At 42.2% G+C, this 121,896-nt stretch overlaps 3 protein-coding genes across 4 annotated transcripts in view; all 3 read left to right on the top strand.

Annotated features, from left to right (window-relative positions):
- Window positions 1-11,529: 11,529 nt before the first annotated feature.
- Window positions 11,530-83,955, top strand: SLAIN2 (SLAIN motif family member 2). 2 transcript variants are annotated; one of them, XM_081097656.1, is made up of 9 exons: window positions 11,530-12,176; window positions 34,962-35,110; window positions 43,469-43,633; window positions 45,347-45,508; window positions 49,643-50,002; window positions 50,727-50,864; window positions 61,265-61,342; window positions 82,447-82,765; window positions 83,441-83,955. In XM_081097656.1, the coding sequence occupies exons 1-9, from the start codon at window positions 11,788-11,790 to the stop codon at window positions 83,505-83,507; spliced, it is 1,827 nt and encodes a 608-aa protein (XP_080953782.1). In that variant the 5' UTR covers window positions 11,530-11,787; the 3' UTR covers window positions 83,508-83,955. The 2 variants fall into 2 exon arrangements, with proteins under 2 accessions (XP_080953782.1, XP_080953783.1); XM_081097657.1 differs by lacking the exon at window positions 61,265-61,342.
- A 30,474-nt stretch (window positions 83,956-114,429) lies between these two features.
- SLC10A4 (solute carrier family 10 member 4) lies at window positions 114,430-119,322 on the top strand. Its single transcript, XM_081094075.1, has 3 exons — window positions 114,430-115,305; window positions 116,087-116,297; window positions 118,232-119,322. Exons 1-3 carry the CDS (start codon window positions 114,704-114,706, stop codon window positions 118,742-118,744), a joined length of 1,326 nt encoding a protein of 441 aa, XP_080950201.1. The 5' UTR covers window positions 114,430-114,703; the 3' UTR covers window positions 118,745-119,322.
- Window positions 119,323-120,066: 744 nt separating this feature from the next.
- The window catches only part of ZAR1 (zygote arrest 1), a gene marked incomplete at its 5' end in the record, with an annotated part of 4,520 nt that continues 2,690 nt past the window's right edge, over window positions 120,067-121,896 (top strand). Inside the window, one exon of the mRNA XM_081106712.1 lies at window positions 120,067-120,975. Within this exon, the coding sequence (XP_080962838.1) occupies window positions 120,067-120,975 (909 nt within the window). The remainder of the gene's footprint in view (window positions 120,976-121,896) is intronic.

Genomic DNA, 121,896 nt, shown 5'->3' with positions numbered 1-121,896 from the left:
AGAGGCCTGGTGCACAAATTCGCAGACCACGCCAAAACCAAGTCTCCAACATCCCTCAAGGGGTCCTGAATTGCGAGAGGGCACAGGCCAGGCCAAGGGACCCCACCAGTGCACGGATCGGGGCTGGCGAGGGATGCGGGAAGTTGGCCAGCTGGGGAGGGACTGCAGGAGGGCTCCAGGGCGTGTCCAGCCCATCTCACTCAGTCCTGATGGGCCAGACCCCAACAGCAAGCTAACCTACTGGTCAACTGTCTGCCCCCTGGTGGTCAGTACACGTCATAGCGAGCAGTTGGGCGGCCTTAGCATATCATTAGCATATTACACTTTGATTGGTTGAACAGACGACTGGACTACTGGACACTTAGCATATTAGGCTTTTATTATATAGGATTCTAGTCCCCAAATGGTCTGGCCACACTCTATTACTCACCATCAGATGTTATAATAAATACTACCTTTTAATACCTCCCCATTTTTCTTTCTGATTTTTGTTTTTTTGTTTGTTTGTTTGTTTTTTTAGATATATTTATTTTTATTGATTTCTTACAGAGAGGAAGAGAGAGGGATAGAGAGTTAGAAACATCGATGAGAGAGAAACATCAATCAGCTGCTTCCTGCACACCTCCTAGTGGGGATGTGCCCGCAACCAAGGTGCATGCCCTTGACCGGAATCGAACCTGGGACCCTTCAGTCCACAGGCTGACGCTCTATCCACTGAGCCAAACCGGTCAGAGCTGATTTTTGTTTTTTAATCATGTAAATATTTACAGGATTTCAAAATCAAAACCATGTCACAAGATAAATTCTATGACTATGCCCTTCACACTGTTTCTTCCTTCCCCATTTGTTTACCATTTTTATTGATCTTTGTTTTATTCTTCTATTGTTTCTTTTTGCAAATATAAGCAATTTGTATAATTTTATATACCTCCCTGCTTCTTACACTGAGTATCATTCTGAACCAGTTATCCTGCAGACACATGGAGATATTCCTCTTTCCTTTGTATGGAAGCATAGTCCTCCACAGTGTAGAGGTATCATAGTTTTCTCAACTAGCCCCATATTGATAACATTTTGGTTGTTCTCAGTCTTTTGCTATTACAAATAATGGCAAAGTGAATAATAAATAGCCTTGTGCATAAGTGTGTTCATATTTTTGCCAGTTTACTTTTGGAATACATTCTTAGAAGTGGGATGAGTGGATAACCCTCTTTTTTAATTGAGATGATTTGAATATTTTCTGTTCATTAGAACCAACAAATCAAGATTAAGAAGGTCCATCTTAAATCACACTTCTTCTGGGAAAATCTTATTATCCCAGGCAGTAGGAATATATATATATATATATATATATATATATATATATATATATATATAATCTCATGTCCATATCACTCACATGGCACTTTTCACATGCTGCTTTGTATACAGTGGAACCTTGTTTCTCAAACGTCTCCCATCTCAAACAATTCACTTCTCAACCTGACAACCCTTTCCTGCTGATACCTGTATGACCAGTCACACATCTCTCAGTGACAAACAAAGGAGAGAATGCTCGAATATGAGTCAGTTTACCACTGTTAAAATCTCAGGATATTGTGCTGTGAATATTTTCATGTTTTTTGTAGTTTGGGTTTTTTTACTATGCATTTCCTTCCCTTTTTATTAAATTGTCATTTACATTTCATGTTCATTTTTTTTAATGATCTTTTCTTTCTTTCTTTAAATATATTTTTATTGATTTCAGAGAGGAAGGGAGAGGGAGAGAGAGATAGAAACATCAATGATGAGAAAGAATCATTGATTGGCTGCCTCCTGCACGCCCCCTACTGGGGATCAAGCCCGCAACCTGGGCATATGCCCTTAACTGGAATCGAACCCGGACCCTTCAGTCCACAGGCTGATGCTCTATCCACTGAGCCAAACCAGCGAGGGCTCCTTTTTGTTTTAAAGTGTTTATTTATAGATTAAACAGTACAATAGACATATATTGTTTACAAGGAAGGTTAAAACAGGGGGGTTAAATCATTTGGGGGTCTGGAATGGATTAATTCAAATTACATTATTTCTAATGGGAAAAAATGACTCTGTTTCGAACAGCCTTCCAGAATGAATTAAGGTTGAGATATGAGGTTCCACTGTATAGTTATCTGTGTGCATCTCATCTCCTCAAATGGACAACAAGCTACTGCAGAACAAGGCACACATTCCTTATGACCTTTATCACCTCTGGCTCCTAGCAGTATGCCTTGAACTAATAGCAATGACCAAATGAATAAATAAAGTAGGTTAATCCAGCACATGATGGTGCCCCATATAAAAGTATCCAGTTAGAGTTATGCCTCCTCTAACATACCAGAATAAATCCCCGGTTTGAATGTAAAAATTATAAGAAAATATTTAAAAAGAAAGAAGTGATTGTTATTTTTTTTAAAGGTCAGTGAAAAGACTGTGTGCACTTTGTGCCTTTAAACGAGACTGAGCCAGTATAATTGAGCCTGCAGCCCTCCAGCACATCATTTTTGGCTCCTCTCTCATAGCTCCTGCTCATATTCTCTGTTCGTGGCACTAATCCCGGCTGGTGCCACTGCTGGGCTGGCCCTTCAAGGGATGATAGACTGTTCTTGCCCCAATCTAAGGCTCCAGAGTCAAGCCCCTTGCCACAGACGTGTGGAAGGCCTGGCAATGACTGGTATGTTGTTATTTGTGCTCAGAGAGCACATCAGCGTCTGTGGGGAGGTGGTGGCCTTTGCTAGCCTGTTGACTAAGTACAGGAGGAGTTTTATTTGCTTAGACTTTAAAAGGCTTCGCCCACTCTTGGAGGGGACCTTGCGCAACATTATGATGTAGCTCCTAATGCATCTGAGGTGGAGAAATCGCAAAGGATCTCTTTTATCCTGCCTATTGGAGAGGTTGGAGAAATTCACTGCCTTCCACACAGACTGCAATCTCATCTTTGAAAGCCCCCCCCCCCCAATCCCGTAGTATACAGACCTTCTCCCTGCCACGGATGATCACAGTCAAACCCATCATCTGACCTGCTGCTAATGCACGGCAAAATGGTGGTGGTTTTCTCAAAAGCTGTTTACAAATAATATTTCACCATAATTTCGACCCAATCAATGCTTAAAATAGAACTGCTGCCGATGGCTGTTTACGATTGATGGTTGCCTAAATACATGGTCAAAACTCCTAATCCACTGACCTGGGCTGGAAAAAAATAGTGAAAGATCAAAATCATTTGGGCAAAAGAGGAAACAAATTCTCCAATAGCTAGGAAACAACCATGCCAACAGACAGAGCAGCTCTGTTTGAACTGTGAGCCACCCCGTCATGTGTGGGTGCCCAATCTGAAGTGAACCATACTCACTGATAACAGGAGGAACACCTGTGCCATGCCCCACTATTCATCTCTTCCCTCTGCTGCCCAACGCCCTGCCCTCATTTCTCTAGACTAGAGTGCAGATGAGAGATGAGAGCTATCTGGTTTCCAGGAACTTTGGGGAGATGGAATCTGTTTACAGATCGACACAATGGTGAACTCCTGTGCATCAGGGAACCTTGCAGATTGGGCCCTGTCCAGCATATCTGGTTACCAACTTGTCCCAAGGCAAGAAACTCACAACCCGGCCAGGCAATAGCATCACTGGCCCTTTAACTGCAACCGTGCCTCCTACACGACCTGCTACAAAGGGCACAGAAAGGCAACTGCCTGCAACCACTTAGGTTTAGTATTTGCCCAAAATCATTCTCTCCATTACTGAACCCACTGCTCCTTGCTTTCATCTGCTCCTCTGGCTCTATGCTTTGTCTTTTGATATCTGCTTCTAGTCTTCCTTAATTGAGGAATCCTCCAATTTTTTTTTTCTATTATGTAGAGGCTTAGGACTCTTGCCACTATATTCTGACTTTAATTTTTAAATCTTCCTGCTTTGTTATTTTGGTGATACTACTGCCCTGGCTAAGAGACTCACTCTGTTGCAGGTGGTGGACCGGCACCAGGTGTCTGGTGGGTGGGGTCAGGCCAAACCTGTGTTCAGCAACCTTGGTACTTGGGTTCTTGGCTAGGAAAGAATTCAGAGCCAAGACCAAACTGTAAGAGAACATTTATTTATAAAATCACAGAAGTAGAATTCCTAGAAGAAATGGGCTAAGAAAACAAGTTATAGGGGTAAAGGAAGGGTCCTTGGAGCTTGGGAGTGAGGAAGCTAATGGTAACCTGCCTGGGACATGGAGAGAGAGGAGAAAAAGGCACCAGCAGTGCTCCCCAGAGGGAGAGCTCTGGGTTCTGTCCTAAGGATTGTAAGGACGGAGATTTGGGGGGAGGTCCCAGGGGAAGATCTCAATAGCATATTCAGTAGCTTTCCAGGTGTGTCCTTTCAGGGTGTGGTTTCCACTAATTGATTGGCCTGTCCCAGGGCAGGGGGTCATCATTCAATGAAGCTGGTCCTGACATCAGCAGTGGCTGGTTTTGTTACTTAATCTGGGCCTGGGGCTGAACTACAGCTGAGGCCTAGATGTTATCTCTAGGGAGGGAAGGTCAGGGGGTCCAAACCGCATAACCAGCAATATGCTAGGGGAGGAAAGGTCACCCTGGAGGGAAAAGTCACCCTGCCCATAAAACCCCTACGGGCTGGGCTAGTCTCCCAGCCTTTCCAATGAGAAGCTCAGATGCTGAAGTTTCTTCTTAGCAAACTGCTGATTTGGGGGATCTTCAGGCCTCACCCACCTACTCTCAAGTTCCTAGAGTACTATCAAGTAAATGGCTACTAGGAAGTCAATTAAGAAGGAGATAAGAGAAATTGCCTCCTTCTCTAAGGAACATATTGTTTCAATATGTTGGGACCCAGATGTTCTGAAACTTCAAAACTGGCAAACTTGCTCTTAGAGCAAGAGGATTGTGTCATTGGGTATCATAAACGCAATAACCCTTGTCCCGCAACTCCCATTCCAGATGGTAGCTGACAGTATCCATAGTCTTTTAAGAAAAAAAGGGAGAACTCCTCTTGGTCATGCACTATTGGAGATTATGAGTGCATATTCTGAAGTCAGACCACTGGATTCAAATCCAGCTCCTGGCTATGGGATCTTGGAAATCTCTGCCTCAGTATCCTCATTCATAGAATGGAGATGATGATACTAATAGAAGCTACCCCAAATGACTATTGTGAGTTTAAAATGAAGTATTACATATCATTAAAGTGGTCGCTAATTGTTAGCTATGATTACTATCTGGCCAATTCAGAGAGACCTGGATATTTACAGAATTAAACTTCCAGACTACATATAACTATGTTTATATATAGATGATGCATAAGAAAGTAACTTTCTAGGCATGCATGGGCAAATTGAATACCTGATGATGCCTTTCAGTTTGTGTAATATTCTAAGAGTATCCCAAGGACTCGGGAATGAAATTCTCTACAACTTCCTTAGTAGAAGAATGATTATACAAATATCTCAATGACAGCTTAATTTACTTCTGCCTAAAATAAACCTGTATTTATAGTCTACTATCTCTATAGCATCTCTAAGCCAATACTCAGCTAATATATTTTAAATCCTAAATCAAATTATCAGGACTTGTCTTAGCAACATGGAGATTTGGATGATTCTTAGTAAGTTTTCTCCCATTGCTGAATGATAGGTTCTCTAGAACAGCGGTTCTCAACCTGTGGGTCGCGACCCCTTTGGCGGTCGAACGACCCTTTCACAGCGGTCGCCTAAGACCATCCTGCATATCAGATATTTACATTATGATTCATAACAGTAGCAACATTACAGTTATGAGGTAGCGATGAAAATAATTTTATGGTTGGGTCACAACATGAGGAACTGTATTTAAAGGGCCAGAAGGTTGAGAACCACTGCTCTAGAACATCATGAATATTAGTAAGTGGTTCATATTCGGGGTTTTTTTTCAATTTCACTGTGTTGCCGATATACTACCTCAAAAAATAAGGAAATAACAGGTTACTTAATAACCTTGTCTTCCCACTTGCTACCACAAAAAGAGTGAGAAATAAGGTACTGTTTCATTTGGGGCTGAGATAGCAGCCTTCTAAGAGTTCAAGAAACTGTTCACCTCTGCCCTAATCATGGACCACCCCAACCCTGCATCAATATAATGCATGCCCCCCAACGATGTAATAGGGGGCCACCCTCTGACCAGAGGACTGCCCTGGGGAAGTGATGCCTGCCATTACGGGCACTTTTGAGGCATCGCATAACTGTGGATCTGATTAAAGCTGACTGGAAAAATTCTAAGTTCAAGTCCTTGGCTCCTTCCTTTTTCCCCAAGATTTCAGTTCAGAATCTCTTTCACAGGGTGGGGTAAAAGCAGGTTTACAGCGGTGAGTACCCGAAACACAGTTTATTCTTGTATTATTTATTATCCAAACCTGCAAGAATTTTTATGAGTTTATTTGAGCCAAACTTGACGACGATTGCTGGAAAGCAAAATCTCAATGGATTGAGAAAATGCTCCAGAAAATGGCAGTTTTGCACCTTATTTCATACATTACAATCAAAGGAGGAGTCCTACGGGGGGTTATAGGAACTCCATTGGTGGTAGATTGGGGAGGTGGGAGAAAGCAAAGCGGGGAAATCTCTGAGATTGGATTAAAAGTAAAACGGACACATACTTCTCTGATATGGGTGGGTGTGGGATAATTATCAGTGAACATTTACAGCACATAGAGATGGTATGCGGGAGAACAAGATAGCAATGAGGGGTTGTGTCCTCTGGAGTTCTGGTTTCACCAAGAGATTGTGCCCTGAGGGTTCTGGAAGAAAAAAAATTACCCTGACTTTCCAAAGGTATGTTATCAGAGATCAGTGGTTCTCAACCTTGGCTGCACATTAGAATCACCTGGGAATCTGTTTAAAATCCTGATTTCTGGGCCTCATCCTCTGGAAATTCTGTTTCTTTGTTATGAGGTGGGGCCACAACATTAGTAACGAAGAAACAGAATTTCCGGAGGATGAGGCCCAGAAATCAGGATTTTAAAAAGATTCCCAGGTGATTTAATGTGCAGCTCAGGTTGAGAACCACTGTCATAGTTGCAAAAAGACTACAGAAAGGCTCAGTTAAGGTAAAAATTGACCTTTTCAAGGAAGATACCAGGCTAGGACATGACTACCTGCCAAGACCTGCTTTTAGTTAGAAAGGTTTAATTTCAGACCATCCTATGTGGTTACTTTAGGTCTCTGAGTTTGTAATTCATGCCATGTAGGCCTCCCCTGAACTTGTCAGGTTTAGTATGTGGCCCCCTTTTTGTCCACATACTTATTATATATCTTACTAGAGGCCCGATGCACAAAATTCGTGTAAGAGTAGGCCTTCCTTCCCCCGGCTGCTGGCACTGGCCTCCCTCCAGCTGCCGTCAGGCACCCGGGACCCTGGCATCCCTCACAGCCCTGACTTCATCTGGAAGGTCGTCAGGTCTAATTAGCATATTACGCTTTTATTATTACAGATTTTCCATAACAACAACTGTAAGCCTACTTTTACCCACCCTGTATACCTCGCCTTTAAAGTTCCTAGGGTGCCTTTTAAAAATTGCATGTGCCATGGCAGTGAAGCAGAGATCCTTGATAGAACAGAGGTACATCTGGGGAAAGGATGCTGGTGAGGAACAGGTGGGAGAAGACAGAGGAAATGGCTAGCCAGGTGTGTGCCTGTGAAGATAAAATGGATGTGCTGGAGAGCAAAGGTTACTTCAAATAACTGGATAATCTTTTTTTAATAAATGCAAATATTTCTGTAAGTGCCTCACAATTTCTAAACTATTTTGTGCACACACACACTCACCTTGATTTAACTTTTTAGGATTACTAAATACCTTTAAGCCATTGAATAATAGTTTTTCACTCTAAATACTTTTAGTGGTTTGTAATATTTTCCACTTGCTCAGGAGTTTCATCATGCAAGTAGGAGCAAGTTATGGAAAGAGCCACACCTGCCTACCTAGAAAAGAAGCAACTCCTTCTTTCAGCAGCAAGGCAAGCTTATCATACAAGACAACACCTGAACAGGGAGTTGGGCTGTGTGCATAATGCAGACACCTCACCTACCAGCTTTACTCCTCATATCTACATCAGAGAGTCACTTTTAGAGTGACTTTTTTTAACAGCATGCTCTACCATTTGAGTCACTAGAGAAGACAGTGTTGTAGTTAACCTGAAAGAGAAGGGTTCTCACACAGTTTAGGATAGAATAGAAACATTCTTGTCCTCATACTTTAGTGAGAACCTGAGGCTTTCTCTTCCCAGCAATTCGTAAGGGTGGTTGGCATTCAGAAGTGGAGAATGACCTAGTTTTGAGGATGACAAATATAGTGTGACATGTTGCTCTTCTGCAAGAGGAAAGTATACTTTAAAAAAAAACAACCAAAACAACAACCCACAAACATAATCATTCAACATTATTGGGAATTCCCACTGTAATGATTTGAGGTACAACAAACACATTCATCTGAAATTCTCTTTTAGGAGGCTTCACGTGACCTAAATCCATCCACTCACTCAATGTTAAGCACCTACCACATAGCAGGCACTGTTCTAGGCACCAGGGATGCAGCAGTGAGCCCTGTTCTCATGCAGTTAACCTTCTACTGGGGAGAGATAGGAAACAAAGGGAGAAATATATATGTAATGTGTCCGAGGGAAAATTGAAACGGGCTAAGAGAGGGGAAATGACAGGGATGCTATCTTATGAGGATAATAATAATGAGGGTAATGAATTTGGGTGATATTTGAGCTGAGATCAGAAGGAAGAGCGTCAGTAAAGGGACAATGTGGAGGAAGATCCCAGATGGCGGGAACAGCAAGTGCAAAGTTCCCAAAGTAGAAAACTACTTGGCATGTTAAGAGTTCTTTGAAGAACAACAAGAAGGCCAGAGTGGCTGGAGTAGAATGAGGAAGAGTCCAGTCTTAAAGGTCAGGAAAGGACTTTGGATTTTAAGCATGTTGGGAAGCAAGGGAAAGATTCCTGGCAAGAAAGTGGCCTGATCTGACTTACACAAGGGATCATCTGGTTGCGGTGTGCATCACAGATTATCAGCAGCAAAGTGGGAAAGCCCATTCATTAAGAGAGAACCACAGTAATCTAGGCAAGAAAAGGCAAGCTGAACTAGAGTTGTACAGGTGGGGGTGCTGGAAAGTATCCAGGCATATTTTTGAATATAGAGCCAGCATGACCTGCTCAAGGACCAGAGATAAGGTTGCGCACCATATTGTACCGCTAGAATCTTCCACGAGGCCTTCTGGTTCTCAACTCACTGTTCCACATCACACCAAACTCTCCTTACCCCATGGAATATCAGTGTTTAACTTCATAACATCCTGTGAACTATTCCTTTAGTACAGAAACAGCCCTCTGAGAATCTATTTCATAAACCATGAAATACAGGCAAAAAGTGCTGTATGTGAAGTAGTCATGACATTTACACTCTGGCAACTAGTTCAGAAGTGTCAGAGACAGCAATGGTATTGGGGTGTGCATTATACAGATGATACGTATTCATTCACAATTATTGCGTGTTAGCAGAGAAAGACATCCTTTGGGTGTGCATAGCTGGGTAAATACCCTACTTATTTGTAGTTAGTCAGGAAATGTTCAAAATACACAATACTTTTTTTTTTTGCTATGAATAAACATCAATCTGGTCCTTGATCTGTCAGGATTTACATTCTACCTTTCACCAAACTAGGTATTGAAAACCCAATGTGTCAGACAATACACTAGACATGGAAAACAAAAATGGTCTCTTTTCATCAAGTATACAACAAAAGCAAATAGAAAACATTTCTTTTAAAAAAGAAGCAAATTCTTAAAAACTGCAGGTACCTGTTGAAACAGCTGATCACGTGATGCTAAGCAGAACCAGATCTGGAATTGTCAGGGAAAGGTTTCCTGGGTGGGTGAGCATGGGTTTTAATGAATCAGATTTGGCAGGTAGACTATTCCGGGCAAGGAAAACACAGCACAGAAAAGCTAGAGTAGAAGCGAGTAAGCCACAGACTGTGAGTCCACACCCAGGTGTAACAGGAGGGATTATTATTAGCTAAGGGCAGGGAGGCAATTAGAGGAAATCTGCAACACAAGCCAATTGACAGATGAAGAGGACTAAAAGTGATCAAAACAAAACATTTAAATGGTTTTTGTTGTTTTGCTGCCTGTAGTGCACATTATAAATGGGTGCCACTGAAGGCAGGTTTTTACATTCATACATCTCTCAACATTCATCTGTGTATGTCAGTGGTTCTCAACCTGGGCTGCACATTAGAATCACCTGGGAATCTTTTTAAAATCCCGATTTCTGGGCCTCATCCCCTGGAAGTTCTGTTTCTTTGTTACTAATGTTGTGGCCCCACCCCAAAACAAAGAAACAGAATTTCTGGAGGATGAGGCCCAGAAACCAGGATTTAAAAAAGATTCCCAGGTGATTCTAATGTGCAGCCAAGGTTGAGAACCGCTGGTATATGTCAACATGTTTATTAAGTACTTTTAATATACAACTTTTTAAAACGTCAAGATATGCGATGTAAAAGCTTTTCTGCCCCGATCTGGTGGTTCAGGTGGTTGGAGTCCTCTCGTAAACCAAAAATGTTGAGGATTACAGATCTGGCGTATAGAGAGGGCAACTGATAAATGTTTCTCCCCTCTCTCCTCTTCTCTCTCTCTCTCTCTCTCTCTCTCTCTCTCTCTCTCTCTCTCTCTCAAATCAATAAGCACATCCCCGGGCGAGGATTTTTTAAAAAGTTTTTCCGATCCAAACCGCAGATTATGCATCAATTCACGGACAAAAGCAAGGAGAGAGGAGCGGTTTTCCATACCCCTCTTTTAAATCGGGACAACTATGTTTAAACCGATGAGATCATGCCTTTCAAAGTGCTTAGCACAGTGCCGTGCCCGTAGTAAGCAGTCCATAATTTATGGTTATTGTTTTGACCTTAGATCTTAATCATGTGGCTCTGTTTTCTCGTTTGCAGAGATGCGTCCCAGATGGTCCCTGAGGCTCCTGCGAGCCCTGCCACCCTCCTGTTTCAAGGAGGCAGGGCATAAATGTTTGCTGAACCAAGTGAACAACTGTCTCTGCGCGGCCCCGGCTGGGCTGGGCGCCCGCCGAGAACCAGCACGGAGGGATTGAATGCAGGTCCGCCCGCTGGCCCGACAAGCCGGGGTCTGGAGGCAGAGAACACCCCACGCTCCTCATCCAGGGCCAAGAGGCGGGGAGGAAGGAGCTCGAGTCCAGGCTCGCGATCTCGGTCCCACGGGGCCAAGTTCACGCCCCTCTTTCGCCAAAGAGCCGGTCTTCGCAGCTCCCTCCAGCCTGCGCCGGGAATGCCTCTCCCAGCCCAACCCGGCGGCGCCCCGCCTCCCCCGGCGGCACGGACACGCCCCTTCCGGCGTAGGCCCCGCCCCCGCCGCGCCGCGAGCTCGGCTGCGGGTCCTTTCAGCGCCGGCCCCGGCCGAATCCACCCTCGACGCTCTGAGGTCACCGACGGGGCCGGGCCGCGGGGGGCGGAGGGACGGAGGGAAGATGGCGGCCGCGGCCGGATATTGGCGCCGCCTCCCCCAATCCCGGAGCCGGCGCAGATGAGGCGGGTCGGCTGGGGCCAGCGGCGCTTCGGAACCCGAGCCGGGGGGACGCAGGCGGTGGGGCCCGGCCCTGCTCGATGCCGGCGCCTCTGCTAGAGTGAGCGGCGCGGCGGCGGCGGCGACGCCTCTGGGCGCCGGCTCTTTCCCTGTGGCTGCGAGTCCGAGCGGGCGGCGGCGCCGGGATGGAGGACGTGAACTCCAACGTGAACGCGGACCAGGAGGTGCGGAAGCTGCAGGAGCTGGTGAAGAAGCTGGAGAAGCAGAACGAGCAGCTCCGGAGTCGCTCGGGGGCCGTGCAGGGCGCCGGCTCCCTCGGGCCCGGGAGCCCGGTCCGAGCCGGCGCGTCCACTCCCTCCTCCGGCGCGGCGTCCCCGCGGGGCTTCCCCTTGGGCCTCCACGTCAAGGCGGGCGGCGGGGCCGGCTCGGGCCCGAGGCGGACGAGCGGCGAGGACCTGCGGGACGCCGCCTGCCTGCTGGCGGCGGGCGAGGGCGGCTTGCTGGACGAGGTGGAGCCGCTGCGGCCCGAGGAGCTGGAGCGCCTGTCAGGCTGGGAGGAGGAGGAGGAGAGCTGGTGAGCGCGGGGCGCCGGCCGCGGCGGGGCGGGGACGGGCCGGGGCGGGGAGCGCCCGCCGAGGGGCCCCCCGGAGGAGGACGCCTCGCTGGGGGTCGCTGGACCCGCCCGGGACGGGGACTCGCGGTTCTCTGGCTTTGGCTGGGAAAGGTCAGCTGGAGTCGGGGGTTCGAGGCGTGCGAGCGGAAAGGGGGTGAGTAGCTAGTTGTGCACTGGGTGGGGGACCCTCTGGGTGTGAGGCCCCGTGGGGGTCCGCGGGTTGGCACGGCCAGCGGGAGGAGTCGGGGTGGGAAACCGCTTTGTGTGGAGTGAAGCGCCGGCGCTGGGGGGGTGGTCCGGGCGTTTTGTGCGCCGGGAGGGGGGGTCTGCTCGCGGAGCTGTCGCCGGGAGCCGGGAGCTGACAGCCGTGGTCCCGCTCGGTGCGGCGGTCAGCGCTCGGGACGAGTGGGCGGGGGGTCCGCTTCTGGCGGGAGGGAGGGACCCTTGGGGTGTTGGGGTGAAGCTTGCTTTGTGTGGGGAGCCGAGGGTGGTGCTGCTTTGTGTGGCGAGTCCAGGGGTGGAACTCTTAGAGCCCTGGCTCTTGTTTTTTAAACAAGAATTGGGTTTGGCCTTTTTTTTTTTTTTGGAGCTGGACAGTGACCACATCGATCTTTTCTTTGCATTTTTAAAGAGGGTTCTTGGAAAGCCAAAGCTGTATTTTCACGAGCCAACTTCTTGATAAAATTGTGGGACCCACACTGGAATATCATCACTTCCATAAATAGAAAGGACATAGGGGCGGCTTCCCTCGTATTTTATTGCAACCGCATCAAGATGTCTATGGGAGATTCTTTCTCTGAATGTACCCCTTGACAGCGTTTTCACTTTTACCCGAAATGCTCCTACTCCTGGCTGATATGGAAACTTCCAAGTTAGGGAAATCTAAGTCCCGCATGGACTCCGGCATTGCAGGGCCACAAGTTCACAGTGCGCGGGGCAGGTAGGAGCTTTGTCTGGATTCCGGCCCTGGCTCTGCCGCTCGCTAGTTGCATGACCTTGGGCAAGTTACTCTGAGCCTTATTTTCTTTCTCTATTTGATGGAGAAAATAATCGTTCTTAATGCTAGATACAGCTGTGAAGATTAAAATAATCCATGTATGCTTTTAGCACTGTGTCTGACATGGTAAACTCTTCCAAGTCTGCTCTGACTCTTAAGCTTCGTTATTTAAATCAAGAAATATTTACAAGACCTTGTGGGAGATTCTAAAGGTTCTTAAAAGTTGATCCCTGTTCATTAAGGCAGTTCCAGGCTTGTTGGGAGCCAAGTTTTATGCAGTTAAATAACCTGGTCGTATACAGAGAATTGCCAAAAAGAGTGATAGGAATATAAAGTACTGAGAGTGCTCAGAAATTGGGGAAAAAAATAATAGTCCAAAGTAGTTGAGGCAAACTTGAAGGATGAGAGGTGGCTTTGGAGGGAGGGAGAGTGGGAAGGAAACTTTATGCTGTGACAACTGCTAGAGCAGAGTCAGAGATATTTGTAACTCCCAATTAGGAAGATTAGAATTACAGAGGTTCTCTTGAATATATGATGTCAAGCCTTTATTTTATTGTTAAGTGATAACAAATATTATTAGAACTAACTATGATATTGACAGTTTTTCATATTAGTGTGAAATCACGTCCTCCCAAAGGAATCTTGGGTGTGTATACACTTTAAAAGAACCCAGAATCATCTAAATATCATCACATGCCTCTTCCAAGTGATGATAATAATGAGGACTAGATGCACTCATCAGCCCATTTTAGATTATGTATTATTAGAACACATGGACTCCACCTTGAGAAGCTGATTAAGTCGTGCAGCTTTGGTTTCTGAGTATAGGGTTTGTTGAGTAAAGCAAGTCTTCTTAAATACTATGCTAGAAGTTTCTTTTGACTGAATGGTTCCTGCTTATTGCTTTGATCCTGGCTACATTTTTTAACATTGTATACTAGTGGCCTGGTGCACGGATTCGTGCACATTGAAAGGAAATTAATTAGAAGAAATATTTTAATATTGCTATTCGCCCTTTCTCGATAATAGAAGTGTCAACCAAATTCACAATCAACAGTGACAGATCGAAACACTCATGTGATTGGCACCAGCAAGAGCTTTATATGTATCTTGCATGCATGAGTCAACTTAGCCTTTTATAGATATAGAATAAACTTGCTTAATTAGACCTGCTTTCTGATTTAGCTAAACTTTTTCCAGCCCAGTGAAGCACCCCAACTTCTCTTTCAGGTCATTGTCAGCAACACAGCAGTAACTATCAACACGAAGCAGATTATTATTGTAGATCTCACAGGGAGAACAAAGGGTAAAACGTTTAACTGCAGCAGTGTTTGACTATATTCTGCTCAGTAAGAAAACCTGAAGTCATTTTCAAGGTCCATCATTTCTTCTTTTCAGTCAGGTCAAGTTTCTAAGCTTTCTAAATCTCCGTTTTCTGGCTAATGAAAAGAAAATAGGATTCCACCAAGTCTCCTATCTGCCTACTCCAGGACTTCTGTGAGGATCCAATGAGATGAGGCACATGAAAACGCTTCACAGACATTTGGGTAAAGTGTAAAATGTTTGCACCTGGCTATAAAGCAAGTCATGTTCCTGGGCTAAAGAAACTCCAAGGAGGCTAGTAGCTAGGGAGAGGAAGACAGGCGTTTCTATGTGACGTCATTACCCAGCACCCACAGCGACCATTTCCGGGCTGGGCTGGGCTGGGCTGTGGGCCACATTTTGTGCCATCAGGTCTTGGGAGCGCTGGCTGCGATTTGGTGGAGTGTTGCTCTGGGGTGGTGGCAGGGCCTGTGTCCCACTTGGGGGAAGGTTTGTCAGCGCCAGGTCCGTGGTGCCATTTATTTTATTTTTTAAAAAATATATTTTACGCTGGGGGGTGGGGGAGGCCAGGGGATAGTCAAGGGCGGGGAAAAAAAAAAGACACATATGTAATACCCTTTGTAATACTTTAAGCAATTAAAAAAAAATAGTTCTTCCAAAAAAAAAATATTTTATTGATTTTTTACAGAGAGGAAGGGTGAAGGATAGAGAGTTAGAAACATCGATGAGAGAGAAACATCGACCAGCTGCCTCCTGCACACCTCCCACTGGGAATGTGCCCGCAACCAAGGTACATGCCCTTGACCAGAATCGAACCTGGGACCTTTCAGTTCGCAGGCCGATGCTCCACTGACCCAAACCCACTAGGGCCCGTTTATTTTTAAATGGCCAGTGCGCATCATGGCAGCTCCTGCGTTGAGCGTCTGCCCTCTGGTGGTCACTGCGCATCATAGCTATCGGTAGGACAGACACTTAGCCTTTTATATATGTAGATATGTCATACTTTTTCTGAAAAAAATTGTGTGAGTTGAAAGTTTGATAAATATGTTTAAAACACTTTGGGATATGTGTTTGGAATATAAGTTGGAGGGGGTGGGTGTTAGTGCCAAGGGGAGGAAGATTCAGAGTCAAGAGTTTTTTTTCTTTCTTAGTAAGCTAAAAATCTACTTTCTGTAACGTATACCCATTGTACCTTCGTTTTCATTTGGAGAAATGTTTTACCCTCCAGTGTATACCATATAATGCCAGCCCTGAATTTGTCAGTAGATATTGTGTGAATAAATAGTAGTGGTCTGAGGTAAATATGTGTGGGAAAATGGAGGTTCAACAAAAATGAACAGGTTTTTTTTAATGCTGGGCTTTTTGATATGTGAATATATATTGAATATAGTAAATTTGTAAGTGTTATGGTTCCCTAAACTTACTTGAGCTCCTAAGGAACTAGTATCTATAGATTATATTTAGAAAACAGTGCTCTAGAGCAGTGGCTTTCACAGCTTTTTTTTTTTTTTTTTGGTTTCAGCTTTAGGATAAGCACATTTTACATCATAGCACACACATGTGTATGAATAATTGAAGCAAAATTTTCTTACAACTATGGTTATTTTTAGTACATGTGGTACCCTCTAATATTTTCTGTTCTCTGTATTTAGGAAAAAAACTTGTTACAACCAGCTAAGCTGGTTTTGTGACCCATTAATGGATTGTACTTCTCAGTTTGAAAAACACTATTCTAGAACAAATAGGAAAAATCAGGAGAAAGGTATTAACATCATTGTGTATCACAGTGTGTCAGCCTATACCAGGAGTTTATAAACATTTTACACTGAATGCATTTAATTTTTATCCATTTATGAGATAGGTATCAAGATCTAGGTAAGGAAACATAATCTTTCTCTAAAGCATCAAATGACACAGTAAATGATGGAATCAGTATTTGAAACCAGGTCTTTATGACATCAAAGCCTGTACTGTTCCCACTACTTCTTGCTTTATTCAGATATAATCTCTTTTTCACATGAATGATTTCTTAAAATATTTGAAGGCTACTATCATGATCCTCTAACACAGTGGTTCTCAACCTTCCTAATGCCGAGACCCTTTAATACAGTTCCTCATGTTGTGGTGACCCCCAATTTCATTGTTACAAATTGAACATAATTAAAGCATAGTGATTAATCACAAAAACAATATGTAATTATATATGTGTTTTCTGATGGTCTTTGGCGACCCCTGTGAAAGGGTCGTTCGACCCGCAAAGGGGTCGCAGCCCATAGGTTGAGAACGGCTGCTCTAACACCTTCTCCCTAGAACTGTACTCAGCGTTTTAGATACTTGACCATACAGTGTGTGTTAGATATAATTGCTTGAGCTAAATGCTATTATTTTGAAACCAAATATTTAATTAATAGTTTTACATTCTGTTTCTTATGTTTAATATGAGCCTGTCAGGTCAGATACACTCTTTGTCTTGTCATGATATTCCAGATTGACAGTATTTCAGTTCTTTCCCATTTGGAGAGATATGCCTAAACTTTTTTTCTGGCTTACTCTCTATGACCTTGCCTCAATTGATCAATTTCCTTTGAAGAATGTTTATTGGGCCTGTCCATTTGAACAAATTATTGGCAGAAAAACAAGCTAAAGAAGAATATTTTTGCCTACCCTTTGGCATCTAGTATCATTGCATATTTTGCTACAGTCTTTTAAAATTTTTTTAAATATTTTCATTGGCATGAAACAATCTTTTTTTTAAAATGTATTTTATTGATTTTTTACAGAGAGGAAAGGAGAGGGATAGAGAGTCAGAAACATTGACGAGAGAGAAACATCGATCAGCTGCCTCCTGCACACCCCCTACTGGGGATGTGCCCACAACCAAGGTACATGCCCTTGACTGGAATCGAACCTGGGACCCCTCAGTCTGCAGGTTGACACTGTATTCACTGAGCCAAACCAGTCAGGATGGCTACAGTCTTCTTGTGTTAACCCTCTCAATGTAATTTTTAAATATATATATATATATATATATATATATATATATATTTTTATTGATTTTTATAAGAGAGGAAAGAGGGAGAGAGAGAGACATCAATGTGAGAGCGAAACTTTCATCGGCTGCCTCCTGCACGCCCCTCCTGGGGATGGAGCCGAAACCCAGGCATGTGCCCTGATCAGGAATCAAATGGCAACTTTTCGGTGTATGGGACGACACCCAACCAACCAAACCACACCGACCATGGCTCAATTAATGTTTTTCTCTTTAAGTTTTTTTGTTGAGATAAAATTCACACACAATAAAATTTACATATTTAAAGTGTGTAATTCACTGATTTTTAGTATATTTGCAAAGTTGTGCACCTGTTACTACTATCTGATTCAGAACATTTTCATCATTTCCACAAAACAAGGTTCTCAAGATGGATGGCTGCACAACAATATGAATGTACTTAATGCCATTGAACTATACACTTAAAAAGGGTTAACATGGTAAATTTGATAGTGTGTATATTTTGTCACGATAATGTAGATCAGAGACCTAAATGTAAGGCCAAATATAAACCTTTCAGAAGAAAACATGGGAGTAAATCTCATGATCTTGGATTAGGCAGAGGTTTGTTAGATATGATACTAAAAGCACAAGCAACAAAAAGAAAGAATAGATAAATTGGACTTCATAATACTGAAAATTTGATGTTTCAAAGGGCTTCATCAAGAAATTGAAAGAAAACAACACACATAGTAGGAGAAAATATTTGTAATTCATCTCTCACAAGGGATTAGTATCCAGAATATATAAAGAACTCTTACAATTTAACAAAGTAAAAATAGGTAACTCAGTTAGAAAATGGACAGATAGTTTGAACAGACATTTCTCCAAAGAAGACATACAGATGGTTAATAAATACATGAAAAGATGCCTGTCATCATTAGTCATTAGACAAATGCAAATCAGAACCACACAGATACTAGCACATGGCTGTATAACAAAAAAGACAGATAACAATTGTTGACAAGCATATGCAGAAATTGGAACCCTTGTATGTTGCTGGTAGGAATATAAAGTGGTCTAGCCACTGTGAAAAATAGTTCGGCAGTTTCTCAAATAGTTAAACATGGAATTACAATTTTACCTAGTAATTCCACTTCTAGTTATATAACCAAGAAAAATGAAAACGTCCATATAAAATCTTACAAATAAATATTCATAATAGTGTTTTCTATAATAGTCAACAATCCAAATGGAAACAACCCAAATGCCCATCAACTGATGAGTGAATAAACAAAATGGGGTAATACTATTCAGATATACAATGTTTGTGTTTTCATGACTGGCTTTTTTCACATACCACAATGTCTTCAAGATTCATTATGTTGTAGCATGTCTCAGAATTCTATTCCTTCTATTTTGGTGTGTGTGTGTTTCATAATCCTCAACAGGCAAGAGAAAACAGCAGTTAAATCTTTCTGTTCCCAAACTTAAGCTTATATGATATATATGCTTATATTAAAATATGGAATTTATGTTTTTTTGTGGCTGTAAAAACCTCCAAAAAATTCAGCCTCCCAACTGTATAGTTCACTGTTGTCAACCATGTGCACATTGTTGTAAACAGATCCCCAGAACCCTCCCATCCTGCATGACTGAAACATTACACTCACAGAACACCAACTCCTTACCTCCCCTACCCACCCCCTCTTCCCCCCTTTTCCCCAGCTCCTGGCAACCACTATTCTACTTTGTTTCTGGGTTTGAATGCTCTAGGTATCTCATAAGTGGAATCATATAGTATTTGTATTTCTGGGACTCACTTATTTCACTTAGCATGTCCTCATGTTTCATCCATATTGTAGCATATGACATGGTTTCCTTTCTTAAGACGAATAATGTTCCATGGTTTGTGTGTCTGTACCTGCATCTATCACATTTTCTTTATCCATTCCTTCACTGATGGACACTGGATTGCTTCTGCTTCTTGTGAATAGTGCCACTGTGAACATGAACATACAAATATATCTGTACAAGTCCTTGATTTTACTTTTGGGTATACACCCAGAAGTGAGATTGCTGGATAAAATGGTAATGCTGTTTAATTTTTTGAGGAAACATCATATTGTTTTATGTAGCAACTAGACCATTTTACATTTTCACCGGCATTAATACAAGGATTCCAATTTTTCTAGATACTTGCCGACATTTGCTTTGATCCGTTTTGATTTTGTAATATGAGGTGGGAATTCGAATTCTTTTTATTTTTTTGCATGTAGATAGATATCCAGTTGTTCTTGTACCATTTGTTGAAAAGACTTTTCTGTTTCCATTAAACTGTTTTAGAATTCTTTTCAAAAATCAGTTGCTTGGGGAGGAGCCAAGATGGCAACAGATTAGGTGGAAGCTACACTTACTCCTCCCAGGACCAAACTGGAATTACAACTAAAGTGTAGTTGTAAAGTGAAAAGTCATCCTTAATAACCATCTGAAGAGTAGCTGGAGAAAAGTCTTATAACCAAGGACTTAGAGAGGAGGCCACATCGAGACTGGTAGAAAGTGTGGAGGAGCGAGAGTGCTGGCCTGGCTCCCATTGGCAGCAGCTGAAGTTCTGGAGGGATATCTCAGCTGGGTGGGGGGAGAGGAGGGCTTCCCTGAGAAATCTGGGGTCTAAACTCCAAGCCAGATTCCTCAGCTGAGAGTACCAGGACCGGGAAAGGTGCCCATATAACATCTGGCTGTGAAAATCAGCAAGGTTTCTGTCTGCCAAGGGGAGAGAGCTAGAAACACAGGCACCATCTTAAAGGGCCAATACACAAAATTTTGTTTGCAGCCACTCACCTTCGGCTCTGGCTTAGGGCAGGCAGAGCAGACTAGAGCTATGTGAAGAGAATCTGGGATTGGTGGCTCTGGAGAGAGAGCTGAGACATCAGCCGCCAGGATCCCTGTGCTGAGTCATACCCCAATATGCAAAAGCCATCTTTCTCAGGGATTGCATTGCCCTTCATGCAGCATCAGCCTGGGGAGACGCAAAAGCCCCACCCATTGGAATCCCTCTTGCCCCATCCTGAGGAGCTTAAGCCCAACTGAGGAGTACAACCTGAGGCTGAGACTCTTTAAGTAAGTGAGCCTAACAGACAGCCTGCAAGCAGAGGCAGATCTCTGGGTACTTTGTGATTTTTGTTGATCTTGCCCTGGACCTGTGCTAGGAAAAGCAGACCTTGGTGCACAGCCTGGTCCTTTCCACACATACCCAGGCCCAGCCACAAACTGGATCATTGATAGCTCTAAACAGGTTGCCCAGAGCCAGTCACAGACAGTGTTTGACATTGGCCTGCACCAGAGTCCCTCCCAAGTGGCCCAGAACCAATATACTCAGTGGCCAAATCCAGACAACAGAGCAGGATCCTAGAAACATGCAATCTTCCAAAACTAAGGAAGAATCAGAGAATCTGGATAGACAGATCACAACTAGTGAAACTGAAACAGTAATAAAAACAAACTCCCAACAGCCCTAGCTGGTGTGGCTGAGTTGGTAGAGTGTCACCCTGCAGACTGAAGGGTCCCAGGTTTCATTCCGGCCAAGGGCACATGCCCGGGTTATGGGCTAGATCCCCAGTTTGGGGCATGCAAGAGGCGGCCAATCAGTGATTTTCTCTCATCATTGATGTTTCTATCCCTCTTTCTCCCTTCCTCTCTGAAATAAATAAAAATATATTTTTAAAAAACCCAAAAAACAAAGAACTCCCAACAAATAAAAGCCCTGGATCGGATGGCTTTATAGGTGAATTTTATCAAATATTCAAAGAACTAACATTTATCCTTCTCACATTATTCCAAAAAATTAAAGAGAAGGAAAACTCCCACGTTCATTTTATGAGGCCAGCATTATCCTAATTTCAAAACCAGATAAAGGAAGACATGACAAAGAAAGAAAATTATAGGCAAATATCCCTGATGAACATAGGTGATAAAATCCCTAACAAAATATTAGCCAAACAATCCAGAAATACATTAAAAATACCATACACCAGGATCAAGTAGGATTTATTCCAGGGATGCAAGGTTGGTACAATAGCCAAAAAAAAAAAAAAAAAAAAAGTGATACATCACATAAGCAAAATGAAGGATAAAAACGACATGATCATATCATTAGATGCTGAAAAAGCATTTGATAAAACCCAGCACCCATTTATGATACTAGTAAAAGCTCTCAGCAAAATGGGAATAGAGGGAAGATACCTCAAAATAATAAAGGCCATCATCATACTCAGTGAGCAAAAATTACAAGCATTCCCCTTAATATCAAGAACTAGACAGAGATGTCCAACTTCACTGCTCTCATTCAACATAGTACTGGAAGTCCTAGCCACACCAGTCAGACAAGAAGAAAAAGTAAAAGGCATCCATATTGGAAAGGAAGAAGTAAAACTCTCATTATTTGCAGGTGATTTGACACTACATGGAGAACCCTAAAGATTCCACCAAAAAATTCCACCACTAGAAGTGATAAATGAATTTATTAAAGTAGCAGGATACAAAATATCCAAAAGTCAGTTGCATTTTTATGCATCAGTAATGAACTATCAGAAAGGGAAACTATAAAACAAGCCCATTTAACCAAAGATGTAAAAGACCTGTACTCAGAAAATGATAAGACACTAAAGAAAGAATGAAAAAGATATATATAAGTGGAAACATATACTGTGTTCATTGATAGGAAAAATTAAAATATACTACTCAAAGCAGTCTACAGATTCAGTGTAATACCTATCAAGATACTGATGGCGTATTTCATAGAACTTCAACAAATATTCCAAAAATTTATGTGGAACCACAAAAACCCTAAATAGCAATCTTCAGAAAGAAGAACAAAGAGGAATCACACTATCTGTTATCAAACTACTTCAAGGCCGTAGTCATCAAAATAGCATGGTTCTGACATAAAAACAGATACACAGATAAATGGAACAGAATAGAGTGCCCAGAAATAAATCCATACCTTTATAGTCAGTTAATATTTCAACAGAGGAGGCAAAACCATACAGTGGGCTAAAGATGGTCTATTCAGTAAATAGACTATGGGTGATGGGAAAATTGGACAGATTTATGCAAAAAAAAAAAAAAAAGAAACTAGACCACTTCTTACACCGCACACAAGAATAAGCTCAGAGTGGATTAAAGACTTAAATGTTAGGCTTTAAACCATAAAAATCCTAGAAGAAAACATAGGCAGTAAAATCTCAGACATTCCTCATAGTAATATTTTTTCTGATATATCTACTCAGGCTAGGGAAGCAAAAGAAAAAATAAACAAATGAGACTATATCAAGCTAAAAAGTTTGCACAGTAAAGGAAGCTATCAACAAAATAACCCACTGAATGGGAGAATATATTTGCCAATAATACATCTGATAAGGGGTTAACTCCTTGCTGGAGTTATTTTTTTTTTAATTATGTTTTAATTGATCTAAGAGAGGAAGGGAGAGGGAGAGAGAGATAGAAACATCAGTGAGAGAGAATCATTGATTGGCTGCCTCCCCCACACCCCACACTGGGTATTGAGCTCACAACCTGGGCATGTGCGCTGACCAGGAATCGAACCGTGACATCCTGGTTCATAGGTTGATGCTCAACCACAGAGCCACGCCAGCTGGGCTGGAGTTACTTTTTTTAGCTGTAGTCATTTTTTGTGTGTGTGGATTCCTTAGGATTTTTTATATAAAAGAACAAGTCATCTGCTAATAGAGATAACTTTACTTCTTTTCCAATCTGCATGCATTTTATTTTATCTGCTTGCTGAATTGCCCTAGCTAGAATATCCAGTGTAATGTTGGGTACAAGTGGTGAGGGTGGAATCCTTCAATGTGATTTTATTGCTCTTTTATTTTTAACAATTGTAATTGTTTACTGCGTTAACATATGACAGATACTATGCTAAGCACCTTATATATAGTACTTTCCTAATAACCCAGTATGTTCAAACTATTATTACCACTACCCCTTTTTTTGTTTTGTTTTGTTTTTTTATTTTAGAAAAGCAAACAAGAATGTATTGACCGCAGCAAAAATATACTTAGGAGAGTGAAACAAGAAAGGGCATAAAAGAAGCAACAGGAGAGCCTAGGCTGGTCTGCCTTAGCTCACTGGGAAGTCAGAGAAAAGGGGGAGACAGGTTCAGGGGATTAGCCCAGGATGAATTGCTGCTACCCATTGTTCCCCTGGTTGCAAGTCTCATGGGGTCCCTTAGAGGTTAGGGGATACATGCAGTAGGGGGTGGGGGGGAGGGGATGACACAGGCATATTCCCTGGAGGGAGAGTATGCTGGGACTGAGCTGCTGCTGCCCATTACTCCTTTTAAACCCCCATTTTAAAGATAAGAAAATTAAAGCTTAGATTAAATAATTTGCTGTAGTCATTCAAGCACATGGCTGAGCTAGGATTTATGTTTAAAAGTTTTCAATCTTTACCTAATTTTCATGGTGTTATTTTTTATGTTAGTCTTAATAGATTTATACTCATTCACCTGTGGCTATTATATGCCCTCCCCCATCACCGCCATCAGTTCTGTCTTTTGGTCATTTGTCTTTAACAGCCTGAGGCCTATGAACATTTTTATTAATTTCTTTACCTAATGACCCCTTTATGTATTCATCATTCTTTTTTAAAAATTTTATTGTTTTGTTTTGTTTTACATATGTAATACAAAGTATTACATATGTCTCCCCCCCCCCCATTTACCTCTCCCCACCTGCTCCCGCCCCCCAGCACATGCCCTCACCCTCCTACTGTCTATGTCCATTAGTAGGCTTACATGCGTACATACAAGTCATTTGGTTAATCTCTTACCTTCCCCACCCTCCCCTGCCTTCCCTCTGAGGTTTGACAGTCTGTTTAATGCTTCTATGTCTCTGGATCTATTTTTGTTCATCAGTTTATGTTGTTCATTATTGTACTCATCATTCTTGTTCTAACCTGGCCTTTGGAGCTCCTGGAAGTCCAATAACATAGGAGCTAAGAGTCTTGACTCTGGAACTAGATAGCCTGAGTTGGAATTCCTGCTTCCACCCTTGTTAGGTGTATGACCTTGGGTAAACCACTTAATCTCTGTACTTGAACCTCTGTTATCTCTGAAATATTGAAATGGGATATTTTCAGAGATTTCCTTGTGTTCTTACACAAAACCAGATGGTATAGCCTACTGTAGGCCTAGGCTAAATGGTATATAGCCTGTGGGCCTGGGGGGAGGAAAATAATTTTTCCTCTACCTTTCTGGATTCTTGGCTAACACATCCCTGTAATAAAAGACAGATTAACAGCAGGAAAGCAAACAAAAGTTTAATAACATGTGTACCTGTTGTACACATGGGAGTGACCTAGGAAAACCGAGTAACTTAAGCCACCACCTTTGAGTACCATCTTTAGCTCAAAACAAAAGAAGTTGGGGGTGAGTCAGTTATTGGAGGTTATCAGGAAAAGCACAGTAAACCAGAGGAAGGTAGTTAGGCATGATTAAGTCATTGCCATCTGCATTGGTAAGAGTTTCTAGAGATAAGGTCATCCCCCTCTTCCTAGTACACTAAGGGAGATACCCTGACAAATGGAGATTTACTGTACAAATGTAAATGTCTTTTACAAAGAGTAACTGCTACTTCTTTTTCAGAGCTTCTCTCATTTCTGCTATTTCTTAAAATCAAACAGCCTGAAATAATTCTTATGTCAGAGACATATTTGAGAATGACAAATTCTGTTCATCTACAGCTCCTACATTACAGCTTGTTATTTTTACGGAATACTAGGGAGTTGTAACACAGTAGTAAGTATTTGTGTAATGTCGTGCCCTAAGACATAGCAATTTCAACAGCATCACTAGGCCATAGGAATTTTTCAGCCCCATTATAATCTTATGGGACCATCCTCTTATATGTAATCCTCATTGTTTTGTAGCACAAGACTGTAGAGATCACTAGAGGCCTGATGCATGAAACTTGTGCAAGAGTAGGCCTTCCTTCCCCCGGCTGCTGGCACCAGCCTCCCTCTGGCACCCAGGACCCGGGCTTCCCTAGCAGCCCTGGCTTTGTCCGGAAGGTGGTCTGAAAGAACGTCTGGTCTAATTAGCATATTATGCTTTTATTATTATAGATTACTAGAGGCCCAGTGCACAAAAATTTGTGCACTTGGGGGGGAGGGGGCCCCCTCAGCCCGGCCTGTGCCCTCTCGCAGTCTGGGACCCCTCGGGAGATAACGCCCTGCTGGCTTAGGCCTGCTCCTGGGTGGCAGAGGGCAGGCCCAGTCCCTAGGTGCAGCCCCTGGTTGGGCTCAGAGCAGGGCTGATTGGGGAGTTGGGGCGCCGCCCCCTGTCATGCACAGAGCAGGGTGATCGGGAGGTTGCGATGCCACCCTGTCACGCTCAGGGTAGGGCCGATTGGGGGGTTGGGGCACCGTCCCCTGTCACACTCAAGGCAGGGTCAATGGGGAGGTTGCGGCGCCACCCCCTGTCACGCGCAGAGCAGGGCCAATCAGGGGGTTGGGGCGCTGCCCCCTGTCACACACAGAGCAGGGCCGATCAGGGGGTTGGGGCGCCACCCTCTATCACCCACAGAGCAGGGCCGATCAGGGGGTTGGGGCGCCACCACTCTCACACTCAGGGCAGGGCCGATGGGGAGGTTATGGCTCTACCCCATCACACACAGAGCAGGGTCGATCAGGGGGTTGGGGAGCTCCCCCCTATCAGGCACAGAGCAGGGCTGATCAGGGGGTTGGGGCGCCTTCTTCTGTCACGAACAGAGCAGGGTGGATAGGGAGGTTGTGGCCTCGCCCCCTGTCACACATAGAGCTGCAGGGCAATCAGGGGGTTTGGGTGCTGCCCCCTGTCACGCTGATCCCGGTGCCAGGAGGCCTCGCGGTTCCGCTGATTCCGGTGCTGAGAGGCATATTACCCTTTTACTATATAGGGTAGAGGCCTGGTGCACAGATGGGTTCCATCTGGTTTGCCCTGTAGGGTGTCCTGGATCAGGGTGGGGGTTCCCACTGGGGTGCCTGGCCAGCCTGGGTGAGGGGATGATGGCTGTTTGCAGCTGGTCACACCCCCTTCAGGGTGGGGGTCCCCACTGGGGTGCCTGGCCAGCCTGGGTGAGGGGATGATAGCTGTTTGCAGCTGGTCACACACCCTTCAGGGTGGGGGTCCCCACTGGGGTGCCTGGCCAGTCTGGGTGAGGGGCTGAGGGCTGTTTTCAGGCTGGGAGTGACTGAAGCTCCCAACTGCTCCTTTTTTTCTTTCTTTTTTTTTTATTCTGGGCCAGCTTTAGCTTTGAGGCTTGGCTCCAGCTCTTAGGCCTCCGCTGCTGAAAGTAGGTTTCTGGCCTTTGATTACAATGTTGCAAATCTGCTGGCTGAAGCCTGGGACTAAAGCAGGTTTCTGGGGTTTTGTTTAGCTTCTATATTTGTTACATAGTTGCTTAGAGTTGCAGCTTAGAGGCCTGCAGCGGCAGGCGGGGAACATTGGAGTCCTCCGTCACTTAAGCAAGCAAGCCTCATGTTAGTTTCAAGCTGCCTGGCTGCCGGCTGCCATCTTGGCTGGCAGTTAATTTGCATATTGCCCTGATTAGCCAATGGGAAGGGTAGCGGTTGTACGCCAATTACCATGTTTCTCTCTTTTTTTTATATATATATTTTTATTGATTTTTTGCAGAGAGGAAGGGAGAAAGAGAGTTAGAAACATCGATGAGAGAGAAACATCAATCAGCTGCCTCCTGCACATCTCCCACTGGAAATGTGCCCGCAACCAAGGTACATGCCCTTGACCAGAATAGAATCTAGGACCTTTCAGTCCGCAGGCCAACGCTCTATCCACTGAGCCAAACCAGTTTCGGCACCATGTTTCTCTTTTATTAGATAGGATTGTAGGCCAGTGATGGCGAACCTTTGGAGCTCGGCGTGTCAGCATTTTGGAAAACTCTAACTTAACTCTATGGTGTCACATATAGAAATTTTTTGATATTTGCAACCAAAGACTTATATTTTTGATATTTATTTTATATATTTAAATGCCATTTAACAAAGAAAAATCAACCAAAAAAATGAGATGACACGCGTGTCATAGGTTCGCCATCTCTGTTGTAGGCCATACCACCATAGAGAATTAAGTGTCATATATATATATATATATATATATATATATATATATATATATATAGTATTTAGAACCATTCTTGGCACAAATTAAATGTATAAGTGTTAGTTTTCATCATTGTCATCATCATATTCACTGTTTTATTATTTTACTTCCAGTCTCCCTTATCTTTCCATTGAACTTAAAACGTTTTATTTTGGAAAATTTCAAAAAAGCAAAAGTAGAGTGGTAGTAAAATGAACCTCCATTTAACTTTTTACTCATCTTTAACACTTAACCAACTCATGCCATTCTTGTTTCATCTGTTCCATTCAAACCTCAACCACCTGGGATATTTTGAAGCCAATTCCATCCCAAACATCATACCATTTAATGACTAAATATTGTAGTAGAAGATAAGGGCTTTTTAAAAATATTCACAATACCAGTTTCACACACCCCGATTAAAAATAATTCTTTAATATAAATATGCTCTGAATATTTTTAGGTTAAGTTTATATGGATTTGAATGTGAGAATTGATACTTAAGATTTAGTATCTTAGTAGGAGAAACCAAGATGGCGGCATAGGTAAACACCTTTACTTGCTGCCTCTCACAACCACATCAAAATTACAACTAAAAGGCAGAACAACGACCACCCAGAACTGTGGGAAAGCTGGCTGAGTGGAAGTTACACAGTTAGAGAGGTGAAGAAAGCACATTGAGACTGGTAAGAGGTGCGGAGGCACGAAAAGTGGATGTGCTGCTCTTTTTGATCAGGAGGGAGATACAAGCTCCCGCTTGTTCTGAACTCCAGTTCCAGGCAAGACTCTGGGGGACCCAGACACATACAGGGAGAAACTGGACTGTCTGGCATCGGGACAGGAACACGAGGGTGGCCTTCTCGCAGAGGTGCTCACAATGATCATTGTTCCTGCACAGGGGGTGTGGGATGCGGAGACCCAGGGACATCTCCGGTGCAGGGCTGACGGCAGCCATTGCTGTTTGCTCCGTCCTGGTGATTCCCAGAGACCCCGCCGCACCCAATTTACAACCCCACCGAAGCTGTGCGTGTGGGCTGTTGCATATGAATGGCCTGTCCTTTCTCCACCTAAAACCTGTCAAACTGCAGGTGGGTCAGAGAACCCCAGAGCTTCCAAAAGAAGGCCCAAGGCCCGGCGGCAGCAGCCTGCCTTACTTCATAGCTGGGCCTTATCTGGGCACCTCCAAACCCCATACAAAGAGAAGGAATCTACAGATGTCTCTGTAGCTCCTGCTGGGCGGCCCCAGACAGTGGCTGACCTTGCACCTCCTTGGAGATCCAAGAGCCAGTGTACCCAGTGGTCAGTGAGACCATACTGGATTATAACTCTTAACATCCATAAGAGACACACTCAAGGAGCAGACTCAGTGAACACCAAAGCCCCACTGAAGCAAGTCCTGCCCCATAAGGGTGTCTCCTGCACAACAGATCTTCCAGTGTAGACACAGCTGGTCATCACAGCCAATTGGCCTGCAGCTCAATTCTTCCCAGTGATACCAACAGCAACCAAGGGTTAACTACAACAAGACACTGCAAACAGCCCACAAATGGGGTGCTTCAAGAGAGTCCATCTAGATGACTGGGGAGGCTGAGCCACTGGGCCCTATAGGACACCTACCACACAAGGCCACTCTGTCAACTCAAGGAAACTTAGCAGCTACCCAGTACATAGAAACAAACACAGGGAAGCAGCCAAAATGCAGAGACAAAGCAACAAGTTACAAATGAAAGAAATGGATGAAAGCAAAATACTAGATATAGAGTTCAAAACCACGATTATAAAGTTACTCAAGAATCTTCTAGAAACCTCCAAGAAGTTTAGTGAGACCCTCTAGGATATGGAAAAGGACCAATCAGAAATTAAGCATACATTGACTGAAATAAAGAATAATATACAGAGATCCAACAGCAGACTAGAGGGTCCCAAGAATCAAGTCAAAGATTTGAAATATGAATAAGTAAAAAACACCCAACAAGAAAAGAAAAAAGAATCCAAAAATATGAAGATAGTGTAAGGAACCTCTGGGACAACTTCAAGCGTACCAACATCTGAATTATGGGAGTGCCAAAAGAAGAGAGAGAGCAAGATATTGAAAACCTATTTGAAGTAATAATGACAGAAAACTTCCCCTACCTGGTGAAAGAAATAGACTTACAAGCCCAGGAAGCGAAGAGAACCCCAAACAAGAGGAATCCAAAGAGGACCACACCAAGACACATCATAATTAAAATGCCAAGAGCAAAAGACAAAGAGAGAATCTTAAAAGCAGCAAGAGAAAAACAGTTACGTACAAGGGAGTACCCATACGACTGTCAACTGATTTCTCAATAGAAACTATGCAGGCCAGAAGGGAGTGGCAAGAAATATTCAAAGTGATAAATAGCAAGAACCTACAACCAAGATTACCCAGCAAAGCTATCACTTAGAAATGAAGGTCAGATAAAGAGCTTCACAGATAAGAAAAAGCTCAAGGAGTTCATCACCACCAAACCAGTATTATAGGAAATGCTGTAGGGTATTCTCTAAGAAGAGGAAGAAGAAGAAAAGGTAAAGATAAAAAATTATGAACAACAAAGTGGCAACAAATATATATCAACAAGTGAACCTAAAAATCAAATGAATAAAAAACTTGATGAACAGAACAGATTGGTGAATGTAATAGAATCAGAGGAATGGAAAGTGAGCAGACTGACAATTCTTGGGGGGAAGGGATTATGGGGGATATGCGGGAAGAGATTGGACAAAGAGCTTACACCTATGGATAAGGTCAGTTGGGGGAGAAGGCCTGGAGTTGGGTAGGAACCAGGTGGAGGGGAGCTATGGAGGAGAAAAAGAGGAACATCTATAATCTGAACAATAAAGATTTTTAAAAAAGATGTAGTATCTTTAGTACGGATGGAAGGGTATTTCTTGCTGTTCTGTCAGAACCAAAAAGCATAGGAAAAGTTGCATTTGAGTAGGGTAAAGCGAAAGCCAATGAAGATACTTAAGTGAAGTTTGTTGGGGAACAAGTGAAAAATAAAGTTGAATCATTGTATTTGGAGACCATACTGTGGATAGATGGCCTGTGAAATCTAGGAGGAGATTTTGTTGTTGTTGTTGTTAATCCTCACCCAAGGATATTGTTCCATTGATTTTTAGGGAGAAAGAGACAGACTGAGAAACATCAGTGTGAGAGAAATAGATTGGTTGTTTCCTGCACAAGCCCTGACCAGGGCCCAGGCGAGGGAGGAGCCTGCAGCCAATGTATGTGCCCTTGACCGGAATTGAACCCTGGGCCCCTTTGTTTCCCTGGCTGACACTCTATCCACTGAGCCAAACTGGCTAGGGCTAGGAGGAGATTTTTTGAGTGTTCAATATTCTTAAGTGTTTCAATATTCTTTTTTTAATTTTGACAGAGAGAGAGAGAAACATCGATAGGTTGCTTTCCATGTGCGTCCCAACTGGGAACCAAACCTGCAGCCTTTTAGTGTATGGGACGAAGCTTCAACCTAACTGAGCCACATGACAAGGGTGAGTGTTGCAGTATCTTCACAAAACGCTCTTTTGGAAAGATTAGTATGCAGTAGTATACAGGTGGGAACAGAAGGCACAGTTACCTTTATGGGCTAGAAAACTGAGCTACTGAGCTTTACCACCTTCTTGTGCCCTGAAGCATGTGATAAAACTGGAATCCAAACCTAAGTATTGAGTCCATAGTGGTACTCTTTACTTTTCATTCCAACATCTTATAATTGACTCCATGAAAACCATCAAATCAAGATAAGTGATTAAGGATCAGATTTGTTTAGTTCCTCTTATAAAACATTTACATTTAAAAAATATTATTTTGGCCCTAGCTGGTTTGGCTCAGTGGATAGAGCGTCGGCCTTTGGACTGAAGGGTCCCCGGTTTGATTCCAGTTGCAGGCTCCATCCCCAGTAGGGGGCGTGCAGGAGGCAGCTGATCAGTGATTCTCCATCATTGATGTTTCTATCTCTCCCTCTCCCTTCCTCTCTCTGAAATAAATAAAAAACGTATTAATAAAATATTATTTTGATCTTACTAACTTTCTTATACAAGAATATAGACATTTGGGGCCAGATAATTCTTTGCTGTGGGGGCTGTCCTATCCATGGTTGGATGTCTAGCAGCATCCCTGGCCAAACAACAATGTCTCCACACATTGCTAGATGCTCCCTGGGACAAAATCACCCAAGTATGTCTTTAAAGAATAGAATATGGTGTCAAATGTAACCAGAAATAATTAGTGCTCTATTGCAGGAGTAAGAATTCTAGTAACTTTGCTCTATATACAGTTATAAGTCATAAAATAGTAAGGTTCTGAAAATGAGGAAAAACTAAAGTGGTTATGTAATTTATTGCAGTAACTTGGACACTATTTAAGAGTCAAAGTGCTAGAATGTCAAAACAACAGGCTTAAATTAGGACTTTCTGGGCAAGCTGGGATGAATGGTTACGCTAGGAGTATTCAAACACTTACTGAAATCTATAAGTAGAGCACTATGTTAACATGATAAGTAGTCAGAACTGTGGCATTTGGAAAGCCTGGTGAAAAAGGTAAGACTTGAATTGATCTTGAAGTAAGACTTAGGATTTTCTGTTCAAAACTCAGGGACTGGAACGACTTGGTCTTGCTAAAGGAGGATCATGTTACGTGCTACAACCCAGCTCATGTGTCTTCTGGCAGGTTTAAAGTACTTTGAAACCACAACCAAAGGTTCTCTGACTGAAGAATAATTTTGTGCCAATACTATATAGGCCCAAACCCTCTGACTTTACTTGAGATAGTGACAGGCACTGAAATCCAGAGGTTAGAGTGGTAGAAGATAGTTGGCATGTCCCGGGGATTATTGAATCGGTCTCCTCTTTTCATCACTCTAGGAATGGAACAGTTGCCACATTAACTTTTAACTGTAAATGGAAGGAAGGAGCATTCTCTATTGCTAGTTAGGGGAGTAAATGTAGGAATAGTGGGGGGAAATTATACATGTAGGATCAGCAGAACTTATTTTCAGATTTTTGGTGAGAGTAGGACATAAAAAAGATGGAGAAATTCAAAATTACTCTTAAGTTTTTAGCTTTTCTAACAAAGAATTACAGTGCCATTGACAAAAACAGGAAAACTATAATTCATGGGTATAGGGATAAAGATGGTGATGTTTTGGTTTGATTTTAAATGATCAATGTTTCATTTATTTAGTTTACAGTAGTTTCTGTATTTTTAAATAAGCTACAAGCACCTTGCAACTTTTTTATAAACAGCTTTATTAAGATATAATTTATATACTATAAAATTCACTGGTACCCGTGTAATTTATGTACTATAAAAATCATTGTGTAATTCAATGTTTTAGTATATTTACAGTCATGACACTTAGCACAATTATCACTACCATGTAATTTTTGAACATTTGTATCACCCAGGAAGAAACCTTATCCCCATTCCTATCTTCAGCCATAGGCAACAACTAATCTACTTCCTGCTCCATGTTCTTTTATAGATATTTCTTATAAATGGATCATACAATATGTGTTCTTTTGTGTCTGGCTTCTTTCACCGAGTGTGTTTTCTGAGGCTCACTAATGTTGCTTGCACTTTTTAAAATGAGTTTTATAGCTAACTAGAGGCTCAGTGCACAAATTCATGCACCAGTGGGGTCCCTTGGCCTGGCCTGTTTGATCAGGCCAAAACTCGCTCTCCGACATCCCCCAAGGGATCCCGGATTGCAAGAGGGCGCAGGCCAGGCCAAGGGACCCTACTAGTGTACGATTGGGGCTGGGGAGAGATGCAAGAGGTTGGCCAGCCAGGAAGGGACCGTGAGAGGGCTCTAGGGTGTGTCCAGCCCGTCTTGCTCAGTACCGGTCAGCCGGACCCCGTCAGCAAGCTAACCTACCAGTTGGAGTGTCTACTCCGTGGTGGTCAGTGCACGTCATAGCGAGTGGTTGAGCAGCCTTAGCATATCATTAGCATATTACGCTTTGATTGGTTGAATGGACAACTAGACACTTAGCATATTAGGCTTTTATCATATAGGATAGTAGAGGAATATACTAAGTACACATGAGTCATGAGGATAAATTGTGTGAAACCAGTAGTGCAGGGGAAAATTATATATTGAAAGAGTGGTGGTAATATCACAAAGTGGGTTTATGAATGTGTGTCATCTATAGACTTTGCTTGCTAAATACTTGGTAACATAGAATATCAGTATATGATAATTATCGCAATGAAAGCTGGGATGCTGAGGTAGGTATTTGTTATGAGATATTTGCAGTATTTAAGTTGGAAATAGAATGAATCCCATTGGTTTAATTTTGAGTTATTTCATAAATCGGGATTCTATCTCATTATTTTTGTCCAAATAAATATGAATTATGGACTAGAGAAATCATCATTTACCCTGTTAGTCTTGGTGATCTAGATCAGATATGAGTGACCTAAGTTATAGATAGGGAAGAAGATCGAAGGGATGGAAAATGTACATAATGCCATTAGAAAGTATTTTGTCAATTCTGGTACTATAGGGATATATTTAAAGTGTCAATTTAAAACCACTTTGGTTAGAATTCAAGTAACTTCATGTTTTTCATACGGATTCACATGTGAAATAACATCTTGACATAATAGGGACTAATCTGAGAAAAAATTACGAAGTAGGAAATTTCAGTGTACCCCACCCCTCTGTTCTGCTCTTTTTCTTTTTTCGAACCTTACCCAGGAGCTTATAAAATACCACCCCTTCTTTCCTTCGATTGACGTAATTTTATAAATTAATTCATATTAAGTTATTAAGGACTTAAGTGTTGCTTTTCTCTGACACATTATTGTTTGAAAAGAGAGAGGGCTACAGAGTGGGTGCTGCTTAACTAAATGGAATGAATTACTTATGGTAGGTTTTTGTGTGGTTTGTGGTCAGAAGGGAACTGGGAAGTAGAAAGGCATCGGGACTCTAGTGTACTAATGAAAATAGAATAAATTATTTTAAAGATAGGTGTTTCCTCATAGTTTTTATAAAGAGAGTAAAAGAAAAATAAGACATTTTTGGATTAGACAGTTGGCCTCCTTTGGGTTCATTTCGTAGTTGAGATTTGGGTTTATATTGATGGTTATAGTGTCATTTCTTCCTGTGCACAAAGTAAAATGTGGGTGATTTTAAACATACTCCATTATTTTTACTCCCCTCCTCCATGTAAACCTATCTAAAAGGATCCCTATCTTTTAACCTTGTGCTTAATAATGAATGTTACCCTTTTGTTTTTGTTTTATTTTTCTTCTAGGCTGTATTCATCACCAAAGAAAAAACTTACACCAATGCAGAAATCGGTTAGCCCATTGGTTTGGTGCAGGCAAGTTTTGGATTACCCAAGTCCTGATGTTGAATGTGCTAAAAAATCTCTTATCCACAAACTTGATCAAACCATGTCAGGTATGCCTATAATTTCACTTGTAAATTCATCTCTTTGCTTTCTTTAATAACAAACAAACAAAGAAAAAAAACACCAAATATATGTTGCAGTTTGTTTTGAAGAAGGCAATTCTTTGCCTGGTAATGTTTTTCAAATCTCATTGTGCATGTCATCATGAGTTTTTGCTATATGCACATAACATTGTTCTATTTTTTATTTTACTCTTTTTTCAATCTCATTTTTATTTAGCTTCATTCTAAAGAAAATATTCAAGAAATATTGGATTTTATGTTATGTGGTTTTTTTTTCTAATACAAATGAAAACAAATAACTACTTTTAAAATGTTTGTCTATCTCACCACCTTGTGGAAATTCTGATGGGATAGAAAGATACAAGTTAAGACCTTGTTCTCACTCTAGCACTTAGTTACTGTGTGACTGTGCATTACTTAATCAGTTTTCTCATAAGAATAGAGAACCCTGTAAAGTTGTTTTAAGGATTAAATATAATGTTTATGAAAGAGCCTAGCATGTTTTTCTGATTCACAGTGCTTAGTAAATGTATTCATTTCCTTTCCTTGTTATGTTTTTCTTTTAACTTGTCATTTAAAGTTTAAATTGCTTTTATGCTCTTTTGTTTATGTCATTAACAAAGCTGGCAAAATGTAACTGTGACTGTGGCATTTAGTGTATGTAGCATGCCAGTGTGGGTAGAAATATAGGAAAAATATTACTGACTCTTTCTTGGAATTTCTCTCAGTCTCTTAAGAATGTTACTGTTCTCTGGAATACTCTCACAGGAAAGGATTGATGTGTGAGTACTAATCCAAAGTAGGTTTTTGAGTTCTTTGGTTTATAATTTACTTGGCAGTGATTTATTTAAATTTGCTTATTTTGGTTTTATTATCAAAATAATGAGTTCTCGCCAAAACCAGTTTGGCTCAGTGGATAGAGCGTTGGCCTGCGGACTGAGGGGTCCCAGGTTCGATTCCGGTCAGGGGCATGTACCTGGGTTGCGGGCACGTCCCCAGTGGGAGATGTGCAGGAGGCAGCCGATCGATGTTTCTCTCTCATCGATGTTTCTAACTCTCTATCTCTCTCCCTTCCTCTCTGTAGAAAATCAATAAAATATATTTAAAAAAAAATAATGAGTTCTCTTAAACTGTAAACTGAAAATGGTCAGGGGAGACAAAGAGGAGACTAAACAGTTAAATGGGCATATAGTAAAAATGCAGTAGGTTGGTTATAAGGAGTTTGGTTATTATATGAAAACTAGTGGCCCGGTGCACAAAATTTGTGCATGGGGTTGGGGTTCCCTCAGCCCAGCCTGCACCCTCTCTAATTGGGGACCCCTGTGGGATTGGGGCAACCGGCAGTTGGACATCCCTCACAATCTGGGACCACTGGCTCCTAACCGCTCACCTGCCTGCCTGCCTGATAGCCCCTAACTGCCTCTGCTAGCCTGCCTGATTGCCCCTAACCCCTCTGCCTGCCTGCCTGATAGCCCCTAACTGTCTACCTGATTGCCCCTAACTGCCTCTGCCTGCCTGCCTGATCTGCCCTAACTACCCTCCCCTGCTTACCTGATCTCGCCCCCAACTACCCTCCCCTGCTGGCCTGATTGCCCCTAACTGCTTCTGCCTCAGCCCCCACCACCATGGGTTTGTCTGGAAGGAAGTCAGACATCCAGAAGATGGCCGGTCAACTCTGTCTAATTAGCATATTACCCTTTTATCAGTATAGATAGATTATTATAGAATAGGATTGCTTAAATTGGGGGGTAGCCTTTTTCTTCAGGAGGAGATGCTCTTGGCAGACAAAAATGCATAATCCCTATATCTGGACTGATAGCCAGTCATATGCACTATACTGCCAAACCAGTCATTAAAAAATTGAACTGCTTTCTTACACTTTACACCAAACAGCTGTTGCCCTTAAAACTCCTCCTCAGCCCCACCTTAGGTCTGTCTTCGCAGTTCACCCAGATTATGTTCTAATTGGTCGGTTTCTATGCCAGTCAGCGTCAAAAGCTCCGCCTCATAGGCAGCCATTGGCTCCTCACAGTTCACCCAGATTTGGTTCTGATTGGTCGGTTTCTATGCCAGTCAGTGTCTCCAGACCTATCTCCGGGGCTGATCAGCAGTCCCCGTGGAGGCCCAGAGAGAAAGAGAGGCACGGCTGCTGGCCAGACCCGGAGAGAAAGAGAGAGGCAAGGGCTGATCAACAGCTGCCACGGAGGCTACGGATCAGACCCTGCCTCTCTGTCCAGGCCTCTCTCCGGGCCTGATCCACAGCCTCCTCAGCAGTCAGTGCTGGGTCACCACAGCAATCCAGAACTGACTGCAGGACTGACTTCCGGTCGGTCGAGTCTTCAGTCGTTTTGGGCATTACGGACCCTGGGTTTTTATATATTAGGATAACATCTGTATATGATTACAGTGTTTCTGAGCCTATATTTACACTAAAGTTTTACTTTTCCTCTGTATGGAGAATCCCTTTGTAAAAAGCAATAGCCTTTACGTAGTAGTTTTTAAATGTTTTCAAGTGTTTTTAGAATTATATCCTGGAGCTTGATTTAAGTTACATTCATAAGAGATTTTTGGAAATATGTGGACAAGCTAGTATTTCACAATTTAAAAGCAGCTGGCCTGGCCGGTGTGGCTCAGTGGTTGAACATCAACCTATGAACCAGGAGGTCACAGTTTGATTCCCAGTCAGGGCATATGCCCATGTTGCAGGCTCAATCCTCAGTGTGGGGTGTCCATGAGGCAGCCAATCGGTGATTCCCTCTCATCATTGATGTTTCTATTTCTCTCTCCCTCTTCCTTCCTTTCTGAAATCAATAAAAATATATTTCTTTAAAAATTGGAAATTTTCTAATTAATTTCAGTTAGGTGCTATTATTTAGACATATATTTACTAGTAAAATACTTTTAGGAGCAATTTTCTAGTATTCTGTCTTACCTTAGAAATAATGTAAGTACATTTTACAATTTAATTAAAAATTTTCAGCATCCACCCCAGCTGGTGTGGCTTAGTGGATTGAGCATCATCCCATGCACTCAGAGATCACTGGTTCAATTCTGGGTCAGGGCACATGCCCCGGTTGCAGACTTGATCCCCAGTAGGGGGCATGCAGGAGGTAGCCTATTAATATGATGTTTGATGTTTCTATCTCTCCCCCTTCCTCTCTTTCTAAAGATCAATAAAAACATATATTTTTTACAAATTTCATCATTCAGAAGTTATATGTTAATAATCTACCATGTGCTAGATATTTTTCTTAACTCTAAGGATGTAACAATTAATAAAATAGTAGAAAAAGTCCCTTTCTGGAACTTATATTCTAATGGGGAAGCAGACAATAAATAGATAAATAAACATATAAAACAGGGGTTGGCAAACTTTTTTTGTAAAGAGCCGGATAATAAATAGTTGAGGCTTGTGGGCTATGTGGTCTCTGTTGTAATTTCTCAACTTTGCTCTATTGCAGAAGTAGCCATAGTTAGTACATAAATGAACAGGCATGGCAGTATTCTAATAAACTTTTTTTAAAAATATATTTTGTTGATTTTTTACAGAGAGGAAGGGAGAGAGATAGAGAGTTAGAAACATCGATGGGAGAGAAACATCAATCACCTGCCTCCTGCACATCTCCCACTGGGGATGTGCCCGCAACCCAGGTACATGCCCTTGACCGGAATCGAACCTGGGACCCTTCAGTCTGCAGGCCGACTCTCTATCCACTGAGCCAAACCAGTTTCGGCCCAATAAACTTTATTTACAAAAATAGGTGGTGGGCTGGATTTGACTCACAGGTTATAGTTCACCAATCTCTGGTTTAAAACATCCTAAGGAATGGGAACTATTAGCAATTGATAATTATCAATTTAGACTTAGAGGAGAAAAACCAAAGTTGTTACTCCTCAAAAATAACAGTTTGAGTGAGTGGCTTTTTGCTTTATTATAAAGGGTATTAAAGATAGTAGGAGTGTGTAAGAAAAGCTGTTGCTCTTGTACTAGATGTAATCATGTACTAGATCTGTTTAACAGTATCTATATTCTGTAGCCATATATGCACGGAGCAACAGCTAGAGCTATAAGTATAATGTATACTTGAAGGAAAAATAACTTGGCTGTTTCAAGTCAGAACCTTGTAATCATAAACCCCATTTTTCCAAGTTGGAAGGGAGCTTGTTTTTTTAAAATGGGTTTTTTTGGTAAGCCAAAGAGAACTTCTTCGCAAATCGGACTCAGCTTCTCTGCAGGGCACTACCACCTGTTCCTAAGACGATGTTCTCTGGTTTTTATAGCAGTGCATTGTCCTTTTTACCTTCTCCAACCCTTCCTGCTGTTTTATTTTCAGTCTTCTTTGAATGTTCTTCCTTCGCCCTCTTTTGTGTGTGTGTGTGTGGTAAAATTTACATAACATAAAATTTCCTATTTTAACCATTTTTAAATATATAGTTTAAGTATATTTAATGTAAGTACATTCACAATGCTATGCAACATCACTACTGCCCATCCCGAACTTTTTCATCATCCCATGCTAAAATACTGTGCCATTAAAACTTTATATTCCTCCTACTCCTATCTGGCCATCTCTTTCTTCCTTCCTTCCTTCCTTCCTTCCTTCCTTCCTTCCTTCCTTCCTTTCCTTCCTTTCCTTCCTTTCCTTCCTTTCCTTCCTTTCCTTCCTTTCCTTCCCTTCCTTCCCTTCCTTCCCTTTCCTTCATTTCCTTCCTTTCCTTCCTTCCTTCCTCTCCTAAGGATATGTTTTTCATTGTTTCTAGAGAGAGGAAGGGAGAAGGAGAGAGAAAGAGAAACATTGATCTAGAGAGAAACATTGATTGGTTGTCTTACCACGCATCCCAACCAGGATTGAACCGACAACCTCAGTGTGTGCCTTTACTGGGAATCAAAACTGTGACCCTTCAGCGCAAGGAACACTCTAACCACTTAGCAGCACTGGCCAGGGCAATGAAGCCATCTTTTTTTTTTTTTTTTAATATATTTTATTGATTTTTTACAGAGTGGAAGAGAGAGAGATAGAGAGTTAGAAACATCGATGAGAGAGAAACATCGATCAGCTGCCTCCTGCACATCCCCCACTGGGGAAGTGCCCACAACCCAGGCACATGCCCTTGACCGGAATCGAACCCGGGACCCTTCAGGCCGCAGGCCGACGCTCTATCCACTGAGCCAAACCGGTTTCGGCCTGAAGCCATCTTTTAAGTTTAGGGTACCCCAGGTCTCTTTTTTGCCCCACTTCTCTCTTTTTGGGTTATTTCATCCATTCACATGGTATTCAGTATCATCTGTATTTAAATTAATGTTATTCATTCATGCATATAGTCAATTTATACTTATTGAGAACCCCATTATTAGGATTTGGGGAAAGGGCGGAGGAAAAACTAACATTGTGTCTACATCCATGGAGTTTATCATCTAGTAGGGGAAATGTAAATACAAATAATTACTTTAAAGGGCAATCTGTAATAAAGGAACAGGAATTTTACCACAGGAAGTGATATGTAACCTGAATCTTAAAGATTCAGAAAAATTTAAGTGGGCTAAGGGGAAAGAGGATGTAGGGTGTTTCAGGTAGAGAAGGCCTATGTGGGTGTGTGGGAGGAAGCTTGGCAAACATGAACTAGAAGGAGCCAGGGTGGCCGTAGGAAGGAAGCGATGAGATAAGGCGAGAATATATGACGGAGCCAGATTCTGCAAGGCCTTATAGACCACATTAAAGATTTGGATTTGATTCTAAAAGTAATGGGAAGATATCAGAGGGTTTTATTTAAGTGTGTATGTGTGTGGGTGGGAAGATAAGGTTTACATTTTGATAGTTTTGCTTAGCTATAGTGTGGAGAGTAGACGAGAAGGCCAAAAGGGCATGTAGGATGCTCTTGAGGGCGATTGATGAGGATAGCTGGGTAAGGTGGGGGAGGGGGGGTGAAAGGGCAGTGATGCAGATGTGGAAGTAAAAAGGAATGAACCTAATATGAGGAAATGAGGGAAAAGAAAGTATCAACATTGATTTCTAGGTTTCTATTTGTGTGATAGGAGAAATGTTGTTAGCATTTTGACATAGGGGCCCCAGAAAGAGAATTCTATTTTTAGTACAAGAATTGTGAGTTAGGATGTTGGCTCTGGGGCACATTTTCCATACCCGCAGGGGAGACTGAATGGGCAGTGTATATGGAACTGGAGCTTAGAAAAGCTTAGGACTGGCCATATAAATAATGAGGAGTTTGAGGAATATAGACAATAACTAATGTCATGGGTATGAATGAAATTTCCCAGGAAAGAAAACATGGTATAGAGTGAGAAGATAAAAGGGCTGAGGATTTGAAATGCTAGTGATTAAATAAATTACCAATTAAAGAGAATGAGTTTCAAAGGAGATAGAGGAATAAAGAGATAGGAAGAAGTTAGCAGCCCCATTTCTGTTCAGGTCAGTATTTCGGAGACCATGCTACTAGTACACACTACATACTAAATATTGTAAAATGAGGTGTGTTGTCTCATATTATATATAAAACTACTCTGTTCGGCTTTCTACACTATCCAGTAACTTCAGAGTCATCATATTTTTTTTCCCCTTTTCCCAATGTTTAATGTCTATTCCTTTTGTTTTGGGAAACCTATATTGCCTTAATTCAGGCTAATCTATTCAACTCCAAAATCCCCCTCAGTTTTTCCCCCCTAAACTGATTGGATAATATAACTCTTGCTCCAAAATCACTGATGGCACTATCATTGCTGCTGATTGAGGTTCAGACTCCTGAGCATAGTGTTCCAGGCCTCCCATGACCTGGCCCCAGCTGGTTTTCCCTATTGTACCTCACCATGTGCTCTACCTTTCTAGATGATTCACTCTTAATCCCTGAACATACTGTACATTTTCAAGACACTTCTGTTCATGTTATAAACACAGACAAAAGCACATACTTTCCTCACTTTCAGTAGCGTAATATTATTATTCATCCTCTCAAGACGGTAGCAGTGCCTCCCGTTCGAAAAAGCCTTACGTAGTTTCTCACAATTGTGGTACCTTACTCCTATCTCATAAATTCCACAAACCTTTGCACATTTGTGATAATACACATTTCATTTTGTCTTGAAATAATTGTTTTTTCTGGCTGAACTGCTTGGCCTTTTGAGAGAAAAGCACCATGTCACATTTGTCTCTACAGTGGGGCCTTGACTTACGAGTTTAATTCGTTCCAAGACCGAGCTCGTTAAGGAGCTCACTAAGGAGCTCGTTAACTCAAATTACTCTGTCAACTCAATGCCAAAAATCTGCCGAGAGACAGCTGGTATCTCAAAAAACTAGTTAGTCGGGACACTAGTAAGTCAAGGCCCCACTGTACACAGTGCTTTGCTGATGGTCAGAAATATTGAATAAACTGTGAATTTTAGAATAGGGTACAAGAAAGAAATACTATTTCAAGTATTAATATTTCTTGTACATAATTGCACTTGATTTCTTAGCCCTATTTTTGAACTGTTTCTATTTTATATGCGTGGCACAATATATATATATATTTTGGGGGGGGGGGCAGAAATATTCTTCTTGAGCCAGAAAATGGGAGGGAGGAGGACTTTTTTTATTTTTTATTTATTTTATTTTATTTTTTAAAATATATTTTATTGATTTTTTACAGAGAGGAAGGGAGAGAGATAGAGAGTCAGAAACATCGATGAGAGAGAAACATTGATCAGCCACCTCCTGCACATCCCCCACCGGGGATGTGCCCGCAACCCAGGTACATGCCCTTGACCGGAATCGAACCCGGGACCCTTCAGGCCGCAGGCCGACGCTCTATCCACTGAGCCAAACCGGTTTCGGCAAGAGGACTTTTTTTAAAGAGCATTCTCCCATGTTTGACCTTAACCTACTTATTATTGCTTTTTTTTTCTTCTCAAAAATCCAAACTTTGAAAGGCTTTTTAAAAACTCATTATTTCATAGTTTTTTTTAACACAAAAAGTTTGTTGTGGAAAAATGAGAAAATACAAATTGCCTTTACATTCATTTTATTTTTCAAGTCCATTTGAGGTTGATACAGTTGGAATAAACTTTCCAATTAAATAGAAGAACATTCATTTAGTGGCTAATAATTTGTTGAGGAGATATTTTTTCTATGCTATTACTTTTTGTTTGGTGTAGCTACTCCTTTCCTCGCATAACACAATTTAAGATAATGAAAATATTTTGGGATTACTAATAGGATATATTTTCTCCTATAAGAATGTTTCTGTATTGAAATTGAGATAGGTAAATGACTTATTTCATGCTAGAAAAAATTTTGTAATAAAATGTTAACTTTTTCTCAGTTATTAAATTTGATTTCCCCCTTTTCATTAATACAGCTCTCAAGAGGCAGAATTTATATAATAATCCTTTCAACTCCATGAGTTATACAAGCCCTTATAGTCCAAATGCAAGTAGCCCATACAGCAGTGGTTTCAATTCTCCATCCTCAACCCCAGTGCGACCTCCTATAGTCAAGCAGCTAATACTTCCTGGAAATTCAGGTAAGGAGAAAATGAAATGGAATGCTTAAAGAATGGGTTTTAACTTACTGTCCTAACTGAGAAAATACCTTATTCATCAGTAGTTCAAGTTATTTTATTTATGAAACTTTTAACTGATTAGAGAATATATCATTGAGGGTCTACTTGGCACCAGATACTATACAGAGGGATGCAGATGAGCCATTTTACATCCATGAAGTTTTCTTTAGCATGTACTTAAAAGTTTTTAAGTCTGGCTTCATTAAATAAGGTGCCAAGATTGATTATTTTAACCAATAGATGCTTATTTCATAGCTTGCTTGGATTATAAAAGCTACAGAATTAAAAACTTTTTAATAGGATTTTAATATTGATATTACACTTAAATAATAGTATAAGGTTATATGTGAATGTGCTAAAAGAGTGTTTGGAGCCCTAAGTGACTTGGGAGGGATAGATTGCTGTAAACTGGGAAAAGAATGTTCCACTTTGGTTCTGAAACTGCAATGTTACTCTGTAGCTTAACTTTGTAGCTTACTGTTCATTAGAATTCACTAATTCAGTTACTCTTATTGCCTCTTTTGTATGGATAATTATTATAATTTCGTTAAAAGTTAAAATATTATTAACCATCTCACATTTTTTACCTGAGTGCTCTCTAGTCTGATGTCTTTATTGATCCTGCTGTTTGCTTTGCACATAGGTTGTTACTTGCTACATATTTCACCCATTACTGTCATAGTAAAAAGTTTAATCTTCTATATTTAATATAAAAGATTTTTATTCTAGCACTATTTGAGCCTGACTTTCCATATCCTGTTCACTATGCCCTTCTTGATAATATAAATATTATTTCATATTCTTGCTCTTCTTGTGTGCCTTTACATTGGAGCTGACTTACAGTGAAGAATTCTGGAAAACAAGCTCTTTAAATAAATTCATATTAGAAATAGTAGTGACACTGCTGTCATTTTGTTATTATGCACTAGAAGGTGACCTGATGCAAGCATTTCCTTAGAAGGAAGTTAGACTCTTGGATATGTATGTCCTTTATTCCTCTGCCTTGTCTTCTTTCCCTCTTTTGGTTAAGAACAACAGAATACTTTTTTTATCTAGTCATTTTCTTCATCCCATTTTTGTGCTTCCCTACTAAATTTCAGAGAAGTCCTTGGATAAGCATTTCATTAGTTTGGCAAAAGAATTTTATAAACATGGCATAATGTAGGAGAAATGAGCTAGTGTTCTTTTTTTGGTTTGTTGCTAACTTTCTAAGGAATCCTGATTTTCCTCAAATTATAGTATTCTGGTTTAGGAAAAATAGATACTTTTATTTAGGGAAAAGATGATAGTGTTTGCTAATGACTATGAATTTGGGAGGAGAAAACACCACATCGTAAGTACATCTATTTATAAAGCAGTATCATTGTCTATCTTGTAGAAAAATCCTCTAATATGCATTCTTGAAAACTAACTACTTGTCAGGAACTGTTTTGAAAGTGTATCTGTTTTATAAGAAGAATAGGTAAGTTATAGTTAAACAAAATGTGTTTTATGTTTATGCCATAATGTATTTAGGAATCTCTGTGGCCCTCCCTATTCGTAATAAGTTCAATTTTTTATTTCAATATTTGGGAATTTTATAAGCAAAAGGCAAAATAATAATAAACTAAATCAGAAGATATAATATCAAGTTTATTCAGTTTTTGTTTCACCAAAGTTTGATTTTCTTTTAAGGTAATTTGAAAAGTTCATCAGACAGAAATCCTCCACTCAGTCCTCAATCCTCTATAGACAGTGAGTTAAGTGCTTCAGAATTAGATGAAGATTCCATTGGATCTAATTATAAGCTAAATGATGTAACCGATGTGCAGATTCTAGCTCGGATGCAGGAAGAAAGTAAGTATTTTAATTGTTAAATTTGAGGTCTTTTATACGATATAATTTTGTTGTGAATATTAAATATGTCTTAAAGTGTAAAATAGTAGTGTAGTTAGAGATGTTGAAATTTTTGAGATGTTGACATTTTTGAGGCTTATTCAACATATGAACTTGTTTGTTAGCTTGTTTTCAGAGTCCGTTTTATGTAAAGCAGTTTCCTATGTGAGGACAAAGGCAGGCAGGTTTCACTCTGCTTTCATGACTGTTAATCATATCCTGCATGTTACTCTGCACTAAAACTCACTAGTGTAGTTATTACGCTATTACTTTGGGTTTTTTTTAATGTAGACCAGTGTTTCTCAACCTTTTTTTCATTGTTGCTACAATAAGATGCCTTTTTAGATATTTTAAAATCTAAAAATTTCCCCTGCCCCACATGAAATTTTAAGACCACAGATATGCTTTATGTCTCTATATACTTTGAGGGACACAATCTATTATGGTCACTAAGATTTTTTTCACATACCAAGGAGCAATTTTTATTCCCTTGTGATAAATATCACCTCCCTTAGAATGTATGGTATCTATATATATAAAAGCCAAGCGACCTGAACCACCAGTCGCTATGATGCGCACTGCAGCCGGCCAACCTGCCTGATCGGCGGCGGGGCCAGATGGCCAACCTCCCATGGCCCCTCCCCCTGGCCTGCCCAGCCTGATCGACACCCCCCACACACACACCCCCTGTGCACAAATTTGTGCACCGGGCCTCTAGTAGAACATAAATAAGACCTTTATGAGAACATTGGAATTGTGACTTTAAATTAAATGATGCACGTGATATTGCTTTGCAAAGTGGTCCTTACAACTTTTTAGGTCACAGACACTTTTGAAAATCCAATAAAAATTATGTCCCCTGTCATTCCCAAAATGTATATAAGCACACAATTTTTCATACTGCTTTAAGGGTTTATGCCTTGGCTCTCATCTGAATGTAAGATGTTGGTTATAATATTATTCTTCCCTATACATTTTATTACAGATGCCGTGGACTTAATTGTGAAATAAGCAGTCTCTAAAGTGATCCCTTTAGCCTTTATAATAAAAAGATCCTTTGAACACAAATTGCACAGTGACAGTGGGCTGAGGGTAATGGAGCATTGCTGTAATTTAATTCAAGACCTTTTCTTAGACCCTTTCTTTTATATAAATATGTAGTATTATCAAGTTATAACATTTATTAGGAAATGTTCTTATTCTGCTGATTCATTTCCCATTTTCACACAACTTTCCTTAGAAAGACAGAAAGACTTGATGCTTGTTTTATTTATCTTCAGCCCTAGAAACTATTAGTGTGGTACTCTCTTCTGTAATTTTGTATAGCACCTCAACTGAGACTATGGTATTGTCAGCTAGTGAGGGGCTAGTTATCATAATGGATGTGAAAAAGAGAATAAAGAATGCTGCCCAACTGTAACTTAGAGTAAACTCACCAATTCTTTGAACCTTGACTTTTTTGACACCACTATTTTGTTAGAAACACAGCCAACTATTTGCTGTAGTTTTCATATTGTGCTTTGGTAACAAATAATAAAAATTTTAGCCTTACTTTAATAATCCTTTCTAAGCTGTCTACATGCACAAATATTTATTTTCCTGGTGAATTCAAAAAAAAAAGATACTAAAAAATGTGTATGATTCTTCCTTAAAAACACCAGTGTCGTGTTTTTTTTGTTTTTTTAAAAGAATGATTTTCTTTTTCACAACATTGTTTCTCCAGGTTTTTGGCAGTAGAAATGTAGAATTACAGATTTGGACTGTTGCCTAGTTAAGCCCCCTCATTTTTAGTATGAGAGACGTGCAATCCCATAGTGACTGGGGCTCCCTTAGTTCCCCTTGTTAGTGGAGAGCCTGCAGTGAAATCTGGATTTTTCTTTTTCTTTTCTTTTTTTTTTATAGTAAAGGTGGAGATTTATTGAAGAACAAGTACAGACTCCCACATGGGGAGAGGGAAGAGTCCCACAGAATAGACTCCCACGTAAAGAGGGGGGAAAGGGTCCTGGATTTTTCTTTTTTAAAACAGAGTTCTTTTCACTGATCTGTTGTCTTATGTTAGGTAACTTTAGTGCCATGTTTGCTATTATAAGACACTAAGTAACTTGTTGGTTACTTTAGTGGTCCCCAAACCTGACTGAAAGGCTAGGTGGGCCCTGGGAGTCTGTAGTTTTATAGATACCCTGGTGTGCTTCTCACTCACCATTTGAGAGGACCATATTGATAGCACTTTCTTTGTGTAGTAGTACCCCCTCTTTTAGTTGGGGATACTTTCCAAGACCCCCCCAGTGGATGCCTGATACTGTATATATGCTATTTTTTTCCCTATGCATACATACCTATCATAAAGTTTATAAAGTAGGCACAGTAAGAGTTTAACAATAACTACTAATAGAAAAGAACAATTATATCAATATACTATCATAAAAATTATATGCATGTGGTCTCTCAAAGTATATTATTGTACTGTATATACAGCATATACACTGGACAGAGAGATAATGATTCACACCCCAGGCAGTACTGGAGCGGCACAGTATGAGATTTTATCATGTTACTCCCAACTGCATGCAATTTAAAACTTTTGAATTGTTTATTTATGAAATTTTCCATTTAATATTTTAGAAATGGTTGACTGCAGGTAACTGAAACCTCAAACAGTGAAACTGTGAATAAGGAGGGAATACTGTATGAATATATAACTTAAAAGTTTGAATGCTACTCTTGCCGAAACCGGTTTGGTTCAGTGGATAGAGCGTCGGCCTGCAGACTGAAAGGTCCCAGGTTCGATTCCGGTCAAGGGCATGTACCTGGGTTGCGGGCACATCCCCAGTAGGAGATGTGCAGGAGGCAACTGATCGATTTTTCTCTCTCATCGATGTTTCTAGCTCTCTATCTCTCTCTGTTCCTCCCTATAAAAAAAAAACACAATAAAATATATTTAAAAAAAAAAAAGTTTGAATGCTACTCTAACATCTTTTAGACCAGACTGCTAATAGTTAGCAGGACTTGCTCAAAATATCTAAATTCTTTTTTTAAAAATTATAATTGTTCTCATTTTATAATATGTAGCAACAATTGTTTTTATTCTAGAAGTTTTTATACTATTGAAGGGCTTGTAAGTTTGTTTGGGTGTTTCTGGAGGTATCAAGATACATAGGGAGTACTTTGGGTTATGAAGCAGTTGAAATTTCATTTATGCCCAAATACTGAATTCCTCAGGGTGGGATAGAAGTTTCCTTCATCCTCTTCTTTATTTTTTATTTTTATTGATTTCAGAGAAGAAAGGGGAGGGAAACATCAATGATGAGAGAGAATCATTGATTGGCTGCCTCTTACATGCCCCCTACTGGGGATGGAGCCCACAACCTGGGCATGTGACCTTGATTGGAATCAAACCCAGGACCCTTCAGTTTGCAGGCTGACGCTCTATCCACTGAGCAAACTAGCTAGGGCTCCTTCATCATCTTCTTGAATAAGATTAACCAATCCAATGATTTGGTATTCAGGAAGTTTGTTTAGAATACTGTGTATTCTTTTTTGTTTTGTTTTGTTTAAGATTTTTTATTGATATTTAGAGAGGAAGGGAGAGAGAAAGAGAGAAACATCCATTGGCTGCCTCCCACATCCCCCTCCCGAACCCCCATTGGAGATCGAACTGACAACCTTTCAGTGCACTGGACAAAGCCCAGCCAACTGAGCCACACTGGCCAGGGCCTCACTGTTTTCTTTACTGGCTAGACAGTAATTGTTTTCCCACACTATTCCTATAATGTTAATCTCGAATTTGGATTACTGTTTCTAGGAGTAGAAATATTTTTAAGTTTCTGGTTCTACTTGATAGATTTCAGATTCAAGAAGAAATGTTGAAATTGGGCAAAGGTTTATAAAACTTCCTTCAGTTTAAAAATAATCTTTGAGGTGTGGTTTATGCATCCTTATATGGGAGGCTATCTAAGATGATTCAAGTGGAGAGTTTTCCTTTACACTGTATACCCTGTTTGAATTTCTCAATGATAATCTTTTGCTTTTAAACCTTAAAAATATTTGAATGTTTAAAAATATAATTAAATAAAATTACACATTCATTATTGTCAGGTCTCCGGCAAGAATATGCAGCCACCACATCTCGGCGCAGTTCTGGTTCATCTTGCAATTCTACAAGACGGGGTACTTTTAGTGATCAGGAACTTGATGCACAGAGTTTAGATGATGAAGATGACAGTATGCATCATGCAGTATACCCTGCTGTTAACAGGTTTTCACCATCACCACGCAATTCACCGCGACCATCACCTAAGCAGTCACCCAGAAACTCACCTCGTTCACGATCTCCTGCTCGGGGAATAGAATACAGTAGAGTGTCCCCACAGCCTATGATTAGCCGCTTACAGCAACCTCGCCTTTCACTTCAAGGTCATCCCACGGATTTACAGACAAGCAATGTGAAAAACGAAGGTAATCAAATGTTTCTGGAAAAAAAAATTGTCCTTCATATTTCAGTATGAAATTGACAATTTTTACCAAGGTTTTGTATTTCAGATAAGTAGATCAAGAATTTAGTTAGTTTACCGTTTTATTAGTAGTGAATCAATACAAAAGTAAAGGAGAAAGTGAGTTTAATTTTACTTGATTATGTTTGCTTTGTTCTACTCATAAAGTCATCTGTATGTAGATTTTTATTTAAATGAATAATTTATAGTTATTTTTATTTTATCTTTATTATTTTTATTTTATCTTTATTATTTTTTAAATCCTTACCCAAGGGTATTTTTTTCATTGATTTCTAGAGAAAGAGTGGAAGGGGGCGGGGAGGAGAGAAACATCGATGTGAGAGGGACACATCGACTGGTTGCCTCCTGCATGTGCCCCTACCGGGGCTGGGGAACCTGCAACCAAGGTACATGCCCTTGACCAGGAATCAAACCCCAACCCTTAGGTCCTGGGCCGACACTCTAACTATTGAGCAACTGGCCAGGGCTATAGTTCTTTTTAAAGTTCTTCTTATTTTACTCATTTATATAATCTGGGTTGAGTTGTGTATTGATAAAAGATGTGTACTTCCTGTTAACTCTTCTAAAATATATAAAATACTAAAATTTGATTTTGAATGCTGATTAATATTTTCTTTTTCCATGTGAGAAAATGGTTTTTATTTTTAATTAAAATTATGTTGTCATAGAAAAACTAAGACGCAGTCTTCCAAACCTGTCCCGAACATCTAATACACAAGTTGACTCAGTGAAAAGCAGCAGAAGTGACTCAAATTTTCAAGTGCCAAATGGAGGAATACCTCGCATGCAACCTCAGGCTTCAGCCAGTAAGTACCTCTCATGTTATAGATGTTAATTTTGTGCTGAGTAGCTGTACTAAACTATTCAGTAAAATGTAGTAAGCTATTACTTGTTATAAGGTAATCATAGTTATATTAAAATTTAAAAGTTGTCCCTGTAACATACCCAATTATATCAATACTTATACCTATATAAAACGCTGGTCTCTCCAAATTTGAAAATAAGCAAAGGCTAGTTATTTAATATGTTGATATACATATATATGTCTTAAAACCTCACATTCTGTAATATTGCACATTAAAATGACAGGACTTAGGGGGACATTGGTCCTGGGACAGATCACTTAAAACCCAAACAGCTTTCTTACTGGAGCATTAATAAAAATAGTGATCCTATAAAAATACTAGCACAATTAAGACCATTTCAGTTTTTTTTTTGTTTTTTTTAAATATATTTTTATTGATTTTTTACAGAGAGGAAGGGAGAGAGATAGAGAGTTAGAAACATCGATGAGAGAGAAACATCGACCAGCTGCCTCCTGCACACTCCCCACTGGGGATGTGCCCGCAACCAACGTACATGCCCCTAACCGTAATCGAACCTGGGGCCCTTCAGTCCGCAGGCCGACGCTCTATCCACTGAGCTAAACCGGTTTTGGCCATTTCAGTTTTTAATGAATAAAGAACTCCAACAAATAATAGAACAAATAGAATTGAACAAATAATTGAATAAAAATAGTTAAAGGTGACTTAATGGAATGGAAGGGTTGAGACTGTTGAATTAGGAGACATATGCAACATAAAGATCAAAGAGAATCACTCAGAAAGAACTTCTAAGAAAGAGAGGCCAAACCGAGCCAAGAAGTGATGTGGGAGTAAATGGGCATTGTGTGCTTTACTGTGCAAGGTGATTAAAAAAGATTGAAACACTTTCCAAAAAGTATTGCTTATAACTAGGATAGTAGTCAAGCCAATTTTAAACAAACTATCACAGTTATTTCTACAATCTTAGAAATACTCAGCATTTATGCCATGTATCCCACAGCCCACATCACATCAGTGCTGTAGTTTGACTCATTCAGTTCTTTTGTATCGTATTATTGTCAATGGTCACTGTGATGTGTTTCTTCATTTCCTCAAAGCTGTGAGGAAGAAGATACAAGCCTGAGGTTATTTGCTCCATTTATAACTTGTTTATTGAGTAGTACAGAATAGAAAGCATTCAATTCTTTTTCAGTTTCTCTTTGATTCTATGGTGGTTAGCTAACTTCATGTACTTTATGTCAAGCTGCTATTACTTGGTGGTTCAAAAATAACAGACCAGGAAAAAATACATTGAACCCAAATGACTTTTGTGAAAATATTGGTAAATTTTCTCTTATTTACCAATTGCATATGATATTACTTATATTACAGAAATCCTCATACTGTACTGTACATGAAAAATCCTATTTACCCCTCAAACCAGTTCTATGAATTGGGTACAAATATTAACACATTTTACAAATTAAAAAGTTGAAGCTTTGAATGCTTAAATAATTTATCTCTGATGTTAAACTTATAGGTGGCAAGTTAGGATTCAAACCCATGTTGAACCTGTTCAAGGGCCCAAGTCCACCTAAAGAGTTGTCACATCCATGGTTTAGTACTAAGACATAAACATTTTTCAGAAATAATATTTCTGTTTTTTTCTAAGATGTAAGGCACAATGGAAAATGGTTACCCAGAAATTTGTATACTGCATTGATTTGGCTGGTTACATACAAAAACATGTTGTTTTTACCAAATTAAATTTTAAACTTAGTATTCTAGGTCTTATGATAAAGAGTGCCATTATGTTACTCATATGAAATGGTAAAGAAAATAGAGATTCACAAAAACTTTAAAAATGAAAGTAAAGATACAGTTTAAGCTCTTTTATCCCTACAATGGTGATAGATTTTGTGCCTCTAAACTTGCAAATTAAGTTAATTTGGCACTTGAGAAATCCCGTTTCTGGGTTTTTCACCTCTTGGTATACTTGCCTATACCAAGCAATCACAGTGTTAATACAACAGAAAATAAAATTTTATACAACAAAAAGCAATCACAGTGTTAATACAACAGAAAATAAAATTTTATACCATTAAGAAGGTTAAGTAATAAAATTCATATACATTGTAAGCTACACTTTTACACCCTATGCACAGATAATCCAAAACATTGTGTGTAGTTGACTTTCAAAGTTGCTTTTAGACATTGTTTGAATTGTTAAGTTTTGAGTTTCTTAAAACTTTACACAGTATATCTCCAAACAGCTTCCCAGCTCTGTGGTAAAACCAGCTATATCTGTATCCTCTTTACCTTATTCCATTATCAGTACCAACTCTTTACTCAGGGTTGTTCCCTTATGCCCTTATACATCCTCCTTATTTGAACTACTCTAGCAGCTCAAAGCTATATGAAAATGAAAAATAGTTTTTCATAAAAATAGAAGAAAAAAGGTTGATAACTAGGATAAAATTGTTAATAATAGAAAAGTATATTAACCATATCTTAAACTTTATGATAATTACTCGCCATCTCTAGTGATAGAATTACCACTGAACAAACCTGCTGATTCACTAGAATTTTTTCTGTAGATGAATTAGTTTTAAATTTTTTTTCCCAACAGTTGATAATTAAGGAAAAAATATAGGGATGCATAAAAAATCTGATTACTAATTTACTTTTAAGTGTTTAAATATGTATGTAGTTTCATAATGGTGTGTCTCAATATTTGAATAATTTACAGGCAGAAGAGAAAGTAGGGTACCATCCTTTTTTAAAAATTGCATATACTTGTTTATTTTTATATTTGTAGCTGTAGTGAAGCTTCTTTGTAATTGAAATGTCACAAACATTTTAGTGTAGAATAGCACTGTTCACAAAAATGTATTTGCAAAGTAGTAAATCCAGAATATTTGCATATTTAAACATTAAAGTTTGTTTTATAAAAATATTTAAAGCTTCATATTTAAAATTAATATATTATCAAGCAAAATTTTATCTATATTTCTTAAAATTTTACATATGTCTTTGATACATAAAACTTTATATGTGTAAGTATTTTTATTAGCGTGTGTGTTACATACTGCTTTCCTAATAGCCTTTTTATTTTGGTATATCATTCTAAATATAATAGCAAGTTTTATACACTTTATTCATGAATGAATATTTTTTATTTTTTGTATAGTTAGTATAAAGAATGTTGCATTTTGTTTTAAGTATTTGTTTTCCAGCTCTTAAATGATAAAGCTTTGGTTCTGACTTGCTAATCTGCATGAACCTAACTTTGCAAGGTTGCTGTTATTTCCACCTAAGGGACCACTTCTTTTGCCTTGTTACTCTGCCAATCACTATTTTTATATGCTTATTTGCTGTGGCTGCATTGTTATGGGTGCTGGCATTCAAATATGAATATTATGAGAGCTCTTACATATTTTTATTTTTATGGCTTTACTAATTTTTTACTCATATATTCGGAAAATGTGCATAACTTAAAAAGTTTAAGAAAACCAGAGCATTGCAGAAGTTGTGGTTACATGTTGTTTCTCAGTTTCTCCAGCTACAGGAAGAAATGTTTGTCAGAGTTTTTCAAAAGACCAGTGTCCTGCTTTCTAAGACTCCTGGAGCATGAGTTAGTAGAAAGCTTAGTTTTCAGATAAATACAGGAATTATTTGTTCAGAGATAAGAGAAGAGAAGGGAGAAAAATCCAAGACAATCTGTTGGTTTAAGAAAAGTAATACTCAAACTTCAAACTTCGGTTAGTATTTTAAAATGTTTACTTTCACATGTATTTTCTCATTTAAACATAATAACACATTTTTTATTTTTATAGAGAGGGAGCAGAGATCCATATAAATTATATGTACAGCATCATATAACTAGAAAAGTGGCAAAACCAAGCCAAATTACTCCCTCCTCTCTGAGTCTCCTCATTTCCTCCCAATCATTGTTTGGATTACATCATGCTGACCTGACTGCAAATGAGTAGGCGTCTTGGAAATATTCTTGGATAACTTTATTGGAGCATGATTCTTTGTGAATTGCCAGAAAAGCATTCAGTGTAATATTTATCCATGGCTTACATTTAGCAAAATTAAAGGATATTTTTATATAGTGTACAGAGTATACCACCAGAGAAAAAGTACATAGGACCAATTGTCAGACAGCTTTACCCATAGCCAGGGGTCCATGGGGAAGGAATTTTCATCCAGATTTTGCTTGGAACCAAAACACTAGAAAGTTACATTTGAATTTTATGTAATTATAAAACATAAATTGAAATAAATGCCATGATAAATTTGTGTAATGGGTTATTGAAACAATGAATGAAATATTTGTGGAACATTTAAGCATAAGTAGTGCAGTGATGTTGGGTCAGTTATCTAATCTTGCAGCAATTTTATAAATGTAGTTTTTCTAGCCCTTGCTTCTGGAAACTTTGATTGAATACATCTGGGATGGGGACAAGAATCGCTATTTTTTTTAGAAGTGTCTTCTGTCAACTGATTCTGGGGCATATTCAGGTTTGAGAACCAATGGAATAGACCTCAATTGTAGAGGATCTTGAATGGTTAGTTTATACAGTTGTCAGTCACTTATGTATTTCTTAATTATTCAACAGATATTTATTTTGGGTGTGTATTATGTTCCAAGCACTTGGAATATAGGTGTAAATGAGACAGCTGAGCACTTCAATAGTTGGGGGTGATAGGCAGGAACTTCTGTGGGAACAGGGCATTAATCTCAGCAGTGTGAAGAGGTTTACAGGAAAGATTTTGAAAGATAATCTCATCCAGTTTAAGAGGATTTTATGTGTTGCCACATCAAGAAAGGAGGCGCAGTTTTCCCAACAGTGAGATCAGTAATGAAGTCTTCAGGATGGGATGTAGGTAGGGGACAGATTGTGGGAGTTTTTAAATTTCATATTAAGAAGTTTAATTTTATCCTGTAAGTGTGTGGAACAATGACAGGCTTTTAATCAGATTATTCTCAGAAAATTCAATTTGGTAGCAATGTAGAGAATGGATTAAAGTTGAGAGACCTTAGAAGACTATTGCATAATCTGGGCAAAAAATGATCTGAACAAAGGCAGTGGTACAGGCAGTGATAAGATCTGGATGAATTTTAAAAAATGAAATAGATGATATGTGACTTGGTAACACTGAGAAGATTGGAGGAGGAGAGGGAGAGAGGATTGAAGGATGACTCTGAGTAAGAAATCTGTAAACAAACGTCTTGGGGTGTCGGGGACAAGGGTCATTTTACTTAGCAGTAATTAACATTCATTTGTAGTGGCTTACGCTTACTTAGTATTTGGCAACTGTGAAGATTATTTTAATAATCCCCCTATATGGCAAAATTATGTTAAATAATTAAGTGGGATGAGTTGTAATAAAAAAGTCTAGGACCCTGGTCAGTATGGCTCGGTTGAGTATCCTCTAGTACACTGAAAGGTCGCTGGTTGATTTCCAATCAGGGCACATGCCCAGGTTTCAGGTTTGGTTCCCAGTCAGGGTGTGTAGAGAAGGGAGGTAGGCAACTGATTGATGTCTCTCTCTCTCTCTCTCTTTCTCTCCCTCCCTTCCTCCCTTCCTCTCAAATCAATAAAAACATTTTAAATAATAATAAAGGCTAGGGAAAAATGCAGACAATGAAAATATTCTTTTTTTGAACTTTCTATTTTATAACTCAGTAAAAATAATAGAATCAACATACATTTTTTTAAAGGAAAAAATATCTTTACATATTGGTTGAGCACAGTAATGAATGTTACAGCTTAACTTCTAAAATTTGTCAATATCTTTAGAATTTATCTTCTTTTATTTAGGCTCAATGCACACTATACCCAGATTTATCTAATTATCTTTACTCATATTGATTGAAGAACAGTCTTCAATTTTTAATTCTAAAAGCTTTGGGTTTTTTGTTTGTTTGTTTTTTGTTTTTTTTGTTTTTTTTTTAAATATATATTTTATTGATTTATTACAGAGAGGAAGGGAGAGAGATAGAGAGCTAGAAACATCGATGAGAGAGAAACATCGACCAGCTGCCTCCTGCACATCTCCTACTGGGGATGTGCCCGCAACCCAGGTACATGCCCTTGACCGGAATCGAACCCGGGACCTTTCAGTCTGCAGGCCGACGCTCTATCCACTGAGCCAAACCGGTTTCGGCAAAGCTTTGGGTTTTGAGATTGTTTTTTGTTTAATGAAGCAACTGCTATACAAATAGGGAAAATGTTCAAAGTAAAGATAAATTTGGCAGAGATTCATAAAAATCCCATTTTACACTAAATTCAGAAATTGCCATACTGTTTATGTCTTTGTTCCTTTGGAAATCAAGTGCAATGATTTTCAAATGTCTTCACAGTTTGAAAAATTAAATACATACTCAAAGTCACATATAATGATAGAATTGGACTAACATTCTGTTTCATTGATTTTATAATCGCTGTACCATTATTGTTTATTTCTAATCTGTTTAAATATAGGAATATATTATTGTACCACAGGGGTTGGGCACATAATCTGCTGAAGTGAGCATGATTTCAAATTGCTATGAGCTTACTCTTGAAAGAAACGTGTAGTTGAGCCCACCTGTGCCCGGGGAGACTTTATAACTGGGAGTTCTCCTAAGTACCTTTTATATGAAATGTATTGTTTATTAAAGGATAAATATTCAAATGTGCCAACTTCAAGCTATATATATGTTATTAAAACTCAAGTGTCACCCTAGCCAGTTTTTCTCAGTGGTTAGAACATTGGCCCTCTCTCTGGACTGAAGAGTCTTGGGTTCAATTCCGGTTAAGGGCATGTACCTTGGTTCCAAGTTCAATCCCTGGCCCAGGTCCCAGACAGGGCACCTGTGGGAAGCAACCAATCGATGTGTCTCTCTCACATTGATGTTTCTCTCTCTCTCCCTTCCCTTCAGCTCTTTCTAAAAAAATCAATGGAAAAAATATCCTTAAATGAGGATTAGTAAAAAACACACGAAACTCAAGCGTACCTTGCAGCCATTGTTTATAACTAAGGCCAACAAATATTTTCTTCAGAGAGGAGCATTTTATCATTGACATTATTATTGCTGGGACATGATGATTAAAAAAAAAAAAAAAAAGCTAGTTTTATTTTTGTTTCCGAATTTTCTTACAGACAGCGTACCTACTTATTGTCTGCACTTGGGGGTGGTGTGGTGGAGGGTGGCATTTTCACCACCCTTCCCTTGATGCACATGAAAGAAGTGAAAGATTTGGCTATAGGAAGACCAAAAGAGACTGTTGTCTAAACATAGGGTGATGACGGTCTGAATTAGGTATTTAAGAAACAGTGGGAATGTAAAGGAAGGGATAGATCTATAGAACTACAGGAATGAATAATGGAATTTAAAGAAAACTGAGCTAGAATGACTTGGAAAATGGTGTTATATTTTTAACTGAAATATAGAGGTTTTCGGAGTTGGTTTGTAGAAGAAAACAGCCTAAATAATGGTAGCATGAGAGAATAATGTACTATCTTTGCTTCTCACACTCAGGTCTTGCTAATTTGAAATTATATAAATAATCCTGCGGGGATCGAGCCAAAACTGGCTCTTCAACATCCCCCGAGGGGTCCTGGATGGCAAGAGGGCACAGTCCAGGCAAAGGGACCCCACCAGTGCACTATCAGGGCCTGAGAGGGACTGTAGGAGAGCTCCAGGGCTTGTCTGGCCCATCTTGCCCAGTCCCGATTGGCCAGACCCCAACAGCAAGCTAACCTACCGGTCGGAGCATCTGCCCCCTGGTGGTCAGTGCGTGTCATAGCGACTGGTCAAACGGTCAGACACTTAGCATATTAGTCTTTTATTATATAGGAGGATTAAAAGAGGAACCAGGGAAACCATAAATATTTTAAAGCAACTAACACTAAATTTTATTAGGAAGATTTGGAGACTCAGTTTAACTATTACATGTTGTCATTTAAAAATGATTTTATATTTGTAAAATTGATCAAATTTCAGATTGATAATTCAGATTAAAATTTAATTTTTGTTCTTATTTGTATAACATGTGACTATGTGGTATCCTATGAAAATTGTTCATTACATTCTGTCTTTATTAGGCAAATTTAGAGTATACTGACTGATTATACTTGCAGTCTGATTCTTCATATTACCATCCGACAGTTTTCACTTGTGTATAGATGCCACTGTGACATCATCCCAGAAACCTGAGGGATAAATAAGATCTGTTGGAATCATCATAGTTATTTAAGTAGAACATTTCTAAAACAGTTGATTAAAGATATTTGATATTAACCCCTCATATAAAAATGTAATGGTTAATAGACATTGTGGATTGCCAGCATACATTTAGTTGGTTACCATTTGTCCTCATTTACTCCCTGCAGTCACAGTGGCCTAATTCCTATTCTTCCAACATACTAGGGGCACTCCTAGGCACTCCTACCTCTCAGGTCCTTTATCATTGCTTTTCCTTTTGTCTAGAATGCTTTCCCCAGGTACCTATATGACTCTCTTCCTTCAGATCTTTGCACAAATGTCATCTTAAGCAAATCTTTCCTGATCACCCTATTTATAGTTGCAACTTGTCTCCTACTTCCTGCCCCCCTTTCCTACTTAATTTTTTCCATAGCAACTATTTTACTCTTTGTTTATTATCTATTTCTCCTTTCCTAGAATATTAGCAGTTGAAAGTAGGAACTTTGTCTGTAGTTAGCTACTGAATCCATTGTACCTAAAATAGTATCAGGAATAAAGCATATAATTATTTTAAAGAATGAATGAATGAATGAATGAATGAATGAAAATATAAATGGTTGGAAGCATGTGTGAATAAATATATAAAAGAATATTCAGTGATGATATAGCATCCTGTATTTCTGTGGGATATATATGAGGTAATACATTATAAAGTTGATTGTTTTAGGTTGGAGAATTTTTTTTCAATCCTTACCCAAGGCTATGTTTTTCATTACTTCTAGAGAGAGAGAAAGGGAGAGGGGGAAAGAGGAAAGAAAACACATTGATGTGAGAGAGAAACATTATTTGGTTGCCTCCAGTGCATGCCCTGACCGGGGATCAAACTACAGCCTGGGTATGTGCCCTTACTGAAGTCGAACCCATGACCGTTTGGTGCATGGGACAGTGCTCTACCAACTGAGCCACACCAGCCAGGGCTAGGGCTGGAGAATTTTTTGCTAGTCTGCCTGGTAATATTTAAGTTAGCATACAATACTACTTAGCTACAAAAATGTGGAGTGCTATAAAATATGAAATCAAATACATTTACTTTTTTAAAATGTTTACTATCAGAAAGAGTAAATATTGATTCTTAATTCTCTTTGATGATATATCAAGTTTCCCTTTCTCAACCCAATGATTTTTATATTCTGGCCAGATTTCTATCTGTCTATATCTATCTGTCTATATTTAGATAGATAGATACATACATAGGTAGATAGATAGATCTTAGAGGTATCTCAAATCTGACTTCATGTTGATTGAAATTTTAAAGCCACTTAAATAGTTGCTTGCACTGGTAGGTGTGGGACTCATCAGCTCATTGGAACCATAACTGTGGATGTCTCTGGCTGCTACTTACATGCCAATTTTGAGAGTTTTATTGCAATTAATAGATTCGGAGTTTTGAAGAAAGCTTAGAACTCCTCATTGATCACTTTAAAAAGCAGATGCTCTGACTCTCCTCCAAACCCCTCAATTGTCTCACACACACACACACACACACACATACACTTACACTCTTTCCACCCCATATGCATATGTGCACAGCCCAGATATTTTGCTACACAAATCCTAAAGTACAACTTAGTTGTATTCCACAAGATGCTGTTGAACATATGAAAGGCATTGGATTGTGACTCCGTTGAAGACCTGCCTGGTTCTGAGTTTTCTTTTCCTTTTTGAGTATGAGAATGACTGTTTCATGTTAGGGCAATTTGTCTAACAAGAATTGCTTTGCCGAAGTCTGCTTTTTTTGCCTTGAACAAGTACTACATTTATTTTATTCTCTACTGTGTGCTTGTGTTCATCACTTTTACTTAATTAGCTTTCTGTTCTTTGCATCTGTAGCATGTTTGCTGGTGGTTTGATTTCTCTTTGATATTTTGATCAGTTTACATATCATAGGTTTTTCTCATCTATAAGAAACTATTTCTGAAAACATGTACTTTGTACTAAGATTTTCATCCCTTCTCTTTCCAATTTAATTCACTAAGCATCACTTTACAATTTCTTTGCTTCCAGGATTCTAACATATTTTCACCTTATGGTTTCTGTGTCTTGATAAATTTTCAAGTTTGTATTAAAATATTCAAGTTTACAGAAGCTATAGCCTTTATCTTGTTCTTTCAGGCAAATATTACAGTTCCTTATTTTTCAACAGCTTCGCAAAGGCTGAAAAATTTGCCTCGTACTTCCCTCAAAGCCAAACAGTTGCTTCAAACTTCATCTACAAAAAGAGGTAACTACAGCCTCTTACTAAGTTTTAAATTTCAGGAAATGGTCAGGTTAGTTAAATCTTATACCTTTTGGCATACTGAGTCATTGATGTCTGTAGGCCACATTTTAGTTTTTTAATAATAATCATAAAATGATGTTAATTCATTCTCTGTTACTTGGATAAACTCATTTTCTACCGAGGTATATATTGGGATGCTATTCTGATTCATAGGTCAGTGCTCAACCGCTGAGCTACACTGGCCAGGCAGGATGCCATTCTGAAAGGAATAAGTGGTACATAGCATTTAATATTAGAGAATTGATCTTTTCCTTACTAACCTAAAACTGAGGGTCATTGTTTTAACTTAATATTAGATGAACTAATAAATGCTTTAAAATGAGCTAAATGACATACATTTTGTATGTAATGTTTTTTCTCCTGACTTTCTTTTTTTTCTTCTGACTTTCTGTAGGATGAAATGGGAATGCTTTCACATTATAATTTAAATTGACAATGTTGTGATTAACTGATAATGTTTGGAATATTGATGGAGTGGTAGCTCTGTATTCTTAAAACCTGAGAGTTGAAGAAATATATGAAGGTTGGACACCAAATTATCATTGGTTCCAAGAGATTGGATGTCTGGGCAGCTAGAAAGAAGCCGAGTTAGGAGAAAGAGCATGGGGTCAGCTGTACCAGCAGTAATAAGAATGAATAGAAACCTCAGAGGAAGTGGGGCAGAAAACATATCAGCAGTGAGGAAAAATATTTCTTCTATCCAGGATATGTGGGTCTCCTATCACTTCAGAGCTCAATAAAGAACAAAGTTATACAAGGAGGATAAAAAGCACTAAAGAGGAGGTTTGAGATTTGCTTTGTTGAAAAAAAGATTTTGTTAATACGGTTACAAAAGTACTGAAATAGATGTTTTAGCAAGTTCATTGATGCAAAAGTTTTAGCAGTGATTTGGTGGATTAAGTATACTTTTCAGAATAGTTTTTAATAGAATTTGAAGGAAAGAGAATATTCATATAGAAAATTAGGAGGTGTGGGTATTTGTGTTTGGATATCAGAGGTTGATCATCTTTTGGTATCACTGTCAGAAATTAGACTGGGTAGAGTATGGTCTTTTGGTGGAAAAGAAGACAATTATTAGGGATCATTATAAAAAAGAATCCCTATAGAAATTATTTGAGGATCTTAGACTATCTATACTAATAATAGGGTAATAGGCAAATTGGTTGGGATGCCGTCACGTAATGACCGATCAGTGGGCTGCATGCGCAGCAGGCGCGGATGGGCAGGGATTTGCAGTGTCGGGGATGGGGGCGGGGGCCTCCCCCGGCTCTGGCCTACCTATTTGGGGCAATCCATCGAGGAGCTCAAGATGGGTGGATGGGGCCTACCTCTTTGGGGCAGTGGATTGCAGGGCTCCCGCACTGTGACAGGGCACAGACCAGGCTGGGGGACCCCCCCCAACCCGAGTGCACAAATTTTGTGCACCAGCCACTAGTGTGTGTGTGTGTATATATATATATATATATATGTATGTATGTAGTATTTCTAGGTGTGGGAGGTGGGTAAAAATAGATGGGCATGAAAGGATTGTGGTGTCTAAACAGAGCAAGAGATTCCTATATAACAATAAAAATATAGAGGATTTTAAGTTTATATAAATTTTTTTGTTGTATGCCTCTCTGTAAGCTGCTTCATAATGTGTTTTGGGATCAGGTAGGTTTAAATAATTATAAATTTTTACTTAAGCCCTAACCGGTTTGGCTCAGTGGATAGAGCGTTGGCCTGCGGACTGGAAGGTCCCAGGTTCGATTCCAGTCAAGGGCATGTACCTTGGTTGCGGGCACATCCCCAGTAGGGGGTGTGCAGGAGGCAGCTGATCAATGTTTCTCTCTCATTGATGTTTCTAACTCTCTGTCCCTCTCCCTTCCTCTCTGTAAAAAAAAAATCAATAAAATATATTTAAAAAAAATTTTTACTTAAATATTTTATGTTACTATGAATTAGGTTAAGAGAATCATAACTTCTGGCTGATTTTTAAAAAATTTTGCCTATAGAGGTTACATTATTTTTGTGACTCTGAGCCACCTAACTGCGCCCACTCTATAAGATGTCAGCAACACTCAGTCTCCTAGTTCCTGGCACTCCAGATGTCTAGTTAATTTAGTAAAGGGCAAGAAGTGTGTGTGTGTGTGTGTGTGTGTGTTTGGTTTTGTTGCTCTGTTTTGTTTCATTTTGTTTAATCTCTGATTTTCTGGTTGGCATTGTGGCTTGGAGATGATCATTTTACACTGTAAGTTATGAACCAATTGAAAAACAGACACTGGTATGTGACAGGATTTAAAATGTTAGCTTAAGCTGAATTAGAGAGTATCCCTTGGATCCAAACGCAATAATTGTTTATACTCTGGCCAGATATCTATCTCTCTATCTCTCTCTCATAACTGATCTAATAACTGAAACTATTAAGTAACTAACAAGTGGATGCACCATGGATACACTGGACAAAGGCATAATTCATGGCCTAGGCAGGACAGAGCCCGGGACAGTATGAGATTTCATCATACTACCCAGAATGGCGTGCAACTTAAAATTTATGAATTGTTTATTTCTGGAATTTGCCACTTAATATTTTAGGACCACGGGTAACCGAAGCCTCAAAAACAAACAAACAAACAAAAACAGAGAGGGCAGGGGCTACTGTATTACAAAATCGGATCATTCCAATTCTAGTATTCCTTTTTTTTATTTGTCAAAATACTGTATAAGTATTTGTCAAAATACTTATTCTTTAGTCATTAAATGGCTTAGTTTCATTAGGAAATTCAGAATAAATGCTTGTCTTTCTATTTACCATTGGCAAACTATCATTCTCCAAAGGTGACCAATATTTTTCTTAAATATGTATCATTATGAACTTACACATTTAAACTTTTTGTGTGTTTCAGTTCATTCTCAATATTCTTTCATCTTTGGTGAAAGCTTCTTCAAGTTGACTTTCCAACCTTTTTAACTCACCCTACTAGTTTTTGATAACTTCTGCTAACTGGTATGATAAGATATGCTCGAGATCCTGTATATTTTTTGTCGCCATAGACCTAGATTTAGTCATTTCTCCAAAAAGTCCTGGCTTTTTGGTAGGAAATGGTATTTCAGTACTGTAATTTACGTTTTTAGCTATGCTCATTGCTACTGGGTTGGACATTGTTTCTAGGTCTTTTCAGTTTCTAGAGCTAGTAAATATATGTGTAGATTTGTGTATTTTTTAAGATTGAATGTCTTAAGTTCTTGCTGGTACTTCCTGTTCAGATTCAAGGGCTTGAGGGTAATTAATTAACCTTTTTCAACTTACACCTTTATCTCCTTTATCCTGCTCTGGGAATCCTCTCTCTTGGCAACATAGAGAATTAGAATAACATTTAATAGTTTGTTTTATCCCATATTTTATCCCATCTAATCTTCTGAAGATAACATTAGCATGATAACCAGACAATATGATTACCAAAGACAGTTTATAAAACTTTTTGCATACGCTTGCTCCTTGTTTTTTACAGTTATACTGTATCCACACTGTTACATACTTTTCTTTATGACTCACCTAGTCTTAGCTCTACATTTAAATATATATTTTATGCTTACCATCAGTCTGTATGTTATTGTCTCAGTCAATTTCTGTGTTTGAAGCTCACTCTATAGTAGATTCCCTAAAGAGTTATGAGAACAGTATCCATTTTATCAATTTTTGCATACTAATGACAGCTTGTCTGTTTTTGTTTTTGTGTTTTTTTTTGAAAATCATTATCTAGATATGAAATTTGGGGCTCATATTTTCTTTCCTTGAGTATCTTAAATATATTATTCCATTTTTTCAGGAATAAAGAATTATTTCTATTACAGTCATTTGGTCTTTTTATCTGGATGTCCAGTGAATATTTTCTTTTCCTTTAATGTTCAGTAATTTAGAGAATATTTCTTAGTGTTGTTGGCCATTCTGAGTTCATTTCTTTAGATATGTGATGTGTTCTTTTAGTTTGGAGTTTTTAAATTTCAGACAAGTTCTTTTGAATTATTGTTTTTACTTTTGTTCTCTTGCTTTGGTTTTCTTTTTTGTGGGGACTCCTATTAGACACAGGTTAGGTGTTTTTTTGTCTATCTTCCATATCTGTTGCCTTTTCTTTAATCCTCTTCATCTTTCTTTAAAGTTTCTTTTTATTGTCTGTGTCTTGTAAAGTATTATCTGTTATGTATGTTGACTAGTGTTCCTTCTACTTTAGACTTTATTTTGAAATTATTTATTTTGTGTCTAATTCTTTTGTGTTCCTTCACCTCATTTTTTATTGTTTTCTATCTTGATATATGATGTTCTTTTATCGCTTGTATACTTTTCTTAAATGTTTTTAGAATTTGAAATATTAGATTTGAATTTTTACTGGTGTGTGTGTGTGTGTGTGTGTGTGTGTGTGTGTGTGTGTGAGAGAGAGAGAGAGACAGACAGACAGACAGACATGATTTCTGGCAGGTTTCCAGCATTAATAGAAATGTGTTGGTTTGCAACCTCCTCATGAACTTTCCAGATGTAATCTGAAATTAGACCCCTTATGTAGAGCGCAAGGAGAGACTGAAGAAAGAGGCAGACCACTCCAGATTGGTAGGTGGCAGGGAACTCCTTACAAGGCCGGTCTCCAAATATCCACACCCACCCACCAGAACATTAAGTTTACACAGAAATTCCTTACTTGGGCTCAGTCACTACACAGGAGGCCTTAACTGGGTTCAGTCACGGACTCACATTTCTGTCTCAAGGCTGTATCCTTGGAGCAGGTTTTTGGGGGAGCGAAGATCAGCAGGAATGCACATTCCAAGGACGGGAGGCAGTGAGAAGCCTCCAGTTGCCCAGATTCAGCTCGTGGGTCAACTCCTTAGCAGCGTTATTTTGTTTCTCTCTTTTTTCTGATAATATTACTAGAGGCCTGGTGCATGATATACCTATATATCTGGCCTGCAGGATCAGGCCAAAACGGGCTCTCTGACATCTCCCAAGGGGTCCTGGATTGTGAGAGGTCGCAGGCCAGACTGAGGGACCCCCACCGGTGCACGATCAAGGCCGGAGAGGGTCAGGGCCAGGGAGGGACGTGAGAGGTTGGCCAGCAGGGGAGGGACTGCAGAAGGGCTCCAGGGCATGTCCGGCCCGTCTTGCTCAGTCCCAATCAGCCAGACCCCAGCAGCAAGCTCACCTGCCAGTTGGATTGTCTGCCCCCCTGGTGGTCAGTGCAAGTCATAGCAAACAGTTGAGTGGCCTTGGCATATAATTAGCATATTATGCTTTGATTGGTTGAACAGACAACCAGAACTTAGCATATTAGGCTTTTATTATATAGGATGTGAAATTTAGCCTCCATCTGTTTCTGTTGCTGGTTTTTCTGCAAAATTTGTTTTTCTAAACATTTAGAAAGAGAGCTTGATTTAAGATTTTCTAATTTTACAGCTCTAGAGCTCCCTCATCTGTTGTTTTTGGAAATTTTTTAAAAATATGGCTGCTGCTCTAGCTAATTTGGTTCAGTGGATAGAGTGTCACCCTGTGAACCAAAGGTTCCCGGGTTCAATTACATCAAGGGCACATACCTCAGTTGCAGGCTCTTCGCCGGCCTGGGCCCTGTTCGGGGCTCGTGCAGGAGGCAACCAATCAATGTGTTTCTCTCACATCAGTATTTCTGTCTTTCCCTCTCTGTTTTACTCTCTCTAAAAATCAATGGAAAAATATCCTCCAGTAAGGATTAAAATATATGTGTGTGTGTGTGTGTGTGTGTGTGTGTGTGTATCCTATCTAATAAAAGAGAAACATGGTAATTAGCGTATGACCGCTACCCTTCCCATTGGCTAATCAGGGCGATATGCAAATTAACTGCCAGCCAAAATGGCGGCCAGCAGCCAGGCAGCTGGAAGCGAACATGAGGCTTGCTTGCTTCAGTGATGGAGGAAACCAATGTTCCCCGCCTGCCGCTGCAGGCCTCTGAGCTGCAACTCTAAGCAACTATGTAACAATTATAGAAGCTAAACAAAACCCCAGAAACCTGCTTTCAGCGAGCCGGGATCTCAGAGCTGGAGTTATACATTGTTTCGATTATAGATTCCAGACAAATCAGATACCTGCTTTCAGCAGCAGAGGCCTCAGAGCTGGAGCCAGAGCTAAAGCTGGCCCAGAATAAAAAAGAAAAAGAAAAAAAGGAGCGGGTTGGGAGCTTCAGTCACCCGCCAGCATGAAAACAGCCCTCAGCCCCTCACCCAGACTGGCCAGGCACCCCAGTGGGGACCCCCACCCTGAAGGGTGTGTGACCAGCTGCAAACAGCCCTCAGCCCCTCACCCTGACTGGCCAGGCACCCCAGTGGGGACCCCCACCCTGAAGGGTGTGTGACCAGCTGCAAACAGCCATCATCCCCTCATCCAGGCTGGCCAGGCACCCCAGTGGGGACCCCCACCCTGATCCAGGACACCCTTCAGGGCAAACCAGCCAGCCCCACCCATGCACCAGGCCTCTAGCCTATATAGTAAAAGGTTGATATGCCTCCCAGCACCAGGATCAGCGGAGCCGAGAGGCCTCCCGGCACCGGGATCAGCGTGATGGGGCAGCGCCCAAACCCCCTGATTGCCCTGCGGCTCTGTGTGTGACAGGGTGCGGTGCCCCAACCCCCTGATTGGCCATGCTCTGTGTGTGACAGGGTGTGGCGCCCCAACACCCCCCCCCCACACACACACACGGTTCCTGCTCTGTGTGTGACAGGGTAGAGCCATAACCTCCCCATCGGCCCTGCCCTGAGTGTGAGAGTGGCAGCGCCCCAACCCCCTGATCAGCCCTGCTCTGTGGGTGATAGAGAGCGGCGCCCCAACCCCACCCCCCCCATGGGCCCTGCTCTGTGTGTGATGGGGTAGAGCCATAACCTCCCCATTGGCCCTGCACTGAATGTGACAGTGGTGGCGCCCCAACCCCCTGATCAGCCCTGCTCTGTGGGTGATAGAGGGTGGCACCCCAACCCCCTGATCCGCCCTGCTCTGTGCGTGACAGGGTACGGAGCTCCAACCGCCCTGATGGGCCCTGCTCTGTGCGTGACGGGGGTGGCGCCGCAACCTCCCCATCGACCCTGCCTTGAGTGTGATGGGGCGGTGCCCCAACCCCCCAATCGGCCATACCCTGAGCATGACTGAGGGTGGCATCGCAACCTCCCAATCTGCCCTCCTCTGTGCATGATAGGGGGCGGCGCCCCAACTCCCCAATCTGAGCCCTACCAGGGGCTGCACCTAGGGATTGGGCCTGCCCTCTGCCACCCGGGAGCAGGCCTAAGCCAGCAGGGCGTTATCTCCCGAGGGGTCCCAGACTGCGAGAGGGCACAGGCCGGGCTGAGGGACACCCCCTTCCCCCCCAAGTGCACAGATTTTTGTGCACCGGGCCTCTAGTATATATATATAAAAGTAGGGGAGGGGAATAAATAAAAAAAAATATATAAATATATATATATATATATATATATATATATACACACACACACACACACACATACATACATACACACACACACACACATATATATATATATACACACACACACATATATATATATACATATATATATATATATATATATATATATATATATATGGCTGCTTATTTTGGGATTTATTTATTCCCCTCTCCTACTTTTATTTATTTATTTATTTATTTTAATTACAGTTAACATTCAGTATTCTTTTGTATTAGTTTCAGGTATACAACATAGTGGTTAGACAGTCATACTTCACAAAGTGTTTCCCCTAATATTTTCAGTACCCACCTAGCACCATAATAATATATTCATAATAGTATGATTGAATATATTCCCTGTGTTGTTCTTCACATCCCCATAACTGTTTTATAACTACCATTTTGTGCTTCTCAATCCCTTCACCTTTTTCACGAAGTCTTCCAAACCTCCTTCTCCTCTGGCAACTATCAGTTTGGTCTTTGTATCTATGAGTCTGTTTCGGTTTTGTTTGTTCATTTATTGTGTTCTTTATGTTCCACATATAAGTGAAATCATGTGGTGTTTGTCTTTCTCTGACTGACTGATTTCAGTTAGCATAATACTCTCTAGGTCAGGGGTGGGCAAACTTTTTGACTTGAGGGCCACAATGGATTCTTAAACTGGACCGGAGGGCCGAGGGCCGGAACAAAAGCATAGATGGAGTGTTTGTGTGAACTAATATAAATTCAAAGTAAACATCATTACATAAAAGGGTACGGTCTTTTTTTTTTTTTAGTTTTATTCATTTCAAATGGGCCGGATCCGGCCCACGGGCCGTAGTTTGCCCACGGCTGCTCTAGGTCCATCCATGCTGCTGCAAATGGTAATATTTCATTCTTTTTTATCCCTCCCATACTTTTAAAATGCATCCTTTTAAAGTATACAAGTCAGTGTTTTGATTTATTTACAAAATTTAGCAACTATTACCACTGTCTGATGTTAGAGATTTTCGTCACCCTCACCATGTGTATTCACAGCTACTCCCCAATCACCACTTGTTCCGGCCCCTGACAACCACTAATCTTTCAGTTGCTTTGTATTTACTTATGCTGGACATTTCATATAAATGGAATCTTGCAATATATGATCTCTGTGATTGGCTTCTTTACCTTAGCATAATGTTTTCAAAGTTTATCATATTGTAACATATATTTGTACTTTGTTCCTGTTTATTGCCAAGTAATACTTCATTGTACAATATGCCAAATTTTGTCTATCTTTTCATCAATTGATAGACATTTGAGTTGTTTCCACTTTTTGCCTATTGTGAATAATGCTTCTGGTGGGTTATCTATATATATAAAAGCCTAAGCGACTGGCCAACCGGTAGCTATGACGCACACTGACCACCAGGGGGCAGACGCTCAACGCAGGAGCTGCTCAGCTGTGGTGACTTGGCAGCTGCTATTCTCGGGTGATACACCCGGAACCAAAGAGGAGGAAGCCCAATTCCTGGGTGTGTCACCAGAGAACTGCCCTCTTACAATCCAGGATCCCTCGGGGGATGTCGGAGAGCTGGTTTCAGCCCCATCCCCACAAGCCAGGCTGACAGACCCCCAATGGTGCACGAAAGGTGGGCCTCTAGTTTATTTATATCTATCAGTCTTTTCATGTCTGGAAGGAAAGCTAGTGAAGCCCATTCCAGGGGTTTCTTCTTTCTCTTATGTTTAATAAATTTTCTCTTGATAACTATGCTTATAAACATAATGATGAGTCATGTACACCGACGGGAGAAGAAATCAAAGGTTTCTATGCCTTGTTTTTATTTTTTTATGATTGTCAGCCATTACAAATTTAATACAACTTGATGCCATATCTTATGAAACCTGCCTAGGATAGTAGCTTTACAAATAAACTTTTTGTCTAGTTGAAAATTAAAATGGAAAAAAAAAAATAACAAATTTTTTTTTTTAATTTCTGTCTACTCCCAGAGGTGTTTCTCTTTTGGTGTCCAGTAAAGAATACCAATCTGGGAATAGGGAGACCTGGATGCAATTCCTGACTTCCCTGATTATTTGCTCAATTGATCTCTGATTGTGGCAAGTTAAGGAAAAAGGGTAGAGCCATAACCTCCCCATAACCTCTTCTCTGTACAGAAAAAGAGATTGAAAAAACAAACTAAAAATAATAAATTAAAAATTAAAAAAAAGAGAGATTGGAATAGTCACTAGTAACTCTTTTAAAAAGGGTATTTTTAACTTTGTAATGAGAGAATCGTATTTACTTCATCTCTATGCTCTTTCACAACCAGAACTTATTTTTAAGTCATTATGTCAGTAACCTGTTAATGTCATTGATAGTGCATAGCCAGCGGTTCTCAACCTGTGGGTCGCGACCCCTTTAGCGGTCGAACAACCCTTTCACAGGGTCGCCTAAGACCATCCTGCATATCAGATATTTACATTACGATTCATAACAGTAGCAACATTACAGTTATGAAGTAGCAACGAAAATAAGTTTATGGTTGGGGGCCACCACAACATGAGGAACTGTATTAAAGGGTCAGAAGGTTGAGAACCACTGGCATAGACCATTGAGTAACTAAGATGATGTAATATAGTGAGGGATATTTTACAAGGAAGTATTTTTGTCCTTATTCTCTATTTGTTAAATAATTGAAAAGCACATGTATTTTTAATTGATTCTTGGAGGGCAAGGGAGAGGGAGAAATATCGATGTGAGAGGTATCAGCTGCCTCCTACATGCTCCCTACCTCAAATCGAGCCCACAACCCAGGCATGTGCCCTGACGGGGAACTGAGCCAGCAGCCTTGCAGTGCATGGGACAGTTCCCGCTGACTGAGCCACACTGGCCAGGGTGAAAGGCACATATATTTTAATAAATGTTATTCTCCCCTTTAGTCATAGTGGCCTGTGTTTCACGTGTATATTTTTATTGCAAACTATATGTATTCATTAAATGTTTACATATTCCTTAAAATTATACACTTAATATAATTTATAGTTTGTAAACATGTTGTGAAGACAACCAGTTGGAGTGTCTAATTTTTATATTGTTAGATACATGTAGGATATATTTATATAACATTTTATATTTAGTGAATATCAAGTTAAAAATAGTACATTACTTACCCAATTTCTCCATTTCAGAGTTGTTTTAAGTGCCTGCTGAGTTATCTAAACCTTAATCAGAAAGCAAACCTATTATGATTTTTATTAAATGCTTATTAGAGACAAAAATGAATATTTTAAAAATATGAATCCTCATTTCACCCACTCTGGCATTTTAGAGATGACTTAATTTAGACACCAAGGTTAGCATTCTTAGTCACATGTGAGTTTTATAAATAGAGTTCTAATTCTTGCCCAGAGCAGATAACACTTTATTTTATGCCTTGAATCAAGTGTAATTCTTTTTTTATGGATTTGAGAGAGAGAAACATCAATTTGTTGATCCACTTATTTGTGCATTCAGTGGTTATTTCTTGTAGTGCCCTGACCAGGGATCAAACCCATAACCTTATTAGCATATCAGAATGATGCTCTAATCAACTGAGCTACCCAGCCATGGCCTCAAGTGTAGTTCTTGTTAGTGGAAATTATAGTCTACTGTCATAATTAATTTAGGCAATAGAGCCTAATTAATTAATCCCTATATTTTAGTTAATTTATAAGAGCAGCCTAGGAGACTGCCCGAGTGACACTGTTGCATATCTTTACAGAGAACTCAGCTGCAGGAGGCTGAAAGGCACTATATTCCTTAGATAAGGAAGGCATGGATGTGATATGTCTTACAATTTGTGTAATATTTTATATTTACTCACAATTTACACACATATTACTCATTTGATCTTTGCGCCTATCTTATACTATTTGCCGAGGTTCGTTTTTATTAAATTTACATCTGAATATTTCTTTTCTCTTTTGGGGGAACAATGCAAATGGTATTACATTTTTTATTTTGATTTCTGAACATTTATTGCTGGTATATAGAAATACACTCAATTTTGTATGTTAATCTTCCATCCTGTGACTTTATTGAACTGAATATTTCTAGAAGTTGTTTTTGTAGATTTTTTCTATGTAAATAACAGTGGAGAAAGTTTCTTCCTTTTGAATCTATATGCCTTTTATTTCCTTTTCTTGCTTATTATCTAGAACTTCCAGCAGTGTGTTGAATAAATGGTGAGAGCATACGTCATTGTCTTGTTCTGAATCTTAGAGGGTAATCATTCAGTCTTTCATCATCTATATCTATAGATATAGATATATAGATATAGATAGATAATATGCAAATTAGCCAGGATGCTGTAACAGCCACACCCGCTCAGGAGGAGGCTACATGTGCAGGTGGGTGGGAGGGGACTGCTGCGTGATGAGGCAAGCCATGGATGGTGCAGGCTCACAGAGCAGGGCGGAGCAGGGCCTGCCAGCCAGCACCTCAGCAGTCCCGCCTCTGCATGTGAGCTGCAGAGGAAACACCTTTCCTGACTGCTCATTGGCTAAGCTCCCGTAACGCCACTCGCAGTGTTCTTGGTAACTTGTGTAATAAGAACCCAAGAAGGTGATCTAGGGTTTTTCTACCTCACTCCTGCAGGAAAAAAACGAAGGTCTGCTGCTGGAGGGGCTAAGAAATGTCATAGCCTGCCCTAGCCGGTTTGGCTCAGTGGATAGAGCCTCGGCCTGCCGACCGCAGGGTCTGGGTTCGATTCTGGTCAAGGCCATGTATCTAGGTTGCAGGCTCCTCCCTGGCTGGAGCCCAGATCAGGGCTCATGCAGAAGGCAACCAATCGAAGTGTCCCTCTCACATTGATGTTTCTCTATGTCTTTCCCTCTCTCTTCCATGCTCTCTAAAAATCAATGGAAAAATATCCTCAGGTGAGGATAAAAAAAAAAGAAAGAAATGCCATATCCTATGAAAGAGACATCTTGAAAATGCCTAAAGAAAGTTGTCATTTTTTTGTGATGAAGGGACTGGAGTTCATGTTTATGAAAACACCTTGGCAGCTGCAGTGGCCAGCAGTGGCAGCAGCAGCGGGATGATGGGGGTGGCTCCTTCCCATCACTTACTGATGGCTTAGGCGGGGAGCGGGCCTAAGCCATCAGTAGGACATCCCCTGAGGTCTTCCGGATTGGAGAGGGTGCAGGTCGGGCTGAGGGACACCCCCCTCCCCCGCACGAATTTCGTGCACCGGGCCTCTAGTTATGTATAATGTTACCTATAGATTTTTTGTAGATACTCTTTATCAAATTGAAGTTTCCGCATTCCTATTTTTCTGAGAATTTTTATCATGAATTATTGAATATTGTCAGATGCATTTTTTACATCAATAGATTTATCATGTGATTTTTCTTTAGCCTGTTTTGTGTTAGATTACATTGATTTTTCAAATATTAAACCAGCTTTGCATCCTTGCATAAACCCCAGTCAATCATGATATATAATTTTTTTATGTCATTTAGTTCTATATGCTGATAGTTTAAGTTTTATGTCTATATCCATGAGGGATATTGGTCTGTAGTTTTCTCTTTTGATACTGTGTTTTTATGGTTTTGATATCAGAGTAATACTTTCTTTATAAAATGAACTGAAATATGTTTCCTCCTATTTCCTGTAGAGATTGTGTAGAATTGGTGTTAATTCTTCTTTGAACATTTGACAGAATTTCCCAGTAAAACCACCCAGGCCTGAAGATTCTTTTTTGGAGGGTTTTTTAATTACAAATTCAATTTCCTTAATAGTGATTTGACCATTTAACTTATCTATTACATATCAATTGAGTTGTAGTTGTTCATTTTGATAAATTGATCCATTTCATCTAAGTTGTCAAATTAATGTCTGTAGGAATGTTCATAGTACTCCCTTATGATCCTTTTGATGTCTTTAGCAACTAGTGATATCCTATTTCATTACTGATATTCATTATTTGTTCTCTCTTTACATATGAAAACTCAAGGAGAGAAAAGGCCTGTTGTGTTTGCCCATATTTTTGTTTACCCTGTTCTTCCTTTTCATATATTCCAAGGTTCCTTTTAATCATTTCATTTATGTTTAGAGAACTTCTTTAGCCATTCTTTGGGGTAGGTCTGCTGGCCACAAATTCCCTTGATTTTCTTTTGTCTGAGAATGACTTGATTTTTCTTTAATTCTTATATTTTCTCTGGGTCTAGAATTCCGGGTTGACATTTTTCAGCTCTTAAAAAATATTGTTCCAGTTTCTTCTCTCCTCTATGTGGTATGATGAGAAATCCACTCTGGTTAGAATTCTTTTCCCCCTATAAATTAGATAATATTTCTCTCTCTGATTTCTTGTCTTTAGTTTCAGAAGTTTGGTTGTGATGTGCTTTGGCATGGATTTCTTTGGATTTTTCTTTTTGGTGTTTTCTAAGCTTCTTGCATCTTATGGGTTTATGTCCTTTGCCACATGTGGGAAATTTTTAGTCATTTTTCAACATACTTTCTGTCCTCTTTTTCTCTTTTCCTTCCAGTCCACTGAGGATATGCAAATGTTAAGTGTTTTGTTATAGTCCCATGTCCCTGAAGCTCTCTTTTTGTTGTTGTTTTACAGTTCATTTTCTTGGTGTTGTTCAGATTGGGTAATTTCTTTTGTTCTACCTTCCAGTTCACTGATTCTTTCCTCTTTCCTCTCCATTTTGCTGTTGAGCCCATGCATTGAGTTTTTATTTTTGTTAAAATATACTTTTCCATTTTAAAATTTTCATTTCATTCTGTTTTACATCTATTTTTTGCTGAGACTTTCTATTTTTGTTTCAAGTATTCGGAATTAGTCATTTAAGCAGTTTTATGATGACTATTTTAAAATCTTTGTCAGATAATTCTAATATCTGTCATCATGGTTTAATATGTATTGATTATCTTTTTATTCTGTTTTAGATCTTCCTGGTTCTTAGTATGATGAGTTGTTTGTTATTGTAATCTGGACACTTTTGTATTATGATATTCTGGATCTTATTTTTATGTCTTTTTCTGTTATAACTCAGGAATTTATTGGATTACTGGTAGGTGGTAATAGAAGCCTAAGTTCTCTACTCAGTCTCTGTTGACACCCAAGTGGGAGGGACCGGCTGGCAAAGATTGGAGTTCTGCTGCCCTACCATGTCTTCACTCACATTGTGGTAGGGGTAGTTTTGTTTCCACTAAGCACCAACCCAAGGGGAGGGGGAAGACCACCTCATTACTGCCTTCTCTGACCTCTCCCTGGAGAGAGTTTTGTGGTGCCTGGTTAAGCCTTATAAACATGGAAGTCTAGGCTTCCCACTGGCCTTTGCTGGTATGTGTGGGAGTAAGGCCACAGTTTTTTTCTGTGGTGTTTGGCTGGAGTAGAACAATTATTACTTGAAAGTTTCCTTTTCTAGTCCTTTGGTTAGAGAGGGCAGACTTGTTTGGTCTGTTATACCCCATGGCTTTTCGGGGTTGCCAGCCTCTTCAGTTCCAATCTGGGATGTAGGAGGCAAAAAGAAAACCTTGGGAACTCATTACCATGTCATCCCTCAGGTTGCAAGGTCCCTAGGTGGTCTTTCTCTTCTCTACCTTTCAGAGCCTTCTTATGTCTGTTTTTTTTTTCTTTTTTCTTTTAATTAAATCTTTATTGTTCAGATTATTACATTTGTTCCTCTTTTTTCCCCCCCCCATAACTCCCCTCCTCCCAGTTCCCACCCCGCTCTCCGCCCTCACTCCTCACCCACTGTCCTCATCCATAGGTGCACGATTTTTGTCCAGTCTCTTCCCGCATCTCCCCCACCCCTTCCCCCCCCCCCCAAGAATAGTCAGTCCATTCCCTTTCTATGTCCCTGATTCTATTATAATCACCAGTTCATTCTGTTCATCAGATTATTTATTCACTTGATTCTTAGATTCACTTGTTGATAGATGCATATTTGTTGTTCATAATTTGTATCTTTACCTTTTTCTTCCTCTTCCTCTTCTTAAAGGATACCTTTCAGCATTTCATATAATCCTGGTTTGGTGGTGATGAACTCCTTTAGCTTTTCCTTATCTGTGAAGCACTTTATCTGACCTTCAATTCTGAATGATAGCTTTGCTGGATAAAGTAATCTTGGTTGTAGGTTCTTGGTATTCATCACTTTGAATATTTCTTGCCACTCCCTTCTGGCCTGCAAAGTTTCTGTTGAGAAATCAGCTGACAGTCGTATGGGTATTCCCTTGTAGGTAACTGAGTTTCTTTCTCTTGCTGTTTTTAAGATTCTCTCTTTATCTTTTGCTCTTGGCATTTTAATTATGATGTGTCTTGGTGTGGTCCTCTTTGGATTCCTTTTCTTTGGGGTTCTCTGCGCTTCTTGGACCTGTAAGTCCATTTCTTTTACCAGGTGGGGGAAGTTTTCTGTCATTATTTCTTCAAATAGGTTTTCAATATCTTGCTCTCTCTCATCTTCTGGCACCCCTATAATTCTGATGTTGGTACGCTTGAAGCTGTCCCAGAGGCTCCTTACACTATCCTCACATTTTTGGATTCTTTTTTCATTTTGCTTTTCCGGTTGGGTGTTTTTTGCTTCCTCGCATTTCAAATCATTGACTTGATTCTTGCGCTCCTCTGGTCTGCTGTCGGGAGTCTGTATAATATTCGTTATTTCAGTCCGTGTATGCTTAATTTCTAGGTGGTTCCCCAATATAAGATCGAGGGTCTCATTAGTTTTCTTGTAGATCTCATTAAGTTTATCGGCGGCTTCTAAACAGTTCTTGAGAGACCTTAAAAGTGTGGTTCTGAACTCTATATCTTCCATTGACAATTTTGTCCTGTTTCTTTGTCTCCGCATTTTGTTATGCTTCCTTGGTGCACCCTCTAGTGGTCTTTGTGCGCAGTCTTATAAACCTTGATTGTTGTAGCTAATACCAGGGAGGGTTTGACCTCCAGGCCAAGTGGCTATGAGAATCAGCTGTGTCTGCAGTGAGAGAACTTCTGTTCTCTAGGGAGGTGCTAATCTAGCCTTTGCCTGAGGCTATCCGGCAAATGCCTCTGTGCAGGGCTTGGGCGGGGCGGGTCGCACAGGATCAACAGGGTGGGCCGGAGAGAGCAGTTATGGCGGCTCTCAGTCCTGTCCCCAGGGGCTCTGCCTCTCTGAGTCCCAGCACCCGCTGCAAACCTCGGAGAGAAAGCTGCACTCGCTCTGACCGAAGCCAGACAGTCCCGCTTCTCCCGTTTGAGTCTGGGTCCCTAAAGACTCGCCTGTATCTGGAGCTCAGAATCTGCGACTCCCTCCTGATTGAAAACGCCCACCGTGCCCTCCGCCGCCAGCCCGCTCCGCGCACTCCGCACCTCAGAATTTGACTTCAGCACTGCGCCTCCTCTGAGTGTCCGTATGCGTTTCTCTTTCCTCCTAGTTGTAGGACCTCCACTCAGCCAGCATTCCTGTGGTTCTGGGTGATGTCCCTTCCGTTTTTTGGTTTCACTTTTGAAGTAGTTGTTCAAAGCAGCAAACTCCGGCGTTAACCTATGCCGCCATCTTGGTTGTCTCCTTCTTATGTCTGTTTTATACATAATGCCCAAGGTTTTACATTATACTTAGTGGGAGAAAGAGGGAAACACATCTATTCCCATTTTCCCAAGTCAGGTTCACATTTTTCTTTTCAGTTTTTAAAATATGTTTTTACTGATGTTTTAGAGAGAGAGGAAGGGAGAAGGATAGAGAGATAGAAACATCAAGGAGAGAGAACATCATCGATTGGCTGCCTCCTGCTCACCCCTTACTGGGGATTGAACCCACAACCTGAGCATGTGTCCTGACTGGGAATCGAACCAGTGGCCTCTTGGTGCATGGGTCAACACTGAGCCACACCAGCTGGGCAGATATTCATATTTTTAAAAAATTTCAGTAGATAACTATTTCCCTGACAAAACTATTAATAGTTAAAATGATGGTCAGAAGTTTTTCCAGAGGGAAAGATGCTTTCTTGCAAAGCTTATTTTTAAGATAAGGTTTGAGTAAGATACTCAAAACATTATAGATCTATTGCAGTATTTATAAGGCTGTCATGTAGAAATGAAGCACTGTCATCCTCATCAATATAACCTGCCTAATTTCACCAGACACTTGACATCAGTCACCATGAGAAGGAAGCCTAGGACTCCTCATTCATCCCTCACTCAGATTGTCACTCACAATGTCTTAGTGAGACCTCTTTCCATCTATCTCCAACTCCCCAGACTTCTGCTAATTACTCTTTGGAACTCATGGTCCTCCTCTGAACTTTACTATTTAAAACCTATGTCCCCACCCAAACAGAATCCTGGTTGAAAGGCTCCCAGTTATGGTAAAAGCTAGCACTGAAGATGGCTTTCCTGGAGTTGGTACTGGAGGGAGCAGGTCCTGGCTCCACCTTTAGGTGCTAACTTGAGGAATTAAAGACAAGGAGCCTCAGTTATCCAGTAATCCTCCAAGAGATGGTGAAATAAATTGGGTAGAGACTTATCTGTCAAGGGAGACAAAGGTGGCACTATAGAGAATGGAATTGAAAACACATTTTTTGGCCCCTATAGAAAGGAAAATATGGGTTATTTTTTTTAAAAAAAACTTTCTGTGAAGATCATGAAATTTTCAAATCAGGTGTACTTAGACCCTGAGGACATCTTCAGTTTCTGTCAGAGGAGGCTGTGTAACAGGTGTTGGGAACCAGGACATGATTGCTTCAAGAGCCATCATCCCCAACTACGGCTCTACTGTATCTTCATTCCTCTGGGGTTTTCTGTTTTGTTTTGTTTATTAAAAAAAAGGTCTTTTAAGATTTTTAAAAGATGATTTGACTTTGGGTGGTGGGAACACTGCAACATACAGATTATCTATAATAATAAAAGGGTAATATGCTAATTAGACCAGATAGCTCAACAACCTTTTGGACATCCTTCTGGACGAAGCCGGGGCTGCGAGGGCCAAGCCCCTTGAACAGATTTCATGCATGGGGCCTCTAGTGTATCATAAAAATGTACACACTTAATAATATTTTTTATATTTATTATTTAGTTTTAGATATTTAATTGTGATGTTCCTTGGGCATGGTGTTCCCTGATTTTTTTGCCCTGGTTGGGCTTTTCTTTTCTTTCTTTCTTTTTTTTTTTAACTATTTAGATTATGTGAGTTTATAGTTTTCATCAAATTTGGAAGAAAATTCTTCAAATATTTTCTGTCCTACTCATACCCTTCCTCTCTCTGTTAGACCATATGATGTTGACCTATAGGTCACTAAAGATTTATACAAGAAGTTGTTTATAGATCAGTTTGATCCTTCATTGCAGAGATCAGCAAACATTTTATTAAAAGTCCAGTCAGTAAATGTTTTAGGACTGTGGGTAATCTGATCTCTGTTGTAACTACTCAACTCTTGTAGCTGGAAAGCAGCCATGGACAATATATGGGTGTTACTATGTTGTAATAAAACTTCACTTACAAAAACAGTTGGCTTTCCCATAGCTGGAAATTTGCTAACCCTTGCTTTCGAGGCTTGTTTTTAAGTTTTGTTAGAGTAGACTTCAAGTAGCTTTATTCTGTGGCTAGTTTTATTTCTTTTGGAGCATCTCCTGATTGTCTTGGATGTTCAGAATGGATTCTCTAACTGGTTAAAACACATGTTCTCTAGTCCTCTGTGAGCTTTGGGAACTGTTCAGGTTACAGTGCTCCATTCCTGCTTTGCCCTGTCTCATGGTGCTTCCCTCAGTACGCGCACAGCTCACCATTCAGCCGCGATTCAAATAGACCCCTGCACTGAGTTATGGTGGTCTCCTGGAGCAGCCCCCTTCTTTGAAGTAGCCTGCCTCTCCAATTCCAGTTTTTGTCTTCTTAACCAGAAAGCTTTGTTCTGCTCAGGATCCTCCTCCTCGCTCTGTAGCCCAGAAAGTGTCTCCAAACTCTCCCCCTTCCCCCAAAACACCACACACACACACACACACACACACACACACACACACACACACACACACACACCCCACCACCAGGTACTACAGGGCACGCCACATTTCTTTCCCAACTCTCAGGGATTATAGGCCTGTGCTGTCCGTTGTTCAATATTTGAAAACTGTTTTATATATCTTACTCTGTTTCATAGGTGTTTACAGCAGGGAGTTAAGCCCCTTCCCAGTTCTGCCATCTTGGCAGAAAGCTTCTTTGATAGTTTTAAAATTAATACTTAAGTTCCATTCCAGACTAGATTCTCTGGATATGCTGCCTGGGGCTTCCATACTTTAAAAAAAAAAAAAAAATGATTCCTCAGGATTCTGACACACAGTCAAACTTGAGTTTTTTGGAGCTAAGTAGAGGTAATTTGAGCACACCAAGTACTGGGCCTAGTATATCTTAAGTGGAGGTGCTGATATTTGAGAGTCTAATCAGACAGGCAGTAAGGTCAGCTAAGAAGAAAGGAGACTGTGTACCAAAAACCTTATTGAAAGGATGGTAGGAGATGACTTTCCCCTATTTTGGAGTTTTGAAGCTAAGGCTTATCTCCCTTCTTCTTCACAGTGACCAGACTCATCCATTCTTTTCTCTCCTCCTAACACTGTGGTAGACCTTGCTGTTATCTGTATCCTTTAAACAGATTAGAAGTTAGAAGATTGGAATTCTGTAGATTATTCCCTTTCTACAGTTTTAGGACCAAGTCCTTGGCCCAGGCTTTCCCTTCATTCATGTTCTCCCCAAACTAATGGAAGTTGAGAGAAAGTAGGATGATCTCTACCTGCCTGTGATTTATTTCTCCCTTTCTCCCTTTCTCTCCGAAACCAGCGTTTTTGTTAGGTAAAGCATGTTAAAGTAATATTTTTTTATTTACATTATGTGTAGCAGCTGTCCCCTGGTGGTCAGTGCATGTCATAGCGACTGGTTGTTCCCCCGTTCAGTTGATTTGCATATTAGCCTTTTATTATATAGGATTATTTGTGTTAAAAGTGTCCTAACCACTTAATAGAATTGACATTCCAGAAAAATATATCATCCTTATCCTGTGACTTCATATATCTTTTGATAAGCCTGTAGTTTTGTAACTTCCCTACTTGGTGAAGCAAAACTAAACTTTTTTTTTTTTACAACTAAACATTTTTAAAAGAATGTTTAGTTCCTGAATTTTAAGTTACATTGTAGGTGATATAGTACCTAGAGATACACCCACCAGATGCTTGATGCAAGTTTACATGAATGGCCCTGGCTGGTGTGGCTCAGTTGTTTTTGCGGTGTCCCGCGCACTGAGAGGTCACCAGTTTGATTCCCAGTCAGGGCACATGCCCAGGTTGCAGGCTCGATCCCCACTCCCTTCCTGTCTCTCTCTCTCTCAAATCAATAAAAACATGTTTTTAAAAGTTTACATGTATGTTTCTTTAAGGGGAAAGTGTATTTCAAATTCTAGTCAACATTCTGGTAGTCAGCCTTTTTTGAGTAAGGACTTGGTTTTTTTAAGGCTTACCAGTTATCCTTTTTTTTAATTGCTCAGAAATATTCTTTATTCTTTGTATTTCTATAGAGTGTTTTCATGAATATAGGTGTACTGGTGCCCAGTCATCAGTGTTCTATAAAGCAGTGGTTTCACTTACACTTGGTTTCCACTGAAAACATTGATTTTTCTTTGCCATTCTACAGTACCTTCTCCAGGCAAATTCCGCTCCCCTGCAGCGCCATCTCCTTTGGCTCTTCGGCAACCAGTAAAAGCGTTTAGTAACCATGGCTCTGGTTCTCCTGGTAGCCAAGAAACAACACAACTCACACAAACCACCTCCTCACCTGGGCCTCCCATGGTTCAGAACACAGTCCCAGCAAATCCTCCCAGCAATATCAACAGCACTACTCTAACCAGACCGACAGGGACAACCGCGATGAGAAGTGGCTTGCCCAGACCCAGTGCCCCTTCTGCTGGGGGTATTCCAGTGCCTCGCAGCAAACTTGCACAGCCTGTTCGCAGGTAAGTGCTGTTTCAACATTCTTAAGCATAGGAAAGTGGGTAGACTGGAATTGCACGCACCTTTGCATTTGACAGTGAACAGAGAGAGTCCTATTGGGTTCTCACTAGAGTCTTAGTACAATTTGAATAAAATACTTTTTTATTGTTTCACTGTGCTAACTAGCTTATATGTATCTTATTTTATAATAACACTAGAGGCTGGATGCAAGAAATTCGTGCAAGAGTAGGCCTTCCTTTCCCCGGCTGCCGGCAGGCACCCGGGTCCCAGGCTTCCCTCGCAGCCCCGGCTTTTATTATTATAGATGAAACATGTAGGTACTGTTGTTACTCCTATTTTCAGAGAAGAATATTGAAATGTAATGAGGTAAATAAGGTTGATAATCCATGTGGTTGGAAAAGATGAGACAGTCTTTTCCTTCCTTTTACTCTACTAGCTATGTTAACAAAGAGAGGTTAGTGAAGTCACCTGGTGACCAGTAAAACTTGGACGTTGTGGAGATCCTGAGGGTGGGACACTTGTGCTGACGGCTGTGCAGAGCTCTGGTCTCAGTAGTCCCCTGAAACAGCCTGCATTGAATTGTGATGCCCCTGCAGAGTCAGTGTCCTGTGTGGGAGAGGGGGTGGCAGTGTTCCACTTAAGCCCTGCAGGTCACTTTACAATATTGCTTATTTCAGATCCTTGCCAGCTCCTAAAACCTATGGCAGCATGAAAGATGACAGTTGGAAAGATGGCTGTTATTGACCAGCAAAGAGAAGACGACAGAAGTCCACAGCTTCACAGACACCCCTTCACCAGGCTAAACAACTTTTATATGCAGACTGTTCACATGAGACTCTTGGGATTTGTAAAGTCCCAGCCCTCTCTGTCTTAATTAGCACAAACTGACAGAGATGACCAAGCAGCACTTTAATGACATTTAACATCAGATGTGTTTGGTAATCATACAATCACTCTCCATGGAATCGCTTTTAGTTTTGTTTAACAGAAACTAAGTTGATTTTTTTACTATTTTACAGAGGCCAATATCTGGGCAAAAAAAAACTAATGGATGCCAAAGAGAAAATGCCCTTTTGTAAATGAGAGAGTACCTTTGTGCACAAGAAAATGGTGAATTCAAGCTATCCAAAACTTCACGTTCAACCTAATTTACTGTATAAATGGTATCAATAAATATTTGTGTTAATGAGAACTAATATTCTGATTAATTACCTGAAATGTTTCACTAGTGTTTCACTGGTACTCTAAGAAACTAGACTGAGATGGAGGAGGATGGCGGCTAGAGATTTAAAATGTGATACCTAAATTTGGGAGAATTCTATAAATTAATTTTGCAGGTTCATTAGAAATAAAAATGTCATTTGTTTAATGTCAAGTTTTGGATGTAGCTCACATGTCACCACCATCAAGTAGTGTTACAGCGTGCATCCATCACGTCGCATCGACACATCGGGCTTCTGTGTTTGTTTTGATTGCCAAAAGGGCTTAATGTCAGTTGTACAATCTTTCTACACTTTATAGCTCCTGGCTCAGGAAAGATAGCCTTTGCTGTTGAAGCCAACTTCTTCACATGCTGTTATCTGCTACAGAACTGAGAGACCTTGTTTTTATTAGCAGGTTTCCATGATGGGAAAGAGCAAGTAGTGTGTGTCTTTATTCTTTACATAAATAACACCACCTTGGTGCTTACAACCTGGAACAAAACCATACAGTGAGAGAGGGGGGAAATCTATGCACTTAACTTATAAAATCTCTGGTAATGACAGTGTATTGTTGCTATTAATGACACAACGGTCTGTTATATGGTAGGAGACGAGCCTGCTGAATCCTACCTACGTTGATCCACTTTAAACTGAGTAACTGTATAAATGTCCTTCGAAAATACTGTCCCTTTTGACTTTGATTCTGCCTTACATCAATTTTTGCATTTTTGGTAACAAATGAAATCCAGTACATGTGACCCTAACCCTTAAATACTTGCTCTCTAAGGGCCCATATGTATACCCTGGGAATCATTTATTTCAGATGTTGGGGGTTTTTTTAGTCTTTTACTAAAAAAAAACTTCCTTCTACAGCATGCTTCTCATTTTTATGTGAGAGGTCTGTTTTTAAATATTTGTTTGAATAGCTCTAAAATATTGGTACTCGAGTCACCTAAAGGATTTTAGGGATTTGAACATAAGTTTATTTCCTGTTAGTCAAAGACATTCTGTAAGTTGGCAAAAGAAATTGAGAAATGGGAAGCTTGATATTCAGGATAGCACTGGGGTTGACATGGCGAGGGACCCTGTTGTGCCGTGAGTGACACCATGGCTTGACCATGATGTTAGCTTGACCATAAGGAGTCATTCCCATTAGCACAAGCAGCTGGAGATTTGACCTGACAGTGCTATGTATTTCGGTGTATAACGCAAGGAATTTTATCCTTGAATTTGAGGGTGATGGGGGTGGGTCAGGAAAAGATGGCACCAGAATTCCACATGATGATGAACTAAAAAATGTTGCTTTTTAGAGAAGATAAAGAAAACATCTGCTTTGGGTGTGTGGGGGGTATCCCACGTAAAAACCTAAGTGAAAGAAAGAACTAGCCATTGTCTCTTTTTAAAATCACATATACGCGAAACAAAATAGGTCTCAGTTTTCAGTGCAACATTGCAAAAAGTATATATATATGCTGCAATCTAATATTAAGAGGGATTTTAACTGTTATGAAACACCATTACATTTTTAAGTTAGATTGTCGATTTCAAAAGGAATATTCAGGTTATTTAACTTTGTTTTTTAAAGGCTGCATCAGAGAAAAAAAATGTCTATTTTTTTTAATTCAAATATTTCATCACATGTTAAAAATGTATTTGGATCTAAGTTGGGTAAAGTATTATTTTACCTGCTGTTGTACTGCCACAGACCATTGGCTTTTGGTCTCCTAAAGAGAAAAATTGCCTTTTTACTAGAAAGCCTTTGTGTATTGCCAATTTTTCTATTTGGGAAAATCCGAGAATTACTGTGGTTAGTCTTACAGGAGAAATGTGGATTTGATAAACTAGTGCCTATGATTTTAACTTATGTTTGATATATAGTAGTAAGGGTTTTATGAATGTTAATTATTTTTTGTGCCAACAGCCCAGATTTGTCCTTATATGTAAGCAGAAAGCTATGAGCTCTGCTTCCGAAGTTATTTAATTTTCTCAGTGTTTGAATGTTATTTTTTTGTGTGTTAATAAAAGTGTAAAGAATTGGAAAAATATAAATATTCTTAACTCAAGTATTTGCTGGATCATTTTTCTACAAAACTTGTTTGTAATATGAAACACTCTATGAAGAGTTGACTTTTTCGGTTTTCATACCTGGAAATCACATTTTGTAAAACTGGGGACCATTCATAATTGTCAGATACTTTTTAAAATTGTTATCTCAATACATCACTTTTATAAAAAAGTTTTTTTGGAAGGAAATTAGATACATGTGTCCCCAGATGTTTGTATAACTCTAGAATGATCTAGACTGTGTATGTTTTTATTGAATGTACAGGCATCAATTTTTGACATTACGCATGGTCCTCTGAGATCACATGAACTTTGATTTGCAAACATTTCTATAGCCGAACTTGTATGTGTGGTTGCCTCCTTAATAAACAGCCTGACCATAATGTTTATTATTAAATTTACATTTGTTTTTCAAGTGTTTTATTAATTCCTGAGTATGATGAGATTCCACTTCCCCCGCCGCCACTCGCCGCCAGTTGCCTACAATTGGTTTTAATAAATTTCTCAGTTGATTTTTTTTTTTTTAAACACACAAACCCAAATCATATATGATCTTTATGAGGTTGGGAATGTATGATGTTATATTTTCTCTGTCCTGGTCATTTCATATGTGGATTACTTGGAGTAAATTTATAGTTTACTCAAAATTGGTATGTTCCTAGAACTTTTTCACCTGCTGTAAATTGATATCTAATTTTTAAAAATTAGCATATATGAAACAACCAAAATGTCAATTTTAAGAGTTTCCAACGGGGAAAACGAATACATTTTCAAAGCAAATGTGGGTATTTAGTTGATTATGTGCATCTTTTCTCTCGTGGATGAATGGGAAAAATCTAGAATTGTGCATGATTTCATTAGTTTCCCACATTCCTTTTGGAAGCTTTTACTGTCCTTTATATTACAAAAATATTAGAGAAATGATTCTTCATGTTTTTTTCTCCCAAGTCAAGCTAAAAAACATTTAAGAACCATTTAAAATTAAGTGTCAAAATATTTGTAAGTCAATGAACGAGAAGTTGACTTAACCTAGTCCTGTGCCAGTACAACAGGAGAACCCACTTGGAGGTTTTTGCGAAATATTTGCTGTATCAAAGTTCACCTTTGAGCTACAAAAGCAGAATAAATGCTAGAGAAACTGACTTGGAAGGACATAGCAAACAGGGTGTTTACGTGAACATGAAGCCAAAGTTAGCATACCCTAATGTATTTTGTATTTTAAATGATCCTAAACATATATCTGAAGAGACTCAATGAAATGGCCCTCTGCCCTAGCCGGTTTGGCTCGGTGGATAGAGCCTTGGCCTGTGGACTGAAGGGTCCCGGGTTCGATTCCGGTCAAAGGCGCATGATGAGGTTGCAGGCTCGGTCCCCAGTAGGGGTGGTGAGTGCAGGATGCAGCTGGTCAATGATTCTCATCATTGATGTTTCTGTCTCTCCCTTCCTCAGATAAATAAAAATGAATAAGAAAATACGAGTTAACCTAAAATAAAATTTTAAAAAAGAAAGAAATGGCCCTCTGGTTGCCATGGAATGGAACAGATGTCATTCATAGACCTTAATACAACCCGTTTAAATCTATGCTGAGTGATGCCAATTTCAAACCAATTCCTTATCTGCACTGGGTAACTTTAATGTTTTCTTTTTAAAAAGAAGAAAAAAATAAAGTTTTATGATAGAGATGCATTGTATCAAAAAAACCTGAAAATATTAATATATATAAAGGTGAAAATGATCCTGCATTTCACCTGGGAACCTGCAATCTAGGAATAAATATTGAAGTGCTGACCTAACATCCTATCTAATAAAAGTAATATGCAAATTGATCATCACTCCAACACAAATATGGCCGCCCCCATGTGGACACAACATGGCTGCCACAAGATGATCTGCAGGGGAGGGCAGTTGTGGATGATCAGGCCTGAAAGGGAGGGCAGTTGGGGACCAGGCCTAAAAGGGAGGGCAGTTGGGGGCAATCAGGCCTGCAGGGGAGGGTAGTTGGGGAGAGCAGTTAGGGGTGACCAGGCCTGCAGGGGAGGGCAGTTAGGGACGACCAGCGTCAATCGGGCCATCAGGGGAGCAGTTAGGCATCGATCAGGCTGTCAGGCAGAAGCGGTTAGAGCAGCCGTGGGGCAAACTACGGCCCTCGGGCCGGATCCAGCCCGTTTGAAATGAATTAAACTAAAAAAAAAAAAAGACCGTACCCTTTTATGTAATGATGTTTACTTTGAATTTATATTAGTTCACACAAACACTCCATCCATGCTTTTGTTCCAGCCCTCCGGTCCAGTTTAAGAACCCATTGTGGCCCTCGAGTCAAAAAGTTTGCCCACCCCTGGGTTAGAGGCAGGCAGGCTAGCAGACCGGGATAGGGCCTAAATGGGCACGGACATCCATCAAGGGGTCCCAGATTGGAGAGGGTGCATGCTGGGCTAAAGAACACTCCCCCTGCCCCCCACACAAATTTCATGCAGCAGGCCTCTAGTGGTTATATAAGTGGAAGGGTGAATAGTAGATACTTTTCATTTACAACCCTGACATGAGTTTGCTTCTGAACAGAGGTGTGCAGTAATTGGTACTGAACGCTTGAAACATTTCTCAATTCCTGATTACAGATATTCCTTGATTTTAAGAAATCATATGTATTGTTTTGTATCTTTATAAAATTAATTGGTATCTCCTATAAAGTTATGTTTATTACAGAAAACTAGAGAAATATAGTAAATTATAATGAAGGAAAAGCACTTAATTCCACGGGTAATCAGCCACTTAAATCTGAAGAGATTTTTTTTTAATAAAATTGGGAATCATCATGGTTAAAAGTGTAATTTTTTATTAACTCTGGTATCACTGATGACTTCATTTATAGATAGATTCTGCTAAGAAAATGATCAGTTCCAGGGAAAGTATACAAATATTAATTGCAAAACTACCAAACCTATATTATCATAGTTCTCCATATAATGTTTATTGAAATGCTCTACCCAGTCTACCAAACTGAATTGATAGTATTGGTTGAATACAATTTCAGTTTTAAAACAAAATACTTTAACGAAATAATAGGTACAACCAAATGAAGAATCAAGATAGTCTAGCGTTCTCAAATTTAGAATCACCTGGCAGGCTGTTAAAATGCACATTTCTGCACCCCATCCCAGGAGTGCCTGTTCAAAAATAGAACTCTGGTCACGAGAACTAAAATTCCATGAGCAGAATTCCCCAGGACAGGTCAGGCGCCATAAGTGGACTGACTGACCGTGGCCAAGTGATTGGAATGAAGTACAAACTACACAGCTCGTAGGAAAACCTTGGGATGGAATGAAGGAAAGACCACTTTCCTTGAAAGTGGTACTATCCCCAGGGAGTGGGCCAACAAAACAGTAGGCGCTCACCACCGCTGTCAGCGCACATCACACAAAACCACTGGTCGTTTTCCTGGAGCAGCATCATTCCCGCCCGTGGATGCCAGGAGGCACCTCGGTGTCCTTACTATCAGTCCCCCCACTGGTAAGTAGCAGTCGATTTAAGCTATGAGTCTGTCATGTGCCTCCTGGAGGAAGAGTTGATTTTTCCAAAAGAGAATTTTTTTAGTTGATCCATGAAATATGCACAGAAAAGTGTACAAAATGGATGTTTAGCTCACTGAAGTACCACTAAGGGACTACGTGTGCAACGGCATGTAGGTGGGCCAGGAAGATTCCCAGCCCCCGAAAGCTCTGCGTGCCACCTGCTAGCCTCATCACCGCTGCCCTCCTCTTCAAAGATGACAGTAGCCTGGCTGCTAACATGACAATTTCGTTTTGCCTATTCTTGAGCTTTGTGTAAGTGGAACCCTACACTTAGTAATTTTTCTCTGCTCTTTTATTCTTATTAAAGTGGGGGTTTTCTCAGACTCAGGCACTAAACAACAAAATGTGAGATTCGTTCTCATTGCCCTATTATATGCCTTGGTTTAACTATATCACAACTTGTCCAGGCCCACGTGGAAGGACAGTTGGGTTGTTTCCAATTTGGGTCTCTTAAAAAAAAATGCGGCTTTGGATTTGGGCGTAGCCGTAGTCCCATGGAGAAGCCCCCAAAAGCCTTTCTCTCCCATTTACAACAACTAAAAAGCTTGGACAAAATGCAAAAGGCAAAGGCCTGAGGACACTGAACAATAAGCAAAGCAGGCAGGCCGGGGAGGAGAGAAGAGACCCATCCAGGGTGGGCCTCCCATTTCCCCTTTCTCTCTTGGCCTGAGCCAGGGAGCTGCCATCGTGGCTCCTCTGACAGGTAGACCAGAGGAAGCTGAGGGGGAATCTATGAATGAAAATCCCCAAAAGACCAGGAAAAAGAGCAGCTCCTGGAAGCTAGAGCACTTTGGGGGTTTCTATTTTCTCTCTTTTCTTTCATAACTGCTGCTTCTGAAAGGAGAAAGGTTTAAAAGAATGTCACGGCTTTTAGGAGAACTGAGCAATCTGTTGCAAGAGGGTTCTCTTACACATGAAACAAATCCTGATTAACTTAAAATTGGCTTGGTCTCCACAGTACCACAGAGCGTTCACATAAAAGCTGGAGGCCCCTGGTTCAATCCCATGACTCCATGGGGTCAGTTGAATGCTGAATTGCATGCCAAATAGTAATGCTGATCACACCAGTATATATTGGAACTGATGGAAATTGAACAAGGTAAATGAGAAGGGAATTATTAGCCTTAAGGTTTTTTGTGTTCGCTTGTGACCATTATGATGAACCCTAGCCCCTGTAGCATGGGGGGGTGGGGGGTGGGATGTCTGTGTGTGTATATATATATATATATATATGGTTGACTTTATTTAAAAGCATTTCATTGCTTCTTTCAATCATTGTTTACAGTTATTTTTCTCATTCCTGCTCAAACTCCCCTCAAAACCCTTACCATTCCAAAAACTTTTCCAGGTTTTCAAGTGTGCCACCTTAAGGGTGAAGCATGCCACGTCTGTTGCCTCGTGTCTTCCAGTAGACTAGGCTCCTGTTTCCCAGGGTTGGCGAGAGGATGCAGGAAATACAGAAGAGGAATCGCCCAATTTCCAGTTCTGGGTTTGCTGACTTAAGAAATAGGTAGTACGTTTCCAAAATCTAATTGCTTATTTTCTTGAACCAATTTTCTCCTATTTTCTTCAGGGGTCTTAAAAGGCTCAGTTAAATGATTACCAGAAAACATGTAGCAGACTCATAAATTCCTTTCCACTCAAAAATCAAACCATCGATTTTGTGTGTAGAGGTTGTTCAACTAAAGGAATAAATGTCTATTAAACTAAAAAAAGACATAGACAACTACATCCCAGAGATAAAAGATATGTACAGGAATTATAACTGGTGGTCTTCAACACTGTCGTAGAAATCCGAAGTCATGGCCGAATCGATAAGGCCATCCTGGGCTAGGCCTGAGCAAGACCTTGTCCCACCACTTAGTGCTGTGTGGCCCTTACTGAGTCACTCAACTTTATTAAACCTCAGAATCTCCCTCTGCCCCTGACAAAAAGGGCTTTATCATAAGATCTATATCATGAATTTCTGTGCAGATTAAAAGAGACCAAGCATTGCCCAGCCAGCATGGCTCAGTGGTTGAGCATCGACCTCTGAACCAGGCGATCAGGGTTCGATTCCTGATCAGGGCACATGCCCAGGTTATGGGCTTGATCCCCAGTAGGGTGTGTGCAGAGGACAGCTGATCGATGATTCTCATAACTGATGTTTCTATCTCCCTCTCTGAAATCAATAAAAGTATTTAAAAAAGAGAGAGAGACCAAGCATATAAGGGTCACATAGGCCTGGTTCTCAGTAATACCAATTATTATAATTATTGATACTAAAAGTAATATTGAGGAGTAATATTGGTCAGTACGTATTGAGCTTGGAGTAACAGAACTTAATTTTCAAGAAGTCCAAATTAGATTATTGATGGTGTTGGTTCAGTATTCAATAATAATTTCAGAGATCCAGGCTCTTTCTAACTTTATGACCCACTATCCTTAAAGTTGAATTTTGTCTGCATTCTTCTTGCCTCATGGTTCTAAATGGCTGCTGCAGATCCAGCCATCACATATTTACTTGCGGCAGGAGTAAGGGGAGAAGGGGCCGTGTGAGGGATAGCTGCTCCCTTGCATCAAGAAAACAAAGCTGCCCTGGCCAGTGGCTCCGCTGGTTAGAGTATCACCCTGTACCAAAGATTGTGGGTTCAATTCCCAGTCGGCATGTACAGGAGGCAACTGATCAACGTTTCTCTCTCACATCGATGTTTCTCTCTCCCCCTTCCTCTTTCTGTAAAATCAATTTTAAAAACATATCCTCAGGTGAGGAGAGAGAGAGGAGAGAGGAGAGAGGAGAGAGGAGAGAGAGAGGAGAGAGAGAAGGAGAGAGAGAAGGAGAGAGAGAAGGAGAGAGGAGAGAGAGAAGGAGAGAGGAGAGAAGGAGAGAGGAGAGAGAGAGGAGAGAGGAGAGAGAGAAGGAGAGAGGAGAGAGAGAAGGAGAGAGGAGAGAGGAGAGAGGAGAGAGGAGAGAGGAGAGAGGAGAGAGAGAAGGAGAGAGGAGAGAGGAGAGAGGAGAGAGGAGAGAGGAGAGAGAGAAGGAGAGAGGAGAGAGGAGAGAGGAGAGAGGAGAGAGGAGAGAGGAGAGAGGAGAGAGAGAAGCTTCCCAAAGGCCAAGCAGATTTCTGCTTGTCTGTCATTGGCCAAAACTGTCCCTAAGCATCTCCTCGCTAAGGAAGCTGGGAAAGGGAATACATATTTAGCTGAGCACATTGCCTTCCCTAATGAATAAATTCTGGTAGTGGAAGAAAGGGGAGAATGGATGTTGGATCAGCAACTAACAGGATCTGCCACAAGTAAATACATTTTCTAAGTAATAAAAACTTAGCTAAATTCCTACAACTTCTTTTAAGTTGTTAGTAATTTTTAACAAAAATCCGTTCCTGCTGCTGTCCTAAACAGAAGGTGCTATGATGTGAATGTCACTTGATGATTTAAACTCATCAGTAAAATGCACGACTATATTCTCTGTGTAATAGATGTGTTTCTTCTCTCACTACCAGTTGCCAGTCCTACTGCCAGAAAACCAGTGTTGAAGCCATCCTTACAAATGCGTTGGTTTTTTCCTGTTGATCCAAATCAAATAGAATTCCATATAAGAATAGCCTTGTAAGTGCTTAACTATGTCTGTTTCTAATGGATGCCTAGTTCCTGCTTCTCGGTCTTTAGGATTGTTCTTTCACGGGCCTCTTTGGCACCCTTCCTGATTTTTCATTATGTTCAAATGTTTGAATAGCCAGAAACCTGACATTCAGTAAATGGGGAAGAGGGAGGAAGGAGAGGGAAGAGGGCTCCTACCTGCAGTGCTCATCAACGCTAGCGAAGTAGACAGCCATTCGGGATGATGTATACACAGGGACTGAATGCCTGGCCTGTAGATTCATTAGTCCTGCTGATGAATACAGAGAATGCGAACCCACAGAAAGCGGCTCCCGCGGGCTCTGATTGCCTGTTCTGTAGGAGGCGCACAGCAGGCCCTGCGGGGCGACACTCCACAAGCTTTTTACAGGACACCTGCCGGGTCCAAGCCTCCCTCGCTCTTCAAAACCATCTTGATGTTGAGGTTGTTTGTCACTTTTGTTAGTAATTGACTGTGTCTTCTCTTTCTCTTGATTATATTTAAACTCTGAATTTAATATTATTTCCAAAAAAAAATGTAGGATGATTTGTTGTTCCGCATTAGGACTGCGGTGAAAAGTCAAAATGCTATTTTCTATTCTGAACACTAGGGGGAGATCTTGTTTTCTCTCGGAGTGTTTTCAATCCCAACTCTCCCTCAGCTAGCTGTGAATGCAATTTGTTTGATTTTCGGTACAAGTGAATCACTATGATATCTTCATATTTATCAAAATAGAATGAGGATACTGTGATGGTATGGGGGGTCCTGGGTAAAAACTAAGGAAATCAGAATAAAGTATGGACTTCAGTTAATGATGACGTACCAGTATTGGTTCGTTAATTTTGACAAATATATCAGACCGATGTATGATGTTAACAACAGAGGAAACGGCATAGGGTATGTGGGAACTCTGGACTTACTATCTTTGCAACTTTTCTTCTGTAAGTCAAAACTATCCCAAAATAAAAAGGTTATTTAAAAATGCATTTTAAAATAGTAAGACCCGAACCTAATTTCCATTTTGTTTTTTTGTTTGTTGAGTTTTTTGGGAATCATGGAAAACACTTTAAAAACAATATAATTGCAGAACAAACTGAATGTTGGAAAGGACTTTGCTAAGTGAGCTAGAAGTATATGAAGATATATTCAAATAGCATTAGATACATTTAAAATACTTAAATATTTTAAAAATTGTTATCTGAGCATCTTAAACTCCCACCTGAGCATCTTAAACTTCCCCCAGCACCTGGAGCAATGAAGGAGGAGAGGCTCCCAGCACAGTGTGGGGAGCCTGCGTCCAGGGCCAAGTGTCAGGGAAGTCCCTCAGGCTCTCTCCTAATTCCCATGTGTGGGCTCCCTTAGGGCCCGTCTTACCCTGATTTTCCACCTCAGAGAAACATAGCAAAACTGTCAATTCTCGAGGAGCTATTAGAGTCCCTCTCTGATATGTGTTATCACGTGGCACACCCCCCACCCACAGTTCCTGCAAGTTCTCTTCTGACCTCATGCACTCCAGGTTTCCACTCCTCCCTGGAAAGCTCTCTTTTCCCTTCCCTTCCCTTCCCTTCCCTTCCCTTCCCTTCCCTTCCCTTCCCTTCCCTTCCCTTCCCTTCCCTTCTCTCTCTCTCAATTCAAACCCACTGTCCCTGGGCTCATGGCTCCCTTCGTTCCCCTGGCCTTATTCCCTGAGGGCCCATTTGTTCCCTCCTTCAGATGGTTCCCCTCCACTCCTTGTCTGGGATCCTTTCATTGGTGGGAGGACTGGGGGTTCTGTGGTGGTCACTAGGGTGGCGCTAACATCCCAGTCCTCCGCCACTTGGGCATGTCCCTGCCCCTTCCCTTGCTTCGGCCAATAGAACAGAACAGAAATGACTTACTATTTCTGGGCAGCAGCCTTTACTTTTTCTTCCCTTATCAGAGAAAACACAGTCATCCCAGGTGATGGGGACTCTGTCAGCTTGCGCACTTCAGTGAGGACAATGTGGAGCCCCCAGCCAACCCTCAGGGATAAATAGCAGGAGAAAGAAAAATGTATTTGTGGCTTTAGCCACTGAGAGTTGGGGGTGTTGAGCAACATAACCTAGTTTATCCTGGCCATCCACCATCCCTCCCAGAGGGAGTTCCTGCAAACACACCATAATCTTCCCCTTTTACATGTGAAGAAACCGAAGCACTGGAGATGAAGTAGCTTGCCCAACATCAGCTCGCTACAGGGAATAAAGCCAGACTTAAACCCAGGATGTAAGGCTCCAGCATCTGTGCCCATCATAGCAATCCCTAGAGACTCCCAGAGACAAAAATACAAGAAAACATCAGACAATCTACTCTCTTTGCCCCCCCACACACACACCCGCCCCCCCATGCACACACACACACACCTGCCCCCCATGCACACACACACACACCTGCCTCCCATGCACACACACACACACCCGCCCCCCCATGCACACACACCCCGTCCCCCATGCACACACACACACACACCTGCCCCCCATGCACACACACCCCGCCCCCCATGCACACACACACACACCCGCCCCCATGCACACACACACCCCGCCCCCCATGCACACACACACACACCTGCCCCCCATGCACACACACACCCTGCCCCCCATGCACACACACACACACACACACACACACACACTGAATAGCGCCGCCCTGCTGCTCCCACCTGCCCAGGTGGCTTCCTCGGCCTCTGCATAGCTGTTGTGCTGAGACTGGCCTGATAGGCCCTTTTCCTAGGTGCATGGCCTTTCTTTCTGACTTCACTCCCTTGTTTTGCTGAAGTATCTGTCTTTCTAAGAGACTCATGGGAAAGGGTACATAAGAGGTGAACTTTTGGAGGCTTTGAATGTTTGAAAGTATTTTATTCTTCCCTCAATGTGATGGTTAATTTTATGCATAAACTTGGCTGGGTCACAGTGCCCAAATATGTGTCAAATCTGATTCTGGGTGTTTCCATGAGAGTGTATTAGGATGAGATGAACATTTATATGGGTGGATTTTGAGTAAAGCAAACTACCCTTCGTAATGGGGTGGGCCTTATCCTATCAGCTGAAGGCTTAAATAGAACAAAAGACTTACCTCCCCCAAACAAGAGGGAATTCTGCCAGCAGATGGCATCCAGACGAAAACTGCAATACTGGTTCTTCTCTGGGACTCCAGCCTGTTGGCCCACCCTGCAGATTCTGGCCTTGTCTACATTCATAATTATATGAGCCAACTACTTAAACCTCTTTCTATATAAATACACATCCTTTTGGTTCTGTTTTTCTGGAGAAGCTAATTATGTTCATACATAGTTGATAGTTTAAAGGATATAATATTCACCCACAGTTCCTGCATTAGTTGGTCAGAATGTTGAAGGCATTCTTCTATGGTCTTCAAATCATTAGGGTTGGTACGGAAAATCTTACTTTCATTCTATTCCTATTCCTTTGAATATGGACTTTTCTCTCTTCTTTATAAAAAAATTTTTTTTCTTTGTGCCAAGTGTTTTTATATTTTATCCTGTTGTTGTTGTTAAGGTCTTAAAATTTGTTGTAGGCCCTTAGTGGGTCTTTTCAACTTGGAAATTTCTATGTTTGGGTCTAGGAAATGTTCCTCTTTACTTATGAATGTACTTCACTGGACTAGAACAGGGGTGGGCAAACTTTTTGACTTGAGGGCCACAATGGGTTCTTAAACTGGACCGGAGGGCCGGAACAAAAGCATGGATGGAGTGTTTGTGTGAACTAATATAAATTCAAAGTAAACATCATTACATAAAAGGGTACGGTCTTTTTTTTTTTTTTTAGTTTTATTCATTTCAAACGGGCTGGATCCGGCCCGTGGGATCTAGAAGCTTCAGGAAGGCAGGGACCGTATAGATCTTGGTCATGATTCACTTATGGTGCCTTGTGGAAAGTAGTACCTGGAGCCCACTAACTACCTGGATAAGTGAATGAATGAATGAGTGAGTGAGCCAATTAGTGAATGAATGAATGTGGGAGAAGAACATGTCTGCTTTGGGAAGAAGATATTGAGCTGAGTTTTAGACATGTAAAGCTTGAGGTGGATGGTATATGTAAGCCTGGAGCCCAGGACAGTTTTCCAGGCTGTAAATGTAGACCAGGACTTAGCCGCATCTACTTGGTAACTGAAGCTCTGGTTGTGCAATGACCTCCTGGAGAAAGATCAGAAACGAAAGTGGGCAGCAGAGGCCTGCAAAGCAGATGAGTCCTTTGAATAAAGAAAGTATTAAGTGTCCTGACTCTCCCAAACAAAAGGACAACTTCAGGAGGGTGTTCCCTTATTCTATGGCATTCTCTACGCCCAGCAGAAATGTGCAAATTCTTTGAGAAGCATGCTACTAGGGCACACTAATCATTAGTGTCTGCCACCAAAACTCACCTCTCTCTACAGCCACAGCTTGTCTGCCACCAAAACTCACCTCTCTCTACAGCCACAGCTTGTCTGCCACCAAAACTCACCTCTCTCTACAGCCACAGCTTGTCTGCCACCAAAACTCACCTCTCTCTACAGCCACAGCTTGACTCAGCAGAGAGAAGAAGACATACACGGGCGGGAAATGGAAATGGCAGAGAAGAAAAGATACTGACAGGTGAGAAAAGTTGCCAGAAGAGAAACACAGCTGAACAGTTCTAGCTGACCAAGCCCCCGTCTCCTCTGAGCCATTCAGACCCTCCTTCCCAGACCCTCCGCTTCTGAAAACACTACCGCTAGCCACTTCTCCAGAGGAGCCCCATACTGCCCCCCTGGATTAGCAAACATTTCTTGCAAAGCCCAGCTTCTGCTCTCTTAACCACGCCCACAGCCTGCTTTCCACCCAGCCTTTTTCCTTCTCAAAGAAGGCCCACGCCTCCTGCTTGCTAAGCCTACCTGGAACCAACACCGATATCCCCAGTTCCAGCTGGACTTAGCTAACTTCTCTCATCGCCGGAAGCCGAGGGCTCCCTCTCACGGCCTCTGCCTCCAGCAAAATCACCTGCTGGAATTGACAGTGGAGGTCCTGTCTGCCTCGCCCTCGCCCTTCATGTTTCTCTGCAAGCTCCATGCCCTCTCAGAATGGAGCCCTCTCAGAATACCGGCTCTGCATGGTATCTTCCTGCCAAAACATCCTGGCAGATGAGCTCACAATTGAATTTGTTTATTTTGATGGTTGGGGTGTGGGCACCTGGGAGCCAGCTGGAGAAAGCGTATGGCCTGTTGGGTGAAATGAAGTCCAGATCTCGCGTGCCGCTCTGAGATTCTCCACGACGGGGCTGGCTGACCAGAGCGTCTGTGAGCTGTAACAGCCACACAGACCAATCCAGTCCCCATTAACTGTGGGCTGGGCAACAAGGACCAACCTTCTTCCTCAAAGGAAATTGTTAGATAAAGATTATTTAAAGTCACATTGAAGACAGTAAAGAGTTGAAAGGAGCCGGACCTGCCAGACCAAATTGGGGGGGGAGGGGCCTGATCCTAGAATCAAGGGAAAGTATCTGAGCACCAAACCCACGCTGTGCTCAGGGTGTTGCTACTGCTGAACATCTAGTCTTGAGTTCCCAGCCTCATGTGGCAAAGGAGCCGGTCCACACCCAGGGCCACCCAAGGAGAGGAAACTGAGGGTGACATTCCCTATCCCACGGAGACCCCACAGGCGCTGTGATAAGGTGATTTATAGTAAGAAGTATATATTCGGTTGCCGGGAGCCAGTCCATCCTTGCTGTTTCAAGGGACCTGGCATATATGGCATACTGTTCTTAATATGTTTGCGCACCTTCTTGGCACTATGTGTTTTAACCAAGGTCTCTGAGAAAGGTTGTTTTCCCAGGTAGGGATTTTCCCCTGAAGTTAGGGAGGGAATAAAACCTCTTAACTAAGTGCCAGGCGGGTTATTAATCACTTTAACTACGAACAATCATGCTTAAGCTACATAATCTTTACTCCCTGGAATGGAGATAAGAAACGCCCTAACCTTTGTAATAGAGATTGATAGGATTGAATCAACTGGTATAAATACAGATGTAACAAGACAGCAAGACTCAGAACTAAGAAGACAGAACCAGGAGGCACAGAACCTACACAGAACGTTCTCTAGAGACAGAAGAACTTTGCTGGAGAAAACATGGCAAAAGATCCTGGACAGAAACTGGCCTCAGAACCTAGAGACAGAACCTAGCGAGAGAACATGGCAAAAGATCCTGGACTGAACCTGACTACAGAGATTGGCAAGAGAACCTGACTAGAACCTGGTGACTGAACCTGGCTTGAGAACCTGGACAGAACGTGGCTGGAGAACCTAGCGAGGGAACATGGCTACAGAACCTGGCTGGAGAACCTAGCAAGAAAACATGGACACTGAACCTGGCTGGAGATCCTAACCAGAACTTCGCTGGAGATCCAGACCAGAACTTGGCTGGAGATCCTGGCTAGAGATCCTGGCTAGGCTGCTGATCAACTGAACACTATCTCCGTGTCCTTCCTTCTTCGCCAACTCCGTCCACACCTTTGGGGACCCCTGGACCCGCTGGGGTTGGACCCCAGCATTCGGTCTTTGTCCTCAGTTTTGGCACAGAGCCCCTAAAACCCCTGGAATCTCCTAAGTCAGGAGAGTAATGTCTGTGGCTTTCATTATGTTAATGAGGTGCCTTTTAGACCCACCTAAGGGCGGGTGCTTGTCAGAAGAACCAACCAGAAGCAGAGGGTTGAGACAGGGGTCAGTGCCAGCCCCTGATCGGCAGGGAGGGCAGAGGGGCTGGAGGTGGAATTAGTCGTCCACGGACAGTGATGCAATCAGTCGAGTTTATGTAAAGAGGCTCCGTCAAACCCAGAAGGAGTGGGTTTGAAGGGCTTTCGGTCGGTGACCACGTGGAGAGTTGGGGAGAGTATCGCCCTAGGAAAGAGCATGGCTCCTCCGCACCCTTTTCCCGTGCCCGGCCCTTTGCAGCCTTCCATCTGGCTGTTCCCAAGTTGCATCCTTTTGTACTAAACCAGTGAGCTGGTAAGTAAATTGTTTCTCTGAGTTCTGTGAGCCACTCTAGCAAATTCATCCAACCCAAGGGAATTGTGGGGCTGGGGGGTGGAGATTGTTGGAACCTCTGAACTACAGTTGGTAAGTCAGAAGCACAGATAACAACCTGCACTTGCAGTTGGGAATTGGTGTCTGAAGTGGGCTGGGGGCTGTCCTAGGACTGAGCCCTTACCCTGTCCTAGATAGTGTCAGAATTGAGCTGAATTGTAGGACACTTAACTGGTGTCAAATAATTGCTTGGTGGTGTGTGCACCACCCTCCCCTGTTGGAATTGGTGATCAGAATCACTGCCTTAAAATTTCTGATGCTGCTTTTAAAAATAATCAATTTTCATTTAAAAATAAATCATTATTGTCCTAGCCGGTTTGGCTCAGTGGAAAGAGTGTCAGCCCTCGGACTGAAGGGTCTCAGGTTCAATTTTAGTCAAGGACACCTACCTCAGTTGCAGGCTCCATCCCTGGCCCCTGTCAGGGCGTGTGTGGGAGGCAACCAATCACATCGATGTTTCTCTCTCTCTGTTTCTCCCCATCCCTCCCACTCTCTCTAAAAATCAATGGAAAGAATATCCTCGCGTGAGGATTAACAACAAAATAATAATAATAATAATCTACATAAATAAACGCCTAAGCAACTGTTACAACTGAACGACCAGAACAACCAACCAGAACGACCAGTGCTATGATGCGCACTGACCACCAGGGGGCAGACGCTCAGCACAGGAGCTGCCCCCTGGTGGTCTGTGCACTCTCACAGCCAACCTCCCGTGGCACCCCCCTCCCCCACACACTCCCCCTCCCTCTCCCCCTGCCGTCCAGGCTGAGGGACCCCACCCGTGCACGAATTTGTGCATCAGGCCTCTAGTAATAAATAAACCATTGTCATCATCAGGCATTTATTAAATAGCAAAGTGACTGTTTCAAAAATTTTAAAAATTTATTGATTTTAGAAAGAGAAGAAGGGTGAGAGAGGGAAACATCGATTTGTCGTTCCACCTGGTTATACATTCATTGGTTGATTCTTGTATGTGCCCGGACGGGGATGGAACCCACAACCTTGGTGGTCTGGGAAGACACTCTAACCAAGATGAGCTACCCAGCCAGCACAAATGTTTCATAATTTTAATCAAAAGACTTTAAGGAAAATATCAATAAGAGACATTTTGCTTAGCTTCAAATGAAAAAGTCTGGAAAAATAACCCAATTATTTCAGCTCTTTAAATAGCTTGATATCAATTAGCAAATCGTGATTCAGTTCAGCTGTGTTATTACTTTGACCCTTAGCAGTATAGATATAGACCGGGGCACCTAGGACTTTATTTTCTCAGCAAACTTCCAACCGGAAGCATAACAGTGGCTAACGAATTCTGCGTCAGGGCCATGTTAATCCATGTAAGACTGCGGTAGAGCTTCCTGGCAGCATTTCTCCTCCTGGCAGGGGCTCCAGAATAAGAGGCAGGTAGTGCAATGTATGCTGTCATGACCCCTGCCTGCCTCTGTGACGCTGCCAGAGACACGGCACCGAATGGCTGAGGCGAGTGGCAGCAGGCTGACGTCATAAATCTCCTTTCCTGGAACTACTTGAACCATCAAATGGGAACTGACCCAGAGGACAAGCGGGAGGAAAACATCCTTTCAGCCTACGTTTCTCTACCGCTGACGGAGACCCTGATTGTCTCCTGAAGCCCCCTTCTCCCGCCGGGAGGCAGCCTGGGTTTGGGATGGTGGAAATTCCCAGGAACAAAGCTGAGGCCGCCTTCCCTCCTGCGGAGACCGCGTGGGATTCAGCTCTGGTGACATCACTGCGGGATTTCCAGGGCGCCGGGCAGCGGGCGGAGCATTTCTCCGGGGATGCTTTCCTGTTAGAAGAACCCTTGGTTTTGAATCCCCCGACTTCACAGCGTGCAGCCTCTCAATGCAGTTTTCTGCATTGTAATTTGTAGAGAAAAATTGTTTATTTGTGTTCCAAATCCAATATCTTAAACAAAATGGCACATAGGTAATTGGGAGACCTGAGAACGAGGTGAGAATGCTTTGGGAAGGGCTGCGTCGGCTTGGATGTAGCTGGATCGCACAAGTCCACTGCCTGTCACAATCGCATTAATTCTACCCAATAGGCAGTGTTTTAACCAACATACACCCTCATGTGGGGATTTGCTACTTACTTGTAGGCGATTTGCTAAGTCTGATTTTAGGAAACTGAGTTCTGGGGACTTCAGGAAGAGAACAAGTTCTGGGAAATGGATGGCTACAGGGTGGAACGTGCACATTGCCATAAAGAATAGCTTCAAAGGGAGTGGGGTAAACTCTTGCCTCTAAGACCCTGTGACCTGCCTCCAGCTCTCAGGAGGAGGTCAAACTCCTTGCGTGAATGAGCTCCTTGGCTGACCAAGCAACAGGGCCCAGAGGGGAGCACACATTTTTGTAGCAGTGGCCCAAAAGGTAAGCACATGTAAGAATAAGGCCAGGCGTCTGTCTTCAGTCCTAGCTGGTTTGGCTCAGGGGATGGAGCGTTGGCTTGTGGACTGAAGGGTCCCAAGTTCGATTCCAGTCAGGGGCACATGCCTGGGTTGCAGGCTTGATCCCCAGTAAGGGATATTCAGGAAGCGGCTGATCAATGATTCTCTCTCATCATTGATCTCCCTCTCTCTCTCTCTCCCTTCAATAAAAATTTTAAAGAAGAATAAGGCCAGGTGTCTGTCTTCAGGAGAGAGAGAGAGAGAAAGAGAGGCAATGGCAGAGGTCTTGGTGATGACGGCTCTGACACTGTCTGCCCTGACCCTCGCTGCTCCAATATAGACCAGTTTCCTCTGTAGCTGGGGCACGCTGTCGTCCTGGTACCTCCTCTCAGCATCCCCTGGAGACGCCCTTTGCCTCTCTCACGAGGGACCATGTCGGTCGTCACTCAGATTCATGTTTAGATTCATGTTTATTTTCTGGTGTGACTCTAGCTGCCATGTTCTGGGAACCAAGTAGCAGGAAGAAGGCTGGGTAGTCACAGCATCTTGTGTGCACACACTCACCGACTGTTTACACTTATTGTATTTGTACCCTCAGCTATGTGTTGCACCCTCTCCAGAGAGGAACACTTCAGTTTAGGGGAGGTTATCTACAGACATAAACTGGGGGATAGGGCGGGACATTGAACACCTCCTCCTCCTCCTCTTCCTCTTTCTACTCTTCCTTTTCATCTTTGAAAAAATAAAAATTTTAAAATAGTTTTTAATTGATTTCAGAGGGAAAGAGAGAGAGAGAGAGAGAGAGAGAGAGAGAGAGAGAGAGACCAATGATGAAAGAGAATCATTGATCGGCTGCCTCCTGCACACTCCCCATTGTGGGTGGAGCCTGCAACCTGGGCATGAGCCCGACCAGGAATCGAACTGTGACCTCTGCACAGATCTTCAGGATGGCCCTAACTTGACTGCCTCTTAAAACTGTTTTACTTTTAGCCCATTGTTCACGCCATCTTCCTCAAGATTATGGTGCTGCCCATTCGTGAGCCTCAGGGGACTCTGTGGTGTCGATGGAGGCAGTAGTGTAATCAAAGCCCAGTGTGCTTGCTCTTATAACTAATTCTCTCAGGAAACATCTTTCCTTTCTATTATTTTTTAAACTGTTTTTACCTTCTCAGCACCTAGGTTGAGATGAACAAGTTACATGTTCCCATGCTTTGCCTTTGCTGAGGGACAGATAGTTTTCTCTCCTACGTTTAAAAATTTTTTATTGAATCTATTAGGGTGACATTGGTTAATAAATTTACATCTGTTTCAGGTGTATGATTCTATAATACATCATCTGTATTTTGTATTGTGTGTTCATTACCCTAAGTCTCCTTCCTTTTGCCTCTTCCACCTCCTACCACCCCCTTTCCCGCTGGCAATCACCATACTGTTGTCTATGTCTATGAATTTCAGGGCCGGGGTGGGTGTGTGTGTGTTTGTTTTGTTTAATCCCTTCACCTTTTTCATCCAGGCCCCAACCCACATCAGTCTGTTCTCTGTATCTACGAGTCTTTTGCTTGTTTATTTTCTTCATTAGATTCCAAATCTAAGTGAAATCACATGGTTTCTCTCTCTCTCTCTCTCTCTCTCTCTCTCTCTCTCTCTCTCTCTCTCTGACTGGCTTTTTTGCTTACCATAATAGTCTCCAGGTCTATCCATGCTGTCACAAGGGTAAGATTTCCTTCTTTCTTATGGCTGATTAGATTCCATTGTGTAAACGTACTACTGCTTTTTTATCCACTCATCTGCTAGGCACATGGGCTGCTTCCAAATCTTAGCTATTTAAATAATGCTGCAGTGAACATAAGGGTGCATATATTCTTTCAAATTAGTGTTTCGTGTTTCTTCGGATATATTCCCAGAAGTGGCATCACTGGGTCTTAAGGCAGTTCCATTTTTAATTTTTTGAGGAAATCCCATACTGCTTCCCACAGTGGCCGCACCAGTCTGCATTCCCACCAGGAGTGCACGAGGGCTCCCTTTTCTCCACATCCTCGCCAGCACTTGTTTGTTATTTATTGATGGTAACCATTCTGACAGGTGTGAGGTGATATCTCATTGTGGTTTTAATTTGCATTTATCTGATGATTAGTGACCTTGAGCATCTTTTCAGATTCTATTGGCCATTTGTATGTCCTCTTTGGAGAAGGGTCTATTCAGAGCCTTTGTTTTTTTCAATTGGATTGTTTGCTTTTTTGGTCTTAAAGTGTATAAGTTCTTTATAAATTTTAGATTGTAACCCCTTATGAGATGTATCATTGGCAAATTTATCCCATTCAGTGGTTTGTCTTTTCATTTTGTTGATGGTTTCCTTTGCTGTGCAAAAACTCTCCAGTTTGATGTAATCCCATTAGCTTATTTTTTCTTTTGTTTCCCTTGCCCAAGGAGACATATCAGAAAAATATTACTTTAAGAACTATCTGAGATTTTACTGCCCATGCTTTCTTCTAGAGATTTTTATGGTTTTGTTACTTACATTTAAGTCTTTAATCCATTTTGAGTTTATTCTTGTGTATGGTGTAAGGAGGTGGTCTAGTTTCATTTTTTTGCATTTACCTGTCCAATTTTCCCAGCACCATTTATTGAATAGACTGTCTTTACCCCATTTTATGTTCTTGCTTCCTTTGTCAAATATTAATTGACCATAAAAGTGTGGTTTATTTCTGGGCTCTCTATTCTGTTTCATTGATCTATATGTCTATTTTTATGCAAGTACCATACTGTTTTGATTACTGTGGCCTTGTAGTATAGTTTAATCAGGTAGAGTGATTCCTCCAACTTTCCTTTTTTTTTTTTCAAAATTGCTGTGGCTATTTGGTTCCATATAAATTTTTGGAATATTCTAGTTCTGTGAAATACACCATTGGTGTCTTGATAGGAACTGATTGAATCTATAGATCGCTTTGGGTGGTATGGACATTTTAATGATGTTAAGTCTTCCTACCCATGAATAGCATATGTGTTCACTTATTTGTATCTTCCTCAATTTTTTTCCTCAGTGTTTTGTAATTTCCCAAGTACAAGCCTTTTACATCCTTGGTTAAATTTATTCCTAGGTATTTTTTTATGCAATTGTAAATAGAATTATTTTCTTAGTTTTCCTTTCTGATAATTCATTGTTGGTGTATAAAAATGCAGCTAATTTCTGGGTATTTATTTTGTATCCTGCTACTTTATGGAATTAATTTATCAGTTCTAGTAGTTTTTTTTAGTGTTTTTTAAAAATATATTTTTATTGATTTCAGAGAGGAAGGGAGAGAGAGAGAGAGAGAAACATCAATGATGAGAGAGAACCATTGATTGGCTGCCTCCTGCACACCCCACACTCGAGCATGCAGCCCAGGCATGTGCCTTGACCAGGAATTGAACCGTGACCTCCGGGTTCATAGGTCGATGCTCAACCACTGAGCCACGCCGGCCAGGTTCAATGTGCTTTCTTGAGGATGGAAGTCCCCATATCAGTCACACATGGAAAATGGGAAGAGGTCGACATGGATGTCACAGTGGGAAAAGGTTGAGAGTCATGGATGTGGGCTAGCCTCCCTGTTGCTTCCAGAGAGAATTTTCTGAAAAAATCCCCCTCTTTGCTTATAAACTCAGCGCTTCACAGCCTACAGAGTTAAGACCTATCTGCTTGCTCCTGTTTATCTCTCTCACCTCTTATCATTCCTCCCTGACCCCTCCAGGACTCCAGTCCCCTTGTGCTTGAACACAGCAGACAGCCGTGACTCTGTCTGCACAGGGGGTTCCTCTGCCTGCAAGTAGGAAAAGGACAGAAAAGTGGGTTCTTGACCTGCAGTGCCCTCCTCTAACCCTGCTGGGGGCCGCTGTCCTCCTGCCCTTGGCTCCTTGACTCTGTGATACCCTCACGGTTTGCTCCAGCTCATCCTTTTACATCTGTGGGTGAGTTTTAGAAACCTCATCTTACCCTTGGGCCCTGAGGGCCTGGAGAGCAGTAGGACAAGTGATTCTTTCTTCCTTAATGGAGCAAACCAAAGAACGCTACCTTCAACTTTGGGGTTTTTCCCTCCCTTTTTCTCTCTTTGCTTAGGGTGACACTGGAAACACGCCTTTGGGTAAAAGTAAAATACAGTGTGCTCCTCAGGGCTCTAACTTAACATAAAGGTTTTCAAGCCGAGGCCAGTTTGGCTCAGTGGATAGAGCGTCGGCTTGCGACTGAGGGGTCCCGGGTTCGATTCCGGTCGGGGGCATGTGCCTGGGTTGCGGGCACGTCCCCAGTGGGAGATGTGCAGGAGGCAGCTGATCGGTGTTCCTCTCTCATCGATGTTTCTGACTCTCTGTCTCTCTCCCTTCCTCTGTAAAAAATTGGTGAAATGTATTAAAAAAAAATTAAAAAAAAAAAAAGGTTTTCAAGTTCTAGCTTTTCTATAGAATAAGAATTGTTTATAGTGATTCCCTAAAGGGGCAGCAGTACTTTGTCATGCAATCATTTTCCATTTGCATGAGATACACATCAGGTATTTCCTTCTTCGCGCCAAATGCAGCAGCGCAGAGAGCCAGGCTGTTTAAAAGTGATCCATTCGTTTGGAAATAGGAAGTGACAAGAGGGAATTGATCTATTTCAATTTGCTCTCGCCAGAGATAGCTTTTATTTCTTTGCCCCATGGCCCCTTTCAATTTAGTGGATGTATTTTCCAGAAAAATCCTTATCTTTTTTTCCCCCCCCAACTCAATGGGGAGCAAATTTTAGACTATTTTAAATCCCAAATGTAGACCTCTCCATCTTCGTCCCTACTTTCCTATTATAACTAAATATAGAAATTAGGCAACACCAATGTCTCTCTCACATTGCTCTCCTCTCAGCATTATTCCCAACCTTCTTTATTCTCTGCTTTCCCCTCCCCCACAGAGATTTTAATTTTGTTAAAATGTTTTTACTGCGGCTGTGACTCAAGAGGCACAGCTAGCTGCAGAAGCACAATGTCATTTAATATTCCGCCCCGGAGCCCAGACAGTCTCACATCAGGTCATTTGGAGCAGAGCTGTTGAGACTGCTTTATGACAATGATTGGCAACAACACGCTGCTGCTGCAAAAACAGACAGTGTAAAAAAAAAAAAAACCACCAAAAAAACCGCTAGTGTGCTGTGGGCAATAATAACACTTCCAATACCAGAATACAGATGGGAGCCAGTTTAACAGAAGTGAATGTGGTCACCAGATGATGATATAACACTAAAGCCACACTCTGGATTTCCCTCTGTGTTGGTTGGGTAAGACGCATCCATTCATTGATCCATCAGACCACTCATTCAACTGTATTCAATGTGGGCCTATTTCAAGATGGGCACCATGCAAAGGCAATGCTTAGGACACAAAACAGCATTAGCAGAACTCCTGTTAGCCACGTGCCTGTGGTTCCTGGAGAAGGCAGACTTCAAAACAATATTTATAGGTATGGCTGAGAACCATAATGGAAACCAAAGAAGACAGTACGAACTCTAACAGGGAAACCAGAGGGAGCTATAGGGGCTCTCAGAGGAAGTGAGATTTGAAGTAAAAATTGAAGGGATGAATTGGATATTTCCAGATGAAGGAAAGGGGTGGCTGTATTTCCGGCCAAAGAAACACATATATGTAAAGCAAGAGACTGACGATAGCAGTGCCGTTAACTAAGGCAAAGAGGAGACACCGGTTTGCAACTGAGAGAATGAATTCTGCTTTACGTCATATTTGTAGTATCTGCGGTGGATTTGGGTCTCAGATTTGGGGCTAGAAATAGAGGTTTGGGGGTCAGTGTCTACAGGTCATAGCTACAGGCAGGTGAGTTAATGAAATCACCTAAGAATGTACTGAGTGACCATGTCCAACTGAGCTGGGTAGGCAGTTAGTTAGAGCATTGTCTGCATACACCAGGGTTTCAACCAATGAATGCATAAATAAGCGAAACAATGAAGCAATCTCTCCCTTCCTCCCTCCCTCCCTCTCTCTAAAATCAATAAATGTTAAAATTTTTAAAACAACACTTCCTAAATTAAAAAATGTTAATAATGCTTTTTCGACTTTGTATGGAGTGATGGACATTTTTTATTTAAAAAGAATCCAAACCAATTAGTGGAATCTATTTTAATAAAACTTTTTTTTCCATCTCACTTTGGCTATTTATTGTGTTGTCTGATTACTTAACACAAGGTAATTTTTCAGTTGGAAGCCTTGAAAAATATCACTGAAGATTTTTTTTCACGTTTAGATCAAATAAATTCTTAGTTTAATATCCTGCTAGAGCTTTGTGGACATCGTTTTTTCCTTTTCAGTTTATCAGATGACAAATGCCTCCGGATACCAGCCTTTATATGCCTCACAAAGATCCCTATGTGAAGTCCCCAGGAAAACCTTCCATGCATCAAAAACACGTTGACATGTTAGAAATTCAAGGAAGCCACAGACTTCTCAGGTTAGTTGGCAGCGATTGGAAAATTTAAAAATAGTCGAAAACAAGGATGGACCTGTTTAAAAGCAGTTTAGCAGAGAGCCGGCCCGTGTGGCTCAGGGGCTGAGCATCCACCTATGAACCAGGAGGTCCCGGTTCTGGTCCCGGTTCTATTCCCAGTCAGGGCCTGGGTTGCCACTCAATCCCTAGTAGGGGGTGTGCAGGAGGCAGCTGATCAATAATTCTCTCTCATCATTGATGTTTCTTTTTTTATTTTTTTAAATATATTTTATTGAGTTTTTCACAGAGAGGAAGGGAGAGGGATAGAGAGTTAGAAACATCGATGAGAGAGAAACATCGATCAGCTGCCTTCTGCACACCCCCTACTGGGGATGTGCCCACAACCAAGGTACATGCCCTTGACCAGATTCGAACCTGGGACCCTTTAGTCCGCAGGCCGACGCTCTATCCACTGAGCCAAACCGGTTAGGGCGCTCATCATTGATGTTTCTATCTCTCTCTCTCCCTCTCCCTTCCTCTCTGAATCGATAAAAATGTTTTAAAAAACACTGCTTGATTTTTAAAAAAGATTAGCAGAGAAAAGATAAAATAATCTTTCCATGTAAAGCACATACTTATTGCTAGATTGTTGTGGGGCTATGGGCTCCTCTGGTACAGGGCTTTGAAGTAACAGGAAAAGGAAGACATGGATTCAATAAAATTTCAACCGATGCCTTCTGGTAGGGACGAGGCCCAGCTGAGTGACTGATTCCAGAGCAGCTGAGCTGGTCTGTTTCCAAAGATGACTGAGTATGAGAGCTGACGTGGTATCAGCCAGCAGGAGTGGCAGGACACGGGAATCACAGCCTCAAAGAATACAGCAGAAGGTTTGGAAGGTAACAGCTACACACCAACCTTGAGATCCCAAGATCATTTCTGCCCGGGGAACTGGATTAGTTTTAGGAACTACCTGTATTCAGTAGCGCTAAGATCATTTCCAGGCATGGGAGGCTGGCCATACCCCGATGATAGATTAACCTGCTCACAACTGCTTCGTTTGTGCAACAACCTAACGCAGCCCATTCTTCCCCTGGCCACAGGAGCTTGGGGCCTCGACCCACGAATGGGGGGTTATGCTGATACCAGTAAAACGACAGGCTTTGACTCCCAACCATTGCTCGTAAAATTACTAATGAATTCTCAATTTTCCCCACTTGTTGAAAAGAGTCTTTATTATTCGGGGACTCCTTTGGTGGCAACTTAAACCAGCCTGGTTAAAAGGGCAGGGGTGTTAGCTCACATAGCCAGGAAGGTGAGGAGTGTTTGCGGGGAAGACCCAGCAGGACTTGGTGTGCCTGCGTTTTCTCTCTTCACCTCTCACCTGCTTTAGTGAGGATTTTATTTTTGGCTTTATTCTCCCAGGTTGGGTGATTTCATAAAATGGAACCATAGTGTCAGTCTAGGGTCTCATAAAACACACACACACACACACACACACACACACACACACACACGGAAGGGCCCTAATTGGCCTGGGTTGGATTGCTTTCTCCTCTGACCAGTTACTGAGCTGAGAATGTTGGTTCTGAGAGTCACATCATGGGCACAGTTTAACTTTCATAAGTTCAACTATGAGCATTAAATAAGAGAAAGGCAAGAAGTAGACAATGGATATGGGCGATGCCAGCCATTGGGTACACTCTGAACGCAACATGAGCCCAGAGGTGTGATGGCCATTCCCGAGGCCCATCTCAGCTCCCAGAGCTTGTCATGGCCTGAGAGCCTGCAGCAAAGGTCCAGGGAGTCATTTCAGAGAACACGGCCCCTAAATGCAGCTGGCCCTTCATCTGGTACTCAGCTGAAGAGCCTGCCATTTGCCTCTGTATGGGGGGAAAGAGACAATGTCATCATGGCCTTCATGAAAAAAGATAATTATACTTTGGTGGCTGCTTAAAGGATGTTCAAGGATAGTTTTACCTGTATGTGAATATCTCCTCACAAGCTGACATTAACACCTGCCGCCTGTCTCGCATAACTTGGAATTCTATGGAGATGGGTCTGGGGGCCATCCCTCCGTCAGTCACTGACAACTCAGAAGCAGGGCGCTTTAGGTGGGGAGTGGCGTCCGTTTGGAGGAAGTCAATTGAGACCCACCACCCTGGAGTGGCTGCAGGGACCTGAGGTGTTTCACGTAAGGCTGGAGTGTTTACCAACGTCCTCCTCCACTGGGACCCCTGGGCGTCCACCCCTTCCTGAAGTCCTCTCCGTGGCTGGCTTCCTGGCTTCTTAGAGCCAGGGCCACCCTGTTAGTGCCCAGTTTACACCCCGCATTCCCAAACGACGGCTGCCGTGGTGTTTGTGCAGATCAGCATCTTCCTTCAACTCACAAGAAACTGATTCAGCCATCGACACACTTGGAAACTTGGCTGTCCTCTGCACCTGGAACCAGGCCAAGTTCCTCAGGGGATGGGCGGGCTTTGCAGCATCCTCTTCACCGGTCCCGGGACACATCCCAGCAAGCTGTGAGCTCCTCTCTCCCAGCTGGGAACCCCCTACAGTTTAGGGTGTGTTTCCTAACTTCGGGGAGATCTTAGTCCTGGAGGCCACTGCTCATCGCCTTTCTCCGGGTAAGGTTGCCAGGTGAAATATTTGGGACATTTATCTACTAAAAACTTTATTTACTGTTGATCTGAAATTCAAATTTAGTGTTTTTTAAAAAAATATTTTTATTGATTTCAGAGAGGAAGGGAGAGGGAGAGAGGGCTAGAAACATCAATGATGAGAGAGAATCACGGATCAGCAGCCTCCTGCATGCTCCCTACTGAGGATCAAGCCTGACCTTGACCTTCTGGTTCATGGGTCAATGCTCAATCACTGAGCCACACCAGCCAGGCTGTACTGTCCTTTCAATTTTTTTCAATGCTGTTTGTACAACAGTGTAAAATTTTATGTAACCACATCTATGATTCCTTCTGCTACTTTTGTGCTTAGGAAGATTTTTCCTATCCAAAGATGAGATAAATACTGGCCAATATTTTGTTGCATTCTCATGATTATAATGAACTCTTTTTATATATGTATATTTCTTTATTGATTTCAGAGAGAAAGGGAGGAGAGAGAGATAGAAACATCAATGATGAGAGAGAATCATTGATCGGCTGCCTCCTGCACACCCCCCCCCACTGGGGATCGAGCCCGCAACCCAGGCATGTGCCCTTGGCCGGAACCGAACCCGGGACCCCTCAGTCCGCAGGCTGACGCTTTATCCACTGAGCCAAGCCGGCTAGGGCTATAATGAACTCTTTAATCTACCTGCAGTTTGACTTGGTATATGGTGTGCGACAAGGCTCTAAATGAACTTTCCTCCCAATAGCATCTTTTCCAAGTACTATATTCCCGTCTCTCCTTTTATCCATTCTCTGGGTAAAAGATGGGAGTCAGTTGGGGAAGCTAAGTGGCCCAAGCAGTTCACCAACATCACCACACCTGGAGAATGAGCTGTTTCCTAACCCCCAGGTTTTCTCCCAAATGGTGAAGGAGATCAGAAAGTAGAGGGGAGGCAGGAGCATCTGCTTTCTTCGCATTCACAATAACCACATCGGTAGGAGAGAAAACAGGCCTGCGTCCCCACAAAGCCCTCAGGCCCGCCTGTTAGGTGATCCTGCTGATTCACAAACCCGTCCAACGCTTTCTGCTTCTGACTCTTATCCCATGGGTCAGGACGCCTCCCACACCCCTCCTCAGACCTTGAGAGAGGCTAGCTGGATGAGGTGGTCTGCCTGTAATTACTGCTTATTTAATTGGATTGTGGATTTTAATATCATCAACACGGGGAGGGGACAGATAGGAGCGGTGCCTTCAGCGCCAGGCTTCTGCTCACCCCCTCCGTTTGTGCTCTCGGGTTATCTCACCCTATGGCTGGGCAGCGCCGCCTCCTTATCGCGTCTGTTTCTCCACACGTCTCCCTGGATACAGTCACGTATGAAAGTAGCGTGAGTAGTATTAGTATGTTGCATTGCATATCTGAATATGTTTCTTTTGCTCACGTAAGTCTAAATGAAAACTTACTTTGGTTATTTTCTTGGGCTTAGTGTTTTGGAAAATATGAGGTATGTTATTTTCCCATATGCCTGCCGAAGCACTGTCCTCCTAGAAATTACGTTCTAATGGAGAAGAAATAAACTGGTGATTAAGAATGCAATGTGTTGTGAATTTAGTCTTATTTTTCACATTCTCTGTCATTTCCAGGAGATGTGGGGTAGAGAAAATATAATCACACGGGCTCCGTCCACTTCTGAGGAATGGAAGCCGCCCAGTCTCCTCTGGTGCCAGAAGAGGAGTAGGCACGAGTCCCCAAGAGGAAAAACTCGCTCTGGGGTCTCAGGTCCTCGCAGACTAACCCCTGAGCCTTGGCTTTCATTGTATGATCTTTCCGGGCAGCCAGAGGCCTTGCCAAGGGCTGGGTCTCCACAGCATGCTGAGCGGCCCCTTCCCTTGGTAGACGGGTGCATCTAGTGGTGACTTACAGAGGTTGTCTCCATCCCCAAGGACTCAGAATCTGATTTGTTGGGGAATAAAATCTGCCTGAAGCAGAGAATCTCACCACTTTATTTCTTTTCAGCCCTTTAATCCTAATGCCAGAGTTATGCTCGTCATAAATCTATGGCCACTGAAATATCCTCGCCCCATCTGCCAATATCTTCCAAAACACACATTTTTTTCACAGAGCCTCTTCTAAGCTGCGCTCTTCTTTAACGGCACATCACTGTTCACCTGCAGCCGGGTATTGCGGGTTTAGTGGGTGAGGCAGAGACTTCCCTGGGCCTCAGATTCCTTGCATGTAAAAGTCAACCTAGTAGTATCTCTCCCAGAGTTCTGCTGTGAGAATCAAAAGAATTAATGCGCTCACATTTGCATAAAACCTAGCTCAAAACCCATCGGTAGGATTACTTCAAGTCTGAATATTAAAATATTATTTTAAAATTTGTCTGCAAAGTAAAGCCAGATAGGGAGTGCGTTTTCCTACAGAGAACTGCTGCTATGGCCAGGCCGCCCTCCTGTCAGGGTTGCAGGCTGTTAGCACAGCGTATATGGTCTATGTGCGCACACAGATAAGCTTTTTTCCGCTCTTTCCTATGTGCCTGGCTCTCCAGATTTCATTATCAAAGGGGCAGAGCGCATCAGAGAACTTGATCAGCAGCCAGGCACGGTTTTTCCTCCTGCTTGTCCTTTGTCAGGTCTTTGTTCCGCCCCTGGCTACACTCAAACAGAACCACTTACTGGTGATTAAAAGGAGGGACTCGGCGGCGAGGCGGAGCCTGCGGGGCGCGGGGGCGCAGCGATTGGGTTCGCCCTCGGGGGCTGCGCTCCGAGTGCCCGCCCGCGGGCGTCGGCCGCTCCGGAGCCAAAGCCCGGCCCGCCGCCCCCGCCGCCGGGGGAGACGTCAGAGGCGTGCAGCCGAGGCTGGCCAACCGACCAACAGACCGACGGACCGCGGCGGTGACCGAGGGACGGAGAGCGGCGCGCGCGGCTGGCTGCAGGGAACAGACATCCACAGCGCGGGCTGCACCAACCTGCCGGCTCCGACGACAGCGCCATGTCCGACGGCGACAACACCACCCTGCTCCTCGCCCCGTCCTCCCTGCAGCCGGACAACTACACGCTGCCGCCCAACGCCAGCAGCCTGAGCCCGGGCCCCGACTTCCCCGTCGCCCCCGCCTCCAGCGCCGCCCCCAGCCCCAGTCCCGGGCTCAGCCTCGCGCCGAGCCCCGGCGTCAGCTTCAGCCCCGGCCCCGCTCCCTCCCCGGAGCCCACGGCCGGCGGCTTCCCCGGCGCCGCGGTCAGCGCGAGCGCGTCCCCGTTCCCTCGGCCCTGGGCCCCCCACGAGCCCGCGTTCTGGGACACGCCGCTGAGCCACGGGCTGAACGTGCTGGTGGGCGCCGCCCTGTGCGTCACGATGCTGGGCCTGGGCTGCACCGTGGACGTGAACCACTTCGGCGCGCACGTCCGGCGGCCGGTGGGCGCGCTGCTGGCCGCGCTCTGCCAGTTCGGCCTCCTGCCGCTGCTGGCCTTCCTGCTGGCGCTCATCTGCTCGCTGGACGAGGTGGCCGCCGTGGCGGTGCTCCTGTGCGGCTGCTGCCCCGGCGGGAACCTCTCCAACCTCATGTCCCTGCTGGTGGACGGCGACATGAACCTCAGGTACGGAGCGGGGGCCCCGAGGCGGCTTTCCCAGCCCCACCGGCCGCGGCTGCAGCCCGGGGCTCCAGATCGAGGACGGAGGACGAGGGGCGGTGAGACCGGCATGGAGCGGGGAGGCGGCGGCGGCGGAAGATGTGGAAGTCAAGGCAGAGGGGAAGAGCCGGCGTTGTGGGGGGGAGATCTAGACCGGGGCGAGCTGAGCTGAGGGTCTTGGGGTCTCCTCTCCTCCGCGGCGCCCTCCCCACCTCCCCGAGGGCTGGGCTGTCCGCGCAGGTCTTCGCCGCTGGAAGACAAAGAGAACTGGGAAGCCTGCGGCCAGGACTCCCCGGAAATGCCCAACAAAATAGGGCGATTGGTCCCGGAAAAGAGTAATCTCATACAGAGGACAAGGTAATCCTGTGCAATCCAACAGGTAGCGTTCAGCAGCGTTCCCGTGTCGAACGGGTGTTCTGAAGGCTTAAAAACTATGCTCCTGGCCCTCAAAATCATCCGGCCCATCCTGACGATAGCCCGCCGCACAGGCCGCACGGAGCCGGGGCAGCAGTGCGGAGGGCCCCCACCCCCCACCCCCACCCCCGTCCGTGTTTCAGTTGGACTTGGACACGCAGCCCTCTTGGCACTCACCTGGGATGAAGCAGGTTCTCCCCAGACCTCAAGCTGGGAAATAGCAGTCGCCCCCTTTCCCTTCCACCTCGGGTTCCAGATCGAGGGTGGCCCACGTGCCAGACGGGCCCTTGGGCTCGCAGCCCATTCTGACTTCCGTTCCTTCCCTTTTCTGCAGCATCATCATGACCATCTCCTCCACGCTCCTGGCCCTGGCCCTGATGCCCCTGTGCCTGTGGGTCTACAGCCGGGCCTGGATCAACACGCCCCTGGTGCAGCTGCTGCCTCTCGGCGCGGTCACCCTGACGCTGTGCAGCACCCTCATCCCCATCGGGCTGGGCGTCTTCATTCGCTACAAATACAACCGGGTGGCTGACTACATTGTGAAGGTCAGGTCACTCCTCCTTTCCATACTTGGCGGACTTGGAGTCCTTGGTCCTGAGCGGGGCTGAACGCTAGGAGGTTTGGGAAAGAGGGGTGAGGAAGAAAAGGGTTTGGCAGGCCTTGCATGGATACACTTTTTTTTTTTTTGAAAGTTGATGCTCAAAGATAACTTTCACCTTTTTGAATTTCGGAAATTATAGCTTTAAGACACAGATCAATTAAAAACAGCACAAGAGAACTTGGTACTCACAGGAGGAAACAGGTCATAGGGAAATGGGTGGCAGTGCATAAAATGGAAACATTTTCCATGAACCGCTCATGTGTTACAAAACAAGCAGGCGAAATGGAATTATTTTAATAGAATTTGTACAGTACTGAAGAAATGCGTTACTAATAGAATTTGTAGTGTATTTTAGAAATGTGTTAGTGTTTTAAAGGCGGAACTCTAATTCTGAGAAACTGTACACAGCTGCTTTAAAATGCTTTATTAATTTTCTAAAAAATAAGTCTGTATTAATACAACCAAAAGTAATTTAAAAATCACATCATGGCAGTATAATAGAATGCACAAAATATGAACTTTAAAGCACAAAATAAAATTAGGTCATGGATAAATAGTACAGGCTATATTGCTATTAATAAATTTGTGTTTTTTTACTCCTTCCTCATTACAATTCTTTGATTTCTAAAGGTAGTGAAAACATGGGGATTTCTACTATTTTATGCAATATTTCCAATATTGCTTAAAAAAACCATCTGATGCTTTTTGTAGCAGGAGAGATTTTGTAACAGGTGACTGGAGGAAATATTTAAATATTTCTAGATTAAGCTTTCTTTGAAAACTGAAACAGCAGTACATAAGAGTAAACAATGAACAGCATTCTCATTTCAGGAGGTTGGTAACATACAGAACTAGCCATTGTAAAATGCACATGCAAACTCCTTTACATGAGAGAAAACGAGTCTCTCCAATGTTTCAATTTAGGTTTCATAAGATATCTTTTGTGTTTTACTTGCATTATTTTCTAAAGTAATCTGATTATACAGAGGGGCAAACTTTTATTAATATGAAAAACAGAGGGTTCTCTTTAAAAAAAATTTTTTTTTTTATTGATTTCAGAGAGGATGGGAGAGGGAGAGAAAAATAGAAATATCAGTGATGAAAGAGAATCATTGATCGGCTGCCTCCTGCACGCCCCCTACTGGGGATCGAGCCTGCAACCCAGCATGTGCCCTTGACTGGAATCAAGCCAGGACCCTTCAATCCACAGGTTGACACTCTATCCACTGAGCCAAACCAGCGAGGGCTTCTAACAAAGCTTTTGATGTGGGCACACTTTGAAACTTAATATAAGTTTTGATTTATGTTTGGCTTTTGTCAACTGTACATTGGTAGCATGAGTATCTTGTATAATATTTATTCAGCATCCTGGTGTATTGGGCTCCCTTCTGACTGCCCTGTTAGTGAGAGGCACATTCACGAGTTCAGCGTGTGCTCGGAACAGTAAAAACTCCAAAACAGAGTTACAGGATGGAGGCCGAGAGCCTGGAGACGGTGCTGGAGAAGAGTAGCCTTCCCGGGGTCACTGTGTGTAGACTTCTGAAGGCTGTTTGAGGTGCAGCGGTCTGTGTTGCTTCTGAGGGCCTGTCCATGACAACGGCTTGCGGTTACAGAAGGCGGATTGTCACTAGATCACTAGACATAAGAACAGGCCTCCAGGCAATCAGAGCTGTGCCACGGGGCTGTGAAGGCCTCCCGCCCAGCAGTCCGCCCTTCCTCAGGGGTCCTCTGTCAAGGCCTTGACCACAAAGATCTCCGTTTTGTGTGGGAGGTCAGACTAGATGGGTCCCTCTTCCAGTGCTGGGAGTCCCTGGCCTGAATTCCCCTTCAATGGTCTTTGTTTTTTTGATGGCTTGTTTATCCCTTTTCTATCACCAGGTTTCCCTGTGGTCTCTGCTAGTGACACTGGTGGTCCTTTTCATAATGACCGGCACTATGTTAGGACCTGAGCTGCTGGCCAGTATTCCTGCCACTGTTTACATGATCGCGATTTTTATGCCTCTAGCAGGCTATGCCTCGGGCTATGGCTTAGCCGCGCTCTTCCGGCTCCCACCCAACTGCAAGAGGACCGTCTGCCTGGAGACGGGCAGCCAGAACGTGCAGCTCTGCACCGCCATTCTCAAGCTGGCCTTCCCACCACGGCTCATAGGGAGCATGTACATGTTTCCCTTGCTCTATGCCCTTTTCCAGTCTGCAGAAGCAGGGATTTTTGTGCTAATATATAAAATGTATGGAAGTGAAATACTGCACAAGCAAGATCCTCTCGATGAAGATGAAGACACCGATATTTCTTATAAGAAACTGAAAGAAGAGGAGATGGCAGACACGTCCTATGGCTCAGTGAACGCAGAGAGCTTGATGATGGTGGAAACTGCTCAGACTGCTCTCTAAGCGTGGAGACACACAGGAGCATCTGTCTTGCTGAAGTTTTACTTCGTATTTATAGTCTGTGGTAGTGTATATGGTTTACCTAAGGGTCACAATTGGCTCACAATACCATACTTGTAACAGTTTTGAACTTACCGCTGTAAGGCCGCCTTGGTATATTCACTAAGCGTTTTCACCAATTACAAGTCAGTGTCGAATTATAACTTGCACCTGGGACTGCGCACGCACGTGAAGCCTGAACAAGTGAAGTGTGCTCTTTGGTTTCAACCATTAACCAATTTCTATGACTGTTTCAAAGATGTAAACTCTCAGAAAACGGGGCTTGGGAAATGTAGAATTTTGGTGCACTATCTTATATGAGTAAAAACAAGCTATATTTGTAAAGCATCATTGAGTTTAATGTAATTGTTGTAAAAAAAAAAAAGTGTGCTAGCTTAACTTAAGAATACTTGACAATGTTGAAATTTGACCTGTATTTAGAAAAATCCCCAAACAGGTCAATTAAATAATGACATATAAGTATTTTAGTGTCAAACCTGTTTCAAATCAGAAAAAAATACACTAACATATTTGATTACTTGATCTGATATCTCTTGATGAACAGACATTTTTCTGGTGGACAGAGCGCATTTTTTTTTTTCAATTGGGGACTGACTTGGCCTAATGCATTTATGTTAACACACCTCCAATCAATTTACTTCTTGGAGAGATGGTTAGATGAGGAAATCTGTAGAACTACTCTCTACCCCAAAGAATAGTCATTAGTACCTGCAGGTACTCAAGAGCACCTCAAGGCCCACGTATGAGGTGGGGCGTGTGTGGGGTGGGAGCACGTGCCCCAGGAGATGACAATTAGCCTGGACGTGGTGACCTAGAGCGCTTCCCACACGTGCTGAAAGGCTTCATAGGAAGACTTCCCTGAGCTCACTGAATAACCTATAACCTGAGGTCAGAGGTAACCCAACCAAACCTTCGCATTTGCTCACTGGCCAGAGGCGGGCAGCCTCGCCTCGGTTTCCTGGGCGCGCAGACCCCGAGGACAATCCAGGGATGGGGGCCACCTGGCTCAGTGCATCCAGGTGATAGTTCTCTTCCCGGTGGGCAAGTTCGCGTAGAAATCAGTGCGTGCATCGCAAAGAAGCCTCCTTCCAGAACATCTCAGGGTATCCGTGCGGACCTCCGGGGGGCGGGGGAGGAGGGGAGCAGCCCTCCCGGCGGGGCCGCGCGTGGCGGGAAGGCGCGGCGGAGGGGCGGGCTCCGGGCCGCCCCCGCACGGCCGCCTATTTAGGGCGCGGCGGCGGGCGGGAGCGGCTGCGGCCGCGCGCATGGCCTCCCCGGGGGACGAGGCGCTGGACGGCTACATGTACCCCGCGTGCGCCGCCTACCCGTACCCCTACCTCTACCCGCCGGCCGCCAGGGGCAAGGGCCTGGCGAGCGGGGGCGGCTGGCGGCCGCGCGCCGGGGACCACCCTCCCGCCTCCCCCGCCTTGGCCGGGGCGGCCCCGCCGTCCTTCCCGGGCTACGGGCAGCTGATGGCCGCCGAGTACTTCGACAGCTTCCAGCGGGCGCAGCTCATGGCCCTGCTGTCGCAGGTGGGCCCCGGCCTGGCCCCGCGGCCCCGCCGGGCGTGCAGCCGGGACGCGGCGGTGCAGGTGAACCCGCGCCGCGACGCGTCGGTGCAGTGCTCGCTCGGGCGGCGCACGCTGCCCCGCCGGCCCCGCGACGCGGACGCCCCGGCCCCCGGCCCCGAGGACGCGGCGGGCGGCCCCGCCTCCCCGCAGCCGGCGCGCCCGGGCCCCGAGCCGGGCAGCCCCCCGAGCGGCGGCCCGCGCCTCCCGCGCTTCCCGCGCTCCGTCGCCGTGTACTCGCCCGTGGTCTCGCGCCGGGTCACCACCTTCCTGGAAGGCGCCGAGGCCGCGGCGCCGTGGGGAGAGCGAGGGCCGCCCCCTCCGAGGCCCCGCGGCCCCGAGCGGGGAGAGCGGGCGGCGAGGACGGCGCCGGAGCGGCCGCAGGCCCAGGAGGAGGAGGCGGCGGCGGAGGTGCGCGCGAGCTGGGAGCCGTCGGCGGACGCGCCGGGGCTGCCGTCGCGGGAGGCCCGGGGAGGCGAGGCCGCCCCGCGGAGCGCGTCCGGGAGCCCGGAGCAGCCGCCGCCGGTGGGGGGCGCCCAGGACGGCGAGGGCGAGAGGTCGTCGCCGCGGAGCCCGGAGCCGGGCAAGGAGCGCCTGCGCTTCCAGGTGAGGCCCGAGTCGGCGGGACGGGCGGGCGCGCGGGGACCCCGGGCGCGTCTCCTCCTGGTTCCGCTCTGGGCGCGGGGACGTCGGGGGCCTTGCGCAGCCGCCGGCAGCAGCGGGCGTCATCCGCCTCCAAGAGTAAATTAATTGTAGCCGGATTGTGATTGAAAACGCCGGCGCCGAGGTTGGCGAGGGAGACGCCCTTCAAACGTCCGTATTCTGGGCATATTTGCTGTCTAAACGCCATCGTGGGCACCTTGTCCGGTGTGGACGATCTAGGTGGGTACCGGGGTGGGGGCGGGGGGCATCAGAAGGTGGGCTTGCTGGCGGGAGAGTTCATGCCCAAGGATCCCACCCACTTTTCTCAATTTAATGGCAAAAGCCACAACAGTCGACTACTGGGGTGCTGTTCGCCTCGCCCCTGATTCTTGCTGGGTTTCCGAAAGCTTCCGCTGGAAGCTAGAGCCGCTGTAGTGCCTCTCTCAGGGTCTGTCCTTGCTCCTGAAAGGCACCTCCACTCAGAAACATAATAGTGCGGAAGCATTTGGGCTGTTGGCATGGCAGGCTAGGAGGGCCAGTCCCCACTAGCTGAACCCCAAAAGCCTGGCGTCCCCTGCCGACAGCTGTAACCCAGGGGGTGGGAAGGCATGGTAGGTACAAGAGGCCACGAGGGGGTGGGGCGGAGAGGTGAATCTAGAATTTATACACAGGCTATGTGCAATCTTTAAAAAAAAAATTATTTCAGAGAGGAAGGGAGATGGAGGGACAAACATCAATGATGAGAGAGAATCATTGATCGGTTGCCTCCTGCACACCTCTTCCTAGGGACTGCAACCCTGACATGTGCCCTGATCGGGAATCAAACCGGGACCTCCTAGATCAGCGGTTCTCAACCTGGGGGTCGACCCACCCTTTCACAGGGGT

This window comes from Myotis nattereri (genome assembly GCF_964212035.1).
Source record: "Myotis nattereri genome assembly, chromosome: 1".
In the NCBI taxonomy this organism is placed as follows: domain Eukaryota; kingdom Metazoa; phylum Chordata; class Mammalia; order Chiroptera; family Vespertilionidae; genus Myotis; species Myotis nattereri.
This window is presented reverse-complemented; position numbering and strand designations above follow the sequence as displayed.

Coding starts and splice junctions, on each gene's coding strand:
- SLC10A4 (XM_081094075.1), top strand. CDS start 114,704: ATGTCCGACGGCGACAACACCACCCTGCTCCTCGCCCCGTCCTCCCTG. Junction 115,306..116,086: donor GACGGCGACATGAACCTCAG/GTACGGAGCGGG, acceptor CCTTTTCTGCAG/CATCATCATGACCATCTCCT. Junction 116,298..118,231: donor TGGCTGACTACATTGTGAAG/GTCAGGTCACTC, acceptor TTCTATCACCAG/GTTTCCCTGTGGTCTCTGCT.
- SLAIN2 (XM_081097656.1), top strand. CDS start 11,788: ATGGAGGACGTGAACTCCAACGTGAACGCGGACCAGGAGGTGCGGAAG. Junction 43,634..45,346: donor AATACTTCCTGGAAATTCAG/GTAAGGAGAAAA, acceptor TTTTCTTTTAAG/GTAATTTGAAAAGTTCATCA. Junction 50,003..50,726: donor AAGCAATGTGAAAAACGAAG/GTAATCAAATGT, acceptor ATGTTGTCATAG/AAAAACTAAGACGCAGTCTT.